Source organism: Carcharodon carcharias, chromosome 5 (genome assembly GCF_017639515.1).
Source record: "Carcharodon carcharias isolate sCarCar2 chromosome 5, sCarCar2.pri, whole genome shotgun sequence".
NCBI classification, from domain to species: Eukaryota; Metazoa; Chordata; class Chondrichthyes; order Lamniformes; family Lamnidae; genus Carcharodon; species Carcharodon carcharias.
Window position 1 is genome coordinate 4,360,100 of NC_054471.1, and position 144,179 is coordinate 4,504,278.

At 47.4% G+C, this 144,179-nt stretch overlaps 1 protein-coding gene across 1 annotated transcript; it reads right to left on the reverse strand.

Moving 5' to 3' along the window:
* Positions 1 to 19,045: 19,045 nt before the first annotated feature.
* On the reverse strand, positions 19,046 to 83,084 carry lbh (LBH regulator of WNT signaling pathway). The gene is made up of 3 exons (XM_041188252.1): positions 82,459 to 83,084; positions 21,380 to 21,479; positions 19,046 to 20,122 (listed from the first exon to the last, which is right to left on the reverse strand). The coding sequence occupies exons 2-3, from the start codon at positions 21,452 to 21,454 to the stop codon at positions 19,928 to 19,930; spliced, it is 270 nt and encodes an 89-aa protein (XP_041044186.1). The 5' UTR covers positions 21,455 to 21,479; positions 82,459 to 83,084; the 3' UTR covers positions 19,046 to 19,927.
* Positions 83,085 to 144,179: the final 61,095 nt, after the last annotated feature.

The following is a 144,179-nucleotide window of genomic DNA, read 5'->3' on the forward strand; positions in this document are numbered from 1 at the left end:
TGTCCTAGATGGAGTTCAGCTTCTTGAGTGTTGTGGGAGCTGCACTCATCCAGGCAAGTGGGGAGTATTCCATCACACTCCTGACTTGTGCCTTGTAGATGGTGGACAGGCTTTGGGGAGTCAGGAGGCGAGTTACTCACTGCAGGATTCCCAGCCTCTGACCTGCTCTTGTAGCCACAGTATTTATATGGCTAGTCCAGTTCAGTTTCTGGTCAATGGTAACCTCCAGGATGTTGATAGTGGGGGATTCAGTGATGGTAATGCCATTGAATGTCAAGGGGTGATGCTTGGTTTCTCTCTTGTTGGAGATGGTCATTGCCTGACACTTGTGTGGCATAAGTGTTACTTGCCACTTGTCAGCCCAAGCCTGGATATTGTCCAGTTCTTGCTGCATTTGGACATGGACTGCTTCAGTATCTGAGGAATTGTGAATGGTGCTGAACATTGTGCAATCATCAGTGAACATCCCCACTTCTGACCTTATGATGGAAGGAAGGTCATTGATGAAGCAGCTGAAGATGGTTGGGTCGAGGACACTACCCTGAGGAACTCCTGCAGTGATGTCCTGGAGCTGAGATGACTGACCTCCAACAACCACAACCATCTTCCTTTGTGCTAGGTATGACTCCAACCAGCGGAGAGTTTTCCCCCTGATTCCCATTGACTCCAGTTTTGCTGGGGCTCCTTGATGCCACACTCGGTCAAATGCTGCCTTGATGTCAAGGGCAGTCACTCTCACCTCACCTCAGGAGTTCAGCTCTTTTGTCCATGTTTGAACCAAGGCTGTCATGTGGTCCTTGACTGTCTCGAAACTAGAGGAAGTAATAGTAAAGGGAATAATTTCAGGGTAAGTCATACCAGGGCAGCTTGGTCACGTAGAATGCTCCTCCTGTGCGATAATCCATGTAAGTCATTGCACTTTTATATTCCCCAGCACCTATGAAAAGTTTGTAAATTTGACTATAAAACTAAACATCTAAACAAGTTCAAAAACACTGCTACTTTCAAAAGCACCTATCCGTATTCATTAGTGCTTTTAAAATATCCATTTCGATTACACAAAATACTGTTAGCCCATGTCACACTTCCAGTGTCCATGGTGACCATGCGGACAAGAAGTGTCTGCAGCTGCAGCTACTTGAAATCTGTGTTTCGGATCTGGAGCAGCGGCTGGAGTCACTGTGGAGCATCTGCAGAGCTAACATCTTCACGGATAGCATGTACAGTGAGGTGGCCACACTGCAGGTAAAGAGTGCACAGGCAGAAAGGGAATGGGTAAATGCCAGATAGTAAAAACACTAGGTAGGTAATGCAGGAGTCCCATGGGTCCATCTCTTTCCCTAACAGATTTTCTGTTTTGGAAATTGCTGGGGGAGATGGTTTCTCAGGGGAATGCAACAAGAGCCAAGTCTGTGGCACCACCAGTGACTCAGCTGCTCGGAGTGATGGGTGGAAAAAAAAGAGTTGGAGAGCAATAGATTTTTTTATTAATTCACAGGATGTGGGCTTCGCTGGCTGGGCCAGCATTTATTGTCCATCCCTAATTGCCCTTGAAAAGGTGGGGGTGAGCTGCCTTCTTGAACTGCTGCAGTCCATGTGGTGTAGGTACACCCACAGTGCTGTTAGGGAGGGAGTTCCAGGATTTTGACCCAGTGACAGTGAAGGAACGGCAATATATTTCCAAGTCAGAATGGTGAGTGACTTGGAGGGGAACTTGCAGGTGGTGGTGTTCCCATCTATCTGCTGCCCTTGTCCTTCTAGATGGTAGTGGTCATGGGTTTGGAAGGTGCTGTCTAAGGAGCCTTGGTGAATTCCTGCAGTGCATCTTGTAGATGGTACACACTGCTGCTACTGTGTGTCGGTGGTGGAGGGAGTGAATGTTTATGGATGTGGTGCCAATCAAGCAGCTGCTTTGTCCTGGACAGTGTCAAGCTTCTTGAGTGTTGTAGGAGCTGCACTCATCCAGGCAAGTGGGGAGTATTCCATCACACTCCTGACTTGTGCCTTGCAGATGGTGGACAGTCTTTGGGGAGTCAGGAGATGAGTTACTCATCACATGATTTCTTGCCTCTGAACTGCTCTTGTAGCCACAGTATTTATGTGGCTAGTCCAGTTCAGTTTATGGTCAATGATAACCCCCAGGATATTGATGGTGGGGGATTCAGTGATGGTAATGCCATTGAATGTCAAGGGGAGATGGTTGGATTCTCTATTGTTGGAGATGGTCATTGCCTGACACTTGTGTGGCACAAACATTACTTGCCACTTGTCAGCCCAAGCCTGGATATTGTCCAGGTCTTGCTGCATTTGGACATGGGCTGCTTCAGTATCTGAGGAGTTGTGAATGGTGCTGAACATTGTGCAATCATCAGCGAACATCCCCACTTCTGACCTTATGATGGAAGGAAGGTCATTGATGCAGCAGCTGAAGATGGTTGGGCCGAGGACACTACCCTGAGGAACTCCTGCAGTGATGTCCTGGAGCTGAGATGACTGACCTCCAACAACCACAACCATCTTCCTTTGTGCTGGGTATGACTCCAATCAGCGGAGAGTTTTCCCCCTGATTCCCATTGACTCCAGTTTTGCTGGGGCTCCTTGATGCCACACTCGGTCAAATGCTGCCTTGATGTCAAGGGCAGTCACTCTCACCTCACCTCAGGAGTTCAGCTCTTTTGTCCATGTTTGAACCAAGGCTGTAATGAGGTCAGGAGCTGAGTGACCCTGGCAGAACCCAAACTGGGCGTCAGTGAGCAAGTTATTGCTAAGCAAGTGGAGCTTGATAACATATTAATGACCCCTTCCATTACTTTACTGATGATGAAGAGTAGACTGATGGGACAGTAATTGGCCAGATTGGATTTGTCCTGCTTTTTGTGTACAAGACATACCTGGGCAATTTTCCACATAGCCGGGCAGATGCCAGTGTTGTAGCTGTACTGGAACAGCTTGGCTAGGGGCGCGGCAAGTTCTGGAGTACAAGTCTTCAGTACTATTACTGGAATATTGTCAGGGCATGTTGGCCTTGAGTCCAAGAGGAGTTGAGCACAGGAACAAGGATGTCTTACTGTAGCTGTACAGGGCCTTGGTGAGACCACACCTGGAGTATTACGCACAGTTTTGGTCTCCTTATCTAAGAAAGGATATACTTGCCAGAAGGAGTGCAGCGAAGGTTCACCAGACTGATTCCTGGGATGGCTGGATTGTTGTATGAGGAGAGATTCGGCCGACTAGGCCTGTATTCACTGGAGTTGAGGAGAAAAAGAGGGGATCTCATTGAAACGTATAAAATTCTGTCAGGGATGGACAGACTGGATGCAGGGATGATGTTTCCTCTGGCTGGGGGTCTAGAACAAGGAGTCAGAATCTCAGGATATGGGGTAGGTCATTTAGACTGAGATGAGGAGAAACTTTTTAACTTAGAGGCTGGTGGAATTGTCTCCCAAAGAAGGCTATGGAGGCCATGTCATTGAATATATTTAAGAAGGAAATAAAGGCATCAAGGGGTATGAGGAGAGATCGGGAGTATAGCGTTGAGATAGAGGATCAGTCATGATCGTATTGAATGACAGAGCAGGCTGGAAGGGCCTGCCACAGATGCATCTGCCCATGACAGTATCGGTAGGAGTGACCACCACATAGTCCTTGTGGAGACAAAGTCCCACCTTCACATTGAGGATACCCTCCATCCTGTTGTGTGGCACTACCACCGTGCTAAATGGGATAGATTTCAAACAGATCTAGCAACTCAAGACTGGGCATCCATGAGGTGCTGTGGGCCATCAGCAGCAGTAGAATTGTACTCGAACATATTCGACAATCTGTAGCCTCATGGCCCAGCATATCCCCCACTCTACAATTGCCATCAAGCCAGGGGATCAACCCTGGTTCAATGAAGAGTCCAGGAAAGCATGCCAGGAGCAGCACCAGGCATATCTAAAAATGAGGTGTCAACCTGGTGAAGCTATAACACAGGACTACTTGCATGTCAAACAGCATAAGCAGCAAGTGATAGACAGAGCTAAGTGATCCCACAACCAACGGATCAGATCTAAGCTCTGCAGTCCTGCCATGTCCAGTCGTGAATGGTGGTGGATAATTAAACAACTCACTGGAGGAGGAACAATCTTCAGCCAGAAGTGCAGAGTGGATGACCCATCTCAGCCTCCTCCAGAGGTTCCCCGGCATCACAGATCCCAGTCTTCAGCTAATTCGATTCACTCCACGTGACATCAAGAAACGGCTGAAGGCATTGCATACTGCAAAGGCTATGAGCCCTGACAATATTCCAGCAATAGTACTGAAGACTTGTGCTCCAGAACTTGCCACACCCCTAGCCAAGCTGTTCCAGTACAGCTACAGTACTGGCATCTACCCGGCTATGTGGAAAATTGCCCAGGTATGTCCTGTACACAAAAAGCAGGACAAATCCAACCCGGCCAATTACCTCCCCATCAGTATACTCTCCATCATCAGTAAAGTGATGGAAGGGGTCACCAACAGTGCTATTAAGCAGCAGTTGCTTAGCAATAACCTGCTCCTTAATACTTAGTTTGGGTTCTGCCAGGGCCACTCAGCTCCCAACCTCATTACAGCCTTCGTTCAAACATTGGCAAAAGAGCTGAACTCCCAAGGTAGGTGAGAGTGACTGCCCTTGACATCAAGGCAGTATTTGACCGAGTGTGGCATCAAGGAGCCTTAGCGAAACTGGAGTCAATGGGAATCAGGGAGAAAGCTCTCTGCTGATTGGTGTCATACCCAGCACAAAGGAAGATGGTTGTGGTTGTTGGATGTCAATGATTTTAGTTCTAGGACATCATTGCAGGAGTTCCTCAGGGTAGTGTCCTCGGCCCAACCATCTTCAGCTGCTTCATCAATGACCTTCCTTCCATCATAAGGTCAGAAGTGGGATGTTCGCTGATGATTGCACAATGTTCAGCAACATTCGTGACCCCTCATGTCCAAATGTAGCAAGACCTGGACAATACCTAGGTTTGGGCTGACAAGTGGCAAGTAACATTCATGCCACATAAGTGTCAGGCACTGATCATCTCCAACAAAAGAGAATCTAACCATTTCCCCTTGACATTCAATGGTATTACCATCACTGAATCCTCCACTATCAACATTTTGGGGGTTACCATTGACCAGAAACTGAACTTGACTAGCCACATAAATACTATGGCTATGGGTAGGTGATAGCATAGTGGTACTGTCGCTGGACTAGTAATCCAGAGATCCAGGGTAATGCTCTGGAGAACCAGGGTTCGAATTCACGGCAGATGGTGGAATTTCAATTCAATAAAAATCTGGAATTAAAAGTCTAATGATGAACACAAAACCATTGTCGATTGTTGTAAAAACCCATCTGGTTCATTAATGTCTTTTATAGAAGGAAATCTGTGGCCCTTAACTGCTCTGGCCTACATACGACTCTCGACCCAGAGGGTGCTGGTGAGAAGTGACTGAAGCATTCTGGGAGAAGTCATCACGGACACCGCGACTCAGGAGGGAATTGAGGAGGACCCACTGTCAAAGAACAGAACAGAGAAGGACTCTTCACTCAACAGGAAGAAGAGCATCCAACAGAGAGTGCTGGTGAGAAGTGACTGAAGCATTCTGGGAGAATTCACCGCAGACACCACGACTCAGGAGAGAATTGAGGAGGACCCACTGTCAAAGAACAGAATAGCGCCAAAACATTATATTGCTGTAGTGTTTCCATCCCTCCCTCCTCTTCAAACCTAAAAACAAAGAGGAAGAAGCAGTGCCTTCAGGAATGCACCAGACCTGCGAGGGACACTCTTCTGAAAGTGGAGTTTAAAGAAAAAGAAGCTGATTGGTGAGTAATTCCTGGCAGCAGACTCGGAGGGAGGAGCACTGGAGTGGTGAGTATAAATCTAGCTTACCTCAGGGATTCATGGCCTTGTCTCCAGGGAGCAGACTCGGAGGGAGCAGCACCGGAGTGGTGAGTATAAATCTAACTTACCTCGGGGATTCGTGGCCTTGTCTGAAGGGAGCAGACTCGGAGGGAGGAGCACTGGAGTGGCGACCTCGGGGCACAGAGTAACTGAAGCCAAAACTGAAAAAGTGACATCACAGGAAAGCTGTGACCTGATTGGTTAGTAGGAAATCTGCACCAAATTTGAAAAAAGAAACACTGCAAAGCTGATTAATAAATTATCTAAGTCGAGATGGCTGGGCAGGTCATGTGCTGTAGCTGTGTGATGTGGGAGCTGGCAGATCCCATTGTGAGCTGCAGTGACCACATCTGCAGCAAGTGTGGGTTGCTGGAGGAACTCTGGCTCAGAATTGATGAGCAGGAGTCCGAGCTCCGGACGCTGTAGCACATCCGGGAGGGGGAGAGTTACCTGGATGCTTTGTATCAGGAGGCGGTCACACCCGGTAGATTAAGTACCTCAAGTTCGGTCAGTGGTCAGGGTCAGCAGGGTGTGACTGCAAGTGAGGCAGGTAGAGGGATCCTGTGTTCAGGAACAGAGGAGCCTCAGCTCTTCACCTTGTCCAACAGGTACGAGGTACTTGCTCCCTGTGTGGGTGAGGAACAGGGCTGTAGGGAAGATGAGCCAGCTGACCACTGCACCGTGACACAGGAGGCCATTCAAGAGGGGGCAGCAAAAAGACAAGTGATAGTTGTAGGGGATTCTATAATTAGGAGAATTGATAGCTTCCTTTGTAAGCAGGATCGAGAGTCCCACATGGTATGTTGCCTGCCTGGTGCCAGGGTGAGGGACATCTCTGACCGGCTTGAAAGGATATTGGAGAGGGAGGGGGAGGATCCAGTTGTTGTGGTCCGCGTCGGGACAAATAACATAGGCAAGACTAGGAAAGAGGACCAGTTTGGGGATTATCAGGAACTAGGAACTAAATTAAAGAACAGGTCCTCAAGGGTTATAATCTCCGGATTACTAACTGAGCCACGTGCAAATTGGCATAGGGACACAAGAATAAGGGAAGTAAACATGTGGCTAAAGGAGTGGTGTGGGAAAGAGGGGTTCCATTTCATGGGGCACTGGCATCAGTATTGGAACAGGAGGGATCTGTACCATTGGGACGGTCTCCACCTGAACCGATCTGGGACCAATATTCTAGCGAAAAGGGTAAATAGGGTGCTCAACAGGACTTTAGACTAGAAGGTGGGGGGGGGGCAAGGGAAGGGTAAAAGTCCAAGAAGTATGACTAATGGGAAACAAAGCAGCAGGTTAGTGTGTGGGGAGGTGGATTCAACTTCATGGAAAATTATGAAAAAATTGAAAAGAAATGAGAGCCCAGGAGAGGCTAATAAAGTTTCCAGAACACAAAATAGGACAGAGTGTTTAGAAAGGGCCAGGAACCTAACTTCAAGCACATCAGATAAAGGGACGACAATGAGAAAGGGGATGGGAAATACAGGACTGAAGGTGTTGTATCTGAATGCACGCAGTATATGAAATAAGGTAACTGAGCTTGTGGCGCAGATTGAAATTGGCAGGTATGATGTGGTGGGCATCAGGGAGACATGGCTGCAAGGGGATCAGGACTGGGAGCTAAATATCCAAGAATATACATCCTATCGAAAAGATAGGCAGGTTGGCAGAGGGGGTGGGGTTGCTTTGTTAGTAAGAAATTAAATTAAATTGATAGCAAGAAACGATGTAGGGTCAGATGATGTAGAATCTGTGTGGGTAGAGTTGAGGAACTGCAAAGGTAAAAAGACCATAATGGGAGTTATGTACAGGCCTCCGAACAGTAGTCAGGATGTGGGGCACAAGATACACCAGGAGATAGAAAAGGTGTGTAAGAAAGGCAAGGTTACAGTGATCATGGGGGATTTCAATATGCAGGTAGACTGGGAAAATCAGGTTGGTAGTGGATCCCAAGAAAAGGAATTTGTGGAATGTCTACGAGATGGCTTTTTGGAGCAGTTTGTGGTGGGGCCCACTAGGGAACAGGCATGTAACATAAAAGAAGATTGCAAGAGTTTTTTTAGATATATAAAGGGTAAGAGAGAAGCAGAAGTGGACATTGGGCCGCTGGAAAATGACGCTAGAGAAGTAGGAGTGGGGAACAAAGAAATGGCGGAGGAACTGAATAGGTATTTTGCGTCAGTCTTCACTGTGGAAGACACGAGTAACATCCCCAAAGTTCAAGAGCGTCAGGGAGCAGAGGTGAGTATGGTGGCCATTACTAAGGAGAAGGTGCTAGGAAAACTGAAAGGGCTGAAGGTGGATAAATCACTTGGACCAGATGGATTACACCCCAGAGTTCTGAAGGAGATAGCTGAAGAGATAGTGGAGGCGTTAGTGGTGATCTTTCAGCAATCACTGGAGTCAGGGAGGGTCCCAGAGGACTGGAAAATCACTAATGTAACCCCCCTGTTTAAGAAGGGAGTGAGGCAAAAGTCGGGAAATTATAGGCCGATTAGCCTGACCTCGGTCGTTGGTAAGATTTTAGAGTCCATTATTAAGGATGAGGTTTCAGAATACATGGAAGTGCATGGTAAAATAGGGCAAAGTCAACATGGTTTCATCAAGGGGAGGTCATGTCTGACAAATCTGTTAGAATTCTTTGTGGAGGTAACGAGTAGGTTAGACAAAGAAGAGCCAATGGATGTTATCTACTTGGACTTCCAGAAGGCCTTTGACAAGGTGCCGCACAGGAGGCTGCTCAGTAAGATAAAAGCCCATGGTGTTAGAGACAAGGTACTAGCATGGATAGAAGATTGGCTGTCTGGCAGGAGGCAGAGAGTGGGGATAAGGGGGTCCTTCTCAGGATGGCGGCCGGTGACTAGTGGAGTTCCAAAGGGGTTAGTGTTGGGACCACAACTTTTCACTTTATACATTAATGATCTAGATGAAGGAACTGAGGGCATCCTGGCTAAGTTTGAAGATGATACAAGGATACGTGGAGGGACAGGTAGTATTGAGGAGTCGGGGAGGCTGCAGAAGGATTTGGTCAGGTTAGGAGAATGGGCAAAGAAGTGGCCAATGGAATACAACGTGGGGAAGTGTGAGGTCATGCACTTTGGTAGGAAGAATAGAGGCATAGACTATTTTCTAAATGGGGAGAGAATTCAGAAATCTGGAGTGCAAAGGGACTTGGGAGTCCTAGTTCAGGATTCTCTTAAGGTTAACTTGCAGATTGAGTCGGTAGTTAGGAAGGCAAATGTAATGTTGGCATTTATTTCGAGAGGACTAGAATATAAAAGCAAGGATGTGCTCTGAGGCTTTATAAGGCTTTGGTCAGACCACATTTTTGGAATATTGTGAGCAATGTTGCGCCCCGCATCTCAGGAAGGATGTGCTGGCCCTGGAGACGGTCCAGAGGAGGATAATGAGAACGATCCCAGGAATGAAAGGCTTAACATATGAGGAACGTTTGAGGACTCTGGGTCTATACTCGATGGAGTTTAGAAGGATGAGGGGGGGGATCTGATTGAAACTTGCAGAATACTGAAAGACCTGGATAGAGTGGACGTGGGGAAGATGTTTCTATTAGTAGGAGAGACTAGGACCTGAGGGCACAGCCTCAGAGTAAAGGGAAGACCTTTTAGAACAGAGATGAGGAGAAACTTCTTTAGCCAGAGAGTGGTGAATCTATGGAATTCATTGCCACAGAAGGCTGTGGAGGAGAGGTCATTGAGTGTATTTAAGACCGAGATAGATAGATTCTTGATTGGTAAGGGGATCAAAGGTTATGGGGAGAAGACAGGAGAATGGGGTTGAGTAACTTATCAGCCATGATTGAATGGCGGAGCAGACTCGATGGGCCGAATGGCCTAATTTCTGCTCCTATGTCTTATGGACCCACAGCAATGTGGTTGAATTTTAAATACCCTCTGAACAAGGGCAATTAGGGATGGTCAATAAGTGCTGGCCTAGCCAGCGACACCTACATCCCATGAATGAATAAAAAGAACAACAGCAGGCCAGACGCTGAGAAAACTGCGAGGAGTAAATCATCTCCTGACTCCCCAAAGCCTGTCCACCATCTACAAGGTACAAGTCAGGAGTGTGATGGAATACTCCCCACTTGCCTGGATGAGTGCAGCTCCCACAACACTCAAGAAGCTTGACACCATCCAGGACAAAGCAGCCGCTTGATTGGCACCCCATCCACAAACATTCACTCCCTCCACCACCGACGCACAGTAGCAGCAGTGTGTGTACCATCTATAAGATGCACTGCAGGAACTCACCAAGGCTCCTTAGACAGCACCTTCCAAACCCACGACCACTACCATCTAGAAGGACAAGGGCAGCAGATAGATGGGAACACCACCACCTGGAAGTTCCCCTCCAAGTCACTCACCATCCTGACTTGGAAATATATCACCGTTCCTTCACTGTCACTGGGTCAGAAACCTGGAATTCCCTCCCTAACAGCACGGTGGGTGTACCCACACCACATGGACTGCAGTGGTTCAAGAAGGCAGCTCACCACCACCTTCTCAAGGGGTAACTAGGGATGGGCAATAAATACTGGCTCAGCCAGCGAAGCCCACATCCCATTAATGAATACAAACAAAACTTTGCATTTATCTTGGATTTGCTGCACAGTAAAGATCCCATTTGTGGCACCTCTCGATGAGTGAGAAACTGCACTGCAACTCTGGAAGGAACACTTGTGTCACTGGGAGGAGGATCATCCTCGTACTGATCTGGCAGACACCATGGATGCTCCTCTGTAGGTTATCGCAACTGGACATGTCTCCTTACTTGAAGAAAATCGTGACGTCAGCATCTCTGAGTTCCACAGCCAGACCTCCCTCTACCCACAGGCGGGAATTGAGATCGTGTAGCTGAGCCCGGAGTGTATCTCGCTGTATTTCAGAATTTCAGCAGGGATTCCAGCTCCACCACAGGGGATTGAGGGCATTCATACAGGTAACACAGAAAGTTAACGTGCAGGTAGGAAGGCAAGTGGCAGTTGGCCTTTATTGCAAGGGGACTCGTGTACAAGGAGAAAGAAGTCTTGCTATTGTTTAGACCGATCAGTTGGTAAAGCTGAGTTATTTAAAACTTCCAGAGGGAAACTTTAAACAACTGTCATAACCTATATTTTTAAGCGGTTTGTTTGAGATGCAACTCTAAATTCAGGAATCAGACCATCAGTCTGGTGAGAGGTTCTATATTAAACAAAAAGAAACATTTTATTAAGTTACAACACATTAAACACATATACATGGCTACAAATTACTACTATCATAACTTTTATGAATTCAAAATGAGGTTCGTTTCACTTTGGTTCCTGTGGAGACAGTTGTAGGCTTACAGCTGCTTTGATCTTACATTGCCTCTGCCCTGCACACACAAAAAGTGCTATAGGTTATATCCAGCACATCTCATTGAATTGAATGTAAATTCTCACTGTATCACCAGCCTCTTTGAACTCCACCTCTTCTAACAATAAAACCCCTTTCACAGTATATCAATTTTATTAGTAATAGGAACATATTGCTGGTCTCTGCTAGCTAGGTGCCAGATTTCACCCCGCTTCTTGAATGCTGTATTCGAAAAATGCAAATGCACTCCACCGCTCTTAAATATCAGAACTAGTACGCCTCAAAGCACCCAGACTAGCTGGCTTTAATCCAATTAAGACACACCCACAGACTTAGCCTCTATTTAAAAAGAAAAATATTTTCCAATAATATTATATGCATTAATAAGTTCATGACATCTTCCTTCCGATCGAAAAATGAACCGTCATAACTCTAAAAGACACCATGTCCTACACTTATTAAACTATTACATTAACAGATGCATGCAATAACATAACTATATATATACACACAAGTCCTTGGTATCAACAGAAACCACTCCAGTTCAGTGTCCGAGTATTTTAAAATGTCCCATTTTCCTTTAAGTTTCAAACTCTTGATAACTCATCTGCGAACAGATTTTCTCTACCAGCAATGTGTATAATCTGTAGATTGGATGGCTGTAATAATAGACTCCATCTGAAAAGCCTTGCACTTTTATCTCGAAATATGTCCAAAAACTTCAAAGGATTATGGTCTGTGTAAACAATTGTTTCTGATGAATTGTTTGCGACATAAATTTCAAAATGCTGCAAAGCTTAACACCAAACCCAAAATCTCTTTCTCAATTGTTGAATATCTTCTTTGTTGTGTATTCAGCTTCCGTGAAAAATACCCTTTTAGTTTTTCAATTCCAGTGTCATCTTCCTGTAACAGTCCAGCCCCAATGCCTATATCACTTCTGTCAATGGCCAACTTGAATTTCTTGGCATAATTGGGTACTGCCAGCACTGGTGTCGTAGTTAATACAGTTTTCAAACTATTGAGTAATGTCTGACACTCCAGTGTCCATTGAAACCTCTTGTTCTATTTTAATAGCTCAGTCAGTGGAGCAACCACTTGGCTAAAGTTTGGTGCAAATTTCCGGTAAAACCCACTCATGCCCAGAAATCTTAAAACTTCTCATTTAGTTGTAGACACTGGGAAATCCACGATAGCTTTGACTGTCATATCTCTCGGAGCCACCTCACCATGTCCAAAGTGTGGCCTAGATACATAACTTGCTGTAGACACTGGGAAACCCACAACAGCTTTGACCTTTGCATCTCTCACAGCCACCTTACCATGTCCAATGGTAAGGCCTGGATACGAAACTTGCGCTTTTGCAAATTCACTTTTAGCCAAGTTCATCACCAAATTAGCTTCTTGTAGTTGAGTAAATAATTCTTCCAGATGCTGTAGATGTTCCTCCGACCTCTGAATGAAAACTATCAGATCATCAATATAAACAGCACAATTGCTTAGACCCACAATTACTATGTTTGTCAGTCTTTGAAATGTCACAGGTTCATTCATCATACCAAATGGCGTGACTTTAAACTGATATAGTCCACTTGGCATTACAAAAGCTGATATGTCCTTTGCTCTCTCCGACAACGCTACCTGCCAATATCCTTTTAGCAAGTCAATCTTTGTGATAAATTTCGATTGTCCCACTTTCTCAGTGCAATCTTCTAACTGTGGTATGGGATATGAATCCGCTTTTATCACAAAATTCATCTTTCGAGAGTCAACAAAGTCTTTGTGTTCCATCTGCCAGTACAACAGGTGAACTCCAGTTACTGCAACCAGACTCAATGATAACATTTTGAAGCATGAAATCAATTCCTTTTTGTACTTGTAATAACTTTGCCAGATTTAATCTATAAGGTTGTTGCCTTATTGAAGATAATATTTCTATATACACATCATGTACAGCTAAATTTGTCCTTCCCAGCTTATTTCCACAATAGGTTTGGTGTGACTGCAATAGCTTTTCCAAGTCACTTTGACACTTGCTTGGAAGGTAACTCAATATTACATTTATATTTTCAAGCACCCCCTCATTATCCAATTTGATTAGAGGAAAATCAATTTCAGAGTCCTACACTTCTACCTCTTTCTTATCATCTACCATCACTAACACCTCTTTCTGTTCCTCTTCCCTGTCAAAGTACTTTTTAAAGTGTATTTATATGACACACCCTCTGCTTCTTTCTTCTATCTGGGGTATTTATTAAATAATTTACTTCACTCAGTTTCTCTTCAATCCTGTAAGGCCCACTAAATATTGCATTTAATGAACCCCCTAGTACTAGTAACAAAACTAACACTTTTTCTCCAGAAACAAAACTGTGAATTTTAGTCGTTTTATCTGCTTTCACTTTCATCACTTGCTGTGGTGTTTTTAAATGTTCCCTAGCCAACTCTCATGCTCTGTTCAACCATTCACTGAAATTTGATATGTAATCCAGAACAGATTCTGAATTGTGACCCATCAATTTCTCCTGAATCAATTTCAGTGGTCCCCCTTACCTCATGACCATTAACCTGTTCAAAAAGGCTGAAACCAGTCGATGTATTAGGAGCGTGTCTAATAGCAAATAACAAAAATGGAATCCCTGTATCCCAATCCTGTGGATAATCCTTACAGAAGGCTCTTATCACAGTTTTTAAAGTTTGCTGCCATCTTTCAAAGCTCCTTGTGACTCCGGATGATAAGCTGTTGACTTTACACTGTTTTATCCCCAAATTGTTCATTACTTCCTTAAACAGCTGTGACATGACATTTGACCCCTGATTTGATTATTCCTTAGGTAACCATATCTTGTAAAAAATGTAATTAACTCTCCACAATCTTCCTAGTTGTAATATTTCTTAAAGGTATCACTTGCTTCAGGAAAGCTGGTAGACACATCCATTATTGTCAATAAATACTGATTTCCACTTTTAGTCTTAGGGAGGGGTCCTACACAATCAATCGTGACCCTGGTAAAAGGTTGTTCAAATGCTGGTATTGGGATTAAATGCGTCGGCTTAATCACTGCTTGTGTTTTTCCTGTTGCTTGACATAGATGACAGGTTCTACAGGATTTAAATACATCCCTATGCAATCCTGGCCAAAAAATTACCTCTGTATCTTTTCCTGTGTTTTCCTAATTCCTAAATGTCCCCCCATTGGAATTTCATGAGCAATCCTCAGAATCTCATTCCTATACCCTAATGGGATAACAATCTGATGCACCTCCCTCCAGATTTCATTTGCTGAGACATGATCCAACCTCCACTTTCTCATTAAAATACCTTCCTGAAGATAATAACAGACTGGAATACATTTTGCTTCTGTTTCTGAATAATCTTTCTGATATAACTGCTTAAATTGAAATCATGTTTCTGCAATTCCACTAACCTCTTTGAGTTAAACACTTCTGCTGAACCAGTTTTACCTGTACACAAACCATTAGTTTCCCCTGTGCCTGAACCCCAGAACTCACAGTACTTTTACTTCCAGTGCATTTCTGTACCCCAATAATTCCTACAGATTTTCTCTATGATCTCTAACACACTGACTTCATGTGCCCCACTTTATTACAATGAAAACATCTCAATTTTTGAATGTCGCTTCCACCTTCAGCACCTTCCTTTTTGTTCTGAGAAAAAAACTTTCTGGGAACTTCCAGCTACTCCTTCCCTTCCCTGACTACCTGCCTTCCTTTCACCTTCCCACTTTTTACCCTTTTCCAATTTGAAAGGGTGATGGAAGAGAAGGTTTAGCTCTATGAACTAACTCATAACCATCAGCTATCTCTGCTGCTTGTCTCACAGAATCAACCCTCTGTTCCTCCACATGAGTTCTCACTACTGAAGGGATTGAATCTTTAAATTCTTCCAAAAGAATGACTTCCCTAAGAGCTGCATAGATCGTCTCTATTTTTAACACCCGTATCCACCGGTCAAAATTTTATTCTTTCAAACTAAGTTTTCCCAGGCTTTTTTTCTCATATTCCTAAATTTCTGCCTGTATGCTTCAGGAACCAACTCATATGCACGCAAAATAACTTTTTTCACCACATCATAATTCACCAACATTTCTTCTGAAAGTGAAGCATATACCTCATGTGCTCTACCTAACAACTTAAACTGTAATAATAATGTCCAGTTCTCCTGTGGCCATTTCATCTGTTTAGCTAGTTTCTCAAATGAAATAAAGAATGCTTCAATATCTCTTTCCTCAAACTTTGGAAGAGCTTGTACAAATTTAAACATCTCCCCACTGGGTTCTACTCTAGAGATAAATCCTTCACCTGTTCTTTTCTAACTGCCAACATTTTCAGTTTGAATTCTCTTTCTCTCTCTCTTTCTCTTTCCTCCTTCTCTATCTTTGCAATTTCTGATTTGTTTTTAAATACCATTTCTCCGTCCTTTGCTCCTAATTCAAGCATCTTCATTTGTAACTGAAGTCTCACCACCTCCAGCTGTGACTCGTGTTAGGTTTCACTTCCAACTGTAGATGCTGTGCGAAACTTTTAATTATATCTGATTTCCTAGCACCCTCTGCTAACCCCAATTTTAACTTATCTGCCAAATCTATTAACTTACTTTTGGTTATTTTTTTCAACCCAATCAGAGTTATCTCTTCTACTCCCAGACAAGTCTTAGCAATTGCCAAAGCCATCTTGCAGTCTCATCACTTCTAAAATAGCTCACCAACTGCTGAATTCAAAGTGCTCGTAACCTTGAGATTCACAAATTCCAAACCAATCAAGGAATTAGAAATATTTTTATCCCAGCCAAACCCCCAGTTGTTATGACACAGCCGTTGGTAAAGCTGAGTTATTTAACGATTCCAGAGGGAAACTTTAAACAACTGTCATAATCTATATTTGTAAGTGGTATGTTTGAAAAGCAACTCTAAATTCAGGAATCACACTGCCAGTGCTCGAGAAATTTCATATTAAACTAAATGAAACATTTTATTAAGTTACAACACATTAAACACTTATAAATGGCTACAAATTACTACTATCATAACTTTTATGAATTCAAAATGAGGTTCTTTTCACTTTGGTTCCTGTGAAGACAGTTATAGCCTTGCAGCTGCTTTGATTCTACATTGCCTCTGCCCTGCACACACGGAAACTGCTGAAATTATATCTGGCACATCTCATTGAATGTAAATTCTCATTGTATCACCAACCTTTTTTAACTCCACCTCTTCTAACAATGAAACCCCTTTAACAGTGCCAACTTTATTAGTAATATAAACATATTGCTTGGTCTCTGCTAGTTAGGTGCCAGATTTCACCCCTCTCTATTCAAAAAATGCAAATGAACTCTTAGCTCTTCAACATCTCAAAATTAGTACACATCAATGCACCCAGACTGGCTGGCTTTAATCCAATTAAGACACACCCACAGACTAAACCTCTATTTTAAAAGAAAAATATTTTCCAATAGTATTACTTACTAGTATTACATAGTCTCATGACACTATAATTTTACAGAGCTTCAGTGAGACTACATCTGGAATACTGGACATAGTTCTGGTCTCCAGATTTTCAGGCAGGGGAGCATAGCTGGAGCTTTACTCTGTGTCTAACTTCATGCTGTACCTCTCCTGGGAGTGTTTGATGGGGACAGTGTAGAGGGAGCTTTACTCTTTACCTAACCCCATGCTGTACCTGTCCTGGGAGTGTTTGATGGAGACGGTGTAGAGGGAGTTTTACTCTGTATCTAACCCCATGCTGTACCTGTCCTGGGAGTGTTTGATGGGGACAGTGTAGAGGGAGATTTACTCTGTATCTAACCCCGTGCTGTACCTGTCCTGGGAGTGTTTGATGGGGACAGTGTAGAGGGAGCTTTACTCTGTATCTAACCCCGTGCTGTACCTGTCCTGGGAGTGTTTGATGGGGACAGTGTGGAGGGAGCTTTACTCTGTATCTAACCCCGTGCTGTACCTGTCTTGGGAGTGTTTGATGGGGACAGTGAAGAGCGAGCTTTACTCTGTATCTAACCCCGTGCTGTACCTGTCCTGGGAGTGTTTGATGGAGACGGTGTAGAGGGAGTTTTACTCTGTATCTAACCCCATGCTGTACCTGTCCTGGGAGTGTTTGATGGGGACAGTGTAGAGGGAGCTTTACTCTGTATCTAACCCCGTGCTGTACCTGTCCTGGGAGTGTTTGATGGGGACAGTGTAGAGGGAGATTTACTCTGTATCTAACCCCATGCTGTACCTGTCCTGGGAGTGTTTGATGGGGACAGTGTAGAGGCAGCTTTACTCTGTATCTAACCCAGTGCTGTACCTGCCCTGGGAGTGTTTGATGGGGAGAGTGGTGCTGCATTCTCTTTAATGTACAGACTGAGGGCTGGATGTTTTTGGCCGTGTTTTCAGATGCAGCTCTCAGTGTCTGACTGTCCGGAGGCTGAGCTGCTCCAGGTGGTAAATGTCAGTTAATAATCCTCATTCTGTGAACCCTTGTTGAGGTCAGAGAGTTGAGAGACTCAGGGATGGTGGAGGTTGTGGTGGTGGTAAATGACTGAGTGCTGCTGCTTTCTCTGCTTTCTGCTATCTCTCTGGTCTCATGTACTTCTGAAAATAGACTGACATTTTCTGCAGGGTTTCCTGTCTCTGCAGTGGCCAAGGCCCCCACCCCAGATTCCCCAAACTGTGGAGCAGCTTGCTATTCTCACCCCATCCTGCACCCCGCCTCCCCCCCCCACCATTGCCCCTGATCCACTCCCCTGCCTCCTTCTCACTCCTCTTTCCTCTTCCACCCTCCTCTCCACCCTCTCTCCCCTGTTCTCCATCTTCTACCCTCCCTCCCGCCACCCCATCCCCTTTACCCTTCTTTCCTTTACCCCTCCCTCTTTCCACCTCCATCCCTCTCCCTGACGTTCCTCCTCCCTCCCTGTCCCTCTTCCCCTCCCTATTCCCCCTCCTCCTTGCCCCTCCTTCTCCATCCCCTTCTCCCCTTTGCCCAACTCCCTTTTCAAGTCCCTCTCCCTTTCCACCTCCCCTACTCACTCTCTCTAAGCACAGGAGACGGGAATGCTGACTCTGATCCTGAGTAAGGGATATATTGGGCAGCACAGAACTCACAAGTCATATCCGATTGAATTGCTGCACCACTGGTGCCCGTGCCTTCAGCTGCGTGGGCCCTGTGCTCTGGAACTACCCCCCTAAACTTCTCTTCTTCTAAGAGGCTCCCTGAAAACCTACCTCTTTGACCAATCTTTTGCTCACCAGTCCCTAATATTTCCTTATGTGGCTCAATGTAACCTTTTGTTTGATAATGGTCCTGTGAAGCACCTCAGCATGATTTACTATGTTAAAGTTAAATTGATATTTTAAAATATTATGCATTTGTTGTGGAAGGACAAGGGCAGCAGATAGATGGGAACACACCACCTGGAAGTTCCCCTCCAAGTCACTCACCATCCTGACTTGGAAATATATCACTGTTCCTTCACTGTCACTGGGTCAAAATCCTGGAACTCCCTCCCTAACAGCACTGTGGGTGTACCTACACCACATGGACTGCAGCAGCTCAAGAAGGCAGCTCACCACCATCTTCTCAAGGGCAACTAGGGATGGGCGATGAATGCTGGGCCCAGCCAGCGATGTCCACATCCCATGAATGAATAAAACACAGAAACCACCCAATCCAACACTGGCATCATCGTCATAGATCAAGTCGGAATAACCCATGTCCCATGAATGAATAAAAAAACTGAGCTCCACAAATGGAAAATGAAATGATCTTTATTGGGTTACTCCACACGGTACAGATATTGCCCACAGTACAAACACTTGGGATTCAGAAAATCAGGCCATTGTTTATCGGTTGTTAACCCAGGATTCGAGCCCCATGAGCTGTGAGAACACACCCACAGGGATCCCAAACCACCCGCATGATGGTGGAAAATGGGAAATGCCTGCAAAAAGTGACCGGAGCTGAGTGGCGAGTGACCACCGAGTGACCAGGAGTGACCGGTCCCTTCCACAGGAGAGTCCACCAACAGCTGGCTCACAGATCCATGGATATGAAATAAAGATACACAATGGCACAGCCAAGGTGAACCAGGCCAACATCTGCCCTCCTTCCGAGCGTCAATGGTACGGTCCAGACCTGTGTGGCACCTGGAGCCAGGACTGGCCCATTTCAATCGCTCGGGGAATTATGGGGGTGGCGGGTGGGGGCCCTGCGACTTTCTAAGCCTTATTGAACTTATTGAACTAAGACTTATTGAACTATTTATAGCTTTCAGTATGGCTCATGGCATTTGTGGCAACTGCCATGGAATATGCAGCAGCAGGCCGAAGCAGAACTACCCTCGATTTTCATGTCGGATCTCGCAGTTCGGTCAACAGAATGTTGAGGAAATAGTGGTAGTTCCAAGGCTTTGTGAAGGATGGAAGAATCTATCTGTCTACAAGGACAACCCAATCTTACAGCAAGCCGATGGGGTCTGAGATCACCGGAAAGCTCCAGAAATACCAGGCCAAGATTACTCATACCAGGCCTCAAGTGTGGTCCTTCTCCCAGTTGTAGTTCTCAGTGGGAAGGTCTCTCTCCTCTCACCTTCTCCACACGCACTCAGTTTATTTCTTGTTAGCGATGGGTTCAGCTATTGCTCCATGCTAACCTGGGTCTCACCCTCTTCGCAGACTTTCTGGCTGGGCTCCTCAGTGACCACCAACTCCTCTGGCGGCCATCGCAGCTCCCCACTCTCAACCTCTCCCTCGCTCGGTTCCACCACGATGGATGGGAGACGGTCCTTCAGTCTGCAGCAATGTTCAAAGTCCGAGGGGTCAGGAAATATCTGGGCAAGAAGAGAGGGGCAATAGTGAGGCTCAGGGCAGGTCTCAGAACCTCTCTGCACTGGACTCTGTACCCATCAGACCCTCATTGTCTCTTCCAATGACATGAGAATAACATCCACCTCCTCACTGCCCTCAGTTTCTCCCATTGACACAACAACCTGAGTCCATCCACAACCCAGTCCCAGGCTTCACTTAGCAACTGAATTCACTGGATAGGGATCTGGAGCAGGAATCACTGGACAAGGATCACGGGCTTGGATCACTGGATAGGGATCTGGAGCAGGAATCACTGGACAAGGATCACGGGCTTGGATCACTGGATAGGGATCTGGAGCAGGAATCACTGGACAAGGATCACGGGCTTGGATCACTGGATAGGGATCTAAAGCAGGAATCACTGGATAGGGATCTGGAGCAGGAATCACTGGACAAGGATCATGGGCTGGGATCACTGGATAGGGATCTGGAGCAGGAATCACTGGACAAGGATCATGGGCTTGGCTCACTGGGTAGGGATCTGGAGCAGGAATCACTGGACAAGGATCACGGGCTTGGATCACTGGATAGGGATCTGGAGCAGGAATCACTGGACAAGGATCACGGGCTTGGATCACTGGATAGGGATCTGGAGCAGGAATCACTGGACAAGGATCATGGGCTTGGATCACTGGATAGGGATCTGGAGCAGGAATCACTGGACAAGGATCACGGGCTTGGATCACTGGATAGGGATCTGGAGCAGGAATCACTGGACAAGGATCATGGGCTTGGATCACTGGATAGGGATCTGGAGCAGGAATCACTGGACAAGGATCACGGGCTTGGATCACTGGATAGGGATCTGGAGCAGGAATCACTGGACAAGAATCATGGGCTGGGATCACTGGGTGGGGATCTGGGGCTGGGATCGCAGGATGAGGATCTGGGGCTGGGATCACTGGGTGGGGATCTGGTGCTGGGATCACTGGGTGGGGATCTGGGGCTGGGATCGCAGGATGGGAATCTGATGTTGAGATCACCTACACTGCCCTCTCGCCCCCTTCTCCCTGAATCTAACCACACAGGCTCTCCCAATCTGCCTCCGAATGTTGTGGGGAGCTCCCTTTACTGGAACCCCTCACCGCCCTCAGTCAGCAGCGTACCTTCGGCTTTCAAAGCCAACTAGACATCGTCTACCCTGATCGTTTGTCACCGGAAAGGTTTAGCTTAGTTTCGCTTCCAATTTAACGGCAGATTCCCTGACTGGAAGGACTGACCTGGAAACAGAGAGTGTCCTTGTGGGAACTGAGTTCCATCTGCTCCATCGAGCCAGCGCTCATCACCCCAGTCATGGCAGGTCAGCAGGACACCGGGGGCCTGGGGAGAAAACACAGGCTGACAGTCACTTCCCCCAACACACAGCAATGCAAACCCGCTGACACTCAGAGGCTGTGGTTAGATCACAGCAAACTCACCCTGTACATTAACCCTTTCCTTACCCGTGAGAGAACAATTTAGCAAATGCCAGTAACATACAGGGCGGAAGAGAGTTGGATTTTACTCAGTGAACATCTATCTGGATTTTACTGACGGGCACAGGGCTGTCACCACCATGGGATGTGGGCATCAATGGTTGTCCAGCATTTATTGCCCAACCCTAATTGCCCTTATTCAGAGGGTCTTTAAAAGTCAGCCACATTGCTGTGGGTCTGGAGTCACCTATAGGCCAGACAATGTAGGCTCAGAAGATTTCCATCCCTAAAGACAGGGTTCAACAATACTCGGCAATGGTTCCATGGACATAATCAGACTTTTAATTCTAGATTTTTACAAAATTCAAATTTCAACATCTGCCGTGGTGGGATTCATTAGCAGGAAGGGGAAGAGCAGAGGAGGGGACGGGTCAGTCACTGTATAACACTGGGGTAAAGTACTGGGGACGGGTCAGTCACTGTATAACACTGGGGTAGAGTACTGGGGACGGGTCTGTCACTGTATAACACTGGGGTACAGTACTGGGGATGGGACTGTCACTGTATAACACTGGGGTACAGTACTGGGGACGGGTCTGTCACTGTATAAAACTGGGGTACAGTACTGGTGGGGACAGGTCTGTCACTGTATAACACTGGGGTACTGGACTGGTGGGGACAGGTCTGTCACTGTATAACACTGGGGTTCAGTACTGGTGGGGACAGTTCTGTCACTGTATAACACTGGGGTACATCACTGGTGTGGACCTGTCTGTCACTGTATAACACTGGGGTACAGTACTGGTGGGGACAGTTCTGTCCCTGTATAACACTGGGGTACATCACTGGTGTGGACCTGTCTGTCACTGTATAACACTGGGGTACAGTACTCGTGGGGACCTGTCTGTCACTGTATAACACTGGGGTACAGTACTGGTGGGGACAGGTCTGTCACTGTATAACACTGGGGTACAGTACTGGTGGGGACGGGTCTGTCACTGTATAACACTGGGGTACAGTACTGGTGGGGACAGGTCTGTCAGTGTATAACACTGGGGTACAGTACTGGTGGGGACGGGTCGGTCACTGTATAACACTGGGGTACAGTACTGGTTGGGACAGGTCTGTCACTGTATAACACTGGGGTACAGTACTGGTGGGGACGGGTCGGTCACTGTATAACACTGGGGTACAGTAGTGGTGGGGACAGGTCTGACACTGTATAACATTGGGGTACAGTACTGGTGGGGACGGGTCTGTCACTGTATAACACTGGGGTACAGTACTGGTGGGGACATGTCAGTCACTGTATAACACTGGGGTACAATACTGGTGGGGACAATTCCGTCACTATATAACACTGGGGTACAGTACTAGTGAGGACAGGTCTGGCACTGAATAATACTGGGGTACAGTACTGGTGGGGACAGGTTTGTCACTGTATAAAACTGGGGTATTGTACTGGTGTGGACAAGTCTGTCACTGTGTAACCCTGGGGTACAGTACTGGTGGGGACAGGTCTGTTACTGTATAACACTGGGGTACAGTACTGGTTGGGATGGGTCTGTCACTGTATAACACTGGGGTACAGTACTGGTGGGGACAGGTCTGTCACTGTATAACACTGTGGTACAGTACTGGTGGGGCAGGTCTGTCACTGTACAACACAGGGGTACAGTACTGGTGGGGACATGTCTGTCACTGTATAACACTGGGGTACAGTACTGGTGGGGACAGGTCTGTCACTCTATAACACTGGGGTACAGTACTGGTGGGGACATGTCTGTCACTGTATAACACTGGGGTACATTACTGGTGGGGACAGGTTTGTCAGTGTATAACTCTGGGGTACAGTACTGGTGTGGATGGGTCTGTCACTATATAACAGTGGAGTACAGTGCTGGTGGGGAAAGTTCTTTCACGGTATAATATTGGGGTACAGTACTGGTGGGGACAGCTCTGTCACTGTATAACACTGGGATACAGTACTGGTGGGACAGGTCTGTCACTGTATAACACTGGGTTACAGTACCGGTGGGGACGGGTCTGTTACTGTATAACGCTGGGGTACAGTACTGGTGGGGACAGGTCTGTCACTGTATAACACTGGGGTACTGGACTGGTGTGGATGGGTCTGTCAAAGTATAACGCTGGGGTACTGTACTGGTGGGGACAGGTCTGTCACAGTATAACACCGGGATATAGTACTGGTGGGGATGGGTCTGTCACTGTATAACACTGAAGTACAGTACTGGTAGGGATGGGTCTGTCACTGTATAACACTTGGGTGCAGTACTGGTGGGGATGGGTCTGTCACTGTATACCACTAGGGTACAGTACTGGTGGGGACAGGTCTTGCACTAACTCTGGGGTACAGTACAGTTGGGGACATGTCTGTCACTGTATAACACTGGAGTACAGTACAGGTGGGGACATGTCTGTCACTGTATAACACTGGGGCACAGTACTGGTGGGGATGGGTCTGTCACTGTATAACACTGGGGTACAGTGCAGGTGGGGACGGGTCTGTCACTGTATAACACTGGGATACAGGACTGGTGGGGACGGGTCTGTCACTGTATAACACTGGGGTATAGTACTGGTGGGGACAGATTTGTCTGTGTATAACTCTGGGGTACAGTACTGGTGGGGATGGGTCTGTCACTGTATAACACTGGGATACAGGACTGGTGGTGACACGTCTGTCACTGTATAACTCTGGGGTACAGTACTGGTGAGGACAGGTCTGTCACAGTATAACACTGGGGTACTGGACTGGTGGGGATGGGTCTGTCAAAGTATAAGACCGGGATATAGTACAGATGGGGTTGGGTCTGTCTGTGTATAACACTGGGGTACAGTACTGGTGGGGACAGGTCTGTCACTGTATAACACTGGGGTACAGTACTATTGGGGACGGGTCTGTCACTGTATAACACTGTAGCACAGTACTGGTGGTGATGGGTCTGTCATTGTATAACTTTGGGGTAAAGTACTGGTGAGGACGGGTCTGTCACTGTATAAATCTAGGGTACAGTACTGGTGGGGACAGGTCTTACACTAACTCTGGGGTACAGTACAGGTGGGGACAGGTCTGTCAATGTATAACACTGGGGTATTGTACAGGTGTGGACAGGTCTGTCACTGTGTAACACTGGGATACAGTACTGGTTGGGACAAGTCTGTCACGGTATAACACTGGGGTACAGTACTGGTGGGGACAGGTCTTACACTAACTCTGGGGTACAGTACAGGTGGGGACAGGTCTGTCAATGTATAACACTGGGGTATTGTACTGGTGTGGACAGGTCTGTCACTGTGTAACACTGGGATACAGTACTGGTTGGGACAGGTCTGTCACGGTATAACACTGGGGCACAGTACTGGTGGGGATAGGTCTGTCACTGAATAACACTAGAGTACAGTACTGGTGGGGATGGGTCTGTCACTGTATAACACTGGGGTACAGTACTGGTGGGGACAGGTCTGTCACTGCATAACACTGCGGTACAGTACTGTTGGGGACAGGTCTGTCACTCTATAACACTGCGGTACAGTACTGGTGGGGACATGTCTGTCACTGTATAACACTGGGGTACATTACTGGTGGGGACAGGTTTGTCAGTGTATAACTCTGGGGTACAGTACTGGTGGGGATGGGTCTGTCACTATATAACAGTGGAGTACAGTGCTGGTGGGGAAAGTTCTTTCACGGTATAATATTGGGGTACAGTACTGGTGGGGACAGCTCTGTCACTGTATAACACTGGGATACAGTACTGGTGGGACAGGTCTGTCAATGTATAACACTGGGTTACAGTACCGGTGGGGACGGGTCTGTTACTGTATAACGCTGGGGTACTGTACTGGTGGGGACAGGTCTGTCACTGTATAACACCGGGATATAGTACTGGTGGGGATGGGTCTGTCACTGTATAACACTGGAGTACATTACTGGTGGGGATGGGTCTGTCACTGTATAACACTGGGGTACAGTACTGGTGGGGACGGGTTTGTCACTGTATACCTCTAGGGTACAGTACTGGTGGGGACGGGTCTGTCAAATTATAACACTTGGGTGCGGCACTGGTCGGGTCAGATCTTTCACTGTATAACACTAGGGTACAGTACTGGTGGGTACAGGGTCTGTCAGTGTATAACACTGGGGTACAGTACTGGTGGGGACAGGTCTGTCACTTTATAACGCTGGGGTACAGTACTGGTGGGGACAGGTCTGTCACTTTATAACGTTGGGGTACAGTACTGGTGGGGACAGCTCTGTCACTGTATAACACTGCGGTACAGTACTGGTGGGGTCAAGTCTTTCACTGTATAACACTGGGGTACAGTACTGGTGGGGATGGGTCAGTCCCTGTATAACACTGGGGCACTGTACTGGTGGGGACATGTCTGTCCTTGTATAACACTGGGGTACATCACTGGTGGGGACTGGTCTGTCACTGTATAACACTGGGGTACAGTACTGGTGGGGACAGGTCTCTCACTGTATAAGACTTGGGGTACATTACTGGTGGGGACAGGTGTGTAAATGTATAAAACTGGTGTACAGTACTGCTGGGGACAGGTCTGTCACTGTATAACACTGGGGTACAGTAGTGGTGGGGAAAGGTCTGGCACTGTATAACAATGGGGTACAGTACTGGTGGGGACGGGTCTGTCATGTTATAACACTGGGGCATTGTACTGGTGGGGACGGGTCTGTCACTGTATAACACTGGGGTACAGTACTGGTGGGGACAGGTCTTACACTACCTCTGGGGTACAGTACAGGTGTGGACATGTCTGTCACTGTATAACTCTGGGGTACAGTACTGGTGTGGGCAAGTTTGTCACTGCATAACACTGGGGTACAGTACTGGTGTGGGCAAGTCTGCCACTATATAACTCTGGGGTACAGTACTGGTTGTGACTGGTCTGTCACTGTATAACACTGGGTTACAGTACTGGTGGGGACAGGTCTGTCACTGTATAACACTGGGGTACAGTACCGGTGGGGACGGGTCTGTCACTGTATAACTCTGGGGTACAGTTACAGGTGTGGACAGGTGTGTCACTGGACAACACTGGGGTACAGTACTTCCGGGGATGGGTTTCTCACTGTATAACACTGGGGTACGGTCCTGGTGGGGACAGGTCTGTGATGTTATAACACAGAACTGGTGTGGAAAGTTCTGTCACACTGTAACATTGGCGTTCAGTGCTGCTGGGATGGGACGGTTAAATTATAACACTGGGGTGTAGCGCTGGTCGGGTCAGATCTTTCACTGTATAACACTGGGATACAGTACTGGTGGGGACAGGTCTGTCACTATATAACACTGGAGTACAGTAATAGTGGGGACAGGTCGTTCAATGTATAACACTGGGGTACAGTACTGGTGGGCGCAGGCCTGTCACTGTATAACTCTGGGGTATCGTACAGGTGAGGACAGGTCTGTCACTGTCTAACACTGGGGGACAATACTGCTGGGGACAGGTTTGTCAGTGTATAACACTGGGGTACAATACTGGTGAGATCAGGTCTGTCACTGTATAACACTGGCGTACAGTACACGTGGCGACGAGTCTCTCACTGTATAACACTGGGGTACAGTACTGGTGGGGACAGGTCTGTCACTGTATAACACTGAGGTACAGTACTGGTGGGGACAGGTCTGTCACTATGTAACACTGGAGTACAGTAATAGTGGGGACAGGTCGGTCAATGTATAACACTGGGGTACAGAACTGGTGGGGACAGGTCTGTCACTGAATAACACTGAGACAGTACTGGTGGCAACGAGTCTCTCACTGTATAAGACAGCGGTACAGTACTGGTGGGGATGCGTCTGTCACAGTATAACACTCGGGTACAGTACTGGTGGGGACAGTTCTGTCAATGTGTAACACTGGGGTACAGTACTGGTGGGGACCAGTCTGTCACTGTGTAACACTGGGGTACAGTACTGGTGCGGAAAGGTCTATCACTGTATAACACTGGGGTACAGTACTGGTGCAGAAAGGTCTATCACTGTATAACACTGGGGTACAGTACTGGTGGGGACGGGTCTGTCACTGTACAAAATTGGGGTAGAGTACTGCTGGGTACAGGTTTGTCACTGTACAACACTGGGGAACAGTACTGGTGGGGAAAGGTCTGTCACTGTATTAGACTGGGGAACAGTAGTGGTGGGGAAAGGTCTGTCTCTGTATTTCACTGGGCTACAGTACTGGTGGGGACAGGTCTGTCTCTGTATAACACTGGGGTACACTACTGGTGGGGACAGGTTTGTCACTGTATAACACTGGGGTACAGTACTGGTGGGAATGAGTCTGTCACTGTATAGGACTGGGGTACAGTACTGGTGGGGACAGGTTTGTCTGTGTATAACTCTGGGGTACAGTACTGGTGGGGACGGGTCTGTGAAGTTTTAATACTGGGGTGCAGCACTGATCGGGTCAGCTCTTTCCCTGTATAACACTGGGGTAAAGTACTGGTGGGGACCAGTCTGTCACTGTATAACAGTGGGGTACAGTACTGGTGGAGACGGGTCTGTCTCTGTATAACACTGGGGTACAGTACTGGTGGGAACCAGTCTGTCACTGTGTAACACTGGGGTACATTACTGGTGCGGAAAGGTCTATCACTGTATATCACTGGGGTACAGTACTGGTGGGGACAGGTCTGTCACTGTATAACACTGGGGTACAGTACTGGTGGGGCAGGTCTGTCACTGTACAACACAGGGGTACAGTACTGGTGGGGACATGTCTGTCACTGTATAACACTGGGGTACAGTACTGGTGGGGACAGGTCTGTCTCTGTATAACACTGGGGTACAATACTGGTTGGGATGGGTCTGTCACTGTATAACACTGGGGTACAGTACTGGTGGGGACAGGTCTGTCACTGTATAACTCTGTGGTACAGTACTGGTGGGGCAGGTCTGTCACTGTACAACACAGGGGTACAGTACTGGTGGGGACATGTCTGTCACTGTATAACACTGGGGTACAGTACTGTTGGGGACAGGTCTATCACTGTATTTCACTGTGGTACCCAGTACTGGTGGGTACGGGTCTGTCACTGTATAACACTGGGGTACAGTACAGGCGGGGACGGGTCTGTCACTGTATAACACTGGGATGCAGGACAGGTGGGGACGGGTCTGTCGCTGTACAACACTGGGGTACAGTACTGGTGGGGACAGGTTTGTCTGTGTATAACTCTGGGGTACAGTACTGGTGGGGATGTGTCTCTCACTGTATAACACTGGGATACCAGACTGGTGGCGCCACGTCTGTCACTGTATAACACTGGGGTACAATACTGATTGGGACAGGTTTGTCACTGTATAACACTGGGTTACAGCTCTGGTTGGGACAGGTCTGTCACTGTATAACACTGGCATACCGTACTGGTGGGGACAGGTCTGGCACTGTATAATACTGGGGTTCAGTACTGGTGGGGGCTGGTCTGTCACTGTATGACACTGGGGTACAGTACTGGTGGGGACGGGTCTGTCACTGTATAACACTGGGATACAGTACTGGTGGGGACGGGTCTGTCACTGTGTAACACTGGGGTGCAGTACTGGTGGGGACGGGTCTGTCACTGTATAATACTGGGGTATAGTACTGGTGGGGACGAGTCTGTCACTGTATAACACTGGAGTACAGTACTGGTGGGGAAAGGTCTGTCCCTGTATTACACTGGGCGACAGTACTTGTGGGGATGGGTCTGTCAAAGTATAACACTGGGGTGCAGTACTGGTGGGGACAGGTCTGTCACTGTGTATATAACACTGGGGAACAATATTGGTGGGGACACGTCGGTCACTGTATAACACTCCGGTACAACAATGGTGTGGACTGGTTTGTCAGTGTATAACACTGGGGTATAGTACTCGTGGGGCAGGTCTGTCACTGTACAACACTGGGCTACAGTACTGGTGGGGACGGGTCTGTCTAATTATAACACTTGGCTGCGGCACTGGTCGGGTCAGATCTTTCACTGTATAACACTGGGGTACAGTACTGGTAGGGACACTTCTGTCAAATTATAACACTGGGGCGCAGTACTGGTTGGGTGAAGCCTTTCACTGTATAACACGGGGGTACAGTACTGGTGGGGACAGGTCTGTCACTGTATAACACTGGGGTACAGTACTGGTGGGTACAGGGTCTGTCAGTGTATAACACTGGGGTACAGTACTGGTGAGGACAGGTCTGTCACTGTATAACACTGGGGTACAGTACTGGTGGGGACAGGTCTGTCAGTGTATAACACTGGGGTACAGTACTGGTGGGGACAGGTCTGTCACTTTATAACGCTGGGGTACAGTACTGGTGGGGACAGGTCTGTCACTTGATAACGCTGGGGTACAGTACTGGTGGGGACAGCTCTGTCACTGTATAACACTGGGGTACAGTACTGGTGGGGATGGGTCAGTCACTGTATAACACTGGGGTACAGTACTGGTGGGGTCAAGTCTTTCACTGTATAACACTGGGGTACATCACTGGTGGGGATGGGTCTGTCATTGTATAACACTGGGGTACAGTACTGGTGGGGACATGTCTGTCCTTGTATAACACTGGGGTACATCACTGCTGGGGACCGGTCTGTCACTGTATAACACTGGGGTACATTACTGGTGGGGACAGGTCTGTAAATGTATAACACTGGGGTACAGTAGTGGTGGGGAGAGGTCTGTCACTGTATAACACTGGGGTACAGTACTAGTGGGGACGGGTCTGTCACTGTATAACTCTGGGGCACAGTTACAGGTGTGGACAGGTGTGTGACTGGATAACACTGGGGTACAGTACTTCCGGGGATCGGTCTCTCACTGTATAACACTGGGGTACAGTACTGGTGGGGACAGGTCTGTCACTATATAACATTGGAGTACAGTAATAGTGGGGACAGGTCGGTCAATGTATAACACTGGGGTACAGAACTGGTGGGGACAGGTCTGTCACTGAATAACACAGACAGTACTGGTGGCGACGAGTCTCTCACTGTATAAGACAGCGGTACATTACTGGTGGGGATGCGTCTGTCACAGTATAACACTCGGGTACAGTACTGGTGGGGACAGTTCTGTCAATGTGTAACACTGGGGTACAGTACTGGTGGGGACCAGTCTGTCACTGTGTAACACTGGGGTACAGTACTGGTTTGGACTGGTCTATCACTGTATAACACTGGGGTACAGTACGGGTGGGGGCAGGTCTGTCACTGTATTACACTCGGGTATCGTACTGCTGGGGACGGGTCTGTCACTGTATTACACTGGTGAACAGCACTGGTGCTGACAGGTCTGTCACTGTATAACACTGGGCTACAATACTGGTGGGGACAGGTAAGTCTCTCTATTACACTGGGGTAGAGTACTGGTGGGGACATGTCTGTCACTGTATAACACTGGGGTACAGTACTGGTGGGGACATGTCTGTCACTGTATAACACTGGGGTACAATACTGATTGGGACAGGTTTGTCACTGTATAACACTGGGTTACAGCTCTGGTGGGGACAGGTCTGTCACTGTATAACACTGGCATACCGTACTGGTGGGGACAGGTCTGTCACTATATAACACTGGTGTACCTAACAGGTGGTGTCAGATCTGTCACTGTATAATACTTCCATACAGTACTTGTGGGGACAGGTCTGTCCCTGTATAACACTGGTGTACCTTTCAGGTCGTGTCAGGTACGTCACTGTATAATCCTGGCATACAGTACTTCTGGGGGCAGATCTGACACTAACTCTGGGGAACAGTACTGGTGGGGACATGGCTGTCACTGTATTACACTGGCGTACAGTACTGGTGGGGACAGGTCTGGCACTGTATAATACTGGGGTTCAGTACTGGTGGGGGCTGGTCTGTCACTGTATGACACTGGGGTACAGTACTGGTGGGGACGGGTCTGTCACTGTATAACACTGGGATACAGTACTGGTGGGGACGGGTCTGTCACTGTGTAACACTGGGGTGCAGTACTGGTGGGGACGGGTCTGTCACTGTATAATACTGGGGTATAGTACTGGTGGGGACGAGTCTGTCACTGTATAACACTGGAGTACAGTACTGGTGGGGAAAGGTCTGTCCCTGTATTACACTGGGCGACAGTACTTGTGGGGATGGGTCTGTCAAAGTATAACACTGGGGTGCAGTACTGGTGGGGACAGGTCTGTCACTGTGTATATAACACTGGGGAACAATATTGGTGGGGACACGTCGGTCACTGTATAACACTCCGGTACAACAATGGTGGGGACTGGTTTGTCAGTGTATAACACTGGGCTACAGTACTGGTGGGGACAGGTCTGTCACTGTATAACACTGGGGTACAGCACTGGTGCGGAAAGGTCTGTCACTTTATAACACTGGGGTAAAGTACCGGTAGGGACAGGTCTGTCACTCTAATACTGGGGTACAGTACTGGTGGGGACGGGTCTGTCACTGTATAACACTGGGATACAGTACTGGTGTGGACAGGTCTGTCACTGTATAACACTGGGGTACAGTACTGGTGGGGACAGGCCTGTCACTGTATAACTCTGGGGTACCATACAGGTGGGGACAGATCTGTCACTGTATAACACTGGGGTCAATACTGCTCGGGACAGGTTTGTCACTGTACAACACTGGGCTACAGTACTGGTGGGGACAGGTTTGTCACTGTACAACACTGGGCTACAGTACTGGTGGGGACGGGTCTGTCACTATATAACACTGGAGTACAGTCCTGGTGGGGACAGGTCTGTCACTGCATAACACGGGTACAGTACTGCTAGGGACAGGTTTGCAACTGTATAATACTGGGGTACAGTACAGGTGGGGACGGGTCTATCACTGTATAACACTGGGGTACAGTACTGGTGCGGAAAGGTGTGTCACTTTATAACACTGGGGTACAGTACCGGTAGGGACAGGTCTGTCACTCTAATACTGGGGTACAGTACTGGTGGGGACAGGCCTGTCACTGTATAACTCTGGGGTACCATACAGGTGGGGACAGATCTGTCACTGTATAAGACAGGGGTCAATACTGCTCGGGACAGTTTTGTCACTGTATTACACTGGGGTACAGTACTGGTGGCAACGCGTCTGTCACTGTATAACACTGGGGTACAGTACTGGTGGGGATGTGTCTGTCACTGTATAACACTGGGCTACAGTACTGCTGGGGACCGGCCTGTCCCTGTAAAACTCTGGGGTACAGTACTGGTGGGGACAGCTCTGTCACTGTATAACCTTGGGGTACAGTACTGGTGGGGACAGGTCTGACACTGTATACCACTGGGGGACAATACCGCTGGGGACAGGATTGTCAGTGAATAATACTGGGGTACAATACTGGTGGGATCAGGTCTGTCACTGTATAACACAGGGGTACAGTACAGGTGGCGACGAGTCTCACACTGTATAACACTGGGGTATAGTACTGGTGGGGATAATTTGCCAAAGTATAACACTGAGGTACAGTACAGGTGGAGACAGGTCTGTCACTGTCTAACACTGGGGCACAGTACTGGTGGGGACAGGTCTGTCACTGTATAACACTGGGGTACAGTACTGGTGGGATCAGGTCTGTCACTGTATAACACTGGGGTTTAGTACACGTGGCGACGAGTCTCTCACTGTATAAGACTGGGGTACAGTACTGCTGGGGATGGGTCTGTCAATGTATAACACTGGGGTACAGTACTGGTGGCAACAGGTCTGTCACTGTGTAACACTGGGGTACAGTACTGGTGGGGACAGGTCTGTCAACGTATAACACTGGGGTACAGTACTGCTGGGGATGGGTCAGTCACATTGTAACACTGGGGCATTGAACTGGTGTAGAAATATTTCTCACTGTATAACACTGGGAATCAGTACTGGTGGGGATGGGTCTGTCAAGTTATAATACTGGGGTGCAGCACTGATCGGGTCAGCTCTTTCCCTGTATAACACTGGGGTACAGTACTGTTGGGACAGCTCTGTCACTGTATAACACTGGGGTACAGTACTTGTGGAGACGGGTCTGTCTCTGTATAACACTGGGGTACAGTACTGGTGGGGACAGGTCTGTCACTGTATAACACTGGCTTACAGTACTGGTGGGGACCAGTCTATCACTGTGTAACACTGGGGTACAGTACTGGTGCGGAAAGGTCTATCATAGTATAACACTGGGGTACAGTACTGGTGGGGACAGGTCTGTCACTGTACAACACTGGGGTATAGTACTGCTGGGGACGGGTTTGTCACTGTACAACACTTGGGTACAATACTGGTGGGGACAGGTTTGTCACTGTATAACACTGGGGTACAGTACTGGTGGGGACAGGTCTGTCACTGTATAACACTGGGGTACAGTACTGGTAGGGACAGGCCTGTCACTGTATAACACTGGGGTACAGTACTGGTAGGGATGGCTCTGTCACTGTATAACTCTGGGGGACAGTACTGGTGGGGACAGGTCTGTCACTGTATAACTCTGGGGGACAGTACTGGTGGGGACAGGTCTGTCATTGTGTAACACTGGGGTACAGTACTGGTGCGGAAAGGTCTATCACTGTATAACACTGGGGTACAGTACTGGTGGGGACAGGTCTGTCACTGTACAACACTGGGGTACAGTACTGGTGGGGACAGGTCTGTCACTGTATAACACTGGGCTACAGTACTGGTGGGTACACGCTTGTCACTGTATAACACGGGGGTACAGTACTGGTAGGGACATGCCTGTCACTGTATAACATTGGGGTACAGTACTGGTGGGGACACGTCTGTCACTGTATAACACTGGGGTGCAGTACTGGTGGGGACAGGTCTGTCACTGTATAACACTGGGGTACAGTACTGGTCGGGATGGGTCTGTCACTCTAACTCTGGGGGACAGTACTGGTGGGGACAGGTCTGTCACTGTATAACACTGGTGTACAGTACTGGTGGGGACGGGTCTGTCACTGTACAACACTGGGGTATAGTACTGCTGGGGACGGGTTTTTCACTGTATAACACTGGGGTACAGTAGTGGTGGGGAAAGGTCTGTCTCTGTATAACACTGGGGTACAGTACAGGTGGGGACTAGTCTGTCACTGTATAACACTGGGGTACAGTACTGGTGGAGACGGGTCTGTCTCTGTGTAACACTGGGGTACAGTACTGGTGGCGACAGGTCTGTCAATGTGTAACACTGGCTTACAGTACTGGTGGGGACCAGTCTGTCACTGTGTAACACTGGGGTACAGTACTGGTGCGGAAAGGTCTATCACTGTATAACACTGGAGTACAGTACTGGTGGGGACGGGTTTGTCACTGTACAACACTGGGGTACATTACTGGTGGGGACAGGCCTGTCACTGTATAACACTGGGGTACAGTACTGGTGGGGAAAGGTCTGTCACTGTATTACACTGGGCTACAGTACAGGTGGGGACAGGTCTGTCACTGTATAGCACTGGGTTACAGTACTGGTGGGGACAGGCCTGTCACAGTATAACACTGGGGTACAGTACTGGTGGGGATGGGTCTGTCACTTTATAACACTGGGTTACGGTACAGGTGGGGACAGGTCTGTCACTGTATAACACTGAGGTACAGTACTGTTGGGGATGGGTCAGTCACATTATAACACTGGGGCACTGAACTGGTGTGGAAATATTTCTCACTGTATAACACTGGGGATCAGTACTGGTGGGCACGGGTCTGTCAAGTCATAATACTGGGGTGCAGCACTGGTCGGGTCAGCTCTTTCCCTCTATAACACTGGGGTACAGTACTGGTGGGGACCAGTCTGTCACTGTATAACGCTGGGATACAGTACTGGTGGAGAAGGGGCTGATTCTGTATAAAACTGGGGTACAGTACTGGTGGGGATGGGTCTGTTACCGTATAACACTTGTGTACAGTACTGGGATGGACAGGTCAGTCACAGTATAACACTGGGGTACAATACTGGTGGGGACAGGTCTGTCACTGTATAACACTGGGGTACATTACTAGTGGGGGCAGGTCTGTCACTGTATTATACTCGGGTACAGTACTGGTGGGGACAGATCTGTCACTGCATAACACTGGGGTACATTACTGGTGGGGACAGGTCTGTCACTATATAACACTGGAGTACAGTAATGGTGGGGACAGGTCGGTCAATGTATAACACTGGGGTACAGAACTGGTGGGGACAGGTCAGTCACTGAATAACACTGAGACAATACTGGTGGGGACGAGTCTCTCACTGTATAAGACAGCGGTACAGTACTGGTGGGGACGTGTCTGTCACAGTATAACACTCGGGTACAGTACTGGTGGGGACAGGTCTGTCAATGTGTAACACTGGGGTACAGTATTGGTGCGGAAAGGTCTATCACTGTATAACACTGGGGTGCAGTACTGGTGGGGACAGGTCTGTCACTGTACAACATTGGGGTATAGTACTGCTGGGGACGGGTTTGTCACTGTACAACACTGGGGAACAGAACTGGTGGGGAAAGGTCTGTCACTGTATTAGACTGGGGTACAGTAGTGGTGGGGAAAGGTCTGTCTCTGTATAACACTGGGGTACAGTATTGGTGGGGACAGGTCTGTGAATGTATAACACTGGGGTACAGTACTGGTGGGGATGGGTCAGTCACATTATAACACTGCGGCACTGAACAGGTGTAGAAATAGTTCTCACTGTATAAGACTGGGATACAGTACTGGTGGGGACGCATCTGTCACAGTATAACACTCGGGTACAGTACTGGTGGGGACAGGTCTGTCAATGTGTAACACTGGGGTACAGTACTGTTGGGGACCAGTCTGTCACTGTGTAACACTGGGGTACAGTACTGGTGCGGAAAGGTCTATCACTGTATAACACTGGGGTACAGTACTGGTGGGGACAGGTCTGTTACTGTATAACACTTGGGATAGAGTACTGCTGGGGACAGGTCTCTCACTGTATAACACTGGGGTACAGTACTGGTGGGGACGGGTCTGTCACTGTATAACACTGGGGTACAGTACTGGTGGGGATGGGTCAGTCACTGTATAACACTGGGATACAGTACTGGTGGGGATGGGTCAGTCACATTATAACACTGGGGCACTGAACAGGTGTGGAAATATTTCTCACTGTATAACACTGGGAATCAGTATTGGTGGGGACGGGTCTGTCAAGTTGTAATACTGGGGTGCAGTACTGGTCGGGTCAGCTCTTTCCCTGTATAACACTGGGGTACAGTACTGGTGGGGACAGGTCTGTCAGTGTATAACACTGGGGTACAGTACTGGTGGGGACATGTCTGTCAAAGTGTAACACTGGGGTACAGTACTGGAGTGGAAAGGTCTATCACTTTATAACACTGGGGTACACTACTGTTGGGACAGGTCTGTCACTGTACCACAATGGGGTACAGTATTGGTGCGGAAAGGTCTATCACTGTATAACACTGGGGTGCAGTACTGGTGGGGACTGGTCTGTCACTGTACAACACTGGGGTATAGTACTGCTGGGGACGGGTTTGTCACTGTACAACACTGGGGAACAGAACTGGTGGGGAAAGGTCTGTCACTGTATTAGACTGGGGTACAGTAGTGGTGGGGAAAGGTCTGTCTCTGTATAACGCTGGGGTGCAGTATTGGTGGGGACAGGTCTGTGAATGTATAACACTGGGGTACATTACTGGTGGGGATGGGTCAGTCACATTATAACACTGCGGCACTGAACAGGTGTAGAAATATTTCTCACTGTATAACACTGGGAATCAGTACTGGTGGGGACGGGTCTGTCAAGTTATAATACTGGGGTGCAGCACTGATCGGGTCAGCTCTTTCCCTGTATAACACTGGGGTACAGTACTGGTGGGGACCAGTCTGTCACTGTATAACAGTGGGGTACAGTACTGGTGGAGACGGGTCTGTCTCTGTATAACACTGGGGTACAGTACTGGTGGCGACAGGTCTGTCAATGTGTAACACTGGCTTACAGTACTGGTGGGGACCAGTCTGTCACTGTGTAACACTGGGGTACAGTACTGGTGCGGAAAGGTCTATCACTGTATAACACTGGGGTACAGTACTGGTGGGGACGGGTTTGTCACTGTACAACACTGGGGTACATTACTGGTGGGGACAGGCCTGTCACTGTATAACACTGGGGTACAGTACTGGTGGGGAAAGGTCTGTCACTGTATTACACTGGGCTACAGTACTGGTGGGGACAGGTCTGACACTGTATAGCACTGGGGTACAGTACTGTTGGGGACAGGCCTGTCTCTGTATAACACTGGGGTACAGTACTGGTGGGGACACGTCTGTCACTGTATAACACTGGGGTACAGTACTGGTGGGGACAAGTCTGTCACTGTATAACACTGGGGTACCGTACTGGTGGGGATGGGTCTGTCACTGTATAACACTGGGGTTGAGTACTGGTGAGGACAAGTCTGTCACTGTGTAACACTGCGGTACAGTACTGGTGGGGACGGGTCTGTCCCTGTATAACACTGGGGCACTGAACTGGTGTGGAAATATTTCACACTGTATAACACTGGGGATCAGTACTGGTGGGCACGGGTCTGTCAAGTAATAATACTGGCGTGCAGCACTGGTCGGGTCAGCTATTTCCCTCTATAACACTGGGGGACAGTACTGCTGGGGACCAGTCTGTCACTGTAAAACTCTGGGGTACAATACTGGTGGGGACAGGTCTGTCACTGTATAACACTGGGGTACAGTACTGGTGGAGACGGGTCTGATTCTGTATAACTCTGGGATACAGTACTGGTGGGGATGGATCTGTCACTGTATAACACTGGTGTACAGTACTGGGATGGACAGGTCAGTCACAGTATAACACTGGGGTACAATACTGGTGGGGACAGGTCTGTCACTGTATAACACTGGGGTACAGTACTGGTGGGGACAGATCTGTCACTGCATAACACTGGGGTACAGTACTGGTGGGGACTGGTCTGTCACTGTATAACAATGCGGTACAGTACTGGTGGTGACAGGTCAGTCACTGTATAACACTGGGGTACCGTACTGGTGGGGATGGGTCTGTCACTGTATAACACTGGGGTTGAGTACTGGTGAGGACAAGTCTGTCACTGTGTAACACCGCGGTACAGTACTGGTGGGGACGGGTCTGTCACTGTATAACACTGGGGCACTGAACTGGTGTGGAAATATTTCACACTGTATAACACTGGGGATCAGTACTGGTGGGCACGGGTCTGTCAAGTAATAATACTGGGGTGCAGCACTGGTCGGGTCAGCTATTTCCCTCTATAACACTGGGGGACAGTACTGCTGGGGACCAGTCTGTCACTGTAAAACTCTGGGGTACAATACTGGTGGGGACAGGTCTTTCACTGTATAACACTGGGGTACAGTACTGGTGGAGACGGGTCTGATTCTGTATAACTCTGGGATACAGTACTGGTGGGGATGGATCTGTCACTGTATAACACTGGTGTACAGTACTGGGATGGACAGGTCAGTCACAGTATAACACTGGGGTACAATACTGGTGGGGACAGGTGTGTCACTGTATAACACTGGGGTACAGTACTGGTGGGGACAGATCTGTCACTGCATAACACTGGGGTACAGTACTGGTGGGGACTGGTCTGTCACTGTATAACAATGCGGTACAGTACTGGTGGTGACAGGTCTGTCACTGTATAACACTGGGGTACAGTACAGGTGGGGACAGGTCTGTCACTGTATAACACTGGGGTACAGTATTGGTTGGGACAGGTCTGTCACTGTATAACACTGGGCTACAATACTGTTGGGGACAGGTAAGTCTCTATTACACTGTGGTACAGTACTGGTGGGGACGGGTCTGTCACTGTATAACACTGGGGTAGAGTACTGGTGGGGACAGGTCTGTCACTGTATATCACGGGGGTACAGTACTGGTGGGGACAGGTCAGTCTCTGTATAACCCTGGGGTACAGTACTGGTGGGGAAAGGTCTGTCCCTGTATTACACTGGGCGACAGTACTGGTGGGGACAGGTCTGTCACTGTATAACATTGGGGTACAGTACTGGTGGGGACAGGTCTTACACTAATTCTGGGGTACTGTACTGGTGGGGACAGGTCTGTCACTGTATTACACTGGGCTACAGTTCTCGTGGGGACAGGTCTGTCACTGTATAACACTGGGGGACAGTACTGGTGGGGACAGGTCTGTCACTGTATAACACTGGGGTTCAGTTTTGGTGGGGACGGGTCTGTCACTGTATAACACTGGGGTACAGTACTGGTGGGGATGGGTCTGTCACATTATAACACTGGGGCACTGAACTGGTGTGGAAATATTTCTCACTGTATAACACTGGGAATCAGTACTGCTGGGGACAGGTCTGTCAAGTTATAATACTGGGGTGCAGCACTGGTCGGGTCAGCTCTTTCCCTGTATAACACTGGGGTACATTACTGGTGGGGACCAGTCTGTCACTGTATAACACTGGGGTACAGTACTGGTGGAGACGGGTCTGCCTCTGTATAACACTGGGGTACAGTACTGGTGGGGACAGGTTTGTCAATGTGTAACACATGGGGTACAGTACTGGTGGGGACAAGTCTGTCACTGTAACACTGTGGTACAGTACTGGTGCGGAAAAGTCTATCACTGTATAACACTGGGTGACAGTACTGGTGGGGACAGGTCTGTCACTGTATAACACTGGGGTACAGAACTGGTGGGGACGGGTCTGTCACTGTATAACACTGGGGTACAGTACTGGTGGGGAAGGGTCAGTCACTGTATAACACTGGGATACAGTACTGGTGGGGACAGGTCAGTCACATTATAACACTGGGGCACTGAACAGGTGTGGAAATATTTCTCACTGTATAACACTGGGAATCAGTATTGGTGGGGACGGGTCTGTCAAGTTGTAATACTGGGGTGCAGCACTGGTCGGGTCAGCTCTTTCCCTGTATAATACTGGGGTACAGTACTGGTGGGGACAGGTCTGTCAGTGTATAACACTGGGGTACAGTACTGGTGGGGACATGTCTGTCAAAGTGTAACACTGGGGTACAGTACTGTTGACCAGTCTGTCACTGTGTAACACTGGGGTACAGTACTGGAGTGGAAAGATCTATCACTGTATAACACTGGGGTACACTACTGTGGGGACAGGTTTGTCACTGTACAACACTGGGGTATTGTACTGCTTGGGACGGGTTTGTCACTGTACAACACTGGGGTACAGTACTGGTTGGGTAAGGTCTGTCACTATATAACACTGGCGTACAGTACTGGTGGGGACAGGTAGGTCAATGTATAACACCGGGGTACAGAACTGGTGGGGGCCGGTCTGTCACTGAATAACACTGAGACAGTACTGGTGGCGATGAGTCTCTCACTGTATAAGACTGGGATACAGTACTGGTGGGGACGCGTCTGTCACAGTATAACACTCGGGTACAGTACTGGTGGGGACAGGTCTGTCAATGTGTAACACTGGGGTACAGTAGTGGTGGGGAAAGGTCTGTCACTGTGTTACACCTGTCTACAGTACTGGTGGGGACAGGTCTATCACTGTATAACACTGGGGCACAGTAGTGGTGGGGACAGCTGTGTCACTTTAAAACACTGGGGTACAGTACTGGTGGGGACACGTCTGTCACTGTATAACACTGGGGGACAGTACTGGTGGGGTCAGGTCTGTCAATGTGTAACACTGGGGTACAGTACTGGGGGGGACACGTCTGTCACTGTACAACACTGGGGAACAGAACTGGTGGGGAAAGTTCTGTCACTTTATTAGACTGGCGTACAGTATTGGTGGGGAAAGGTCTGTCTCTTTATTTCACTGGGCTACAGTACTGGTGGGGACAGGTCTGTCAATGTATAACACTGGGGAACAGTACTGGTGGGGACAGCTCTGTCACTGTATAACACTGGGGTACAGTACTGGTGGAGTTGGGTCTGTCTCTGTATTACACTGGGATACAGTACTGGTGGGGACAGGTCTGTCAATGTGTCACACTGGCTTACAGTACTGGTGGGGACCAGTCTGTCACTGTGTAACACTGTGGTATAGTACTGGTGCGGAAAGGTCTATCACTGTATAACACTGGGGTACAGTACTTGTGGGGACAGGTCTGTCTTTGTACAACACTGGGGTATAGTACTGCTGGGGACGGGTTTGTCACTGTACAACACTGGGGAACAGAACTGGTGGGGAAAGGTCTGTCACTTTATTAGACTAGCGTACAGTAGTGGTGGGGAAAGGTCTGTCTCTTTATTTTACTGGGCTACAGTACTGGTGGGGACAGGTCTGTCAATGTATAACACTGGGGAACAGTACAGGTGGGGACAGCTCTGTCACTGTATAACACTGGGGTACAGTACTGGTGGAGTTGGGTCTGTCTCTGTATTACACTGGGGTACAGTACTGGTGGGGACAGGTCTGTCAATGTGTAACACTGGCTTACAGTACTGGTGGGGACCAGTCTGTCACTGTGTAACACTGGGGTATAGTACTGGTGCGGAAAAGTCTATCACTGTATAACACTGGGGTACAGTACTGGTGGGGACAGGTCTGTCTTTGTACAACACTGGGGTATAGTACTGCTGGGGACGGGTTTGTCACTGTACAACACTGGGGTACAGTACTGGTGGGGCCGGTATGTCACTGTATAACACTGGGGTACAGTACTGGTGGGGACAGGTTTGTCACTGTATAACACTGGGGTACAGTACTGGTGGAGCCAGGTCTGTCACTGTATTACACTGGGCTACAATACTGGTGGGGACTGGCCTGTCACTGTATAACACTGGGGTACAGTACTGGTTGGGACAGGTCTGTCACTGTATAACACTGGGGTACCGTACTGGTGGGGACGGGCCTGTCACTGTATAACACTTGGGTAGAGTACTGGTGGGGACAAGTCTGTCACTGTATAACACTGGGGTACAGTACTGGTGGGGACATGTCCGTCACTGTGTAACACTGGGGTACAGTACTGGTGGGGATGGGTCTGTCACATTATAACACTGGGGCACTGAACTGGTGTGGAAATATTTCTCACTGTTTAACACTGGGGTACAGTACTGGTGGGGACAGGCCTGTCACTGTATAACACTGGGGTACAGTACTGGTGGGGACACGTCTGTCACTGTATAACACTGGGGTACAGTACTGGTAGGGCTGGGTCTGTCACTGTATAACTCTGGGGGACAGTACTGGTGGGGACAGGTCTGTCACTGTATAACACTGGGGTACCGTACTGGTGGGGACGGGCCTGTCACTGTATAACACTTGGGTAGAGTACTGGTGGGGACAAGTCTGTAACTGTATAACACTTGGGTACAGTACTGGTGGGGACGGGTCTGTCACTGTATAACACTGGGGTACAGTACTGGTGGGGACATGTCCGTCACTGTGTAACACTGGGGTACAGTACTGGTGGGGATGGGTCTGTTACATTATAACACTGGGGCACTGAACTGGTGTGGAAATATTTCTCACTGTATAACACTGGGAATCAGTACTGGTGGGCACGGGTCTGTCAAATTATAATACTAGGGTGCAGCACTGGTCGGGTCAGCTCTTTTCCTCTATAACACTGGGGTACAGTACTGGTGGGGACCAGTCTGTCACTGTATAACACTGGGATACAGTACTGGTGGAGACGGGTCTGATTCTGTATAAAACTGGGGTACAGTCCTGGTGGGGATGGGTCTGTCACCGCATAACACTGGTGTACAGTACTGGGATGGACAGGTCAGTCACAGTATAACACTGGGGTACATTACTGGTGGGGACAGGTCTGTCACTGTATAACACTGGGGTACATTACTAGTGGGGGCAGGTCTTTCACATTATTATACTGGGGTACAGTACTGGTGGGGACAGATCTGTCACTGTATAACACTGGGTTACATTACTGGTGGGGACTGGTTTGTCACTATATAACACTGGAGTACAGTAATAGTGGGGACAGGTCGGTCAATGTATAACACTGGGGTACAGAACTGGTGGGGACAGGTCAGTCACTGAATAACACTGAGACAATACTGGTGGGGACGAGTCTCTAACTGTATAAGACAGCGGTACAGTACTGTTGGGTCGCGTCTGTCACAGTATAACACTCGGGTACAGTACTGGTGGGGACAGGTCTGTCAATGTGTAACACTGGGGTACAGTACTGGGGGGGACACGTCTGTCACTGTGTAACACTGGGGTACAGTACTGGTGCGGAAAGGTCTATCACTGTACAACCCTGGGGTATAGTACTGCTGGGGACAGGTTTGTCACTGTATAACACTTGGGAACAGAACTGGTGGGGAAAGGTCTGTCACTGTATAACACTGGGGAACAGAACTGGTGGGGAAAGGTCTGTCACTGTATTAGACTCGGGTACAGTATTGGTTGGGAAAGGTCTGTCTCTGTATTTCACTGGGCTACAGTACTGGTGGGGACAGGTCTGTCTCTGAAAAAAACACTGGGGTACAGTACTGGTGGGGTCAGGTCTGCCACTGTATAACACTGGGGTACAGTACTGGTGGGGACGGGTCTGTGAAGTTATAATACTGGGGTGCAGCACTGATCGGGTCAGCTCTTTCCCTGTATAACACTGGCTTACAGTACTGGTGGGGACCAGTCTGTCACTGTGTAACACTGGGGTACAGTACTGGTGCGGAATGTTCTATCACTGTATAATACTGGGGTACAGTACTGGTGGGGACGGGTTTGTCACTGTACAACATTGGGGTACAGTACTGGTGGGGAAAGGTCTGTCACTGTATTACACTGTGGTACAGTAGGGGTGGGGACAGGCCTGTCACTGTATAACACTGGGGTACAGTACTGGTGGGGACACGTCTGTCACTGTATAACACTGGGGTACAGTACTGGTGGGGATGGGTCTGTCACTGTATAACACTGGGCGACTGTACTGGTGGGGACAGGTCTGTCACTGTATAACACTGGGGTACCGTACTGGTGGGGACGGGTAGGTCACTGTATAACACTGGGGTAGAGTACTCGTGGGGACAAGTTTGTCATTGTGTAACACTGGGGCACTGAACTGGTGTGGAAATATTTCACACTGTATAACATTGGGAACCAGTACTGGTGGGCACGGGTCTGTCAAGTAATAATACTGGGGTGCAGCACTGGTCGGGTCAGCTATTTCCCTCTATAACACTGGGGGACAGTACTGCTGGGGACCTGTCTGTCACTGTATAACACTGGGGTACAATACTGGTGGGGACAGGTCTGTCTTTGTACAACACTGGGGTATAGTACTGCTGGGGACGGGTTTGTCACTGTACAACACTGGGGTACAGTACTGGTGGGGCCGGTATGTCACTGTATAACACTGGGGTACAGTACTGGTGGGGACAGGTTTGTCACTGTATAACACTGGGGTACAGTACTGGTGGGGCCAGGTCTGTCACTGTATTACACTGGGCTACAGTACTGGTGGGGACACGTATGTCACTGTATAACACTGGGGTACAGTACTGGTGGGGACAGGCCTGTCACTGTATAACACTGGGGTACAGTACTGGTGGGGACACGTCTGTCACTGTATAACACTGGGGTACAGTACTGGTAGGGCTGGGTCTGTCACTGTATAACTCTGGGGGACAGTACTGGTGGGGACAGGTCTGTCACTGTATAACACTGGGGTACCGTACTGGTGGGGACGGGCCTGTCACTGTATAACACTTGGGTAGAGTACTGGTGGGGACAAGTCTGTAACTGTATAACACTTGGGTACAGTACTGGTGGGGACGGGTCTGTCACTGTATAACACTGGGGTACAGTACTGGTGGGGACATGTCCGTCACTGTGTAACACTGGGGTACAGTACTGGTGGGGATGGGTCTGTTACATTATAACACTGGGGCACTGAACTGGTGTGGAAATATTTCTCACTGTATAACACTGGGAATCAGTACTGGTGGGCACGGGTCTGTCAAATTATAATACTAGGGTGCAGCACTGGTCGGGTCAGCTCTTTTCCTCTATAACACTGGGGTACAGTACTGGTGGGGACCAGTCTGTCACTGTATAACACTGGGATACAGTACTGGTGGAGACGGGTCTGATTCTGTATAAAACTGCGGTACAGTCCTGGTGGGGATGGGTCTGTCACCGCATAACACTGGTGTACAGTACTGGGATGGACAGGTCAGTCACAGTATAACACTGGGGTACAATACTGGTGGGGACAGGTCTGTCACTGTATAACACTGGGGTACATTACTAGTGGGGGCAGGTCTTTCACATTATTATACTGGGGTACAGTACTGGTGGGGACAGATCTGTCACTGTATAACACTGGGTTACATTACTGGTGGGGACTGGTTTGTCACTATATAACACTGGAGTACAGTAATAGTGGGGACAGGTCGGTCAATGTATAACACTGGGGTACAGAACTGGTGGGGACAGGTCAGTCCACTGAATAACACTGAGACAATACTGGTGGGGACGAGTCTCTAACTGTATAAGACAGCGGTACAGTACTGTTGGGTCGCGTCTGTCACATTATAACACTGGGGCAGTGAACTGGTGTGGAAATATATGTCACTGTATAACACTCGTGTAGGATACTGGTGGGGACAGGTTTGTCAGTGTATAACACTGGGGAACAGTTCTCGTGGGCAGACTATCACTGTACAACACTGGGGTTTAGTATTCGTGGGGACAGGTCTGTCACTGTATCACACTGGGATACAGTACTGGTTGCGACAGCTCTGTCACTGTATAACACAGGGGTACAGTACTGGTGCGGGCTGGTCTGTCACTGTATAACACTGGGGTACAGTACTGGTGGGGGCTGGTCTGTCACTGTATAACACTGGGGTACAGTACAGGTGGGGACGGGTCTGTCACTGTATAGCACTGGGGTACAGTACTGGTGGGGACGGGTCTGTCACTGTATAACATTGGGGTACAGTACTGGTGGGGACAGGTCTGTCACTGTATAACACTGGAATCCAGTACTGGTGGGGACAGGTCTGTCAATGTGTAACACTGGGGTACAGTACTGGGGGGGGACCAGTCTGTCACTGTATAACAATGGGGTACAGTACTGGTGCGGAAAGGTCTATCACTGTATAACACTGGGGTACGGTACTGGTGGGGACAGGTCTGTCACTGTACAACACTGGGGTATAGTACTGCTGGGGACGGCTTTGTCACTGTACAGCACTGGGGAACAGAACTGGTGGGGAAAGGTCTGTCACTGTATTAGACTGTGGTACAGTAGTGGTGGGGAAAGGTCTGTCTCTGTATTTCACTGGGCTACAGTACTGGTGGGGACAGGTCTGTCACTGTACAACACTGGGGTATAGTACTGCTGGGGACGGGTCTGTCACTGTATAACACTGGGGAACAGTTTTGGTGGGGACGGGTATGTCACTGTATAAAACTGGGGTACAGTACTGGTGGGGACAGGTCTGTCACTGTATAACACTGGGAAACAGTACTTGTGGGAATGCGTCTGTCACATTATAACACTGGGGCACTGAACTGGTGTAGAAATATTTCTCACTGTATAACACTGGGGTACAGTGCTGGTGGGGACAGGTCTGTCAATGTGTAACACTGGCTTACAGTACTGGTGGGGACCAGTCTGTCACTGTGTAACACTGGGGTACAGTACTGGTGCGGAAAGGTCTATCACTGTATAACACTGGGGTACAGTACTGGTGGGGACAGGTCTGTCACTGTACAACACTGGGGTATAGTACTGCTGGGGATGGCTTTGTCACTGTACAACACTGGGGAACAGATCTGGTGGGGAAAGGTCTGTCACTGTATTAGACTGTGGTACAGTAGTGGTGGGGAAAGGTCTGTCTCTGTATTTCACTGGGCTACAGTACTGGTGGGGACAGGTCTGTCTCTGTATAACACTGGGGTACAGTACTGGTGGGGACAGGTCTGCCATTGTATAACACTGGGGTACAGTACTGGTGGGGACAGGTCTGTCACTGTATAACACTGGGGTACAGTACTGGTGGGGACGGGTCTGTCACTGTATAACACTGGGGAACAGTACTTGTGGGGATGGGTCTGTCACATTATAACACTGGGGCACTGAACTGGTGTAGAAATATTTCTCACTGAAAAACACTGGGGTACAGTACTGGTGGGGACAGGTCTGTCAATGTGTAACACTGGCTTACAACACTGGTGGGGACCTGTCTGTCAATGTGTAACACTGGGGTACAGTACTGGTGCGGAAAGGTCTATCACTGTATAACACTGGGGTACAGTACTGGTGGGGACAGGTCTGTCACTGTACAACACTGGGGTATAGTACTGCTGGGGATGGCTTTGTCACTGTACAACACTGGGGAACAGATCTGGTGGGGAAAGGTCTGTCACTGTATTAGACTGTGGTACAGTAGTGGTGGGGAAAGGTCTGTCTCTGTATTTCACTGGGCTACAGTACTGGTGGGGACAGGTCTGTCTCTGTATAACACTGGGGTACAGTACTGGTGGGGACAGGTCTGCCATTGTATAACACTGGGGTACAGTACTGGTGGGGACAGGTCTGTCACTGTATAACACTGGGGTACAGTACTGGTGGGGACGGGTCTGTCACTGTATAACACTGGGGAACAGTACTTGTGGGGATGGGTCTGTCACATTATAACACTGGGGCACTGAACTGGTGTAGAAATATTTCTCACTGAAAAACACTGGGGTACAGTACTGGTGGGGACAGGTCTGTCAATGTGTAACACTGGCTTACAACACTGGTGGGGACCTGTCTGTCACTGTGTAACACTGGGGTACGGTACTGGTGGGGACAGGTCTGTCACTGTACAACACTGGGGTATAGTACTGTTGGGGACGGGTCTGTCACTGTATAACACTGGGGAACAGTACTGGTGGGGATGGGTATGTCACTGTATAACACTGGGGAACAGTACTGGTGGGGACGGGTATGTCACTGTATAAAACTGGGGTACAGTACTGGTGGGGACAGGTCTGTCACTGTATAATACTGGGCTACAATACTGTTGGGGACAGGTAAGTCTCTTTTACACTAGGGTACAGTACTGGTGGGGACATGTCTGTCACTGTATAACTCTGGGGTACAGTACTGGTGGGGACATGTCTGTCACTGTATAACACTGGGGTACAATACTGATTGGGACAGGTCTGTCCATGTATAACACTGTGGTACTGCACTGGTGGGGACAGGTCTGTCACTGTATAACACTGGTGTACCGTACAGTTGGGGGCAGGTCTGACACTGTGTAACTCTGTGGTACAGTACAGGTGGTGTCAGGTCTGTCACTGTATAACACTGGGGTACAGTACTGGTGGGGACAGGTCTGTCACTGTATATCACGGGGGTACAGTACTTTTGGGGTCAGGGCTGTCTCTGTATAATCCGGGTACAGTACTGGTGGGGAGAGGTCTGCAACTGTATAATACTGGGGTACCGTACAGTTGGGGACGGGTCTGTCACTGTATGTAACTGGGGTACAGTACTGGTGGGGACAGGTCTGTCACTGTGTAACACTGGGGTACAGTACTGGTGGGGACAGGTCTGTCACTGTATAACACTGGGGTACAGTACTGGTGGGAACAGGTCTGTCACTGTATAACACTGGGGGACAGCACTGGTGGGGACAGGTCTGTCACTGTATATCACGGGGGTACAGTTCTGGTGGGGACAGGTCTGTCTCTGTATAACCCGGGTACAGTACTGGTGGGGACAGGTCTGCAACTGTATAATACTGGGGTACCGTACAGTTGGGGACGGGTCTGTCACTGAATATAACTGGGGTACAGTACTGGTGGGGACAGGTCTGTCACTGTGTAACACTGGGGTACAGTACTGGTGGGGACAGGTCAGTCACTGTATAACACTGGGGTACAGTACTGGTGGGGACGAGTCTGTCACTGTATAACACTGGGGAACAGTACTGGTGTGGACAGGTCTGTCACTGTGTAACACTGGGGTACAGTACTGGTGGGGACAGGTCAGTCACTGTATAACACTGGGGTACAGTACAGGTGGGGACATGTCTGTCACTGTATAACACTGGGGAACAGTACTGGTGTGGACAGGTCTGTCACTGTATAACACTGGTGAACAGTACTGGTGGTGACAGGTCTGTCACTGTATAACACTGGGGTACAGTACTGGTGGGGACAGGTCTGTCACTGTATAACTCTGGGATACAGTACTGGTTGCGACAGCTCTGTCACTGTATACCGCTGGGGTACAGTACTTGTGGGGACAGGTCTGTTACTATAACACTGGGGTACAATACTGTTGGGGGCTGGTCTGTCACTGTATAACACTGGGGTACAGTACTGGTGGGGACAGGGCTGTCTCTGTATAACACGGGTACAGTACTGGTGGGGACAGAGCTGCAAATGTATAACACTGGGTTACCGTACAGGAGGGGACGGGTCTGTCACTCTATAACACTGAGGTACAGTACTTTTGGGGGCAGGACTGTCACTGTATTACACTGGGGTACAGTACTGGTGGGGACAGGTTTGTCACTGTATAACACTGGGGTACAGTACTGGTGGGGACAGTTCTGTCACTGTATAACACTGGGGTATAGTACTGGTGGGGACGGGTCTTTCACTGTATAACACTGGGCTACAATACTGGTGGGGACAGGTAAGTCTCTCTATTACACTGGGGTACAGTACTGGTGGGGACATGTCTGTCACTGAATAACACTGGTGTACATTGCTGGTGGGGACATGTCTGTCTCTTTATAACACTGGGGTACAATACTGATTGGGACAGGTCTGTCCATGTATAACACTGTGTTACAGCACTGGTGGGGACAGGTCTGTCACTGTATAACACTGGTGTACCTTACATTTGGGGGCAGGTCTGACACTGTGTAACTCTGTGGTACAGTACAGGTGGTGTCAGGTCTGTCACTGTATAATACTGGCATACAGTACTTGAGGGGGCAGGTCTGACACTAACTCTGGGGTACAGTACTGGTGGGGACATGGCTGTCACTGTATAACACTGGTGGGGTCAGGTCTGGCACTGTATAATACTCGGGTTCAGTACTGGTGGGTGCTGGTCTGTCACTGTATGACACTGTGGTACAGTACCGGCGGGGACAGGTCTGTCACTGTATATCTCTGGGGTACAGGTACTGGTGGGGACGGGTCTGTCACTGTGTAACACTGGGGTACAGTAGTGGTGGGGACAGGTCTGTCATTGTATAATACTGGGGTACAGTACTAGTGGGAATGGGTCTGTCAAAGTATAACACTGGGGTACTGTACTGGTGGGGACTGCTCTGTCACTGTATAAGACAGGGATATAGTACTGTTGGGGATGGGGCTGTCACATTATAACACTGGGGCACTGAACTGGTGTGGAAATATATGTCACTGTATAACACTCGTATAGAATACTGGTGGGGACAGGTTTGTCAGTGTATAACACTGGGGAACAGTTCTCGTGGGGCAGACTATCACTGTACAACACTGGGGTTTAGTATTCGTGGGGACAGGTCTGTCACTGTATCACACTGGGATACAGTACTGGTTGCGACAGCTCTGTCACTGTATAACACAGGGGTACAGTACTGGTGCGGGCTGGTCTGTCACTGTATAACACTGGGGTACAGTACTGGTGGGGGCTGGTCTGTCACTGTATAACACTGGGGTACATGTCTGTCACTGTATAACACTGGGGTACAGTACTGTTGGGGACACGTCTGTCACTGTATAACACTGGGGTACAGTACTGGTGGGGACAGGTCTGACACTATAACACTGGGGGACATTACTGGTGGGGACTGGTCTGTCAGTGTATAACACTGGGGTACAGTACTGGTGGGGACAGGTCTGTCACTGTATAACACTGGGGTACGGTACAGGTGGGGACAGGTCTGTCACTGTATAACACTGGTGTACGGTATAGGCGGGGACAGGTCTGTCACTGTATAACACTGGTGTACAGTACTGCTGGGGACAGGTCTGTCAGTTTATAACACTGGGGTACAGTACTGGTGGGGACATGTCTGTCACTGTATAACACTGGGGTACATACTGTTGGGGATAATTCTGCCAAAGTATAACACTGAGGTACAGTGCAGGTGGAGACAAGTCTGTCACTGTATAACACTGGGGTACAGTACTGGTGGGGACAGGTCTGTCACTGTATAACTCTGGGGTACTATACTGGTAGGGAGAGCTCTGTCACTGTATAACACGGGGCTACAGGTCTGTCACTGTATAGCACTGGGGTACAGTACAGTTGGGGACATGTCTGTCACTGAATAACACTGGGGTACAGAACTGGTGGGGGCAGGTCTGTCAGTGTATAACACTGGGGTACGGTACAGTTGGGGATATGGCTGTCACTGTATAACTCTGGTGTACAGTGCTGATGGGGATGTGTCTGTCACTGTATAACACTCGGGTACAGTTCCGGTGGGGACAGGTCTGTCACTGTATAACACTGGGGTACAGTACTGGTGGGGACAGGTCTGTTAGCGTATAACAGTGGGGCACAGTACTGGTGGGGACGGGGTCTGGCAATGTATAACACTAGGGAGCAGTACTGGTGTGGACAGGTCTGACACTGTATAACACTGGGGTACAGTACTGGTGTGGACAGGTCTGTCACTGTATAAAACTGGGGTACTGTACTGGTGGGGACAGGTCTCTCTCTGTATAACACTGGTGTACAGTGCTGATGGGGATGGGTCTGTCACTGTATAACACTGGGGGACAATACTGATGGGGACGGGTCTGTCACTGTATAACACTGGGGGACAATACAGATGGGGACGGGTCTGTCACTGTATGACACTGGGCTACAGTACAGATGGGGACAGGTCTGTCACTTATAACACTGTGTACAGTACTGGTGGGGACAGGTCTGTCACTGTATAACACTGGGGTACAGTACTGGTGGGTACAGGTCTGTCACTGTATAACACTGGGTACAGTACTGGTGGGGACAGGTCTGTCACTGTATAACACTGGGGTACAGTACTGGTGGGGATGGGTCTGTCACTGTATAACACTGGGGTACAGTACAGATGGGGACAGGTCTGTCAGTTTATAACACTGGGGTACAGTACTGGTGGGGACATGTCTGTCACTGTATAACACTGGGGTACATACTGTTGGGGATAATTCTGCCAAAGTATAACACTGAGGTACAGTACAGGTGGAGACAGGTCTGTCACTGTATAACACTGGGGTACAGTACTGGTGGGGACAGGTCTGTCACTGTATAACTCTGGGGTACTATACTGGTAGGGAGAGCTCTGTCACTGTATAACACGGGGCTACAGGTCTGTCACTGTATAACACTGGGGTACAGTACAGTTGGGGACATGTCTGTCACTGAATAACAATGGGGTACAGAACCGGTGGGGACAGGTCTGTCAGTGTATAACACTGGGGTACGGTACAGGTGGGGTCATGTCTGTCACTGTATAACACTGGTGTACAGTGCTGATGGGGATGTGTCTGTCACTGTATAACACTCGGGTACAGTACCGGTGGGGACAGGTCTGTCACTGTATAACACTGGGGTACAGTACTGGTGGGTACAGGTCTGTCACTGTATAACACTGGGTACAGTACTGGTGGGGACTGGTCTGTCACTGTATAACACTGGGGTACAGTACTGGTGGGGATGGGTCTGTCACTGTATAACACTGGGGTACAGTACAGATGGGGACAGGTCTGTCAGTTTATAACACTGGGGTACAGTACTGGTGAGGACATGTCTGTCACTGTATAACACTGGGGTACATACTGTTGGGGATAATTCTGCCAAAGTATAACACTGAGGTACAGTACAGGTGGAGACAGGTCTGTCACTGTATAACACTGGGGTACAGTACTGGTGGGGACAGGTCTGTCACTGTATAACTCTGGGGTACTATACTGGTCGGGAGAGCTCTGTCACTGTATAACACGGGGCTACAGGTCTGTCACTGTATAACACTGGGGTACAGTACAGTTGGGGACATGTCTGTCACTGAATAACACTGGGGTACAGAACTGGTGGGGACAGGTCTGTCAGTGTATAACACTGGGGTACGGTACAGGTGGGGTCATGTCTGTCACTGTATAACACTGGTGTACAGTGCTGATGGGGATGTGTCTGTCACTGTATAACACTCGGGTACAGTACCGGTGGGGACAGGTCTGTCACTGTATAACACTGGGGTACAGTACTGGTGTGGACAGGTCTGTTAGCGTATAACAGTGGGGCACAGTACTGGTGGGGACGGGGTCTGGCAATGTATAACACTAGGGTGCAGTACTGGTGTGGACAGGTCTGTCACTGTATAACACTGGGGTACAGTACTGGTGTGGACAGGTCTGTCACTGTATAACACTGGGGTACTGTACTGGTGGGGACAGGTCTCTCTCTGTATAACACTGGTGTACAGTGCTGATGGGGATGGGTCTGTCACTGTATAACACTCGGGTACAGTACCGGTGGGGACAGGTCTGTCACTGTATAACACTGGGGTATAGTACTGGTGGGGACAGGTCTGTCACTGTATAACACTGGGGTATAGTACTGGTGGGGACAGGTTTGTCACTGTATAACACCGGTGTACAGTATTGGTGGGGACGGGTTTGTCACTGTATAACACTGTGGTACAGTACTGGTGGGGACAGGTCTGTCACTGTATAATACTGGTGTACAGTACTGGGGGGGACGGGTCTGTCACTGTATAACACTGGGGTACAGTACTGGTGGGGACGGGTCTGTCAACGTATAACAATGGGGGACAATACAGATGGGGACGGGTCTGTCACTGTATAACACTGGGGGACAATACAGATGGGGACGGGTCTGTCACTGTATGACACTGTGGTACAGTACAGATGGGGACAGGTCTGTCACTTATAACACTGTGTACAGTACGGGTGGGGACAGGTCTGTCACTGTATAACACTGGGGGACAGTACAGATGGGGACAGGTCTGTCAGTTTATAACACTGGGGTACAGTACTGGTGGGGACATGTCTGTCACTGTATAACACTGGGGTACTATACTGGTAGGGAGAGCTCTGTCACTGTATAACACGGGGCTACAGATCTGTAACTGTATAACACTGGGGTACAGTACAGTTGGGGACATGTCTGTCACTGAATAACACTGGGGTACAGAACTGGTGGGGACAGGTCTGTCAGTGTATAACACTGGGGTACGGTACAGGTGGGGACATGTCTGTCACTGTATAACACTGGTGTACAGTGCTGATGGGGATGTGTCTGTCACTGTATAACACTCGGGTACAGTACCGGTGGGGACAGGTCTGTCACTGTATAACACTGGGGTACAGTACTGGTGGGGACAGGTCTGTTAGCGTATAACAGTGGGGCACAGTACTGGTGGGGACGGGGTCTGGCAATGTATAACACTAGGGTGCATTACTGGTGTGGACAGGTCTGTCACTGTATAACACTGGGGTACAGTGCTGGTGGGGACGGTTCTGTCACTGTATAACACTGGGGTACAGTACTGGTGGGGATGGGCCTGTCACTGCATAACACTGGGGTACAGTACAGGTGGGGACTGGTCTGTCAGTGTATAACACTGGGGTACAGTACATGTGGGGACAGGTCTGTCTCTGTATAACACTGGGGTACAGTACTGGTGGGGACAGGTCTGTCACTGTATAACACTGGTGTACAGTACTGGGGGGGACGGGTCTGTCACTGTATAACACTGGGGTACAGTACTGGTGGGGACGGGTCTGTCAACGTATAACAATGGGGGACATTACAGATGGGGACGGGTCTGTCACTGTATAACACTGGGGGACAATACAGATGGGGACGGGTCTGTCACTGTATGACCCTGTGGTACAGTACAGATGGGGACAGGTCTGTCACTTATAACATGTGTACAGTACTGGTGGGGACAGGTCTGTCACTGTATAACACTGGGGGACAGTACAGATGGGGACAGGTCTGTCAGTTTATAACACAGGGGTACAGTACTGGTGGGGACATGTCTGTCACTGTATAACACTGGGGTACGTACTGTTGGGGATAATTCTGCCAAAGTATAACACTGACGTACAGTACTGGTGGGGACAGGTCTGTCACTGTATAACTCTGGGGTACTATACTGGTAGGGAGAGCTCTGTCACTGTATAACACGGGGCTACAGATCTGTCACTGTATAACACTGGGGTACAGTACAGTTGGGGACATGCCTGTCACTGAATAACACTGGGGTACAGAACTGGTGGGGACAGGTCTGTCAGTGTATAACACTGGGGTACGCTACAGGTGGGGACATGTCTGTCACTGTATAACACTGGGGTACAGTACTGGTGGGGACAGGTCTGTCACTGTATAACACTGTGGTACAGTACTGGTGGTGACGGGCCTGTCAGTGTATAGCACTGGGGTACAGTACTGGTGGGGACAGGTCTGTCACTGTATAACACTAGGGTACAGTACTGGTGGGGACAGGTCTGTCACTGTAGAACACTGGTATACAGTACTGGGGGGGACGGGTCTGTCACTGTATAACACTGGGGTACAGTACTGGTGGTGACGGGTCTGTCACTGTATAACACTGGGGTACAGTACTGGTGGAAACAGCTCTGTCACTGTATAACACTGGGGTACAGTTCTGGTGGGGTCTGGTCTGTCACTGTATAACACGGGGGTACAGGTCTGTCAACTGTATAACACTGGCGTACAATACTGTTGGGGACACGTCTGTCACTGTATAACACTGGGGTACAGTACAGTTGGGGACATGTCTGTCACTGAATAACACTGGGGTACAGAACTGGTCGGGGACAGGTCTGTCAGTGTATAACACTGGGGTACGCTACAGGTGGGGACAGGTCTGTCACTGTATAACACTGGGGTACAGTACTGGTGGGGACAGGTCTGTCACTGTATAACACTGGGGTACAGTACTGGTGGGGACGGGTCTGTCAACGTATAACAATGGGGGACAATACAGATGGGGACGGGTCTGTCACTGTATAACACTGGGGGACAATACAGATGGGGACGGGTCTGTCACTGTATGACACTGTGGTACAGTACAGATGGGGACAGGTCTGTCACTTATAACACTGTGTACAGTACGGGTGGGGACAGGTCTGTCACTGTATAACACTGGGGGACAGTACAGATGGGGACAGGTCTGTCAGTTTATAACACTGGGGTACAGTACTGGTGGGGACATGTCTGTCACTGTATAACACTGGGGTACTATACTGGTAGGGAGAGCTCTGTCACTGTATAACACGGGGCTACAGATCTGTAACTGTATAACACTGGGGTACAGTACAGTTGGGGACATGTCTGTCACTGAATAACACTGGGGTACAGAACTGGTGGGGACAGGTCTGTCAGTGTATAACACTGGGGTACGGTACAGGTGGGGACATGTCTGTCACTGTATAACACTGGTGTACAGTGCTGATGGGGATGTGTCTGTCACTGTATAACACTCGGGTACAGTACCGGTGGGGACAGGTCTGTCACTGTATAACACTGGGGTACAGTACTGGTGGGGACAGGTCTGTTAGCGTATAACAGTGGGGCACAGTACTGGTGGGGACGGGGTCTGGCAATGTATAACACTAGGGTGCATTACTGGTGTGGACAGGTCTGTCACTGTATAACACTGGGTACAGTGCTGGTGGGGACGGTTCTGTCACTGTATAACACTGGGGTACAGTACTGGTGGGGATGGGCCTGTCACTGCATAACACTGGGGTACAGTACAGGTGGGGACTGGTCTGTCAGTGTATAACACTGGGGTACAGTACATGTGGGGACAGGTCTGTCTCTGTATAACACTGGGGTACAGTACTGGTGGGGACAGGTCTGTCACTGTATAACACTGGTGTACAGTACTGGGGGGGACGGGTCTGTCACTGTATAACACTGGGGTACAGTACTGGTGGGGACGGGTCTGTCAACGTATAACAATGGGGGACATTACAGATGGGGACGGGTCTGTCACTGTATAACACTGGGGGACAATACAGATGGGGACGGGTCTGTCACTGTATGACCCTGTGGTACAGTACAGATGGGGACAGGTCTGTCACTTATAACACTGTGTACAGTACTGGTGGGGACAGGTCTGTCACTGTATAACACTGGGGGACAGTACAGATGGGGACAGGTCTGTCAGTTTATAACACAGGGGTACAGTACTGGTGGGGACATGTCTGTCACTGTATAACACTGGGGTACGTACTGTTGGGGATAATTCTGCCAAAGTATAACACTGACGTACAGTACTGGTGGGGACAGGTCTGTCACTGTATAACTCTGGGGTACTAGTACTGGTAGGGGAGAGCTCTCTGTCACTGGTATAACACGGGGCTACAGATCTGTCACTGTATAACACTGGGGTACAGTACAGTTGGGGACATGCCTGTCACTGAATAACACTGGGGTACAGAACTGGTGGGGACAGGTCTGTCAGTGTATAACACTGGGGTACGCTACAGGTGGGGACATGTCTGTCACTGTATAACACTGGGGTACAGTACTGGTGGGGACAGGTCTGTCACTGTATAACACTGTGGTACAGTACTGGTGGTGACGGGCCTGTCAGTGTATAGCACTGGGGTACAGTACTGGTGGGGACAGGTCTGTCACTGTATAACACTAGGGTACAGTACTGGTGGGGACAGGTCTGTCACTGTAGAACACTGGTATACAGTACTGGGGGGGACGGGTCTGTCACTGTATAACACTGGGGTACAGTACTGGTGGTGACGGGTCTGTCACTGTATAACACTGGGGTACAGTACTGGTGGAAACAGCTCTGTCACTGTATAACACTGGGGTACAGTTCTGGTGGGGTCTGGTCTGTCACTGTATAACACGGGGGTACAGGTCTGTCACTGTATAACACTGGCGTACAATACTGTTGGGGACACGTCTGTCACTGTATAACACTGGGGTACAGTACAGTTGGGGACATGCCTGTCACTGAATAACACTGGGGTACAGAACTGGTCGGGACAGGTCTGTCAGTGTATAACACTGGGGTACGCTACAGGTGGGGACATGTCTGTCACTGTATAACACTGGGGTACAGTACTGGTGGGGACAGGTCTGTCACTGTATAAAACTGGGGTACAGTACTGGTGGTGACGGGCCTGTCAGTGTATAGCACTGGGGTACAGTACTGGTGGGGACAGGTCTGTCACTGTATAACACTGGGGTACAGTACTGGTGGGTACAGGTCTGTCACTGTATGACACTGGTATACAGTACTGGGGGGGACGGGTCTGTCACTGTATAACACTGGGGTACAGTACTGGTGGTGACGGATCTGTCACTGTATAACACTGGGGTACAGTACTGGTGGAAACAGCTCTGTCACTGTATAACACTGGGGTACAGTTCTGGTGGGGTCTGGTCTGTCACTGTATAACACGGGGGTACAGGTCTGTCACTGTATAACACTGGCGTACAATACTGTTGGGGACGCGTCTGTCACTGTATAACACTGGGGTACAGTACTGGTGGGGACAGGTCTGTCACTGCATAACTCTGGGGTACTGTACTGGTGGGGACAGGGCTGTCACTGTATAACACCGGGGTACAGGTCTGTCACTTTATAACACTGGGGTACAGTACTGTTGGGGACACGTCTGTCACTGTATAACACTGGGGTACAGTACTGGTGGGAACAGGTCTGTCACTATAACACTGGGTACATTACTGGTGGGGACTGGTCTGTCAGTGTATAACACTGGGGTACAGTACTGGTGGGGACAGGTCTGTCACTGTATAACACTGGGGTACGGTACAGGTGGGGACAGGTCTGTCACTGTATAACATTGGTGTACAGTACTGGTGGGGATGGGCCTGTCACTGTATAACATTGGGGTACAGTACAGGTGGGGACTGGTCTGTCAGTGTATAACACTGGGGCACAGTACAGGTGGGGACAGGTCTGGTCTGTATAACACTGGGGTACAGTACTGGGGGGGACGGGTCTGTCACTGTATAACACTGGTGTACAGTACTGGTGGGGCCGGCTCTGTCAACGTATAACAATGGGGGACAATACAGATGGGGACGGGTCTGTCACTGTATAACACTGGGGGACAATACAGATGGGGACGGGTCTGTCACTGTATGACGCTGTGGTACAGTACAGATGGGGAGAGGTCTGTCACTTATAACACTGTGTACAGTACTGGTGGGGACAGGTCTGTCACTGTATAACACTGGGGGACAGTACAGATGGGGACAGGTCTGTCAGTTTATAACACTGGGGTACAGTACTGGTGGGGACATGACTGTCAGTGTATAACTCTGGGGTACGTACTGGTGGGGATAATTCTGCCAAAGTATAACACTGAGGTACAGTACTGGTGGAGACAGGTCTGTCACTGTATAACACTGGGGTACAGTACTGGTGGGGACAGGGCTCTCCCTGTTTAAAACTGGGGGATAGTACTGGTGGGGACAGGTCTGTCAGTGTATAACACTGGGCTATAGTACTGGTGGGGACAGGTCTGTCAGTGTATAAAACTGTGGTACAGTACTGGTGGGGACAGGTCTGTCACTGTATAACACTGGGGTACAGTACTGGTGGGGATGGGTCTGTCACTGTATAACACTGGGGTACAGTACAGATGGGGACAGGTCTGTCAGTTTATAACACTGGGGTACAGTACTGGTGGGGACATGTCTGTCACTGTATAACACTGGGGTACATACTGTTGGGGATAATTCTGCCAAAGTATAACACTGAGGTACAGTACAGGTGGAGACAGGTCTGTCACTGTATAACACTGGGGTACAGTACTGGTGGGGACAGGTCTGTCACTGTATAACTCTGGGGTACTATACTGGTAGGGAGAGCTCTGTCACTGTATAACACGGGGCTACAGGTCTGTCACTGTATAACACTGGGGTACAGTACAGTTGGGGACATGTCTGTCACTGAATAACACTGGGGTACAGAACTGGTGGGGACAGGTCTGTCAGTGTATAACACTGGGGTACGGTACAGGTGGGGACATGTCTGTCACTGTATAACACTGGTGTACAGTGCTGATGGGGATGTGTCTGTCACTGTATAACACTCGGGTACAGTACCGGTGGGGACAGGTCTGTCACTGTATAACACGGGGGTACAGGTCTGTCACTGTATAACACTGGCGTACAATACTGTTGGGGACACGTCTGTCACTGTATAACACTGGGGTACAGTACAGTTGGGGACATGCCTGTCACTGAATAACACTGGGGTACAGAACTGGTCGGGACAGGTCTGTCAGTGTATAACACTGGGGTACGCTACAGGTGGGGACATGTCTGTCACTGTATAACACTGGGGTACAGTACTGGTGGGGACAGGTCTGTCACTGTATAAAACTGGGGTACAGTACTGGTGGTGACGGGCCTGTCAGTGTATAGCACTGGGGTACAGTACTGGTGGGGACAGGTCTGTCACTGTATAACACTGGGGTACAGTACTGGTGGGTACAGGTCTGTCACTGTATGACACTGGTATACAGTACTGGGGGGGACGGGTCTGTCACTGTATAACACTGGGGTACAGTACTGGTGGTGACGGATCTGTCACTGTATAACACTGGGGTACAGTACTGGTGGAAACAGCTCTGTCACTGTATAACACTGGGGTACAGTTCTGGTGGGGTCTGGTCTGTCACTGTATAACACGGGGGTACAGGTCTGTCACTGTATAACACTGGCGTACAATACTGTTGGGGACGCGTCTGTCACTGTATAACACTGGGGTACAGTACTGGTGGGGACAGGTCTGTCACTGCATAACTCTGGGGTACTGTACTGGTGGGGACAGGGCTGTCACTGTATAACACCGGGGTACAGGTCTGTCACTTTATAACACTGGGGTACAGTACTGTTGGGGACACGTCTGTCACTGTATAACACTGGGGTACAGTACTGGTGGGAACAGGTCTGTCACTATAACACTGGGTACATTACTGGTGGGGACTGGTCTGTCAGTGTATAACACTGGGGTACAGTACTGGTGGGGACAGGTCTGTCACTGTATAACACTGGGGTACGGTACAGGTGGGGACAGGTCTGTCACTGTATAACATTGGTGTACAGTACTGGTGGGGATGGGCCTGTCACTGTATAACATTGGGGTACAGTACAGGTGGGGACTGGTCTGTCAGTGTATAACACTGGGGCACAGTACAGGTGGGGACAGGTCTGGTCTGTATAACACTGGGGTACAGTACTGGGGGGGACGGGTCTGTCACTGTATAACACTGGTGTACAGTACTGGTGGGGCCGGCTCTGTCAACGTATAACAATGGGGGACAATACAGATGGGGACGGGTCTGTCACTGTATAACACTGGGGGACAATACAGATGGGGACGGGTCTGTCACTGTATGACGCTGTGGTACAGTACAGATGGGGAGAGGTCTGTCACTTATAACACTGTGTACAGTACTGGTGGGGACAGGTCTGTCACTGTATAACACTGGGGGACAGTACAGATGGGGACAGGTCTGTCAGTTTATAACACTGGGGTACAGTACTGGTGGGGACATGACTGTCAGTGTATAACTCTGGGGTACGTACTGGTGGGGATAATTCTGCCAAAGTATAACACTGAGGTACAGTACTGGTGGAGACAGGTCTGTCACTGTATAACACTGGGGTACAGTACTGGTGGGGACAGGGCTCTCCCTGTTTAGAACTGGGGGATAGTACTGGTGGGGACAGGTCTGTCAGTGTATAACACTGGGCTATAGTACTGGTGGGGACAGGTCTGTCAGTGTATAAAACTGTGGTACAGTACTGGTGGGGACAGGTCTGTCACTGTATAACACTGGGGTACAGTACTGGTGGGGATGGGTCTGTCACTGTATAACACTGGGGTACAGTACAGATGGGGACAGGTCTGTCAGTTTATAACACTGGGGTACAGTACTGGTGGGGACATGTCTGTCACTGTATAACGCTGGGGTACATACTGTTGGGGATAATTCTGCCAAAGTATAACACTGAGGTACAGTACAGGTGGAGACAGGTCTGTCACTGTATAACACTGGGGTACAGTACTGGTGGGGACAGGTCTGTCACTGTATAACTCTGGGGTACTATACTGGTAGGGAGAGCTCTGTCACTGTATAACACGGGGCTACAGGTCTGTCACTGTATAACACTGGGGTACAGTACAGTTGGGGACATGTCTGTCACTGAATAACACTGGGGTACAGAACTGGTGGGGACAGGTCTGTCAGTGTATAACACTGGGGTACGGTACAGGTGGGGACATGTCTGTCACTGTATAACACTGGTGTACAGTGCTGATGGGGATGTGTCTGTCACTGTATAACACTCGGGTACAGTACCGGTGGGGACAGGTCTGTCACTGTATAACACTGGGGTACAGTACTGGTGTGGACAGGTCTGTTAGCGTATAACAGTGGGGCACAGTACTGGTGGGGACGGGGTCTGGCAATGTATAACACTAGGGTGCAGTACTGGTGTGGACAGGTCTGTCACTGTATAACACTGGGGAACAGTACTGGTGTGGACAGGTCTGTCACTGTATAACACTGGGGTACTGTACTGGTGGGGACAGGTCTCTCTCTGTATAACACTGGTGTACAGTGCTGATGGGGATGGGTCTGTCACTGTATAACACTCGGGTACAGTACCGGTGGGGACAGGTCTGTCACTGTCTAACACTGGGGTATAGTACTGGTGGGGACAGATTTGTCACTGTATAACACCATTGTACAGTATTGGTGTGGATGGGTCTGTCACTGTATAACACTGGGGTATAGTACTGGTGGGGACAGGTTTGTCACTGTATAACACCGTTGTACAGTATTGGTGTGGATGGGTCTGTCACTGTATAACACTGGGGTACAGTACTGGTGGGGACAGGTCTGTCACTGTATAACACTGGGGTACAGTACTGCTGTAGACAGGTCTGTCACTGTATAACACTGGTGTACAGTACTGCTCTGGACAGGTCTGTCATTGTATAACACTGGGGTACTGTACTGGTGGGGACAGGTCTCTCTCTGTATAACACTGGTGTACAGTGCTGATGGGGATGGGTCTGTCACTGTATAACACTCGGGTACAGTACCGGTGGGGACAGGTCTGTCACTGTCTAACACTGGGGTATAGTACTGGTGGGGACAGATTTGTCACTGTATAACACCATTGTACAGTATTGGTGTGGATGGGTCTGTCACTGTATAACACTGGGGTATAGTACTGGTGGGGACAGGTTTGTCACTGTATAACACCGTTGTACAGTATTGGTGTGGATGGGTCTGTCACTGTATAACACTGGGGTACAGTACTGGTGGGGACAGGTCTGTCACTGTATAACACTGGGGTACAGTACTGCTGTAGACAGGTCTGTCACTGTATAACACTGGTGTACAGTACTGCTCTGGACAGGTCTGTCATTGTATAACACGGGGGTACAGGTCTGTCACTGTATAACACTGGGGTACAGTACTGCTGGCGCCACGTCACTCACTTTATAACACTGGGGTACTGTACTGGTTTGGATAGGTCTGTCACTGTATAACTCTGGGGGACAGTACAGATGGGGACAGGTCTGTCACTGTATAACCCTGGTGTACAGTACTGGTGGGTACAGGTCTGTCACTGTATAACACTGGGTACAGTAGTGGTGGGACAGCTCTGTCACCGTATAACACTGGGGGACAATACAGATGGGGACAGGTCTGTCACTATATAATACTGTGGGACAATACAGATGGGGACGGGTCTGTCTCTGTATAAAACTGGGGGACCGTACAGGTGGGGACGGGTCTGTCACTGTATGACTCTGGGGTACAGTACAGATGGGGGCAGGTCTGTCACTGTATAACACTGGGGGACAGTACAGATGGGGACAGGTCTGTCACTGTATAACACTGGGGGACAGTACAGATGGGTACAGGTCTGTTAGTGTATAACACTGGGGTACAGTACTGGTGGGGACAGGTCTGTCACTGTATAACACTGGGGTACAGTACAGGTGGGGACATGTCTGTCACTGTATAACATAGGGGTACCGTACTGGTAGGGACGAGTCTGTCACTGTATAACACTGGGGGACAATACAGATGGGGACGGGTCTGTCACTGTATAACACTGGGGGACAATACAGATGGGGACGGGTCTGTCACTGTATGACACTGTGGTACAGTACAGATGGGGAGAGGTCTGTCACTTATAACACTGTGTACAGTACTGGTGGGGACAGGTCTGTCACTGTATAACACTGGGGTACAGTACTGGTGTGGACAGGTCTGTCACTGTATAACACTGGGGTATAGTACTGGTGGGGACAGGTTTGTCACTGTATAACACCGGTGTACAGTATTGGTGGGGACGGGTTTGTCACTGTATAACACTGTGGTACAGTTCTGGGGGACAGGTCTGTCACTGTATATCACTGGGGTTACAGTACTGCTGTGGACAGGTCTTTCACTGTATAACACTGGGGTACAGTACTGCTCTGGACAGGTCTGTCACTGTATAACACGGGGGTACAGGTCTGTCACTGCATAATACTGGGGTACAGTACTGTTGGCGACACGTCTCTCACTTTATAACACTGGGGTACAGTACTGGAGGGGATAGGTCTGTCACTGTATAACTCTGGGGGACAGTACAGATGGGGACAGGTCAGTCACTGTATATCACTGGTGGACAGTACTGGTGGGTAGAGGTTTGTCACTGTATAACACTGGGTTACAGTACAGATGGGGACAGGTCTGTCACTGTATAACCCTGGTGTACAGTACTGGTGGGTACAGGTCTGTCACTGTATAACACTGGGTACCGTACTGTTGGGGACGGGTCTGTCACTGTATAACACTGGGGGACAATACAGATGGGGACGGGTCTGTCACTGTATAATACTGTGGGACAATACTGATGGGGACGGGTCTGTCTCTGTATAAAACTGGGGGACAATACAGATGGGGACGGGTCTGTCACTGTATGACTCTGGGGTACAGTACAGATGGGGACAGGTCTGTCACTTATAACACTGTGTACAGTACTCATAGGGACGAGTCTGCCACTGTATCACACTGGGGTACAGTACTGTTGGGAACAGGTCCGTCACTGTATAACACTGGGGTACAGTACTGGTGGGGATGGGCATGTCACTGTATAACACTGGGGTACAGCACAGGTGGGGACTGGTCTGTCAGTGTATAACACTGGGTTACAGTACAGGTGGGGACAGGTCTGTCTCTGTATAACACTGGGGTACAGTACTGGTGGGGACAGGTCTGTCACTGTATAACACTGGTGTACAGCACTGGTGGGGACGGGTCTGTCAACGTATAACAATGGGGGACAATACACATGGGGACGGGTCTGTCACTGTATAACACTGGGGGACAATACAGATGGGGACGGGTCTGTCACTGTATGACACTGTGGTACAGTACAGATGGGGACAGGTCTGTCACTTATAACACTGTGTACAGTACTGGTGGGGACAGGTCTGTCACTGTATAACACTGGGGGACAGTACAGATGGGGACAGGTCTGTCAGTTTATAACACTGGGGTACAGTACTGGTGGGGACATGTCTGTCACTGTATAACACTGGGGTACGTACTGTTGGGGATAATTCTGCCAAAGTATAACACTGACGTACAGTACAGGTGGAGACAGGTCTGTCACTGTATAACACTGGGGTATAGTACTGGTGGGGACATGTCTGTCACTGTATAACTCTGGGGTACTATACTGGTAGGGAGAGCTCTGTCACTGTATAACACGGGGCTACAGGTCTGTCACTGTATAACACTGGGGTACAGTACAGTTGGGGACATGTCTGTCACTGAATAACACTGGGGTACAGAACTGGTGGGGACAGGTCTGTCACTGTATTGCACTGGGGTACAGTACTGGTGGGGACAGGTCTGTTAGCGTATAACAGTGGGGCACAGTACTGGTGGGGACGGGGTCTGGCAATGTATAACACTGGGGTACAGTACTGGTGGGGACAGGTCTCTCTCTGTATAACACTGGTGTACAGTGCTGATGGGGATGGGTCTGTCACTGTATAACACTCGGGTACAGTACCGGTGTGGACAGATCTGTCACTGTATAACACTGGGGTACCGTACTGGTGAGGACAGGTCTGTTAGTGTATAACAGTGGGGTACAGTACTGGTGGGGAAGGGGTCTGTCAATGTATAACACTGGGGTACAGTACTGGTGGGGACAGGTCTCTCTCTGTATAACACTGGGGGACAGTACTGGTGGGGACAGGTCTGTCACTGTATAACACTGGGGTACAGTACTGGTGGGGACAGGTCTCTCTCTGTATAACACTGGGGTACAGTACTGGTGGGGACAGGTCTGTTACTGTATAACACTGGGGTACAGTACTGGTGGGGACAGGTCTCTCTCTGTATAACACTGGTGTACAGTGCTGATGGGAATGGGTCTGTCACTGTATAACACTCGGGTACAGTACCGGTGGGGACAGATCTGTCACTGTATAACACTGGGGTACAGTACTGGTGGGGACAGGTCTGTTAGTGTATAACAGTGGGGTACAGTACTGGTGGGGAAGGGGTCTGTCAATGTATAACACTGGGGTACAGTACTGGTGGGGACAGGTCTCTCTCTGTATAACACTGGGGGACAGTACTGGTGGGGACAGGTCTGTCACTGTATAACACTGGGGTACAGTACTGGTGGGGACAGGTCTCTCTCTGTATAACACTGGGGTACAGTACTGGTGGGGACAGGTCTGTCACTGTATAACACGGGGGTACAGTACTGGTGGGGACAGGTCTGTTACTGTATAACACTGGGGTACAGTACTGGTGGGGACAGGTCTGTCACTGTATAACACGGGGGTACAGTACTGGTGGGGACAGGTCTGTCACTGTATAACACTGGGGTACAGTACTGGTGGGGACAGGTCTGTTACTGTATAACACTGGGGGACAGTACTGGTGGGGACAGGTCTGTCACTGTATAACACTGGGGTACAGTACTGATGGGGACAGGTTTGTCACTGTATAACACCGTTGTACAGTATTGGTGTGGATGGGTCTGTCACTGTATAACACTGGGGTACAGTACTGGTGGGGACAGGTCTGTCACTGTATAACACTGTGGTACAGTACTCGTGGGGACAGGTCTGTCACTGTATAACACTGGGGTACAGTACTGCTTTAGACAGGTCTGTCACTGTATAACACTGGTATACAGTACTGCTCTGGACAGGTCTGTCATTGTATAACACGGGGGTACAGGTCTGTCACTGTATAACTCTGGGGTACAGTACTGCTGGCGCCACGTCACTCACTTTATAACACTGGGGTACTGTACTGGTTGGGATAGGTCTGTCACTGTATAACTCTGGGGGACAGTACAGATGGGGACAGGTCTGTCACTGTATAACACTGGTGTACAGTACTGGGGGGGACGGGTCTGTCACTGTATAACACTGGGGTACAGTACTGGTGGGGACGGGTCTGTCAACGTATAACAATGGGGGACATTACAGATGGGGACGGGTCTGTCACTGTATAACACTGGGGGACAATACAGATGGGGACGGGTCTGTCACTGTATGACACTGTGGTACAGTACAGATGGGGACAGGTCTGTCACTTATAACATGTGTACAGTACTGGTGGGGACAGGTCTGTCACTGTATAACACTGGGGGACAGTACAGATGGGGACAGGTCTATCAGTTTATAACACAGGGGTACAGTACTGGTGGGGACATGTCTGTCACTGTATAACACTGGGGTACGTACTGTTCGGGATAATTCTGCCAAAGTATAACACTGACGTACAGTACTGGTGGGGACAGGTCTGTCACTGTATAACTCTGGGGTACTATACTGGTAGGGAGAGCTCTGTCACTGTATAACTCTGGGGTACTATACTGGTAGGGAGAGCTCTGTCACTGTATAACACTGGGCTACAGGTCTGTCACTGTATAACACTGGGGTACAGTACAGTTGGGGACATGTCTGTCACTGAATAACACTGGGGTACAGAACTGGTGGGGACAAGTCTGTCACTGTATTGCACTGGGGTACAGTACTGGTGGGGACAGGTCTGTTAGCGTATAACAGTGGGGCACAGTACTGGTGGGGACGGGGTCTGGCAATGTATAACACTGGGGTACAGTACTGGTGGGGACAGGTCTCTCTCTGTATAACACTGGTGTACAGTGCTGATGGGGATGGGTCTGTCACTGTATAACACTCGGGTACAGTACCGGTGGGGACAGATCTGTCACTGTATAACACTGGGGTACAGTACTGGTGGGGACAGGTCTGTTAGTGTATAACAGTGGGGTACAGTACTGGTGGGGAAGGCGTCTGTCAGTGTATAACACTGGGGTACAGTACTGGTGGGGACAGGTCTCTCTCTGTATAACACTGGGGGACAGTACTGGTGGGGACAGGTCTGTTACTGTATAACACTGGGGTACAGTACTGGTGGGGACAGGTCTGTCACTGTATAACACGGGGATACAGTACTGGTGGGGACAGGTCTGTCACTGTATAACACTGGGGTACAGTACTGGTGGGGACAGGTCTGTTACTGTATAACACTGGGGGACAGTACTGGTGGGGACAGGTCTGTCACTGTATAACACTGGGGTACAGTACTGGTGGGGACAGGTTTGTCACTGTATAACACCGTTGTACAGTATTGGTGTGGATGGGTCTGTCACTGTATAACACTGGGGTATAGTACTGGTGGGGACAGGTTTGTCACTGTATAACACCGTTGTACAGTATTGGTGTGGATGGGTCTGTCACTGTATAACACTGGGGTACAGTACTGGTGGGGACAGGTCTGTCACTGTATAACACTGTGGTACAGTACTCGTGGGGACAGGTCTGTCACTGTATAACACTGGGGTACAGTACTGCTGTAGACAGGTCTGTCACTGTATAACACTGGTATACAGTACTGCTCTGGACAGGTCTGTCATTGTATAACACGGGGGTACAGGTCTGTCACTGTATAACTCTGGGGTACAGTACTGCTGGCGCCACGTCACTCACTTTATAACACTGGGGTACTGTACTGGTTGGGATAGGTCTGTCACTGTATAACTCTGGGGGACAGTACAGATGGGGACAGGTCTGTCACTGTATAACACTGGGGTACAGTACTGGTGGGGACGGGTCTGTCAACGTATAACAATGGGGGACATTACAGATGGGGACGGGTCTGTCACTGTATAACACTGGGGGACAATACAGATGGGGACGGGTCTGTCACTGTATGACACTGTGGTACAGTACAGATGGGGACAGGTCTGTCACTTATAACATGTGTACAGTACTGGTGGGGACAGGTCTGTCACTGTATAACACTGGGGGACAGTACAGATGGGGACAGGTCTGTCAGTTTATAACACAGGGGTACAGTACTGGTGGGGACATGTCTGTCACTGTATAACACTGGGGTACGTACTGTTGGGGATAATTCTGCCAAAGTATAACACTGACGTACAGTACTGGTGGGGACAGGTCTGTCACTGTATAACTCTGGGGTACTATACTGGTAGGGAGAGCTCTGTCACTGTATAACACGGGGCTACAGATCTGTCACTGTATAACACTGGGGTACAGTACAGTTGGGGACATGCCTGTCACTGAATAACACTGGGGTACAGAACTGGTGGGGACAGGTCTGTCAGTGTATAACACTGGGGTACGCTACAGGTGGGGACATGTCTGTCACTGTATAACACTGGGGTACAGTACTGGTGGGGACAGGTCTGTCACTGTATAACACTGGGGTACAGTACTGGTGGTGACGGGCCTGTCAGTGTATAGCACTGGGGTACAGTACTGGTGGGGACAGGTCTGTCACTGTATAACACTGGGGTACAGTACTGGTGGGGACAGGTCTGTCTCTGTATAACACTGGTATACAGTACTGGGGGGGACAGGTCTGTCACTGTATAACACTGGGGTACAGTACTGGTGGTGACGGGTCTGTCACTGTATAACACTGGGGTACAGTACTGGTGGAAACAGCTCTGTCACTGTATAACACTGGGGTACAGTTCTGGTGGGGTCTGGTCTGTCACTGTATAACACGGGGGTACAGGTCTGTCACTGTATAACACTGGCGTACAATACTGTTGGGGACACGTCTGTCACTGTATAACACTGGGGTACAGTACAGTTGGGGACATGCCTGTCACTGAATAACACTGGGGTACAGAACTGGTGGGGACAGGTCTGTCAGTGTATAACACTGGGGTACGCTACAGGTGGGGACATGTCTGTCACTGTATAACACTGGGGTACAGTACTGGTGGGGACAGGTCTGTCACTGTATAACACTGGGGTACAGTACTGGTGGTGACGGGCCTGTCAGTGTATAGCACTGGGGTACAGTACTGGTGGGGACAGGTCTGTCACTGTATAACACTGGGGTACAGTACTGGTGGGTACAGGTCTGTCACTGTATGACACTGGTATACAGTACTGGGGGGGACGGGTCTGTCACTGTATAACACTGGGGTACAGTACTGGTGGTGACGGGTCTGTCACTGTATAACACTGGGGTACAGTACTGGTGGAAACAGCTCTGTCACTGTATAACACTGGGGTACAGTTCTGGTGGGGTCTGGTCTGTCACTGTATAACACGGGGGTACAGGTCTGTCACTGTATAACACTGGCGTACAATACTGTTGGGGACACGTCTGTCACTGTATAACACTGGGGTACAGTACTGGTGGGGACAGGTCTGTCACTGCATAACTCTGGGGTACTGTACTGGTGGGGACAGGGCTGTCACTGTATAACACCGGGGTACAGGTCTGTCACTTTATAACACTGGGGTACAGGACTGTTGGGGACACGTCTGTCACTGTATAACACTGGGGTACAGTACTGGTGGGAACAGGTCTGTCACTATAACACTGGGGTACATTACTGGTGGGGACTGGTCTGTCAGTGTATAACACTGGGGTACAGTACTGCTGGGGACAGGTCTGTCACTGTATAACACTGGGGTACGGTACAGGTGGGGACAGGTCTGTCACTGTATAACACTGGTGTACGGTACAGGCGGGGACAGGTCTGTCACTGTATAACACTGGTGTACAGTACTGGTGGGGATGGGCCTGTCACTGTATAACCTTGGGGTACAGTACAGGTGGGGACTGGTCTGTCAGTGTATAACACTGGGGCACAGTACAGGTGGGGACAGGTCTGGTGTGTATAACACTGGGGTACAGTACTGGGTGGGACGGGTCTGTCACTGTATAACACTGGTGTACAGTACTGGTGGGGCCGGGTCTGTCAACGTATAACAATGGGGGACAATACAGATGGGGACGGGTCTGTCACTGTATAACACTGGGGGACAATACAGATGGGGACGGGTCTGTCACTGTATGACACTGTGGTACAGTACAGATGGGGAGAGGTCTGTCACTTATAACACTGTGTACAGTACTGGTGGGGACAGGTCTGTCACTGTATAACACTGGGGGACAGTACAGATGGGGACAGGTCTGTCAGTTTATAACACTGGGGTACAGTACTGGTGGGGACATGACTGTCAGTGTATAACTCTGGGGTACGTACTGGTGGGGATAATTCTGCCAAAGTATAACACTGAGGTACAGTACTGGTGGAGACAGGTCTGTCACTGTATAACACTGGGGTACAGTACTGGTGGGGACAGGGCTCTCCCTGTTTAAAACTGGGGGACAGTACTGGTGGGGACAGGTCTGTCAGTGTATAACACTGGGCTATAGTACTGGTGGGGACAGGTCTGTCAGTGTATAACACTGTGGTACAGTACTGGTGGGGACAGGTCTGTCACTGTATAACACTGGGGTACAGTACAGGTGGGGATGGGTCTGTCACTGTATAACACTGGGGTACAGTACAGATGGGGACAGGTCTGTCAGTTTATAACACTGGGGTACAGTACTGGTGGGGACATGTCTGTCACTGTATAACACTGGGGTACATACTGTTGGGGATAATTCTGCCAAAGTATAACACTGAGGTACAGTACAGGTGGAGACAGGTCTGTCACTCTATAACACTGGGGTACAGTACTGGTGGGGACATGTCTGTCACTGTATAACACTGGGGTACATACTGTTGGGGATAATTCTGCCAAAGTATAACACTGAGGTACAGTACAGGTGGAGACAGGTCTGTCACTGTATAACACTGGGGTACAGGACTGGTGGGGACAGGTCTGTCACTGTATAACTCTGGGGTACTATACTGGTAGGGAGAGCTCTGTCACTGTATAACACGGGGCTACAGGTCTGTCACTGTATAACACTGGGGTACAGTACAGTTGGGGACATGTCTGTCACTGAATAACACTGGGGTACAGAACTGGTGGGGACAGGTCTGTCAGTGTATAACACTGGGGTACGGTACAGGTGGGGACATGTCTGTCACTGTATAACACTGGTGTACAGTGCTGATGGGGATGTGTCTGTCACTGTATAACACTGGGGTACAGTACTGGTGTGGACAGGTCTGTTAGCGTATAACAGTGGGGCACAGTACTGGTGGGGACGGGGTCTGGCAATGTATAACACTAGGGTGCAGTACTGGTGTGGACAGGTCTGTCACTGTATAACACTGGGGTACAGTACTGGTGTGGACAGGTCTGTCACTGTATAACACGGGGGTACTGTACTGGTGGGGACAGGTCTCTCTCTGTATAACACTGGTGTACAGTGCTGATGGGGATGGGTCTGTCACTGTATAACACTCGGGTACAGTACCGGTGGGGACAGGTCTGTCACTGTATAACACTGGGGTATAGTACTGGTGGGGACAGATTTGTCACTGTATAACACCGTTGTACAGTATTGGTGTGGATGGGTCTGTCACTGTATAACACTGGGGTATAGTACTGGTGGGGACAGGTTTGTCACTGTATAACACCGTTGTACAGTATTGGTGTGGATGGTCTGTCACTGTATAACACTGGGGTACAGTACTGGTGGGGACAGGTCTGTCACTGTATAACACTGTGGTACAGTACTCGTGGGGACAGGTCTGTCACTGTATAACACTGGGGTACAGTACTGCTGTAGACAGGTCTGTCACTGTATAACACTGGTGTACAGTACTGCTCTGGACAGGTCTGTTATTGTATAACACGGGGGTACAGGTCTGTCACTGTATAACACTGGGGTACAGTACTGCTGGCGCCACGTCACTCACTTTATAACACTGGGGTACTGTACTGGTTTGGATAGGTCTGTCACTGTATAACTCTGGGGGACAGTACAGATGGGGACACGTCTGTCACTTTATAACCCTGGTGTACAGTACTGGTGGGTACAGGTCTGTCACTGTATAACACTGGGTACAGTACTGGTGGGGACGGCTCTGTCACCGTATAACACTGGGGGACAATACAGATGGGGACAGGTCTGTCACTATATAATACTGTGGGACAATACAGATGGGGACGGGTCTGTCTCTGTATAAAACTGGGGGACCATACAGATGGGGACGGGTCTGTCACTGTATGACTCTGGGGTACAGTACAGATGGGGACAGGTCTGTCACTGTATAACACTGGGGGACAGTACAGATGGGGACAGGTCTGTCACTGTATAACACTGGGGGACAGTACAGATGGGTACAGGTCTGTTAGTGTATAACACTGGGGTACAGTACTGGTGGGGACAGGTCTGTCACTGTATAACACTGGGGTACAGTACAGGTGGGGACATGTCTGTCACTGTATAACATAGGGGTACCGTACTGGTGGGCATTGGCCTGTCACTGTATAACACTGGGGTACAGTACTGTTGGGGACAGGTCTGTCACCGTATAACACTGGGGTACAGTACTGGTGGGGATGGGCCTGTCACTGTATAACATTGGGGTACAGTACAGGTGGGGACTGGTCTGTCAGTGTATAACACTGGGGTACAGTATAGGTGGGGACAGGACTGTCTCTGTATAACACTGGGGTACAGTACTGGTGGGGACAGGTCTGTCACTGTATAACACTGGTGTACAGTACTGGGTGGGACGGGTCTGTCAATGTATAACACTGGGGTACAGTACTGGTGGGGCCGGGTCTGTCAACGTATAACAATGGGGGACAATACAGATGGGGACGGGTCTGTCACTGTATAACACTGGGGGACAATACAGATGGGGACGGGTCTGTCACTGTATGACACTGTGGTACAGTACAGATGGGGAGAGGTCTGTCACTTATAACACTGTGTACAGTACTGGTGGGGACAGGTCTGTCACTGTATAACACTGGGGTACAGTACTGGTGTGGACAGGTCTGTCACTGTATAACACTGGGGTATAGTACTGGTGGGGACAGGTTTGTCACTGTATAACACCGGTGTACAGTATTGGTGGGGACGGGTTTGTCACTGTATAACACTGTGGTACAGTACTGGTGGGTACAGGTCTGTCACTGTATAACACTGGGGTTACAGTACTGCTGTGGACAGGTCTTTCACTGTATAACACTGGGGTACAGTACTGCTCTGGACAGGTCTGTCACTGTATAACACGGGGGTACAGGTCTGTCACTGCATAATACTGGGGTACAGTACTGTTGGCGACACGTCTCTCACTTTATAACACTGGGGTACAGTACTGGAGGGGATAGGTCTGTCACTGTATAACTCTGGGGGACAGTACAGATGGGGACAGGTCAGTCACTGTATAACACTGGTGGACAGTACTGGTGGGTAGAGGTTTGTCACTGTATAACACTGGGTTACAGTACAGATGGGGACAGGTCTGTCACTGTATAACCCTGGTGTACACTACTGGTGGGTACAGGTCTGTCACTGTATAACACTGGGTACCGTACTGGTGGGGACGGGTCTGTCACTGTATAACACTGGGGGACAATACAGATGGGGACGGGTCTGTCACTGTATAATACTGTGGGACAATACTGATGGGGACGGGTCTGTCTCTGTATAAAACTGGGGGACAATACAGATGGGGACGGGTCTGTCACTGTATGACTCTGGGGTACAGTACAGATGGGGACAGGTCTGTCACTTATAACACTGTGTACAGTACTTATAGGGACGAGTCTGTCACTGTATCACACTGGGGTACAGTACTGTTGGGAACAGGTCTGTCACTGTATAACACTGGGGTACAGTACTGGTGGGGATGGGCCTGTCACTGTATAACACTGGGGTACAGTACAGGTGGGGACTGGTCTGTCAGTGTATAACACTGGGTTACAGTACAGGTGGGGACAGGTCTGTCTCTGTATAACACTGGGGTACAGTACTGGTGGGGACAGGTCTGTCACTGTATAACACTGGTGTACAGTACTGGGGGGGACGGGTCTGTCACTGTATAACACTGGGGTACAGTACTGGTGGGGACGGGTCTGTCAACGTATAACAATGGGGGACAATACAGATGGGGACGGGTCTGTCACTGTATAACACTGGGGGACAATACAGATGGGGACGGGTCTGTCACTGTATGACACTGTGGTACAGTACAGATGGGGACAGGTCTGTCACTTATAACACTGTACAGTACTGGTGGGGACAGGTCTGTCACTGTATAACACTGGGGGACAGTACAGATGGGGACAGGTCTGTCAGTTTATAACACTGGGGTACAGTACTGGTGGGGACATGTCTGTCTCTGTATAACACTGGGGTACAGTACTGGTGGGGACAGGTCTGTCACTGTATAACTCTGGGGTACTATACTGGTAGGGAGAGCTCTGTCACTGTATAACACGGGGCTACAGGTCTGTCACTGTATAACACTGGGGTACAGTACAGTTGGGGACATGTCTGTCACTGAATAACACTGGGGTACAGAACTGGTGGGGACAGGTCTGCCACTGTATTGCACTGGGGTACAGTACTGGTGGGGACAGGTCTGTTAGCGTATAACAGTGGGGCACAGTACTGGTGGGGACGGGGTCTGGCAACGTATAACACTAGGGTGCAGTACTGGTGTGGACAGGTCTGTCACTGTATAACACTGGGGTACAGTACTGGTGTGGACAGGTCTGTCACTGTATAACACTGGGGGACAGTACTGGAGGGGATAGGTCTGTCACTGTATAACTCTGGGGGACAGTACAGATGGGGACAGGTCTGTCACTGTATAACACTGGGGTACAGTACTGGTGGGGACAGGTCTGTTACTGTATAACACTGGGGGACAGTACTGGTGGGGACAGGTCTGTCACTGTATAACACTGGGGTATAGTACTGGTGGGGACAGGTCTGTCACTGTATAACACTGGGGTACAGTACTGGTGGGGACAGGTCTGTCACTGTATAACTCTGGGGTACTATACTGGTAGGGAGAGCTCTGTCACTGTATAACATGGGGCTACAGGTCTGTCTGTGTATAACACTGGGGTACAGTACAGTTGGGGACATGTCTGTCACTGAATAACACTGGGGTACAGAACTGGTGGGGACAGGTCTGTCACTGTATTGCACTGGGGTACAGTACTGGTGGGGACAGGTCTGTTAGCGTATAACAGTGGGGCACAGTACTGGTGGGGACGGGGTCTGGCAATGTATAACACTAGGGTGCAGTACTGGTGTGGACAGGTCTGTCACTGTATAACACTGGGGTACAGTACTGGTGGGGACAGGTCTGTCACTGTATAACACTGGGGTACAGTACTGGTGTGGAAAGGTCTGTCACTGTATAACACTGGGGTACTGTACTGGTGGGGACAGGTCTCTCTCTGTATAACACTGGTGTACAGTGCTGATGGGGATGGGTCTGTCACTGTATAACACTCGGGTACAGTACCGGTGGGGACAGGTCTGTCACTGTATAACACTGGGGTACAGTACTGGTGGGGACATGTCTGTTAGTGTATAACAGTGGGGTACAGTCCTGGTGGGGAAGGGGTCTGTCACTGTATAACACTGGGGTACAGTACTGGTGGGGACAGGTCTCTCTCTGTATAACACTGGGGTACAGTACTGGTGGGGACAGGTCTGTTACTGTATAACACTGGGGGACAGTACTGGTGGGGACAGGTCTGTCACTGTATAACACTGGGGTATAGTACTGGTGGGGACAGGTTTGTCACTGTATAACACCGTTGTACAGTATTGGTGTGGATGGGTCTGTCACTGTATAACACTGGGGTACCGTACTGGTGGGGACAGGTCTGTCACTGTATAACACCGTGGTACAGTACTCGTGGGGACAGGTCTGTCACTGTATAACACTGGGGTACAGTACTGCTGTAGACAGGTCTGTCACTGTATAACACTGGTATACAGTACTGCTGTGGACAGGTCTGTCATTGTATAACACGGGGGTACAGGTCTGTCACTGTATAACTCTGGGGTACAGTACTGCTGGCGCCACGTCACTTCATTTATAACACTGGGGTACTGTACTGGTTGGGATAGGTCTGTCACTGTATAACTCTGGGGGACAGTACAGATGGGGACAGGTCTGTCACTGTATAACCCTGGTGTACAGTACTGGTGGGTACAGGTCTGTCACTGTATAACACTGGGTACAGTACTGGTGGGGACGGCTCTGTCACCGTATAACACTGGGGGACAATACAGATGGGGACGGGTCTGCCACTGTATAATACTGTGGGACAATACAGTTGGGGATGGGTCTGTCACTGTATAACACTGGGGGACAATACAGATGGGGACGGGTCTGTCACTGTATGACACTGGGGTACAGTACAGATGGGGACAGGTCGTTCACTTATAACATTGTGTACAGTACTGGTGCGGACAGGTCTGTCACTGTATAACACTGGGGGACAGTACAGATGGGGACAGGCCTGTCAGTGTATAACACTGTGGTTCAGTACTGGTGAGGACAGGTCTGTCACTCTATAACACTGGGGTACAGTACAGGTGGGGACAGGTCTGTCACTGTATAACAGAGGGATACCGTACTGGTGGGGACAGGTCTGTCACTGTATAACACTGGGGTACAGTACTGTTGGGGACAGGCCTGTCACTGTATAACACTGGGGGACAGTACTGGTGGGGACAGGTCTGTCACTGTATAACACTGGGGTACAGCACTGGTGGGGACAGGTCTGTCACTGTATAACACTGGGGTACAGTACTGGTGGGGACAGGTCTGTCACTGTATAACACTGGGGTACAGTACTGTTGGGGACAGTTCTGTCACTGTATAACACTGGGGTACAGTACTGGTGGGGACGGGCTTGTCACTGTATAACACTGGGGTACAGTACAGGTGGGGACTGGTCTGTCAGTGCATAACACTGGGGTACAGTACTGGTGCAGACAGGTCTGTCTCTGTATAACACTGGGGTACAGTACTGCTGTGGACAGGTCTGTCACTGTATAACACTGGTGTACATTACTGGGGGGGACGGGTCTGTCACTGTATAACACTGGGGGACGATACAGATGGGGACGGGTCTGTCACTGTATAACACTGGGGGACAATACAGATGGGGACGGGTCTGTCACTGTATAACACTATGGAACAATATAGATGGGGACGGGTCTGTCACTGTATGACACTGTGGTACAGTACAGATGGGGAGAGGTCTGTCACTTATAACACTGTGTACAGTACTGGTGGGGACAGGTCTGTCACTGTGTAACACTGGGGGACAGTACAGATGGGGACAGGTCTGTCAGTTTATAACACTGGGGTACAGTGCAGGTGGGAACAGGTCTGTCACTGTATAACACAGGGGTTCCGTACTGGTGGGGACGGGTCTGTCACTGCATATCACTGGGGTACAGTACAGGTGGGGACCGGTCTTTCTCTGTATAACACCGGGGTACAGTATTGGTGGGGACACGTCTGTCACTGTATAACACTGGGGTACAGTACTGGTGGGGACAGGTCTGTCACTATGTATATAACACTGGGGTACAGTACAGATGGGGACAGGTCTGTCACTGTGTAACACTGGGGTACAGTACGGATGGGGACAGGTCTGTCACTGTATAACACTGGGGTGCAGTACAGATGGGGACAGATCTGTCACTTTATAACACTGGCATACAGTACAGATGGGGACAGGTCCGTTACTGTATAACACTAGCGTACAGTACAGATGGGGACAGGTCTATCACTGTATCACAATGGCGTACAGTACAGATGTGGACAGGTCTGTCACTGTATAACACTGGCGTACAGTACAGGTGGGTACGGGCCTGTCACTGTATAACACTGGCGTACAATACTGGTGGGGACAGGTCTGTCAGTGTATAACACTGGTGTACAGTACAGGTGGGGACTGGTCTGTCACTGTATAACACTGGGGTACAGTACTGGTGGGGACGGGTCTGTCACTGTATAACACTGGGGTACAGTACTGGTGGGCATGGGTCTGTCACTGTATAACAGTGGGCTAAAGTACTGGTGAGGACAGGTCTGTCACTCTATAACACTGGGGTACAGTACAGGTGGGGACAGGTCTGTCACTGTATAACAGAGGGATACCGTACTGGTGGGGACAGGTCTGTCACTGTATAACACTGGGGTACAGTACTGTTGGGGACAGGCCTGTCACTGTATAACACTGGGGGACAGTACTGGTGGGGACAGGTCTGTCACTGTATAACACTGGGGTACAGCACTGGTGGGGACAGGTCTGTCACTGTATAACACTGGGATACAGTACTGGTGGGGACAGGTCTGTCACTGTATAACACTGGGGTACAGTACTGTTGGGGACAGTTCTGTCACTGTATAACACTGGGGTACAGTACTGGTGGGGACGGGCTTGTCACTGTATAACACTGGGGTACAGTACAGGTGGGGACTGGTCTGTCAGTGCATAACACTGGGGTACAGTACTGGTGCAGACAGGTCTGTCTCTGTATAACACTGGGGTACAGTACTGCTGTGGACAGGTCTGTCACTGTATAACACTGGTGTACATTACTGGGGGGGACGGGTCTGTCACTGTATAACACTGGGGGACAATGCAGATGGGGACGGGTCTGTCACTGTATAACACTGGGGGACAATACAGATGGGGACGGGTCTGTCACTGTATAACACTGTGGGACAATATAGATGGGGACGGGTCTGTCACTGTATGACACTGTGGTACAGTACAGATGGGGAGAGGTCTGTCACTTATAACACTGTGTACAGTACTGGTGGGGACAGGTCTGTCACTGTGTAACACTGGGGGACAGTACAGATGGGGACAGGTCTGTCAGTTTATAACACTGGGGTACAGTGCAGGTGGGAACAGGTCTGTCACTGTATAACACAGGGGTCCCGTACTGGTGGGGACGGGTCTGTCACTGCATATCACTGGGGTACAGTACAGGTGGGGACCGGTCTTTCTCTGTATAACACCGGGGTACAGTATTGGTGGGGACACGTCTGTCACTGTATAACACTGGGGTACAGTACTGGTGGGGACAGGTCTGTCACTATGTATATAACACTGGGGTACAGTACAGATGGGGGCAGGTCTGTCACTGTGTAACACTGGGGTACAGTACGGATGGGGACAGGTCTGTCACTGTATAACACTGGGGTGCAGTACAGATGGGGACAGATCTGTCACTTTATAACACTGGCATACAGTACAGATGGGGACAGGTCCGTTACTGTATAACACTAGCGTACAGTACAGATGGGGACAGGTCTATCACTGTATCACAATGGCGTACAGTACAGATGTGGACAGGTCTGTCACTGTATAACACTGGCGTACAGTACAGGTGGGTACGGGCCTGTCACTGTATAACGCTGGCGTACAATACTGGTGGGGACAGGTCTGTCAGTGTATAACACTGGTGTACAGTACAGGTGGGGACTGGTCTGTCACTGTATAACACTGGGGTACTGTACTGGTGGGGACAGGTCCATCACTGTATAACACTGGGGTACAGTACTGGTGGGGACGGGTCTGTCACTGTATAACACTGGTGTACAGTACTGGTGGGCATGGGTCTGTCACTGTATAACAGTGGGCTAAAGTACTGGTGGGGTCAGGGTCTGTCATTGTATAACACTGGGGTACAGTACTGGTGGGGACGGGTCTGTCACTGTTTGACACTGGGGTACAGTACTGGTGGGGCCAGGTCTGTCACTGTATAACACTGGGGTACTGTACTGGTGGGGATAGGTCCGTCACTGTATAACACTGGGGTACAGTACTGGTGGGGACAGGTCTGTCACTGTATAACACTGGGGTACAGTACTGGTGGGGACAGGTCTGTCACTGTATAACACTGGGGTTCAGTACTGGTGGGGACGGGTCTGTCAGTGTATTACACTAGGGTACAGTACTGGTGGGGACAGGTCTGTCACTGTATAACACCGAGTTACAGGGCTGGTGGGGATGAGTCTGTCACTGTATAACTCTGGGGTACAGTACTGGTGGGGACAGGTCTGTCACTGTATAACACCGAGGTACAGGGCTGGTGGGGATGGGTCTGTCACTGTATAACACTGGGGTACAGTACTGGTGGGGACGGGTCTGTCAGTGTATTACACTAGGGTACAGTACTGGTGGGGACAGGTCTGTCAGTGCATAACACTGGGGTGCAGTACTGGTGGGGACAGGTCTGTCACTGTATAACACTGGGGTGCAGTACTGGTGGGGACAGGTCTGTCACTGTATAACATTGGGTTACAGTACTGGTGGGGACAGGTCTGTGACTGTATAACACTGGGGTGCAGTACTGGTGGGGACAGGTCTGTCACTGTATAACACTGGGGTGCAGTACTGGTGGGGACAGGTCTGTCAGTGTATAACACTGGGGTACAGTACTGGTGGGGACAGGTCTGTCACTGTATAACACTGGGGTGCAGTACTGGTGGGGACTGGTCTGTCATAGGTAAATCCCAGCCACCCTGGCTGACCCGGTTTGTTCTCATCGCTAATCATGTCCAGCTCACCCTTTTCCCTCAGCGGCGCCGTCCACTCCTGGAATCTGTTCACAACTTTTGGTCCTGAACCCAGTTCCTTTCTTCCTCGTTCTGTTTTTATCTCTTTGTGTTTTAACCTCTGTCTCTTTTTCTTTTGCTCCCTATTTCTCTCTCCCTTTCTCTCTCCCTTTCACTCGCTCTTTCACTCGCTCTTTCACTCGCTCTTTCACTCGCTCTTTCACTCGCTCTTTCACTCGCTCTTTCACTCTCCTGCTGTTGCACACTTTTTCATTCTCTCCCCATTTTCCTTTCTGTTCGCCCACTCTCCCTCGTTCTATTTCTCTCTCTCCTTCTCACACGCACTGCCTCTCTCACACTCCCGCTCCCTCCCTGTCTTTCTCCCTCAGCTTCTCAGCCTCTCTTTCGCTCACACTCACTCTCTCTGTCTCTCAGTTTCTCACTCACCTCTCAATCTGTCTCTCACCAATTTCTCTTTCGAAACCTCTCCAACTCGTTCAATCTTTCCCTCTCTATCTTACTCCCACTTTCTCTCTCTCAGTCTCCCTTCCACTCACTCACTGCCTCTCAGTCATTCACTCTCAACCTCTCTCTCTTTCTCCCTCCCTCTATCTCTCTTTCTCTTTCAGTCCAAATCCTTTCATCTCTCAGTCGCTCTCACTCCCACTCTCTTGCTCTCAGTCACTCTCCCCTTTCACAAACTCAGCTTCAACAACAGAAATCGACCAGCAGAAAATATCTTCATCCTGAGGCGGAGCCTGAAACCAGACTGATACTCATTAACCCACCAAGAACCACAACACTACCTAAGGCAGCCCCAACCCAGTTAAATATCCCTAACAAACACAGCACCGACTGAGATAAATACCCCCAACAAACGTAGCCCCAAACACAGATACTTAACACAAACACAGCACCGACACAGATAAATACCCCAAACAAACACAGCCCTGACCCAGATAAATAACCCGAACAAACACAGTCCCGACCTAGATAAATACCCCTAACAAACTCAACAACGACCCAGATAAAGACCCCAAACACAACCACGACCCAGATAAATACCCCAAACAAACGCAGACCCAAACGCTGATACTAACCACAAACAAACGCAGCTCCAACCCAGATACATACCCCAAACAAACACAACAACGACCCAGATAAAAAACCAAAACAAACACAGCCCCAACCAATGTATGTACCCCAATAAAGCACAGCCCAAGCCCCGATGCTTACCCCAAATAATCACAACACAAGCGCAGATTAATACCCCTCATAAAAAGAGCCCCAACCCAGATAAATACCTGAAGGAAACACAGCCCCAACCCAGAAAAATACCCGAAAGAAACACAGCCCAACCCAGATAATTAGCCCAAACACAGCCACAACCCAGATAATTAACCCAAGCACAGCACCAAACTAGGTAAATACCCCAAACGAACACAGCCCCAACCCAGATAAATACCCCAAACAGCCCCAACCTAGATAAATACACCAAACAAACACAGCCCCAATCCAGACAAATACTCCAAACACAGTCCCAACCCAGATAAATATCCCAAAGACAGCCCCAACCCAGATAATTATACAAAACATAGACCTGACCCAGATAAATACCCCAAACAAACCCCCAACCCATATAAATAACCCAAACACAGCTCCAACCGAGATAAATAACCAAAACAAACACAGCCCCAACCCAGATTAATAACCCAAACAAACACAGCCCCAAGCCAGGAAAATAACCCAAACAAAGTCCCAACCAAGAAAAATACCCCAAACAAACACAGCCCCAACCCAGATAAATACCCCAAAGAAACACAGCCCCAACCCAGATAATTACCCCAAACAAACACAACACCAACCCAGATAATTACCCCATACAAACCCTGCCCCAACCCAGATAAATACCCCAAACAAACACAGCCCCAACCCAGATAAATACCCCGAACAAACACTGCCCCAACCCAGATAAATACCCCAAACAAAAACAGCCCCAACCCAGATAAATAACCCAAAGACAGCCCCAACCCAGATAATTACCCCAAACAAACACAGCCTCAACCCAGATTATTGCCCCAAACACAGCCCCAACCCTGATAATCACTCCAAACAACAGCCCCAACCCAGATAAATACCCCAAAGAAACACAGCCCCAACCCAGATAATTACCCCAAACAAACACAACACCAACCCAGATAATTACCCCATACAAACCCAGCCCCAACCCAGATAAATACCCCAAACAAACACAGCCCCAACCCAGATAAATACCCCGAACAAACACTGCCCCAACCCAGATAAATACCCCAAACAAAAACAGCCCCAACCCAGATAAATAACCCAAAGACAGCCCCAACCCAGATAATTACCCCAAACAAACACAGCCTCAACCCAGATTATTACCCCAAACACAGCCCCAGCCCTGATAATCACTCCAAACAACAGCCCCAACCCAGATAATTACCCAAAACAAACACAGCCCAAACTCAGATAAATACCCCAAACAAACACAACCCCAACCCACATAAATACCCCAAACAAACACAGCCCCAACCCAGGAAAACAACCCAAACAAACACAAACCCAACCCAGATAATTACCCCAGACAAACAAGCCCCAGCCCAGATAAATAACCCAAACAAACACATCCCCAACCCAGGTAAATACACCAAACAAACACAGCCCCAACCAAGGTAATTACCCCATACAAACACAGACCCAACTAGATAAATACCCCAACAAACACAGCCCAACCCAGATAAATATCCCAAACACAGCACCAACCCAGATAAATGCCCCAAAGAAATGCAGCCCCAAGACAGATAAATGCCCCAAGCAAACACAGCCCCAACCCAGATAAATGTCCCAAACAGAACACAGCCCCAACCCAGATAAATACCCCAAACAAACAAGCCCCAAATCAGATAAATACCCCAAACAAATACAGCCACAACCCAGATAAATACCTCAAACAAACACAGCCGCAACCCAGATAAATATCCCAAACAGAGCCCCAAGCCAGATAAATACCCCAAACAAACGCAGCCCCTACAGAGGTAAACACCCCAAATAACACAGCCTCAACCCAGATATTTACCCCAAATAAACACAGCCTCAACCCAGATAAATACCCCAAAGAAACAGCCCCAACCCAGCTAAATGCCCCAAACAAAGCCCCAACCCAGATAAATACCCCAAACAAACACAGCCGCAAACCAGATAAATACCCCAAACAAACGCAGGACCAAGCCAGATAAATAACCCAAAGAAACACAGCCCCAACCCAGATAAATACCCCAAACAAACACAGCCTCAACCCAGATAAATACCCCAAAGAAACAGCCCCAACCATGATAAATACCCCAAACAAACACAGCCCCAACCCAGATAAGTACCCCAAACACAATCCCCACCTAGATAATTACCCCAAATGAACAAAGCCCCACTGCAGATAATTACCCCAAACACAGCCCCAACCCAGGTAAATACCCCAAACACAGGGCCAACCAATGTACATTACCCAAACAAACACAGCCCCAACCCAGGTAAATAACCCAAACAAACACAGCCCCAACCCAGGTAAATAACCCAAACAAAGCCCCAACCCAGATAAATACCCCAAACAAACGCAGCCCCAAATAAGATAAATACCCCAAACAAACGCAGCCACAACCCAGGTAAAGACAGCAAACAAACACAGCCCCAAGCCAGATAAATACGGCAAAGAAACACAGCCCCAACCCAGAGAAATACGGCAAACAAACACAGCCCCAACCCAGATAAATACCTCAAACAAACATAATTCCGACCCAGATAATTAACCCAATAACAGCCCTAAACTAGATAAATAGCCCAAACAAACACAGCCCCCAGATAAATACGGCAAACAAACACAGCTCCAACCCAGATAAATACCCCAAACAAACGCAGCCACAACCCAGATAAATAACCCAAAAACAGCCCCAACCCAGATAAATATCCCAAACACAGCTCAACCCAGATAAATGCCCCAAACAATCACTGCCCCAAGACAGATAAATAACCCAAAAACAGCCCCAACCCAGATAAATATCCCAAACACAGCTTCACCCCAGATAAATACCCCAAACAAACACAGCCACAACCCAGATAAAAACCCCAAACAAACACAGCCCCAACCCAGCTAAATACCCCAAACAAACACAGCCCCAACCCAGATAAATACCCCAAACAAACACAGCCCCAAACCAGATAAATACCCCAAACAAACACAGCCCCAACCCGGATAAATATCCCAAACACAGCCCCAACCAAGATAAATATCCCAAACAAACACAGCCCCAACTCAGATAAATACCGCAAACAAACACAGCCGCAACCCAGATAAATACCCCAAACAAACACAGCCCCAACCCAGGTAAATACCCCGAAGAAAGAGCCCCAACCTAGACTAATACCGCAAACACAGCCCCAACTCAGATAAATATCCCAAACACAGCCCCAACCCAGATAATTATCCAAAACATAGACCTGACCCAGATAAATACCCTAAACAAACACAGCCCCAACCCAGCTAAATACCCCAAACACAGCCCCAACCCAGATAAATACCCCAAACACAGCACCAACCCAGATAAATGCCGCAAACACAGCACCAACACAGATAAATACCCCAAACAAACACAACCCCAACTCAGATAAATACCGCGAACAAAGACAACCCCAACCCAGCTGAATACCCCAAACAAACACAGCCCCAACCCAGATAAATACCCCAAACAAACACAACCCAGCCCAGAGAAATAGCCCAAACAAACACAGGACCAACCCAGAGAAATAATCCAAACAAACACAGGACCAACCCAGGGAAATAGCCCAAAGAAACACACCCCCAACCCAGATAAATACCCCAAACAAACACAACCCCAACCCAGAGAAATAGCCCAAACAAACACAGGACCTACCCAGGGAAATAGCCCAAAGAAACACAGCCCCAACCCTGATAAATACCCCAAACAAACACAGGCGCAACCCAGATAAATACCCCAAACAAACAGCCCCAACCTAGATAAATACCCCAAACAATCACAGTCCCAACCCAGACTAATACCGCAAACACAGCCCCAACTCAGACAAATATCCCAAACACAGCCCCAACACAGATAATTATCCAAAACATAGACCTGACCCAGATAAATACCCCAAACAAACAAAAACCCGACCTAGATAAATAACCCAAACAGCCCCAACCGAGAGAAATAACCCAAACAAACGTAGCCCCAACCCAGGTAAGTAACCCAAACAAAGGCCCAACCCAGATAAATACCCCAAACAAACACAGCCCCAACCCAGATAAATATTCTAAACAAGCAAGCCCCAAATCAGATAAATACCCCAAACAAACGCAGCCACAACCCAGATAAATACCCCAAACAAACACAGCCCCAACCCAGCTAAATACCTCAAACAAACACAGCACCAACCCAGATAAATACTCCAAACAAACACAAGCCCAACCCAGATTATTACCCCAAACAAACACAGCCCCAACCCAGATTATTACCCCAGACAAACACAGCCCCAACACAAATAAATAACCCTAACAAACACAGCCCCAACCCACATAAATAATCCAAATACAGCCCCAACCCTGATAAATAACCAAAACACTGACCCAACCCAGATAAAAAACACAAAGCAAGCCCCAACCCGGATAAATACCCCAAACAAACACAGCCCAACCGAGATAATTATCCAAAACATAAATCTGACCCAGATAAATAATCAAACAAACACATCCCCAACCCAGATAATTATCCAAAACATAGACCTGACCCAGATAAATACCCTAAACAAACACAGCCCCAACCCAGCTAACTACCCCAAACACAGCCCCAACCCAGATAAATACCCCAAACACAGCCCCAACCCAGATAAATATCCCAAACACAGCCACAACCCTGATAATTACCCCAAACATAGACCTGACCCAGATAAATACTCCAAACAAACAAATCCCCAACCTAGATGAATAACCCAAACACAGCCCCAACGAAGGAAAATAACCCAAACAAACACAACTCAAACCCAGGTAAATAACCCAAACAAAGCCCCAACCCAGATAAATAGCCCAAACAAACGCAGCCCCAAATAAGATAAATACCCCAAACAAACGCAGCCACAACCCAGGTAAAGACAGCAAACAAACACAGTCGTAACCCAGATAAATACGGCAAACAAACACAGCCCCAACCCAGAGAAATACGGCAAACAAACACAGCCCGAACCCAGATAAATACCTCAAACAAACACAATTCCGACCCAGATAATTAACCCAAGCACAGCCCTAAACTAGATAAAGAACCCAAACAAACACAGCCCCCAGATAAATATGGCAAACAAACACGGCTCCAACCCAGATAAATACCCCAAACAAACGCAGCCACAACCCAGATAAATAACCCAAAAACAGCCCCAACCCAGATAAATATCCCAAACACAGCTCAACCCAGATAAATGCCCCAAACAATCACTGCCCCAAGACAGATAAATAACCCAGAAACAGCCCCAACCCAGATAAATATCCCAAACACAGCTTGAACCCAGATAAATACCCCAAACAAAAACAGCCACAACCCAGATAAATACCCCAAACAAACACAGCCCAAACCCAGCTAAGTGCCCCCAAAAAACACAGCCCCAACCCAGATAAATACCCCAAACAAACACAGCCCCAACCCAGATAAATAACCCCAAAACAGCCCCAACCCAGATAAATATCCCAAACAAAGACAGCCCCAACCCAGATAAATGCTCCAAACAATCACTGCCCCAAGACAAATAAATAACCCAGAAACAGCCCCAGCCCAGATAAATATCCCAAACACAGCTTCAACCCAGATAAATACCCCAAACAAAAACAGCCACAACCCAGACAAATACCCCAAACAAACACAGCCCCAAACCAGCTAAATACCCCAAACAAACACAGCCCCAACCCAGATAAATACCCCAAACAAACACAGCCCCAACCCAGATAAATACCCCAAACAAACACAGCCCCAACCCAGATAAATATCCCAAACACAGCCCCAACCCAGATAAATACCCCAAACAAACACAGCCCCAACCCAGATAAATATCCCAAACACAGCCCCAACCCAGATAAATACCCCAAACAAACACAGCCCTAACCCAGATAAATATCCCAAACACAGCCCCAACCCAGATAAATACCCCAAACAAACACAACCCCAACTCAGATAAATATCCCAAACACAGCCCCAACCCAGATAAATATCCCAAACACAGCACCAACCCAGATAAATACCCCAAACAAACACAACCCCAACTCAGATAAATATCCCAAACAAACACATCCCCAACTCAGATAAATACCGCAAACAAACACAGCCGCAACCCAGATAAATACCCCAAACAAACACAGCCCCAACCCAGGTAAATACCCCAAACAAACAGCCCCAACCCAGACTAATACCGCAAACACAGCCCCAACTCAGATAAATATCCCAAACACAGCCCCAACCCAGATAATTATCCAAAACATAGACCTGACCCAGATAAATACCCCAAAACAAACACAGCCCCAACCCAGCTAAATACCCCAAACAAACACAGCCCCAACCCATATAAATACCCCAAGCAAAGACAGCCCCAACCCAGATAAATACCCCAAACACAGCCCCAACCCATATAAATACCCCAAGCAAAGACAGCCCCAACCCAGATAAATACCCCAAACACAGCCCCAACCCAGATAAATACCCCAAACAAACACAACCCCAACCCAGATAAATACCGTAAACCAAGACAACCCCAACCCAGCTGAATACCCGAAACAAACACAGCCCCAACCCAGATAAATAGCCCAGACAAACACAACCCAACCCAGAGAAATAGCCCAAACAATCACAGGAGCAACCCAGGGAAATAGCCCAAAGAAACAAAGCCCCAACCAACATAAATACCCTGAACAAACACAAGCCCAACCCAGATAAATACCCCAAACAAACACAACCCAACCCAGATAAATAGCCCAAACAAACACAGACCCAACCCAGGTAAATAACCCAAACAAACAGCCCCAACCTAGATAAATAGCCCAAACAAACACAACCCAACCCAGAGAAATAGCCCAAACAAACACAGCCCCAACCCAGATAAATACCCCAAACAAACAGCCCCAACCAAGATAAATACCCCAAACAAACACAGCCTCAACCCAGACTAATACCGCAAACACAGCCCCCAACTCAGATAAATATCCCAAACACAGCCCCAAACCAGATAACTATCCAAAACATAGACCTGACCCAGATAAATACCCCAAACAAACAAATACCCGACCTAGATAAATAACCCAAACAGCCCCAACCGAGAGAAATAACCGAAACAAACATAGCCCCAACCCAGGTAAGTAACCCAAACAAAGCCCCAACCCAGATAAATACCCCAAACAAACACAGCCCCAAACCAGATAAATACCCCAAACACAGCCCCAACCCAGATAAATACCCCAAACAAACACAACCCCAACCCAGATAAATACCGTAAACAAAGACAACCCCAACCCAGCTGAATACCCGAAACAAACACAGCCCCAACCCAGATAAATAGCCCAGACAAACACAACCCAACCCAGAGGAATAGCCCAAACAATCACAGGACCAACCCAGGGAAATAGCCCAAAGAAACAAAGCCCCAACCAAGATAAATACCCCGAACAAACACAAGCCCAACCCAGATAAATACCCCAAACAAACACAACCCAACCCAGATAAATAGCCCAAACAAACACAGCCCCAACCCAGATAAATACCCCAAACAAACAGCCCCAACCTAGAAAAATAGCCCAAACAAACACAACCCAACCCAGAGAAATAGCCCAAACAAACACAGCCCCAACCCAGATAAATACCCCAAACAAACAGCCCCAACCAAGATAAATACCCCAAACAAACACAGCCCCAACCCAGACTAATACCGCAAACACAGACCCCAACTCAGATAAATATCCCAAACACAGCCCCAACCCAGATAACTATCCAAAACATAGACCTGACCCAGATAAATACCCCAAACAAACAAATACCCGACCTAGATAAATAACCCAAACAGCCCCAACCGAGAGAAATAACCCAAACAAACATAGCCCCAACCCAGGTAAGTAACCCAAACAAAGCCCCAACCCAGATAAATACCCCAAACAAACACAGCCCCAAACCAGATAAATACCCCAAACGAGCAAGCCCCAAATCAGATAAATACACCAAACAAACACAGACCCAACCCAGCTAAATACCCCAAACAAACACAGCACCAACCCTGATAAATACTCCAAACAAACACAACCCCAACCCAGATTATTACCCCAAACAAACACAGCCCCAACCCAGATTATTACCCGAGACAAACACAGCCCCAACAAAAATAAATAACCCTAACAAACACAGTCCCAACCCACATAAATAATCCAAATACAGCCCCAACCCTGATAAATAACCAAAACACTGACCCAACCCAGATAAATAACACAAAGAAAGCCCCAACCCGGATAAATACCTCAAACAAACACAGCCCAACCGAGATAATTATCCAAAACATAAATCTGACCCAGATAAATAATCAAAAAATCACATCCCCAACCCAAATAAATAACCCAAACACCGTCCCAACCCAGATAAATACCCCAATCACAGCCCCAAACCAGATAATTACCCCAAACAAACACAGCCCCAACCCAGATAAACACCTGAAAAAAATCACAGCCACAACCCAGTTTAATACCCCAAATATATCCCCAACCAGATAAATACCCCAAACAAACACAATCCAGACCAAGATAATTAACCCAAGAACAGCCGCAACCCAGATAAATACCCCCAAAAAAACACAGCCCAAACCCAGATATATACCCAAACAAACACATCCCCAACCCAGATAAATACCCCAAAGAAACACATCCCCAACCCAGGTAAATACGCCAAATGCACCCACAAATAATGTACATAAACCAAACAAACACATCCCCAGCCCAGATAAATAACCCAAACACAGACCCAACCCAGATAAATAACCCAAACACAGACCCAACCCAGATAAATAACCCAAACACAGACCCAACCCAGATAAATAACCCAAACACAGCCCCAACCCAGATAAATAACCCAAACTCAGCCCCAACCCAGATAAATAACCCAAACACAGACCCAAGACAGATAAATAACCCAAACACAGACCCAACCCAGATAAATACCCAAAAACAGCCCCAACCCAGATAAATTACCCAAACACAGCACCAACCCAGATAAATACCCAAACACAGCCCCAACCCAGCTAACACACCAAACAAACACAGCCCCAACCCAGATAAATTACCCAAAGACAGCACCAACCCAGATAAATACCCAAACACAGCCCCAACCCAGCTAACACCCCAAACAAACACAGCCCCAACCCAGATAATTACCCCAAACAAACACAATCCCAACACAGATAAATATCCGAAGAATGCCCCAAACGAGGTAAGTACGTCAAACAAACAGCCCCAACCCCGATAAATACGGGAAATAAACACAGCCCCAACCCAGATAAATACCCCAAACAAACCCAGCCCCAACCCAGATAAATACCCCAAACAAACACAATCCTGACACAGGTAAATAACCCAAGCACAGCCCTAAACTAGGTAAATAGCCCAAACAAACACACCCAACCCAGATAAATACAGCAAACAAATGCAACCCAACCCAGGTAAATACCCCAAACACAGGGCCAACCAATGTACATTACCCAAATAAACACATCCCCAACCCAGATAAATAACCCAAACAAACACAGGCGCAACCCAGTTAAATGCCCAAAACAATCACAGCCCCTGGCCAGATGCTTGCCCCAAACAATCACAACACCAGCACAGATTAATACTCCCCCAAAAAAGAGCCCCAGACCAGATACGTACCTGAAAGAAACACAGCCCAACCCAGATAATTAGCCCAAACACAGCCACAACCCAGATAATTAACCCAAGCACAGCCCCAAACTAGGTAAATACCCGAAACAAACATAGCCCCAACCCAGATAAATAAACCAAACAAACACAGCCCCAACCCAGATAAATACCCCAAACAAACAGCCCCAACCTAGATAAATACACCAAACAAACAGCCCCAACCCAGACAAGTACCCCAAACACAGCCCCAACTCATAAATATCCCAAACACGGCCCCAACCCTGATAATTATCCAAAACATAGACCTGACTCAGATAAATACACCAAACACACCCCAAATCAGATAAATACGCCAAACAAACACAGCCACAACCCAGATAAATACCCCAAACAAACACAGCCCCAACCCAGATAAATACCCCAAACAAAGACAGCACCAACCGAGATAAATACCCAAAACAAACACAGTCCAAAACCAAATAAATACGCCAAACAAACACAGCCGCAACCCAGATAAATACACCAAACAAACAGCCCCAACCCAGATAAATACCCCAAACAAACAGCCCCAACCCAGATAAATACCCCAAACAAACACAGCCCCAACCCAGAAAAATACCCCAAACAAACACAGCCCCAACCCAGATAATTACCCCAAACAAACACAGCCCCTACCCAGAATAATATTGCAAACACAGCCCCAACTCAGATAATTATCCAAAACATAGACCTGACCCAGATAAATACCCCAAACAAACAAATACCCGACCTAGATAAATACCCCAAACAACCACAGCCCCAACTCAGATAAATACCCCAAACAAACAAGCCCCAAATCAGATAAATACCCCAAACAAACGCAGCCACCACCCAGATAAATACCCCAAACAAACGCAGCCCCAACCCAGCTAAATACCCCAAACAAACACAGCACCAACCCATATAAATGCTCGAAACAAACACAACCCCAACCCAGATAATTACCCCAAACAAACACAGCCCCATCACAAATAAATAACCCTAACAAACACAGCTCCAACCCTGATAAATAACCAAAGCACTGACCCAACCCAGATAAATAACACAAAGAAAGCCCGAACCCGGATAAATACCCCAAACAAACACAGCCCAACTGAGATAATTATCCAAAACATAAACCTGACCTAGATAAATAATCAAGCAAACACATCCCCAACCCAGATAAATAACCCAAACACAGCCCCAACGCAGATAAATATCCCAAACGCAGCACCAACCCTGATAATTACCCCAAACAAACAGTCCCACCCCAGATAAATACCCCAAACAAACACAGCCCCAACCCAGATAAATACCCCAAACAAACAGCCCCAACCTAGAAAAATACCCCAAACAACGACAGCCCCAACCCAGATAAATATCCCAAACACAGCTCAACCCAGATAAATGCCCCAAACAATCACTGCCCCAAGACAGATAAATAACCCAGAAACAGCCCCAACCCAGATAAATATCCCAAACACAGCTTCAACCCAGATTAATACCCCAAACAAACACGGCCACAACCCAGATAAATACCCCAAACAAACACAGCCCCATCCCAGCTAAATACCCCAAACAAACACAGCCCCAACCCAGATAAATACCCCAAACAAACACAGCCCCAACCCAGATAAATACCCCAAACAAACACAGCCCCAACCCAGATAAATATCCCAAACACAGCCCCAACCCAGATAAATACCCCAAACAAACACAACCCCAACTCAGATAAATATCCCAAAAAAAAACAGCCCCAACTCAGATAAATACCGCAAACAAACACAGCCGCAACCCAGATAAATACCCCAAACAAACAAAGCAACAAACCAGGTAAATACCCCAAACAAACAGCCCCAACCCAGACTAATACCGCAAACACAGCCCCAACTCTGATAAATATCCCAAACACAGCCCCAACCCAGATAATTATCCAAAACATAGACCTGACTCAGATAAATACGCCAAAACAAACACAGCCCCAACCCAGCTAAATACCCCAAACAAACACAGCCCCAACCCATATAAATACCCCAAACAAACACAGCCCCAACCCAGATAAATACCCAAACACAGCCCCAACCCAGATAAATACCCCAAACAAAGACAACCCCAACCCAGCTGAATACCCCAAACAAACACAGCCCCAACCCAGATAAATAGCCCAGACAAACACAACCCAACCCAGAGAAATAGCCCAAACAAACACAGGACCAACCCAGGGAAATAGCCCAAAGAAACAAAGCCCCAACCCAGATAAATACCCCGAACAAACACAAGCCCAACCCAGATAAATAGCCCAAACAAACACAACCCAACCCAGAGAAATAGCCCAAACAAACACAGGACCAATGCAGGGAAATAGCCCAAATAAACACAGCCCCAACCCTGATAAATACCCCAAAGAAACACAGCCCCAACCCTGATATATACCCCAAACAAACACAGCCGCAACCCAGATAAATACCCCAAACAAACACAGCCCCAACCCAGATAAATACCCCAAACAAACAGCCCCAACCTAGATAAATACCCCAAACAAACACAGCCCCAACCCAGACTAATACCGCAAACACAGACCCCAACTCAGATAAATATCCCAAACACAGCCCCAACCCAGATAACTATCCAAAACATAGACCTGACCCAGATAAATACCCCAAACAAACAAATACCCGACCTAGATAAATAACCCAAACAGCCCCAACCGAGAGAAATAACCCAAACAAACATAGCCCCAACCCAGGTAAGTAACCCAAACAAAGCCCCAACCCAGATAAATACCCCAAACAAACACAACCCCAACCCAGATAAATACCCCAAACAAGCAAGCCCCAAATCAGATAAATACACCAAACAAACACAGACCCAACCCAGCTAAATACCCCAAACAAAAACATCACCAACCCAGATAAATACCCCAAACAAACACAACCCAACCCAGAGAAATAGCCCAAACAAACACAGGACCAACCCAGGGAAATAGCCAAAAGATACAAAGCCCCAACCAAGATAAATACCCCGAACAAACACAACGCCAACCCAGATAAATACCGCAAACAAACACAGCCCCAACCCAGAGAAATAGCCCAAACAAACACAGGACTAATGCAGGGAAATAGCCCAAAGAAACACAGCCCCAACCCTGAAAAATACCCCAAAGAAACAGAGCCCCAACCCTGATAAATACCCCAAACAAACACAGCCGCAACCCAGATAAATACCCCAAACAAACACAGCCCCAACCCAGATAAATACCCCAAACAAGCAAGCCCCAAATCAGAAAATTCCCCAAACAAACACAGACCCAACCCAGCTAAATACCCCAAACAAAAGCAGCACCAACCCAGATAAATACCCCAAACAAACACAGCCCCAACCCAGATAAATATTCCAAACAAACAGCCCCAATCCAGATAAATACCTGAAACAAACACAATCCCGACCCAGATAATTAACCCAAGCGCAGCCCCAACTAGGTAAATAGCCCAAACAAACACAGCCCAAACACAGATAAATACGGCAACCAAACGCATCCCCAACCCAGGTAAATACCCCCAAAACAGGACCAACCAATGTACATTATCCAAACAAACACAGCCCCAACCCAGATAAATAACCCAAACAAACACAATCCCAACACGGATAAATAACCCAAGCATGCCCCAAACTAGGTAAGTACGTCAAACAAACAGCCCCAACTCCGATAAATACGGGAAATAAACTCAGCCCCAACCCAGAAAAATACCCCAAACAAACCCAGCCCCAACCCAGATAAATACCCCAAACAAACACAATCCCGACACAGGTAAATAACCCAAGCACAGTCCTAAACTAAGTAAATAGCCCAAACAAACACACCCAACCCAGATAAATACAGCAAACAAACGCAACCCCAACCCAGGTAAATACCCCAAACACAGGGCCAAAAACATCACAGCCACAACCCAGTTTAATACCCCAAACATATCCCCAACCAGATAAATACCCCAAACAAACACAATCCAGACCAAGATAATTAACCCAAGAACAGCCGCAACCCAGATAAATACCCCCAAAAAAACACAGCCCCAACCCAGATAAATACCCAAACAAACACATCCCCAACCCAGATAAATACCCCAAAGAAACACATCCCCAACCCAGGTAAATACGCCAAATGCACCCTCAAAAAATGTACATAACCCAAACAAACACATCCCCAGCCCACATAAATAACTCAAACACAGACCCAACCCAGATAAATAACCCAAACACAGACCCAACCCAGATAAATAACCCAAACACAGACCCAACCCAGATAAATAACCCAAACACAGCCCCAACCCAGATAAATAACCCAAACACATCCCCAACCCAGATAAATAACCCAAACACAGCCCCAACCCAGATAAATAACCCAAACACAGACCCAACACTGATAAATAACCCAAACACAGACCCAACCCAGATAAATACCCAAACACAGCCCCAACCCAGATAAATTACCCAAACACAGCAGCAACCCAGATAAATACCCAAACACAGCCCCAACCCAGCTAACAAACCAAACAAACAAAGCCCCAACCCAGATAAATTACCCAAACACAGCACCAACCCAGATAAATACCCAAACACAGCCCCAAACCAGCTAACACCCCAAACAAACACAGCCCCAACCCAGATAATTACCCCAAACAAACACAATCCCAACACAGACAAATATCCCAAGCATGCCCCAAACTAGGTAAGTACGTCAAACAAACAGCCCCAACCCCGATAAATACGGGAAATAAACACAGCCCCAACCCAGATAAATACCCTAAACAAACCCAGCCCCAACCCAGATAAATACCCCAAACAAACACAATCCCGACACAGGTAAATAACCCAAGCACAGCCCTAAACTAGGTAAATAGCCCAAACAAACACACCCAACCCAGATAAATACAGCAAACAAATGCAACCCCAACCCAGGTAAATACCCCAAACACAGGGCCAACCAATGTACATTACCCAAATAAACACATCCCCAACCCAGATAAATAACCCAAACAAACACAGGCGCAACCCAGTTAAATGCCCAAAACAATCACAGCCCCAGGCCAGATACTTGCCCCAAACAATCACAACACCAGCACAGATTAATACCCCCCCAAAAAAGAGCCCCAAACCAGATACGTACCTGAAAGAAACACAGCCCAACCCAGCTAATTAGCCCAAACACAGCCACAACCCAGATAATTAACCCAAGCACAGCCCCAAGCTAGGTAAATACCCGAAACAAACATAGCCCCAACCCAGATAAATACACCAAACAAACACAGCCCCAACCCAGATAAATACCCCAAACAAACAGCCCCAACCTAGATAAATACACCAAACAAACAGCCCCAACCCAGACAAATACCCCAAACACAGCCCCAACTCATAAATATCCCAAACACGGCCCCAACCCTGATAATTATCCAAAACATAGACCTGACTCAGATAATTACACCAAAAAAACAAGCCCCAAATCAGATAAATACCCCAAACAAACACAGCCCCAACCCAGATAAATAACCCAAACAAACCCAGCCCCATCAGATAAATACCCCAAACAAACAAAGCCCCAACCCAGATAAATACCCCAAACAAACACAGCCCCAACCCAGATAAATATTCCAAACAAACAGCCCCAATCCAGATAAATACCTCAAACAAACACAATCCCGACCCAGATAATTAACCCAAGCACAGCCCCAACTAGGTAAATAGCCCAAACAAACACAGCCCGAACACAGATAAATACGGCAACCAAACGCATCCCCAACCCAGGTAAATACCCCCAAAACAGGGCCAACCAATGTACATTATCCAAACAAACACAGCCCCAACCCAGATAAATAACCCAAACAAACACAATCCCAACACGGATAAATAACCCAAGCATGCCCCAAACTAGGTAAGTACGTCAAACAAACAGCCCCAACTCCGATAAATACGGGAAATAAACTCAGCCCCAACCCAGAAAAATACCCCAAACAAACCCAGCCCCAACCCAGATAAATACCCCAAACAAACACAATCCCGACACAGGTAAATAACAGAAGCACAGTCCTAAACGAGGTAAATAGCCCAAACAAACACACCCAACCCAGATAAATACAGCAAACAAACGCAACCCCAACCCAGGTAAATACCCCAAACACAGGGCCAAAAAAATCACAGCCACAACCCAGTTTAATACCCCAAACATATCCCCAACAAGATAAATACCCCAAACAAACACAATCCAGACCAAGATAATTAACCCAAGAACAGCCACAACCCAGATAAATACCCCCAAAAAAACACAGCCCCAACCCAGATAAATACCCAAACAAACACATCCCCAACCCAGATAAATACCCCAAAGAAACACATCCCCAACCCAGGTAAATACGCCAAATGCACCCCCAAAATATGTACATTACCCAAGCAAACACATCCCCAACCCAGATAAATAACCCAAACAAACACAGGCGCAACCCAGTTAAATGCCCAAAACAATCACAGCCCCAGCCCAGATGCTTGCCCCAAACAATCACAACACCAGCACAGATTAATACCCCCCCAAAAAAGAGCCCCAACCCAGATCAGAACCCGAGAAAAACACAGCCCAACCCAGATAATTAGCCCAAACACAGCCACAACCCAGATAATTAAACCAAACACAGCCCAAAACTAGGTAAATACCCGAAACAAACACAGCCACAACCCAGATAAATCCCCCAAACAAAAACAGCCCCAACCCAGCTAAATACCCCAAACAAACACAGCACCAACCCAGATAAATAACCCAAACAATCACAGCACCAATCCAGATAAATACCCCAAACAAACGCAGCCACAACCCAGATAAATAACCCAAAAACAGCCCCAACCCAGATAAATATCCCAAACACAGCTCAACCCAGATAAATGCCCCAAACAATCACTACCCCAAGACAGATAAATAACCCAGAAACAGCCCCAACCCGGATAAATATCCCAAACACAGCTTCAACCCAGATAAATACCCCAAACAAACACAGCCACAACCCAGATAAATACCCCAAACAAACACAGCCCCAACCCAGCTAAATACCCCAAACAAACACAGCCCCAACCCAGATAAATACCCCAAACAAACACAGCCCCAACCCAGATAAATACCCCAAAAAAACACAGCCCCAAACCAGATAAATATCCCAAACACAGCCCCAACCCAGATAAATACCCCAAACAAACACAACCCCAACTCAAATGAATATCCCAAACAAACACAGCCCCAACTCAGATAAATACCCCAAACAAACACAGCCCCAACCCAGATAAATACCCCAAACAAACACAGCACCAACCCAGATAAATACCCCAAACAAACACAGCCCCAACCCAGTTAAATACCCCAAACAAATGCAGCTACAACCCAGATAAATAACCCAAAAACAGCCCCAACCCAGATAAATATCCCAAACACAGCTCAACCCAGATAGATGCCCCAAACAATCACTTCCCCAAGACAGATAAATAACCCAGAAACAGCCCCAACCCAGATAAATATCCCAAACACAGCTTCAACCCAGATAAATACCCCAAACAAACACAGCCACAACCCAGATAAATACCCCAAACAAACCCAGCCCAATCCCAGATAAATACCCCAAACAAACACAATCCCGACACAGGTAAATAACCCAAGCACAGCCCTAAACTAGGTAAATAGCCCAAACAAACACACCCAACCCAGATAAATACAGCAAACAAATGCAACCCCAACCCAGGTAAATACCCCAAACACAGGGCCAACCAATGTACATTACCCAAACAAACACATCCCCAACCCAGATAAATAACCCAAACAAACACAGGCGCAACCCAGTTAAATGCCCAAAACAATCACAGCCCCAGCCCAGATGCTTGCCCCAAACAATCACAACACCAGCACAGATTAATACCCCCCCAAAAAAGCGCCCCAAACCAGATAAGTACCTGAAAGAAACACAGCCCAACCCAGATAATTAGCCCAAACACAGCCACAACCCAGATAATTAACCCAAGCACAGCCCCAAACTAGGTAAATACCCGAAACAAACATAGCCCCAACCCAGATAAATACACCAAACAAACACAGCCCCATCTCAGATAAATACCCCAAACAGCCCCAACCTAGATAAATACACCAAACAAACAGCCCCAACCTAGACAAATACCCCAAACACAGCCCCAACTCATAAATATCCCAAACACGGCCCCAACCCTGATAATTATCCAAAACGTTGACCTGACCCAGATAAATACCCCAAACAAAGACAGCACCAACCGAGATAAATACCCAAAACAAATACAGTCACAACCCAGATAAATACCCCAAACAAACACAGCCCCAACCCAGACAAATACCCCAAACAAACAGCCCCAACCCAGATAAATAGCCCAAACAAACAGCCCCAACCCAGATAAATACCCCAAACAAAGACACCCCCAACCCAGATCATTACCCCAAACACAGCCCCAATCCAGACAATTACCACAAACAAACACAGCCGCAACCCAGATAAATCCCCCAAACAAAGACAGCCCCAACCCAGATTATTACCCCAAACACAGCCCCAATCCAGACAATTACCCCAAACAAACACAGCCCCAACCCACATAATTACCCCAAACAAACACAGCCCCAACACAAATAAATACCCCAAACAAACACAGCCCCAACCCAGACTAATACCGCAGACACAGCCCCAACTCAAATAATTATCCAAAACATAGAGCTGACCCAGAAAAATACCCCAAACAAACAAATACCCGACCTAGATAAATAACCCAAACACAGCCCCAACCGAGAGAAATAAACCAAACATTGCCAGAACCCAGGTAAGTAACCCAAACAAAGCCCCAACCCAGATAAATACCCCAAACACAGCCCCAACTCAGATAAATACCCCAAACAAACAAGCCCCAAATCAGATAAATACCCCAAACAAACACAGCCCCAACCCAGCTAAATACCCCAAACAAACACAGCACCAACCAAGATAAATACTCCAAATAAACACAACCCCAACCCAGATAATTACCCCAAACAAACAGCCCCAACCCAGATAATTACCCCAAACAAACACAGCTCCAACGCAGATAAATACCCCAATCACAGCCCCAACACAAATAAATAACCCTAACAAACACAGCCCCAACCCTGATAAATAACCAAAACACTGACCCAACCCAGATAAATAACACAAAGAAAGCCCGAACCCGGATAAATACCCCAAACAAACACAGCCCAACTGAGATAATTATCCAAAACATAAACCTCACCCAGATAAATAATCAAGCAAACACATCCCCAACCAGATAAATATCCCAAACACAGCACCAACCCTGATAATTACCCCAAACAAACACAGCCCCATCCCTGATAAATACCCCAAACAATAACAGCCCCAACCCAGATCAATATCCCAAACAACACAGCCCCAACCCAGCTAAATACCCCAAGCAAACAAATCTCCAAGCCAGATAAATACCCCAAAGAAACACAGCCCCATCCCAGATAAATACCCCAAACAAACACAGCCCCAACCCAGATAAATACCCGAAACAAACACAGCCCCAACCCAGATAAATACCCCAAGCAAACTGCACCAACCCAGATAAATACCCCAAACAAACACATTCCCAACCCAGCGAAATACCCCAAACAAACACAACGCCAAAACAGATAAATACCCCAAGCAAACAAAACCCAACACAGATAAATAGCCCAAACAAACAGCCCCAACCCAGATAAATAACCCAAACAAACCCAGCCCCATCAGATAAATACCCCAAACAAACAAAGTCCCAACCCAGATAAATACCCCAAACAAACACAGCCCCAACTCAGATAAATACCCCACCAAACAAGCCCCGAATCAGATAAATACCCCAAACAAACGCAGCCACCACCCAGATAAATACCCCAAACAAACGCAGCCCCAACCCAGCTAAATACCCCAAACAAACACAGCACCAACCCAGATAAATACTCCAAACAAACACAACCCCAACCCAAATAATTACCCCAAACAAACTAAGCCCCAACACAAATAAATAACCCTAACAAACACAGCCCCAAACCTGATAAATAACCAAAACACTGACCCAACCCAGAAAAATAACACAAAGAAAGCCCAAACCCGGATAAATACCCCAAACAAACACAGCCCAACTGAGATAATTATCCAAAACATAAACCTGACCCAGATAAATAATCAAGCAAACACATCCCCAAGCCAGATAAATAACCCAAACACAGCCCCAACCCAGATAAATATCCCAAACACAGCACCAACCCTGATAATTACCCCAAACAAACACAGCCCCATCCCTGATAAATACCCCAAACAAAAACAGCCCCAACCCAGATCAATATCCCAAACAACACAGCCCCAACCCAGCTAAATACCCCAAACAAACAAATCTCCAAGCCAGATAAATACCCCAAAGAAACACAGCCCCATCCCAGATAAATACCCCAAACAAACACAGCCCCAACCCAGATAAATACCCGAAACAAACACAGCCCCAACCCAGATAAATAACCGAAGCAAACTGCCCCAACCCAGATAAATACCCCAAACAAACACATTCCCAACCCAGCGAAATACCCCAAACAAACACAACGCCAAAACAGATAAATACCCCAAGCAAACAAAACCCAACACAGATAAATAGCCCAAACAAACAGCCCCAACCCAGATAAATAACCCAAACAAACCCAGCCCCATCAGATAAATACCCCAAACAAACAAAGTCCCAACCCAGATAAATACCCCAAACAAACACAGCCCCAACTCAGATAAATACCCCACCAAACAAGCCCCGAATCAGATAAATACCCCAAACAAACGCAGCCACCACCCAGATAAATACCCCAAACAAACGCAGCCCCAACCCAGCTAAATACCCCAAACAAACACAGCACCAACCCAGATAAATACTCCAAACAAACACAACCCCAACCCAAATAATTACCCCAAACAAACACAGACCCAACACAAATAAATAACCCTAACAAACACAGCCCCAACCCTGATAAATAACCAAAACACGGACCCAACCCAGATAAATAACACAAAGAAAGCCCGAACCCGGATAAATACCCCAAACAAACACAGCCCAACTGAGATAATTATCCAAAACATAAACCTCACCTAGATAAATAATCAAGCAAACACATCCCCAAGCCAGATAAATAACCCAAACACAGCCCCAACCCAGATAAATATCCCAAACACAGCACCAACCCTGATAATTACCCCAAACACAGCCCCATCCCTGATAAATACCCCAAACAAAAACAGCCCCAACCCAGATCAATATCCCAAACAACACAGCCCCAACCCAGCTAAATACCCCAAACAAACAAATCTCCAAGCCAGATAAATACCCCAAAGAAACACAGCCCCATCCCAGATAAATACCCCAAACAAACACAGCCCCAACCCAGATAAATACCCGAAACAAACACAGCCCCAACCCAGATAAATACCCCAAGCAAACTGCCCCAACCCAGATAAAAACCCCAAACAAACACATTCCCAACCCAGCGAAATACCCCAAACAAACACAACGCCAAAACAGATAAATACCCCAAGCAAACAAAACCCAACACAGATAAATAGCCCAAACAAACAGCCCCAACCCAGATAAATAACCCAAATAAACCCAGCCCCATCAGATAAATACCCCAAACAAACAAAGTCCCAACCCAGATAAATACCCCAAACAAACAGCCCCAACCTAGATAAATACACCAAACAAACAGCCCCAACCCAGACAAATACCCCAAACACAGCCCCAACTCATAAATATCCCAAACAAGGCCCCAACCCTGATAATTATCCAAAACATAGACCTGACCCAGATAAATACACCAAACAAACAAGACCCAAATAAGATAAATACGCCAAACAAACACAGCCACAAGCCAGATAAATACCCCAAACACAGCCCCAACCCAGATAAATATCCCAAACAAAGACAGCACCAACCGAGATAAATACCCAAAACAAACACAGTCCCAACCCAGATAAATACCCCAAACAAACAGCCCCAACCCAGATAAATACCCCAAACAAACAGCCCCAACCCATATAAATACCCCAAACAAAGACAGCCTCAACCCAGATAAATAACCCAAACACAGGCCCAAATCAGACAATTACCCCAAACAAACACAGCCCCAACCCAGATAAATACCCCAAACAAACATAGCCCCAACCCAGATAATTACCCCAAACAAACACAGCCCCAACACAAATAAATACCCCAAACAAACACAGCCCCAACCCAGACTAATACCGCAAACACAGCCCCAACTCAGATAATTATCCAAAACATAGACCTGACCCAGATAAATACCCCAAACAAACAAATACCCGACCTAGATAAATAACCCAAACATAGCCCCAACGGAGAGAAATAAACCAAACAAACATAGCCTTAACCCAGGTAAGTAACCCAAACAAAGCCCCAACCCAGATAAATATCCCAAACAAAGACAGCACCAACCGAGATAAATACCCAAAACAAACACAGTCCCAACCCAGATAAATACCCCAAACAAACAGCCCCAACCCAGATAAATACCCCAAACAAACAGCCCCAACCCATATAAATACCCCAAACAAAGACAGCCCCAACCCAGATAAATAACCCAAACACAGGCCCAATCCAGACAATTACCCCAAACAAACACAGCCCCAACCCAGATAAATACCCCAAACAAACATAGCCCCAACCCAGATAATTACCCCAAACAAACACAGCCCCAACACAAATAAATACCCCAAACAAACACAGCCCCAACCCAGACTAATACCGCAAACACAGCCCCAACTCAGATAATTATCCAAAACATAGACCTGACCCAGATAAATACCCCAAACAAACAAATACCCGACCTAGATAAATAACCCAAACATAGCCCCAACGGAGAGAAATAAACCAAACAAACATAGCCTTAACCCAGGTAAGTAACCCAAACAAAGCCCCAACCCAGATAAATACCCCAAACAAACACAGCCCCAACTCAGATAAATACCCCAAACAAACAAGCCCCGAATCAGATAAATACCCCAAACAAACGCAGCCACCACCCAGATAAATACCCCAAACAAACGCAGCCCCAAACCAGCTAAATACCCCAAACAAACACAGCACCAACCCAGATAAATACTCCAAACAAACACAACCCCAACCCAAATAATTACCCCAAACAAACACAGCCCCAGCACAAATAAATAACCCTAACAAACACAGCCCCAACCCTGATAAATAACCAAAACACTGACCCAACCCAGATAAATAACACAAAGAAAGCCCGAACCCGGATAAATACCCCAAACAAACACAGCCCAACTGAGATAATTATCCAAAACATAAACCTGACCCAGATAAATAATCAAGCAAACACATCCCCAAGCCAGATAAATAACCCAAACACAGCCCCAACCCAGATAAATATCCCAAACACAGCACCAACCCTGATAATTACCCCAAACAAACACAGCCGCATCCCTGATAAATACCCCAAACAAAAACAGCCCCAAACTAGATCAATATCCCAAACAACACAGCCCCAACCCAGCTAAATACCCCAAACAAACAAATCTCCAAGCCAGATAAATACCCCAAAGAAACACAGCCCCATCCCAGATAAATACCCCAAACAAACACAGCCCCAACCCAGATAAATACCCGAAACAAACACAGCTCCAACCCAGATAAATACCCCAAGCAAACTGCCCCAACCCAGATAAATACCCCAAACAAACACATCCCCAACCCAGCGAAATACCCCAAACAAACACAACGCCAAAACAGATAAATACCCCAAGCAAACAAAACCCAACACAGATAAATAGCCCAAACAAACAGCCCCAACCCAGATAAATAACCCAAACAAACCCAGCCCCATCAGATAAATTCCCCAAACAAACAAAGCCCCAACCCAGATAAATACCCCAAACAAACAGCCCCAACCTAGATAAATACACCAAACAAACAGCCCCAACCCAGACAAATACCCCAAACAAACAGCCCCAATCCAGATAACTACCCCAAACAAACACAGCCCCAACCCAGATAAATACCCCAAACAAACAGCCCCAACCCAGATAAATACCCCAAACAAACAGCCCCAACCCATATAAATTCCCCAAACAAAGACAGCCCCAACCCAGATTATTAACCCAAACACAGCCCCAATCCAGACAATTACACCAAACAAACACAGCCCCAACCCAGATAAATACCCCAAACAAACATAGCCCCAACCCAGATAATTACCCCAAACAAACACAGCCCCAACACAAATAAATACCCCAAACAAACACAGCCCCAACCCAGACTAATACTGCAAACACAGACCCAACTCAGATAATTATCCAAAACATAGACCTGACCCAGATAAATACCCCAAACAAACAAATACCCGACCTAGATAAATAACCCAAACATAGCCCCAACGGAGAGAAATAAACCAAACAAACATTGCCTTAACCCAGGTAAGTAACCCAAACAAAGCCCCAACCCAGATAAATACCCCAAACAAACACAGCCCCAACTCAGATAAATACCCCAAACAAACAAGCCCCGAATCAGATAAATACCCCAAACAAACGCAGCCACCACCCAGATAAATACCCCAAACAAACACAGCCCCAACCCAGCTAAATACCCCAAACAAACACAGCACCAACCCAGATAAATACTCCAAACAAACTCAACCCCAACCCAAATAATTACCCCAAACAAACACAGCCCCAACACAAATAAATAACCCTAACAAACACAGCCCCAACCCGGATAAATAACCAAAACACTGACCCAACCCAGATAAATAACACAAAGAAAGCCCGAACCCGCATAAATACCCCAAACACAGCCCAACTGAGATAATTATCCAAAACATAAACCTCACCCAGATAAATAATCAAGCAAACACATCCCCAAGCCAGATAAATAACCCAAACACATCCCCAACCCAGATAAATATCCCAAACACAGCACCAACCCTGATAATTTCCCCAAACAAACACAGACCCATCCCTGATAAATACCCCAAACAAAAACAGCCCCAAACCAGATCAATATCCCAAACAACACAGCCCCAACCCAGCTAAATACCCCAAACAAACAAATCTCCAAGCCAGATAAATACCCCAAAGAAACACAGCCCCATCCCAGATAAATACCCCAAACAAACACAGCCCCAACCCAGATAAATACCCGAAACAAACACAGCCCCAACCCAGATAAATACCCCAAGCAAACTGCCCCAACCCAGATAAATACCCCAAACAAACACATCCCCAACCCAACGAAATACCCCAAACAAACACAACGCCAAAACAGATAAATACCCCAAGCAAACAAAACCCAACACAGATAAATAGCCCAAACAAACAGCCCCAACCCAGATAAATAACCCAAACAAACCCAGCCCCATCAGATAAATACCCCAAACAAACAAAGCCTCAACCCAGATAAATACCCCAAACAGCCCCAACCTAGATAAATACACCAAACAAACAGCCCCAACCCAGACAAATACCCCAAACACAGCCCCAACTCATAAATATCCCAAACACGGCCCCAACCTTGATAATTATCCAAAACATAGACCTGACCCAGATAAATACACCAAACAAACAAGACCCAAATAAGATAAATACGCCAAACAAACACAGCCACAACCCAGATAAATACCCCAAACAAACACAGCCCCAACTCAGATAAATATCCCAAACAAAGACAGCACCAACCCAGATAAATACCCAAAACAAACACAGTCCCAACCCAGATAAATACCCCAAACAAACACAGCCCCAACCCAGATAAATACCCCAAACAAACATAGCCCCAACCCAGATAATTACCCCAAACAAACACAGCCCCAACACAAATAAATACCACAAACAAACACAGCCCCAACCCAGACTAATACCGCAAACACAGCCCCAACTCAGATAATTATCCAAAACATAGACCTGACCCAGATAAATACCCCAAACAAACAAACACCCGACCTAGATAAATAAACCAAACACAGCCCCAACCGAGAGAAATAACGCAATCAAACATAGCCCGAACCCAGGTAAGTAACCCAAACAAAGCCCCAACCCAGATAAATACCCCAAACAAACACAGCCCCAACCCAGATAAATACCGCAAACAAACAGCCCCAACCCAGAAAAATACCCCAAACAAAGATAGCCCCAACCTAGAATATTACCCCAAACAAACACAGCCCCAACCCAGATAAATACCCCAAACAATCACAGTCCCAACACAGATAAAAATCCCAAACACAGTCCCAACCCAGCTAAATACCCCAAACAAACACAGCCCCAACCCAGATAAATACCCCAAACAAACACAGCACCAACCCAGATAAATACCCCAAACAAACACAGCCCCAACCCAGATAAATACCCCAAACTAACGCAGCGACAACCCAGATAAATAACCCAAAATCAGCCCCTACCCAGATAAATATCCCAAACACAGCTCAACCCAGATAAATGCCCCAAACAATCACTACCCCAAGACAGATAAATAACCCAGAAACAGCCCCAACCCAGATAAATATCCCAAACACAGCTTCAACCCAGATAAATACCCCAAATAAACAGCCACAACCCAGATAAATACCCCAAACAAACACAGCCCCAACCCAGATAAATACCCCAAACAAACACAGCCCCAACCCAGATAAATATCCCAAACACAGCCCCAACCCAGATAAATACCCCAAACAAACACAACACCAACTCAGATAAATATCCCAAACAAACACAGCCCCAACTCAGATAAATACCGCAAACAAACACAGCCGCAACCCAGATAAATACCCCAAACAAACACAGCCCCAACCCAGGTAAATACCCCAAACAAACAGCCCCAACCCAGACTAATACCGCAAACACAGCCCCAACTCAGATAAATATCCCAAACACAGCCCCAACCCAGATAATTATCCAAAACATAGACCTGACCCAAATAAATACCCTAAACAAACACAGCCCCAACCCAGCTAAGTACCCCAAACAAACACAGCCCCAACCCATATAAATACCCCAAACAACCACAGCCCCAACCCAGATAAAGACCACAAACAAAGCCCCAAACCAGATAAATTACACAAACACAGCACCAACCCAGATAAATACCCAAACACAGCCCCAACCCAGCCAACACCCCAAACAAACACAGCCCCAACCCAGATAAATACCCAAACACAGCCCCAACCCAGCTAATAAACCAAACAAACACAGCCCCAACCCAGATAATGACCCCAAACAAACACAATGCCAACACAGATAAATAACCCAAGCATGCCCCAAACTAGGTAAATACGTCAAACAAACAGCCCCAACCCCGATAAATACGGGAAATAAACACAGCCCCAACCCAGATAAATACCCCAAACAAACCCAGCCCCAACCCAGATAAATACCCCAAACAAACACAATCCCGACACAGGTAAATAACCCAAGCACAGCCCTAAACTAGGTAAATAGCCCAAACAAACACACCCAACCCAGATAAATACAGCAAACAAATGCAACCCCAACCCAGGTAAATACCCCAAACACAGGGCCAACCAATGTACATTACCCAAACAAACAAATCCCCAACCCAGATAAATAACCCAAACAAACACAGGCGCAACCCAGTTAAATGAACAAAACAATCACAGCCCCAGCCCAGATGCTTGCCCCAAACAATCACAACACCAGCACAGATTAATACCCCCCCAAAAAAGAGCCCCAAACCAGATAATTACCTGAAAGAAACACAGCCCAACCCAGATAATTAGCCCAAACACAGCCACAACCCAGATAATTAACCCAAGCAAAGCCCCAAACTAGGTAAATACCCGAAACAAACATAGCCCCAACCCAGATAAATACACCAAACAAACACAGCCCCATCCCAGATAAATACCCCAAACAAACACAGCCCCAACGCAGATAAATACCCCAATCACAGCCCCAACCCATATAATTAACCCAAAGAAACAAAATCCCGACCCTGATAATTACCCCAAACGAACACAGCCCCACCCCAGATAATTACCCCAAACAAACACAGCCCCAACCCAGATAAATACCCGAAAAATATCACAGCCACAACCCAGTTTAATACCCCAAAAATATCCCCAACCAGATAAATACCCCAAACAAACGCAATACAGACCAAGATAATTAACCCAAGAACAGTCGCAACCCAGATAAATACACCCACAGAAACACAGCCGCAACCAAGAAAATTATCCAAAACATAGACCTGACCCAGATAAATACCCAAACAATCACATCCCAAGCCCAGATAAATAACCCAAACAAACACATCCCCAACCCAACGAAATACCCCAAACAAACACAACGCCAAACCAGATAATTACCTGAAAGAAACACAGCCCAACCCAAATAATTAGCCCAAACACAGCCACAACCCAGATAATTAACGCAAGCAAAGCCCCAAACTAGGTAAATACCCGAAACAAACATAGCCCCAACCCAGATAAATACCCCAAACAAACACAGCCCCATCCCAGATAAATACCCCAAACAAACAGCCCCAACCTAGATAAATACACCAAACAAACAGCCCCAACCCAGACAAATACCCCAAACACAGCCCCAACTCATAAATATCCCAAACACGGCCCCAACCCTGATAATTATCCAAAACATAGACCTGACCCAGATAAATACCCCAAACAAAGACAGCACCAACCGAGATAAATACCCAAAACAAACACAGTCCCAACCCAGATAAATATCCCAAACAAACAGCCCCAACCCAGATAAATACCCCAAACAAAGACAGCCCCAACCCAGATTATTACCCCAAACACAGCCCCAATCCAGACAATTACCCCAAACAAACACAGCCCCAGCCCAGATAAATACCCCAAACAAAGACAGCCCCAACCCAGATTATTACCCCAAACACAGCCCCAATCCAGACAATTACCCCAAAAAAACACAGCCCCAACCCACATAATTATCCCAAACAAACACAGCCCCAACACAAATAAATACCCCAAACAAACACAGCCCCAACCCAGACTAATACCGCAGACACAGCCCCAACTCAGATAATTATCCAAAACATAGACCTGACCCAGAAAAATACCCCAAACAAACAAATACCCGACCTAGATAAATAACCCAAACACAGCCCCAACCGAGAGAAATAAACGAAACAAACATTGCCTGAACCCAGGTAAGTAACCCAAACAAAGCCCCAACCCAGATAAATACCCCAAACAAACACAGCCCCAACTCAGATAAATACCCCTAACAAACAAGCCCCAAATCAGATAAATGCCCCAAACAAACGCAGCCAGCACCCAGATAAATACCCCAAACAAACACAGCCCCATCCCAGATAAATACCCCAAACAAACAGCCCCAACCTAGATAAATACACCAAACAAACAGCCCCAACCCAGACAAATACCCCAAACACAGCCCCAACTCATAAATATCCCAAACACGGCCCCAACCCTGATAATTATCCAAAACATAGACCTGACCCAGATAAATACCCCAAACAAAGACAGCACCAACCGAGATAAATACCCAAAACAAACACAGTCCCAACCCAGATAAATACCCCAAACAAACACAGCCCCAACCCAGATAAATACCCCAAACAAACAGCCCCAACCCAGATAAATACCCCAAACAAAGACAGCCCCAACCCAGATTATTACCCCAAACACAGCCCCAATCCAGACAATTACCCCAAACAAACACAGCCGCAACCCAGATAAATACCCCAAACAAACAGCCCCAACCCAGACTAATACCGCAAACACAGCCCCAACTCAGATAAATATCCCAAACACAGCCCCAACCCAGATAATTATCCAAAACATAGACCTGACCCAAATAAATACCCTAAACAAACACAGCCCCAACCCATATAAATACCCCAAACAAACACAGCCCCAACCCAGATAAAGACCACAAACACAGCCCCAACCCAGATAAATTACCCAAACACAGCATCAACCCAGATAAATACCCAAACACAGCCCCAACCCAGCCAACACCCCAAACAAACACAGCCCCAACCCAGATAAATTACCCAAACACAGCATCAACCCAGATAAATATCCAAACACAGCCCCAACCCAGCTAATAAACCAAACAAACACAGCCCCAACCCAGATAATGACCCCAAACAAACAAAATGCCAACACAGATAAATAACCCAAGCATGCCCCAAACTAGGTAAATACGTCAAACAAACAGCCCCAACCCCGATAAATACGGGAAATAAGCACAGCCCCAACCCAGATAAATACCCCAAACAAACCCAGCCCCAACCCAGATAAATACCCCAAACAAACACAATCCCAACATAGGTAAATAACCCAAGCACAGCCCTAAACTAGGTAAATAGCCCAAACAAACACACCCAACCCAGATAAATACAGCAAACAAATGCAACCCCAACCCAGGTAAATACCCCAAACACAGGGCCAACCAATGTACATTACCCAAACAAACACATCCCCAACCCAGATAAATAAACCAAACAAACACAGGCGCAACCCAGTTAAATGAACAAAACAATCACAGCCCCAGCCCAGATGCTTGCCCCAAACAATCACAACACCAGCACAGATTAATACCCCCCCAAAGAAGAGCCCCAAACCAGATAAGTACCTGAAAGAAACACAGCCCAACCCAGATAATTAGCCCAAACACAGCCACAACCCAGATAATTAACCCAAGCAAAGCCCCAAACTAGGTAAATACCCGAAACAAACATAGCCCCAACCCAGATAAGTACCCCAAACAAACACAGCCCCATCCCAGATAAATACCCCAAACAAACAGCCCCAACCTAGATAAATACACCAAACAAACAGCCCCAACCCAGACAAATACCCCAAACACAGCCCCAACTCATAAATATCCCAAACACGGCCCCAACACTGATAATTATCCAAAACATAGACCTGACCCAGATAAATAACCCAAACAAAGACAGCACCAACTGAGATAAATACCCAAAACAAACACAGTCCCAACCCAGATAAATACCCCAAACAAACACAGCCCCAATCCAGATAAATACCCCAAACAAACAGCCCCAACCCAGATAAATACCCCAAACAAAGACAGCCCCAACCCAGATAAATACCCCAAACAAACACAGCCCCAATCCAGACAATTACCCCAAACAAACACAGCCACAACCCAGATAAATACCCCAAACAAACAGCCCCAACCCAGACTAATACCGCAAACACAGCCCCAACTCAGATAAATATCCCAAACACAGCCCCAACCCAGATGATTATCCAAAACATAGACCTGACCCAAATAAATACCCTAAACAAACACAGCCCCAACCCATATAAATACCCCAAACAAACACAGCCCCAACCCAGATAAAGACCACAAACACAGCCCCAACCCAGATAAATTACCCAAACACAGCACCAACCCAGATAAATACCCAAACACAGCCCCAACCCAGCCAACACCCCAAACAAACACAGCCCCAACCCAGATAAATTACCCAAACACAGCACCAACCCAGATAAATATCCAAACACAGCCCCAACCCAGCTAATAAACCAAACAAACACAGCCCCAACCCAGATAATGACCCCAAACAAACACAATGCCAACACAGATAAATAACCCAAGCATGCCCCAAACTAGGTAAATACGTCAAACAAACAGCCCCAATCCCGAAAAATACGGGAAATAAACACAGCCACAACCCAGATAAATACCCCAAACAAACACAGCACCAACCCAGATAAATACCCCAAACAAACAGCCCCAACCCAGATAAATACCCCAAACAAAGACAGCCCCAACCCAGATTATTACCCCAAACACAGCCCCAATCCAGACAATTACCCCAAACAAATACAGCCCCAACCCAGATAAATACCCCAAACAAAGACAGACCCAACCCAGATTATTACCCCAAACACAGCCCCAATCCAGACAATTACCCCAAAAAAACACAGCCCCAACCCACATAATTATCCCAAACAAACACAGCCCCAACACAAATAAATACCCCAAACAAACACAGCCCCAACCCAGACTAATACCGCAGACACAGCCCCAACTCAGATAATTATCCAAAACATAGACCTGACCCAGAAAAATACCCCAAACAAACAAATACCCGACCTAGATAAATAACCCAAACACAGCCCCAACCGAGAGAAATAAACGAAACAAACATTGCCTGAACCCAGGTAAGTAACCCAAACAAAGCCCCAACCCAGATAAATACCCAAACAAACACAGCCCCAACTCAGATAAATACCCCAAACAAACAAGCCCCAGATCAGATAAATGCCCCAAACAAACGCAGCCACCACCCAGATAAATACCCCAAACAAACACAGCCCCAACCCAGCTAAATACCCCAAACAAACACAGCACCAACCCAGATAAATACCCCGAACAAACACAGCCCCAACCCACATAAATATCCCAAACACAGCCCCAATCCAGCTAAATACCCCAAACAAACACAGCACCAACCCAGATAAATACCCCAAACAAACACAGCACCAACCCAGATAAATACCCCAGACAAAGACAGCCACAACCCAGATAAATACCCCAAACAAACGCAGCGACAACCCAGATAAATAACCCAAAATCAGCCCCTACCCAGATAAATATCCCAAACACAGCTCAACCCAGATAAATGCCCCAAACAATCACTACCTCAAGACAGATAAATAACCCAGAAACAGCCCCAACCCAGATAAATATCCCAAACACAGCTTCAACCCAGATAAATACCCCAAACAAACACAGCCACAACCCAGATAAATACCCCAAACAAACACAGCCCCATCCCAGATAATTACCCCAAACAAACACAGCCCCAACCCAGATAAATATCCCAAACACAGCCCCAACCCAGATAAATAGCCCAAACAAACACAACCCCAACCCAGATAAATATCCCAAACAAACACAGCCCCAACCCAGACAAATACCCCAAACAAACACAGCCGCAACCCAGATAAATACCCCAAACAAACACAGCCCCAACCCAGGTAAATACCCCAAACAAACAGCCCCAACCCAGACTAATACCGCAAACACAGCCCCAACTCAGATAAATATCCCAAACACAGCCCCAACCCAGATAATTATCCAAAACATAGAACTGACCCAAATAAATACCCTAAACAAACACAGCCCCAACCCATATAAATACCACAAACAAACACAGCCCCAACCCAGATAAAGACCACAAACACAGCCCCAACCCAGATAAATTACCCAAACACAGCACCAACCCAGATAAATACCCAAACACAGCACCAACCCAGCCAACACCCCAAACAAACACAGCCCCAACCCAGATAAATTACCCAAACACAGCACCAACCCAGATAAATATCCAAACACAGCCCCAACCCAGCTAATAAACCAAACAAACACAGCCCCAACCCAGATAATGACCCCAAACAAACACAATGCCAACACAGATAAATAACCCAAGCATGCCCCAAACTAGGTAAATACGTCAAACAAACAGCCCCAACCCCGATAAATACGGGAAATAAACACAGCCCCAATCCAGATAAATACCCCAAACAAACCCAGCCCCAACCCAGATAAATACCCCAAACAAACACAATCCCGACACAGGTAAATAACCCAAGCACAGCCCTAAACTAGGTAAATAGCCCAATCAAACACACCCAACCCAGATAAATACAGCAAACAAATGCAACCCCAACCCAGGTAAATACCCCAAACACAGGGCCAACCAATGTACATTACCCAAACAAACACATCCCCAACCCAGATAAATAACCCAAACAAACACAGGCGCAACCCAGTTAAATGAACAAAACAATCACAGCCCCAGCCCAGATGCTTGCCCCAAACAATCACAACACCAGCACAGATTAATACCCCCCCAAAGAAGAGCCCCAAACCAGATAAGTACCTGAAAGAAACACAGCCCAACTCAGATAATTAGCCCAAACACAGCCACAACCCAGATAATTAACCCAACAAAGCCCCAAACTAGGTAAATACCCGAAACAAACATAGCCACAACCCAGATAAATACACCAAACAAACACAGCCCCATCCCAGATAAATACCCCAAACAAACATCCCCCAACCTAGATAAATACACCAAACAAACAGCCCCAACCCAGACAAATACCCCAAACACAGCCCCAACTCATAAATATCCCAAACACGGCCCCAACCCTGATAATTATCCAAAACATGGACCTGACCCAGATAAATACCCCAAACAAAGACAGCACCAAACGAGATAAATACCCAAAACAAACACAGTCCCAACCCAGATAAATACCCCAAACAAAGACAGCCCCAACCCAGATTATTACCCCAAACACAGCCCCAATCCAGACAATTACCCCAAACAAACACAGCCCCAACCCAGATAAATACCCCAAACAAAGACAGCCCCAACCCAGATTATTACCCCAAACACAGCCCCAATCCAGACAATTACCCCAAACAAACACAGCCCCAACCCACATAATTATCCCAAACAAACACAGCGCCAACACAAATAAATACCCCAAACAAACACAGCCCCAACCCAGACTAATACCGCAGACGCAGCCCCAACTCAGATAATTATCCAAAACATAGACCTGACCCAGAAAAATACCCCAAACAAACAAATACCCGACCTAGATAAATAACCCAAACACAAGCCCAACCGAGAGAAATAAACGAAACAAACATTGCCTGAACCCAGGTAAGTAACCCAAACAAAGCCCCAACCCAGATAAATACCCCAAACAAACACAGCCCCAACTCAGATAAATACCCCAAACAAACAAGCCCCAGATCAGATAAATACCCCAAACAAATGCAGCCACCACCCAGATAAATACCCCAAACAAACACAGCCCCAACCCAGCTAAATACCCCAAACAAACACAGCACCAACCCAGATAAATACCCCGAACAAACACAGCCCCAACCCAGATAAATATCCCAAACACAGCCCCAATCCAGCTAAATACCCCAAACAAACACAGCCCCAACCCAGATAAATACCCCAAACAAACACAGCACCAACCCAGATGAATACCCCAAACAAACACAGCCCCAACCAAGATAAATACCCCAAACAAACGCAGCGACAACCCAGATAAATAACCGAAAATCAGCCCCTACCCAGATAAATATCCCAAACACAGCTCAACCCAGATAAATGCCCCAAACAATCACTACCTCAAGACAGATAAATAACCCAGAAAAAGTCCCAACCCAGATAAATACCCCAAATAAACACAGCCCCAACCCAGATAAATACCCCAAACAAACAGCCCCAACCCAGATAAATACCCCAAACAAAGACAGCCCCAACCCAGATTATTACCCCAAACACAGCCCCAATCCAGACAATTACCCCAAACAAACACAGCCCCAACCCAGATAAATACCCCAAACAAAGACAGCCCCAACCCAGATTATTACCCCAAACACAGCCCCAATCCAGACAATTACCCCAAACAAACACAGCCCCAACCCACATAATTATCCCAAACAAACACAGCCCCAACACAAATAAATACCCCAAACAAACACAGCCCCAACCCAGACTAATACCGCAGACACAGCCCCAACTCAGATAATTATCCAAAACATAGACCTGACCCAGAAAAATACCCCAAACAAACAAATACCCGACCTAGATAAATAACCCAAACACAGCCCCAACCGAGAGAAATAAACGAAACAAACATTGCCTGAACCCAGGAAAGGAACCCAAACAAAGCCCCAACCCAGATAAATACCCCAAACAAACACAGCCCCAACTCAGATAAATACCCCAAACAAACAAGCCCCAGATCAGATAAATACCCCAAACAAACGCAGCCACCACCCAGATAAATACACCAAACAAACACAGCCCCAACCCAGCTAAATACCCCAAACAAACACAGCACCAACCCAGATAAATACCCCGAACAAACACAGCCCCAACCCAGGTAAATATCCCAAACACAGCCCCAATCCAGCTAAATACCCCAAACAAACACAGCCCCAACCCAGCTAAATACCCCAAACAAACACAGCCCCAACCCAGATAAATACCCCAAACAAACGCAGCGACAAACCAGATAAATAACCCAAAATCAGCCCCTACCCAGATAAATATCGCAAACACAGCTCAACCCAGATAAATGCCCCAAACAATCACTACCTCAAGACAGATAAATAACCCAGAAACAGCCCCAACCCAGATAAATATCCCAAACACAACTTCAACCCAGATAAATACCCCAAACAAACACAGCCCCAACCCAGATAAATATCCCAAACACAGCCCCAACCCAGATAAATAGCGCAAACAAACACAACCCCAACCCAGATAAATATCCCAAACAAACACAGCCCCAACCCAGATAAATACCCCAAACAAACACAGCCGCAACCCAGATAAATACCCCAAACAAACACAGCCCCAACCCAGGTAAATACCCCAAACAAACAGCCCCAACCCAGACTAATACCGCAAACACAGCCCCAACTCAGATAAATATCCCAAACACAGCCCCAACCCAGATAATTATCCAAAACATAGACCTGACCCAAATAAATACCCTAAACAAGCACAGCCCCAACCCATATAAATACCCCAAACAAACACAGCCCCAACCCAGATAAAGACCACAAACACAGCCCCAACCCAGATAAATTACCCAAACACAGCACCAACCCAGATAAATACCCAAACACAGCCCAAACCCAGCCAACACCCCAAACAAACACAGCCCCAACCCAGATAAATTACCCAAACACAGCACCAACCCAGATAAATATCCAAACACAGCCCCAACCCAGCTAATAAACCAAACAAACACAGCCCCAACCCAGATAATGACCCCAAACAAACACAATGCCAACACAGATAAATAACCCAAGCATGCCCCAAACTAGGTAAATACGTCAAACAAACAGCCCCAACCCTGATAAATACGGGAAATAAACACAGCCCCAACCCAGATAAATACCCCAAACAAACCCAGCCCCAACCCAGATAAATACCCCAAACAAACACAGCCCCAACCCAGCTAAATACCCCAAACAAACACAGCACCAACCCAGATAAATACTCCAAACAAACACAACCCCAACCCAGATAAATACCCCAAACAAACACAGCCCCAACACAAATAAAAAACCCTAACAAACACAGCCCCAACCCAGATAAATAACCAAAACATTGACCCAACCCAGATAAATAACGCAAAGAAAGCCCAAACCCGGATAAATACCCCAAACAAACACAGCCCAACTGAGATAATTATCCAAAACATAAACCTGACCCAGATAAATAATCAAGCAAAAACATCCCCAACCCAGATAAATACCCCAAACACAGCCCCAACCCAGATAAATATCCCAAACACAGCACCAACCCTGATAATTACCCCAAACAAACACAGTCCCAACCCAGATAATACCCCAAACACAGCCCCAACCCAGATAAATACCCCAAACAAACAGCCCCAACCTTGAAAAATACCCCAAACAAAGACAGCCCCAACCCAGAATATTACCCCAAACAAACACAGCTCCAACCCAGGTAAATACCCCAAACACAGCCCCAATCCAGACAATTACCCCAAACAAACACAACCCCAACCCAGATAATTACCCCAAACAAACACAGCCCCAACCCAGATAAATACCCCAAACAAACACAGCCCAACCCAGATAATTACCCCAAACAAACACAGCCCCAACGCAGATAAATACCCCAATCACAGCCCCAACCCAGATAATTAACCCAAAGAAACAAAATCCCGACCCTGATAATTACCCCAAACGAACACAGCCCCACCCCAGATAATTACCCCAAACAAACACAGCCCCAACCCAGATAAATACCCGAAAAAAATCACAGCCACAACCCAGTTTAATACCCCAAAAATATCCCCAACCAGATAAATACCCCAAACAAACGCAATACAGACCAAGATAATTAACCCAAGAACAGTCGCAACCCAGATAAATACACCCACAAAAACACAGCCGCAACCAAGAAAATTATCCAAAACATAGACCTGACCCAGATAAATACCCAAATAATCACACCCCAAGCCCAGATAAATAACCCAAACACAGCCCCAACCCAGATAAATAACCCAAACACAGACCCAACCCAGATAAATAACCCAAACACAGCCCCAACCCAGATGATTATCCAAAACATAGACCTGACCCAAATAAATACCCTAAACAAACACAGCCCCAACCCATATAAATACCCCAAACAAACACAGCCCCAACCCAGATAAAGACCACAAACACAGCCCCAACCCAGATAAATTACCCAAACACAGCACCAACCCAGATAAATACCCAAACACAGCCCCAACCCAGCCAACACCCCAAACAAACACAGCCCCAACCCAGATAAATTACCCAAACACAGCACCAACCCAGATAAATATCCAAACACAGCCCCAACCCAGCTAATAAACCAAACAAACACAGCCCCAACCCAGATAATGACCCCAAACAAACACAATGACAACACAGATAAATAACCCAAGCATGCCCCAAACTAGGTAAATACGTCAAACAAACAGCCCCAACCCCGATAAATACGGGAAATAAACACAGCCACAACCCAGATAAATACCCCAAACAAACACAGCACCAACCCAGATAAATACCCCAAACAAACAGCCCCAACCCAGATAAATACCCCAAACAAAGACAGCCCCAACCCAGATTATTACCCCAAACACAGCCCCAATCCAGACAATTACCCCAAACAAATACAGCCCCAACCCAGATAAATACCCCAAACAAAGACAGCCCCAACCCAGATTATTACCCCAAACACAGCCCCAATCCAGACAATTACCCCAAACAAACACAGCCCCAACCCACATAATTATCCCAAACAAACACAGCCCCAACACAAATAAATACCCCAAACAAACACAGCCCCAACCCAGACTAATACCGCAGACACAGCCCCAACTCAGATAATTATCCAAAACATAGACCTGACCCAGAAAAATACCCCAAACAAACAAATACCCGACCTAGATAAATAACCCAAACACAGCCCCAACCGAGAGAAATAAACGAAACAAACATTGCCTGAACCCAGGTAAGTAACCCAAACAAAGCCCCAACCCCGATAAATACCCCAAACAAACACAGCCCCAACTCAGATAAATACCCCAAACAAACAAGCCCCAGATCAGATAAATGCCCCAAACAAACGCAGCCACCACCCAGATAAATACCCCAAACAAACACAGCCCCAACCCAGCTAAATACCCCAAACAAACACAGCACCAACCCAGATAAATACCCCGAACAAACACAGCCCCAACCCACATAAATATCCCAAACACAGCCCCAATCCAGCTAAATACCCCAAACAAACACAACACCAACCCAGATAAATACCCCAAACAAACACAGCACCAACCCAGATAAATACCCCAAACAAAGACAGCCCCAACCCAGATAAATACCCCAAACAAACGCAGCGACAACCCAGATAAATAACCCAAAATCAGCCCCTAACCAGATAAATATCCCAAACACAGCTCAACCCAGATAAATGCCCCAAACAATCACTACCTCAAGACAGATAAATAACCCAGAAACAGCCCCAACCCAGATAAATATCCCAAACACAGCTTCAACCCAGATAAATACCCCAAACAAACACAGCCACAACCCAGATAAATACCCCAAACAAACACAGCCCCATCCCAGATAATTACCCCAAACAAACACAGCCCCAACCCAGATAAATATCCCAAACACAGCCCCAACCCAGATAAATAGCCCAAACAAACACAACCCCAACCCAGATAAATATCCCAAACAAACACAGCCCCAACCCAGACAAATACCCCAAACAAACACAGCCGCAACCCAGATAAATACCCCAAACAAACACAGCCCCAACCCAGGTAAATACCCCAAACAAACAGCCCCAACCCAGACTAATACCGCAAACACAGCCCCAACTCAGATAAATATCCCAAACACAGCCCCAACCCAGATAATTATCCAAAACATAGACCTGACCCAAATAAATACCCTAAACAAACACAGCCCCAACCCATATAAATACCACAAACAAACACAGCCCCAACCCAGATAAAGACCACAAACACAGCCCCAACCCAGATAAATTACCCAAACACAGCACCAACCCAGATAAATACCCAAACACAGCACCAACCCAGCCAACACCCCAAACAAACACAGCCCCAACCCAGATAAATATCCAAACACAGCCCCAACCCAGCTAATAAACCAAACAAACACAGCCCCAACCCAGATAATGACCCCAAACAAACACAATGCCAACACAGATAAATAACCCAAGCATGCCCCAAACTAGGTAAATACGTCAAACAAACAGCCTCAACCCCGATAAATACGGGAAATAAACACAGCCCCAATCCAGATAAATACCCCAAACAAACCCAGCCCCAACCCAGATAAATACCCCAAACAAACACAATCCCGACACAGGTAAATAACCCAAGCACAGCCCTAAACTAGGTAAATAGCCCAATCAAACACACCCAACCCAGATAAATACAGCAAACAAATGCAACCCCAACCCAGGTAAATACCCCAAACACAGGGCCAACCAATGTACATTACCCAAACAAACACATCCCCAACCCAGATAAATAACCCAAACAAACACAGGCGCAACCCAGTTAAATGAACAAAACAATCACAGCCCCAGCCCAGATGCTTGCCCCAAACAATCACAACACCAGCACAGGTTAATACCCCCCCAAAGAAGAGCCCCAAACCAGATAAGTACCTGAAAGAAACACAGCCCAACTCAGATAATTAGCCCAAACACAGCCACAACCCAGATAATTAACCCAACAAAGCACCAAACTAGGTAAATACCCGAAACAAACATAGCCACAACCCAGATAAATACACCAAACAAACACAGCCCCATCCCAGATAAATACCCCAAACAAACAGCCCCAACCTAGATAAATACACCAAACAAACAGCCCCAACCCAGACAAATACCCCAAACACAGCCCCAACTCATAAATATCCCAAACACGGCCCCAACCCTGATAATTATCCAAAACATAGACCTGACCCAGATAAATACCCCAAACAAAGACAGCACCAAACGAGATAAATACCCAAAACAAACACAGTCCCAACCCAGATAAATACCCCAAACAAAGACAGCCCCAACCCAGATTATTACCGCAAACACAGCCCCAATCCAGACAATTACCCCAAACAAACACAGCCCCAACCCAGATAAATACCCCAAACAAAGACAGCCCCAACCCAGATTATTACCCCAAACACAGCCCCAATCCAGACAATTACCCCAAACAAACACAGCCCCAACCCACATAATTATCCCAAACAAACACAGCGCCAACACAAATAAATACCCCAAACAAACACAGCCCCAACCCAGACTAATACCGCAGACGCAGCCCCAACTCAGATAATTATCCAAAACATAGACCTGACCCAGAAAAATACCCCAAACAAACAAATACCCGACCTAGATAAATAACCCAAACACAAGCCCAACCGAGAGAAATAAACGAAACAAACATTGCCTGAACCCAGGTAAGTAACCCAAACAAAGCCCCAACCCAGATAAATACCCCAAACAAACACAGCCCCAACTCAGATAAATACCCCAAACAAACAAGCCCCAGATCAGATAAATACCCCAAACAAACGCAGCCACCACCCAGATAAATACCCCAAACAAACACAGCCCCAACCCAGCTAAATACCCCAAACAAACACAGCACCAACCCAGATAAATACCCCGAACAAACACAGCCCCAACCCAGATAAATATCCCAAACACAGCCCCAATCCAGCTAAATACCCCAAGCAAACACAGCCCCAACCCAGATAAATACCCCAAACAAACACAGCACCAACCCAGATGAATACCCCAAACAAACACAGCCCCAACCAAGATAAATACCCCAAACAAACGCAGCGACAACCCAGATAAATAACCGAAAATCAGCCCCTACCCAGATAAATATCCCAAACACAGCTCAACCCAGATAAATGCCCCAAACAATCACTACCTCAAGACAGATAAATAACCCAGAAAAAGTCCCAACCCAGATAAATACCCCAAATAAACACAGCCCCAACCCAGATAAATACCCCACACAAACAGCCCCAACCCAGATAAATACCCCAAACAAAGACAGCCCCAACCCAGATTATTACCCCAAACACAGCCCCAATCCAGACAATTACCCCAAACAAACACAGCCCCAACCCAGATAAATACCCAAAACAAAGACAGCCCCAACCCAGATTATTACCCCAAACACAGCCCCAATCTAGACAATTACCCCAAACAAACACAGCCCCAACCCACATAATTATCCCAAACAAACACAGCCCCAACACAAATAAATACCCCAAACAAACACAGCCCCAACCCAGACTAATACCGCAGACACAGCCCCAACTCAGATAATTATCCAAAACATAGACCTGACCCAGAAAAATACCCCAAACAAACAAATACCCGACCTAGATAAATAACCCAAACACAGCCCCAACCGAGAGAAATAAACGAAACAAACATTGCCTGAACCCAGGAAAGGAACCCAAACAAAGCCCCAACCCAGATAAATACCCCAAACAAACACAGCCCCAACTCAGATAAATACCCCAAACAAACAAGCCCCAGATCAGGTAAATACCCCAAACAAACGCAGCCACCACCCAGATAAATACACCAAACAAACACAGCCCCAACCCAGCTAAATACCCCAAACAAACACAGCACCAACCCAGATAAATACCCCGAACAAACACAGCCCCAACCCAGATAAATATCCCAAACACAGCCCCAATCCAGCTAAATACCCCAAACAAACACAGCACCAACCCAGCTAAATACCCCAAACAAACACAGCCCCAACCCAGAAAAATACCCCAAACAAACGCAGCGACAAACCAGATAAATAACCCAAAATCAGCCCCTACCCAGATAAATATCGCAAACACAGCTCAACCCAGATAAATGCCCCAAACAATCACTACCTCAAGACAGATAAATAACCCAGAAACAGCCCCAACCCAGATAAATATCCCAAACACAACTTCAACCCAGATAAATACCCCAAACAAACACAGCCCCAACCCAGATAAATATCCCAAACACAGCCCCAACCCAGATAAATAGCGCAAACAAACACAACCCCAACCCAGATAAATATCCCAAACAAACACAAGCCCCAACCCAGATAAATACCCCAAACAAACACAGCCGCAACCCAGATAAATACCCCAAACAAACACAGCCCCAACCCAGGTAAATACCCCAAACAAACAGCCCCAACCCAGACTAATACCGCAAACACAGCCCCAACTCAGATAACTATCCCAAACACAGCCCCAACCCAGATAATTATCCAAAACATAGACCTGACCCAAATAAATACCCTAAACAAACACAGCCCCAACCCATATAAATACCCCAAACAAACACAGCCCCAACCCAGATAAAGACCACAAACACAGCCCCAACCCAGATAAATTACCCAAACACAGCACCAACCCAGATAAATACCCAAACACAGCACCAACCCAGCCAACACCCCAAACAAACACAGCCCCAACCCAGATAAATTACCCAAACACAGCACCAACCCAGATAAATATCCAAACACAGCCCCAACCCAGCTAATAAACCAAACAAACACAGCCCCAACCCAGATAATGACCCCAAACAAAACACAATGACAACACAGATAAATAACCCAAGCATGCCCCAAACTAGGTAAATACGTCAAACAAACAGCCCCAACCCCGATAAATACGGAAATAAACACATCCCCAACCCAGATAAATACCCCAAACAAACCCAGCCCCAACCCAGATAAATACCCCAAACAAACACAGCCCCAACCCAGCTAAATACCCCAAACAAACACAGCACCAACCCAGATAAATACTCCAAACAAACACAACCCCAACCCAGATAAATACCCCAAACAAACACAGCCCCAACACAAATAAAAAACCCTAACAAACACAGCCCCAACCCAGATAAATAACCAAAACATTGACCCAACCCAGATAAATAACGCAAAGAAAGCCCAAACCCGGATAAATACCCCAAACAAACACAGCCCAACTGAGATAATTATCCAAAACATAAACCTGACCCAGATAAATAATCAAGCAAAAACATCCCCAACCCAGATAAATACCCCAAACACAGCCCCAACACAGATAAAAATCCCAAACACAGCACCAACCCTGATAATTACCCCAAACAAACACAGTCCTAACCCAGATAAATACCCCAAACACAGCCCCAACCCAGATAAATACCCCAAACAAACAGCCCCAACCTTGAAAAATACCCCAAACAAAGACAGCCCCAACCCAGAATATTACCCCAAACAAACACAGCTCCAACCCAGATAAATACCCCCAAACACAGCCCCAATCCAGACAATTACCCCAAACAAACACAACCCCAACCCAGATAATTACCACAAACAAACACAGCCCCAACCCAGATAAATACCCCAAACAAACACAGCCCCAACCCAGATAATTACCCCAAACAAACACAGCCCCAACGCAGATAAATACCCCAATCACAGCCCCAACCCAGGTAAATACCCCAAACAAACAGCCCCAACCCAGACTAATACCGCAAACACAGCCCCAACTCAGATAAATATCCCAAACACAGCCCCAACCCAGATAATTATCCAAAACATAGACCTGACCCAAATAAATACCCTAAACAAACACAGCCCCAACCCATATAAATACCCCAAACAAACACAGCCCCAACCCAGATAAAGACCACAAACACAGCCCCAACCCAGATAAATTACCCAAACACAGCACCAACCCAGATAAATACCCAAACACAGCCCAAACCCAGCCAACACCCCAAACAAACACAGCCCCAACCCAGATAAATTACCCAAACACAGCACCAACCCAGATAAATATCCAAACACAGCCCCAACCCAGCTAATAAACCAAACAAACACAGCCCCAACCCAGATAATGACCCCAAACAAACACAATGCCAACACAGATAAATAACCCAAGCATGCCCCAAACTAGGTAAATACGTCAAACAAACAGCCCCAACCCCGATAAATACGGGAAATAAACACAGCCCCAACCCAGATAAATACCCCAAACAAACCCAGCCCCAACCCAGATAAATACCCCAAACAAACACAGCCCCAACCCAGATAAATACCCCAAACAAACACAGCACCAACCCAGATAAATACTCCAAACAAACACAGCCCCAACACAAATAGAAAACCCTAACAAACACAGCCCCAACCCAGATAAATAACCAAAACATTGACCCAACCCAGATAAATAACGCAAAGAAAGCCCAAACCCGGATAAATACCCCAAACAAACACAGCCCAACTGAGATAATTATCCAAAACATAAACCTGACCCAGATAAATAATCAAGCAAAAACATCCCCAACCCAGATAAATACCCCAAACACAGCCCCAACCCAGATAAATATCCCAAACACAGCACCAACCCTGATAATTACCGCAAACAAACACAGTCCCAACCCAGATAAATACCCCAAACACAGCCCCAACCCAGATAAATACCCCAAACAAACAGCCCCAACCTTGAAAAATACCCCAAACAAAGACAGCCCCAACCCAGAATATTACCCCAAACAAACACAGCTCCAACCCAGATAAATACCCCCAAACACAGCCCCAATCCAGACAATTACCCCAAACAAACACAACCCCAACCCAGATAATTACCACAAACAAACACAGCCCCAACCCAGATAAATACCCCAAACAAACACAGCCCCAACCCAGATAATTACCCCAAACAAACACAGCCCCAACGCAGATAAATACCCCAATCACAGCCCCAACCCAGATAATTAACCCAAAGAAACAAAATCCCGACCCTGATAATTACCCCAAACAAACACAGCCCCAACCCAGATAAATACCCGAAAAAAATCACAGCCACAACCCAGTTTAATACCCCAAAAATATCCCCAACCAGATAAATACCCCAAACAAACGCAATACAGACCAAGATAATTAACCCAAGAACAGTCGCAACCCAGATAAATACACCCACAAAAACACAGCCGCAACCAAGAAAATTATCCAAAACATAGACCTGACCCAGATAAATACCCAAATAATCACACCCCAAGCCCAGATAAATAACCCAAACACAGCCCCAACCCAGATAAATAACCCAAACACAGACCCAACCCAGATAAATAACCCAAACACAGACCCAACCCAGACAATTACCCCAAACAAACTCAGCCCCAACCCTGATAAATACCCCAAACAAAGACAGCACCAACCCAGATAAATACACAAAACAAACAGTCCCACCCCAGATAAATACCCCAAACAAACACAGCCCCAACCCAGATAAATACCGCAAACAAACAGCCCCAACCCAGATAAATACCCCAAACAAAGACAGCCCCAACCCAGATTATTTCCCCAAACATAGCCCCAATCCAGACAATGACCCCAAACAAACACAGCCCCAACCCAGATAAATACCCGAAACAAACACAGCCCCAACCCAGATAATTAGCCCAAACAAACACAGCCCCAACACAAATAAATACCCCAAACAAACACAGCCCCAACCCAGACTAATACCGCAAACACAGCCCCAACTCAGATAATTATCCAAAACATAGACCTGACCCAGATAAATACCCCAAACTAACAAATACCCGACCTAGATAAATAACCCAAACACAGCCCCAACCGAGAGAAATAAACCAAAGAAACATAGCCCGAACCCAGGTAAGTAACCCAAACAAAGCCACAACCCAGATAAATACCCCAAACAAACACAGCCCCAACTCAGATAAATACCCCAAACAAACAAGCCCCAAATCAGATAAATACCCCAAACGCAGCCACCACCCAGATAAATACCCCAAACGAACACAGCCCCATCCCAGATAATTACCCGAAACAAACACAGCCCCAACCCAGATAAATACCCGAACAAAATCACAGCCACAACCCAGTTTAATACCCCAAAAATATCCCCAACCAGATAAATACCCCAAACAAACGCAATACAGACCAAGATAATTAACCCAAGAACAGTCGCAACCCAGATAAATACACCAACAAAAACACAGCCGCAACCAAGAAAATTATCCAAAACAAAGACCTGACCCAGATAAATACCCAAATAATCACACCCCAAGCCCAGATAAATAACCCAAACACAGCCCCAACCCAGATAAATAACCCAAACACAGACCCAACCCAGATAAATAACCCAAACACAGACCCAACCCAGACAATTACCCCAAACAAACTCAGCCCCAACCCTGATAAATACCCCAAACAAAGACAGCACCAACCCAGATAAATACACAAAACAAACAGTCCCAACCCAGATAAATACCCCAGACAAACACAGCACCAACCCAGATAAATACCCCAAACAAACACAGCACCAACCCAGATAAATACCCCAAACAAAGACATCCCCAACCCAGATAAATACCCCAAACAAACGCAGCGACAACCCAGATAAATAACCCAAAATCAGCCCCTACCCAGATAAATATCCCAAACACAGCTCAACCCAGATAAATGCCCCAAACAATCACTACCTCAAGACAGATAAATAACCCAGAAACAGCCCCAACCCAGATAAATATCCCAAACACAGCTTCAACCCAGATAAATACCCCAAACAAACACAGCCACAACCCAGATAAATACCCCAAACAAACACAGCCCCATCCCAGATAATTACCCCAAACAAACACATCCCCAACCCAGATAAATATCCCAAACACAGCCCCAACCCAGATAAATAGCCCAAACAAACACAACCCCAACCCAGATAAATATCCCAAACAAACACAGCCCCAACCCAGATAAATACCCCAAACAAACACAGCCGCAACCAAGATAAATACCCCAAACAAACACAGCCCCAACCCAGGTAAATACCCCAAACAAACAGCCCCAACCCAGACTAATACCGCAAACACAGCCCCAACTCAGATAAATATCCCAAACACAGCCCCAACCCAGATAATTATCCAAAACATAGACCTGACCCAAACAAATACCCTAAACAAACACAGCCCCAACCCAGACTAATACCGCAGACACAGCCCCAATTCAGATAATTATCCAAAACATAGACCTGACCCAGAAAAATACCCCAAACAAACAAATAACCGACCTAGATATATAACCCAAACACAGCCCCAACCGAGAGAAATAAACGAAACAAACATTGCCTGAACACAGCTAAGTAACCCAAACAAAGCCCCAACCCAGATAAATACCCCAAACAAACACAGCCCCAACTCAGATAAATACCCCAAACAAACGAAGCCACCACCCAGATAAATACCCCAAACAAACACAGCCCAAACGCAGCTAAATACCCCAAACAAACACAGCACCAACCCAGATAAATACTCCAAACAAACACAACCCCAACCCAGATAAATACCCCAAACAAACACAGCCCCAACACAAATAAATAACCCTAACAAACACAGCCCCAACCCAGATAAATAACCAAAACATTGACCCAACCCAGATAAATAACGCAAAGAAAGCCCAAACCCGGATAAATACCCCAAACAAACACAGCCTAACTGAGATAATTATCCAAAACATAAACCTGACCCAGATAAATAATCAAGCAAAAACATCCCCAACCCAGATAAATACCCCAAACACAGCCCCAACCCAGATAAATATCCCAAACACAGCACCAACCCTGATAATTACCGCAAACAAACACAGTCCCAACCCAGATAAATACCCCAAACACAGCCCCAACCCAGATAAATACCCCAAACAAACAGCCCCAACCTTGAAAAATACCCCAAACAAAGACAGCCCCAACCCAGACAATTACCCCAAACAAACACAACCCCAACCCAGATAATTACCCCAAACAAACACAGCCCCAACCCAGATAAATACCCCAAACAAACACAGCCCCAACCCAGATAATTACCCCAAACAAACACAGCCCCAACGCAGATAAATACCCCAATCACAGCCCCAACCCAGATAATTAACCCAAAGAAACAAAATCCCGACCCTGATAATTACCCCAAACGAACACAGCCCCACCCCAGATAATTACCCCAAACAAACACAGCCCAAAACCCAGATAAATACCCGAAAAAAATCACAGCCACAACCCAGTTTAATACCCCAAAAATATCCCCAACCAGATAAATACCCCAAACAAACGCAATACAGACCAAGATAATTAACCCAAGAACAGTCGCAACCCAGATAAATACACCCACAAAAACACAGCCGCAACCAAGAAAATTATCCAAAACATAGACCTGACCCAGATAAATACCCAAATAATCACACCCCAAGCCCAGATAAATAACCCAAACACAGCCCCAACCCAGATAAATAACCCAAACACAGACCCAACCCAGATAAATAACCCATACACAGACCCAACCCAGACAATTACCCCAAACAAACTCAGCCCCAACCCTGATAAATACCCCAAACAAAGACAGCACCAACCCAGATAAATACCCCAAACACAGGGCCAACCAATGTACATTACCCAAACAAACACATCCCAAACCCAGATAAATAACCCAAACAAACACAGGCGCAACCCAGTTAAATGAACAAAACAATCACAGCCCCAGCCCAGATGCTTGCCCCAAACAATCACAACACCAGCACAGATTAATACCCCCCCAAAGAAGAGCCCCAAACCAGATAATTACCTGAAAGAAACACAGCCCAACCCAGATAATTAGCCCAAACACAGCCACAACCCAGATAATTAACCCAAGCAAAGCCCTAAACTAGGTAAATATCCGAAACAAACATAGCCCCAACCCAGATAACTACACCAAACAAACACAGCCCCATCCCAGATAAATACCCCAAACAAACAGCCCCAACCAAGATAAATACACCAAACAAACAGCCCCAACCCAGACAAATACCCCAAACACAGCCCCAACTCATAAATATCCCAAACACGGCCCCAACCCTGATAATTATCCAAAACATAGACCTGACCCAGATAAATACCCCAAACAAAGACAGCACCAACCGAGATAAATACCCAAAACAAACACAGTCCCAACCCAGATAAATACCCCAAACAAACACAGCCCCAACCCAGATAAATACCCCAAACAAACAGCCCAAACCCAGATAAATACCCCAAACAAAGACAGCCCCAACCCAGATTATTACCCCAAACACAGCCCCAATCCAGACAATTACCCCAAACAAACACAGCCCCAACCCAGATAAATACCCCAAACAAAGACAGCCCCAAACACAGCCCCAATCCAGACAATTACCCCAAACAAACACAGCCTAACCCACATAATTATCCCAAACAAACACAGCCCCAACACAGATAACTACCCCAAACAAACACAGCCCCAACCCAGACTAATACCGCAGACACAGCCCCAATTCAGATAATTATCCAAAACATAGACCTGACCCAGAAAAATACCCCAAACAAACAAATACCCGACCTAGATAAATAACCCAAACACAGCCCCAACCGAGAGAAATAAACGAAACAAACATTGCCTGAACACAGCTAAGTAACCCAAAAAAAGCCCCAACCCAGATAAATACCCCAAACAAACACAGCCCCAACTCAGATAAATACCCCAAACAAATGAAGCCACCACCCAGATAAATACCCCAAACAAACACAGCCCCAACCCAGCTAAATACCCCAAACAAACACAGCACCAACCCAGATAAATACTCCAAACAAACACAACCCCAACCCAGATAAATACCCCAAACAAACGCATCCCCAACACAAATAAAAAACCCTAACAAACACAGCCCCAACCCAGATAAATAACCAAAACATTGACCCAACCCAGATAAATAACGCAAAGAAAGCCCAAACCCGGATAAATACCCCAAACAAACACAGCCCAACTGAGATAATTATCCAAAACATAAACCTGACCCAGATAAATAATCAAGCAAAAACATCCCCAACCCAGATAAATACCCCAAACACAGCCCCAACCCAGATAAATATCCCAAACACAGCACCAACCCTGATAATTACCCCAAACAAACACAGTCCCAACCCAGATAAATACCGCAAACACAGCCCCAACCCAGATAAATACCCCAAACAAACAGCCCCAACCTTGAAAAATACCCCAAACAAAGACAGCCCCAAACCAGAATATTACCCCAAACAAACACAGCCCCAACCCAGATAAATACCCCAAACACAGCCCCAATCCAGACAATTACCCCAAACAAACACAACCCCAACCCAGATAATTACCCCAAACAAACACAGCCCCAACCCAGATAAATACCCCAAACAAACACAGCCCCAACCCAGATAATTACCCCAAACAAACACAGCCCCAACGCAGATAAATACCCCAATCACAGCCCCAACCCAGATAATTAACCCAAAGAAACAAAATCCCGACCCTGATAATTACCCCAAACGAACACAGCCCCACCCCAGATAATTACCCCAAACAAACACAGCCCCAACCCAGATAAATACCCGAAAAAAATCACAGCCACAACCCAGTTTAATACCCCAAAAATATCCCCAACCAGATAAATACCCCAAACAAACGCAATACAGACCAAGATAATTAACCCAAGAACAGTCGCAACCCAGATAAATACACCAACAAAAACACAGCCGCAACCAAGAAAATTATCCAAAACATAGACCTGACCCAGATAAATACCCAAATAATCACACCCCAAGCCCAGATAAATAACCCAAACACAGCCCCAACCCAGATAAATAACCCAAACACAGACCCAACCCAGATAAATAACCCAAACACAGACCCAACCCAGACAATTACCCCAAACAAACTCAGCCCCAACCCTGATAAATACCCCAAACAAAGACAGCACCAACCCAGATAAATGCACAAAACAAACAGTCCCAACCCAGATAAATACCCCAAACAAACACAGCCCCAACCCAGATAAATACCGCAAACAAACAGCCCCAACCCAGATAAATACCCCAAACAAACACAGCCCCAACCCAGATAATTAGCCCAAACAAACACAGCCCCAACACAAATAAATACCCCAAACAAACACAGCCCCAACCCAGACTAATACCGCAAACACAGCCCCAACTCAGATAATTATCCAAAACATAGACCTGACCCAGATAAATACCCCAAACTAACAAATACCCGACCTAGATAAATAACCCAAACACAGCCCCAACCGAGAGAAATAAACCAAACAAACATAGCCCGAACCCAGGTAAGTAACCCAAACAAAGCCCCAACCCAGATAAATACCCCAAACAAACACAGCCCCAACTCAGATAAATACCCCAAACAAACAAGCCCCAAATCAGATAAATACCCCAAACAAACGCAGCCACCACCCAGATAAATACCCCAAACAAACACAGTCCCAACCCAGCTAAATACCCCAAACAAACACAGCACCAACCCAGATAAATACTCCAAACAAACACAACCCCAACCCAGATAATTAACCCAAACAAACACAGCCCCAACACAAATAAATAACCCTTACAAACACAGCCCCAACCCTGATAAATAACCAAAACACTGACCCAACCCAGATAAATAACACAAAGAAAGTCCGAACCCGGATAAATGCCCCAAACAAACACAGCCCAACTGAGATAATTATCCAAAAAGTAAACCAGACCCGGATAAATAATCAAGCAAACACATCCCCAACCCAGATAAATAACCCAAACAAACAGCCCCAACCTACAAAAATACCCCAAACAATGACAGCCCCAACCCAGAATATTACCCCAAACAAACAAAGCCCCAACCCAGATAAATACCCCAAACACAGCCCCAATCCAGACAATTACCCCAGACAAACACAGCCCCAACCCAGATAATTACCCCAAACAAACACAGCCCCAACCCAGATAAATACCCAAACAAACACAGCCCCAACCCAGATAAATACCCCAAACAAACACAGCCCCAACCCAGATAAATACCGCAAACAAACAGCCCCAACGCAGAAAAATACCCCAAACAAAGACAGCCCCATCCCAGAATATTACCCCAAACGAACACAGCCCCAACCCAGATAAATACCACAAACACAGCCCCAATCCAGACAATTACCCCAAACAAACACAGCCCCAACCCAAACAATTACCCCAAACAAACACAGCCCCAACCCAGATAAATACCCCAAACAAACAGAGCCCCAGCCCAGATAAATACACCAAAAAAACACAGCCCCAACCCAGATAAATACCGCAAACAAACAGCCCCAACCCAGAAAAATACCCCAAACAAAGACAGCCCCATCCCAGAATATTACCCCAAACGAACACAGCCCCAACCCAGATAAACACCCCAAACATAGCCCCAATCCAGACAATTACCCCAAACAAACACAGCCCCAACCCAGATAATTACCCCAAGCAAACACAGCCCCAACCCTGCTAATTACCCCAAACAAAAACAGCCCCAACCCAGATCATTATCCCAAACAAACACAGCCCCAACCCAGCTAAATACCCCAAACAAACAAATCTCCAAGCCAGATAAATACCCCAAAGAAACACAGCCCCATCCCAGATAAATACCCCAAACAAACACAGCTCCAACCCAGATAAATACCCGAAACAAACATAGCCCCAACCCAGAAAAATACCCCAAACAAACACATCCCCAACCCAGCGAAATACCCCAAACAAACACAACGCCAAAACAGATAAATACCCCAAGCAAACAAAACCCAACACAGATAAATAGCCCAAACAAACAGCCCCAACCCAGATAAATAACCAAACAAACCCAGCCCCATCAGATAAATACCCCAAACAAACAAAGCCCCAACCCAGATAAATACCCCAAACAAACAGCCCCAACCTAGATAAATACACCAAACAAACAGCCCCAACCCAGCCAAATACCCCAAACACAGCCCCAACTCATAAATATCCCAAACACGGCCCCAACCCTGATAATTATCCAAAACATAGACCTGACCCAGATAAATACACCAAACAAACAAGACCCAAATAAGATAAATACGCCAAACAAACACAGCCCCAACCCAGATAAATACCCCAAACAAACACAGCCCAACCGAGATAATTATCCAAACCATAAATCTGACCCAGGTAAATAATCAAACAAACACATCCCCAACCCAGATAAATAACCCAAACAGCGTCCCAACCCAGATAAATACCCCAATCACAGCCCCAAACCAGATAATTACCCCAACAAAACACAGCCCCAACCCAGATAAACACCAGAAAAAAAATCACAGCCACAACCCAGTTTAATACCCCAAACACAGCCCCAATCCAGACAATTACCCCAAACAAACACAGCCCCAACCCAGATAAATACCCCAAACAAACACAGCCCCAACCCAGATAATTACCGCAAACAAACACAGCCCCAACGCAGATAAATACCCCAATCACAGCCCCAACCCAGATAATTAACCCAAAGAAACAAAATCCCGACCCTGATAATTACCCCAAACGAACACAGCCCCACCCCAGATAATTGCCCCAAACAAACACAGCCCCAACCCAGATAAATACCCGAACAAAATCACAGCCACAACCCAGTTTAATACCCCAAACATATCCCCAACCAGATAAATGCCCCAAACAAACGCAATACAGACCAAGATAATTAACCCAAGAACAGTCGCAACCGAGATAAATACACCCACAAAAACACAGCCGCAACCAAGAAAATTATCCAAAACATAGACCTGACCCAGATAAATACCCAAACAAACGCATCCCAAGCCCTGATAAATAACCCAAACACAGCCCCAACCCAGATAAATATCCCAAACACAGCTCAACCCAAATAAATGCCCCAAACAATCACGACATCAAGACAGATAAATAACCCAGAAACAGCCCCAAGCCAGATAAATATCCCAAACACAGCTTCAACCCAGATAAATACCCCAAAAAAACACAGCCACAACCCAGATAAATACCCCAAACAAGCAAGCCCCAAATCAGATAAATACCCCAAACAAACGCAGCCACAACCCAGATAAATACCACAAACAAACACAGCCCCAACCCAGCTAAATACCCCAAACAAAAACAGCACCAACCCAGATAAATACTCCAAACAAACACAAGCCCAACCCAGATTATTACCCCAAACAAACACAGCCCAACCCAGATTATTACCCCAGACAAACACAGCCCCAACACAAATAAATAACACTAACAAACACAGCCCCAACACACATAAATAATCCAAACACAGACCCAACCCTGATAAATAACCAAAACACTGACCCAACCCAGATAAATAACACAAAGAAAGCCCCAACCCGGATAAATACCCCAATCACAGCCCCTAACCAGATAATTACCCCAAACAAACACAGCCCCAACCCAGATAAACACCTGAAAATTCACAGCCACAACCCAGCTTAATACCCCAAACATATCCCCAACCAGATAAATACCCCAAACAAACACAATCCAGACCAAGATAATTAACCCAAGAACAGCCGCAACCCAGATAAATACCCTCAAAAAAACACATCCCCAACCCAGATAAATACCCAAAGAAACACATCCCCAACCCAGATAAATACCCCAAAGAAACACCTCCCTAACCCAGGTAAATACGCCAAATGCACCCCCAAAAAATGTACATACCCAAACAAACACAGCCCCAGCCCAGATAAATAAACCAAACACAGAACCAACCCAGATAAATAACCCAAACACAGACCCAACCCAGATAAATAACCCAAACACAGACCCAACCCAGATAAATAACCCAAACACAGACCCAACACAGATAAATAACCCAAACACAGACCCAACCCACATAAATAACCCAAACACAGACCCAACCCACATGATTAACCCAAACACAGACCCAACCCAGATTAATACCCAAACACAGCCCCAACCCAGATAAATTACCCAATCACAGCCCCAACCCAGCTAACACCCCAAACAAACACAGCCCCAACCCAATAATTACCCCAAACAAACACAGCCCCAACACAAATAATTACCCCAAACAAACACAGCCCCAACCCAGACTAATACCGCAAACACAGCCCCAACTCAGATAATTATCCAAAACATAGACCTGACCCAGATAAATACCCCAAACAAACAAATACCCGACCTAGATAAATAACCCAAACACAGTCCCAACCGAGAGAAATAAACCAAACAAACATAGCCCGAACCCAGGTAAGTAACCCAAACAAAGCCCCAACCCAGATAAATACCCCAAACAAACACAGCCCCAACTCAGATAAATACCCCAAACAAACAAGCCCCAAATCAGATAAATACCCCAAACAAACGCAGCCAGCACCCAGATAAATACCCCAAACAAACACAGCCCCAACCAAGCTAAAAACCCCAAACAAACACAGCACCAACCCAGATAAATACTCCAAACAAACACAACCCCAACCCAGATAATTACCCCAAACAAACACAGCCCCAACACAAATAAATAACCCTAACAAACACAGCCCCAACCCTGATAAATAACCAAAACACTGACCCAACCCAGGTGAATAACACAAAGAATGCCCGAACCCGGATAAATACCCCAAACAAACACAGCCCAACAGAGATAATTATCCAAACATAAACCTGACCCAGATAAATAATCAAGCAAACAGATCCCCAACCCAGATAAATAACCCAAAACACAGCCCCAACCCAGATAAATATCCCAAACACAGCACCAACCCTGATAATTACCCCAAACAAACACAGTCCCAACCCAGATAAATACCCCAAACAAACACAGCCCCAACCCAGATAAATACCGCAAACAAACAGCCCCAACCCAGATAAATACCCCAAACACAGCCCCAATCCAGACAATTACCCAAAACAAACACAGCCCCAACCCAGATAATTACTCCAAACAGACACAGCCCCAACCCTGATAAATACCCCAAACAAACACAGCCCCAACCCAGATAATTACCCCAAACAAACATAGCCCCAACGCAGATAAATACCCCAATCATAGCCCCAACCCAGATAATTAACCCAAAGAAACGAATTCCCGACCCTGATAATTACCCCAAACGAACACAGCCCCACCCCAGATAATTACCCCAGACAAATACAGCCCCAACCCAGATAAATACCCGGAAAAACCACAGCCACAACCCAGTTTAATACCCCAAGCATATCCCCAACCAGATAAATACCCCAAACAAACGCAGTACAGACCAAGATAATTAACCCAAGAACAGTCGCAACCCAGATAAATACCCACAAAAACACAGCCGCAACCAAGAAAATGATCCAAATCATAGACCTGACCCAGATAAATACCCAAAACAAACACATCCCAAGCCCAGATAAATAACCCAAACACAGCCCCAACCCAGATAAATATCCCAAACACAGCTCAACCCAAATAAATGCCCCAAACAATCACGACCTCAAGACAGATAAATAACCCAGAAACAGCCCCAACACAGATAAATATCCCAAACACAGCTTCAACCCAGATAAATACCCCAAACAAACACAGCCACAACCCAGATAAATACCCCAAATAAACACAGCCCCAACCCAGCTGAATACCCCAAACACAGCCCCAACCCAGATAAATATCCCAAACACAGCCCCAACCCAGATAAATATCCCAAACAAACACAGCCCCAACTCAGATAAATACCGCAAACAAACACAGCCGCAAACCAGATAAATACCCCAAACAAACACAGCCCCAACCCAGGTAAATACCCCAAACAAACAGCCCCAACCCAGACTAATACCGCAAACACATCCCCAACTCAGATAAATATCCCAAACACAGCCCCAACCCAGATAATTATCCAAAACATAGACCTGACCCAGATAAATACCCTAAACAAACACAGCCCCAACCCAGCTAAATACCCCAAACAAACACAGCCCCAACCCATATAAATACCCCAAACAAACACAGCCCCAACCCATATAAATACCCCAAACAAACACAGCTCCAACCCAGATAAATACCCCAAACACAGCCCCAACCCAGATAAATACCGCAAACAAACACAACACAACTCAGATAAATACCGCAAACAAAGACAACCCCAACCCAGCTGAATACCCCAAACAAACACAGCCCCAACCCAGATAAATACCGCAAACAAACACAACCCAACCCAGAGAACTAGCCCAAACAAACACAGGACCAACCCAGGGAAATAACCCAAAGAAAGGCAGCCCCAACCCTGATAAATACCCCGAACAAACACAACCCCAACCCAGATAAATTGCCCAAACAAACACAGCCGCAACCCAGATAAATACCCGAAACAAACACAGCCCCAACCCAGATAAATACCCCAAACAAACAGCCCCAACCTAGATAAATACCCAAAACAAACACAGCCCCAACCCAGACTAATACCGCTAACACAGCCCCCAACTCAGATAAATATCCCAAACACAGCCCCAAACCAGATAACTATCCAAACATAGACCTGACCCAGATAAATACCCCAAACAAACAAATACCCGACCTAGATAAATAACCCAAACAGCCCCAACCGAGAGAAATAACCCAAACAAGCATAGCCCCAACCCAGGTAAGTAACCCAAACAAAGCCCCAACCCAGATAAATACCCCAAACAAACACAGCCCCAACCCAGATAAATACCCCAATCAAGCAAACCCCAAATCAGATAAATACCCCAAACAAACACAGCCACAACCCAGATAAATACCCCAAACAAATACAGCCCCAACCCAGCTAAATACCCCAAAACAAACACAGCACCAACCCAGATAAATACTCCAAACAAAAACAGCACCAACCCAGATAAATACTCCAAACAAAAACAGCACCAACCCAGATAAATACTCCAAACAAACACAAGCCCAACCCAGATTATTACCCCAAACAAACACAGCCCCAACCCAGATTATTACCCCAGACAAACACAGCCCCAACACAAATAAATAATCCAAACACAGACCCAACCCTGATAAATAACCAAAACACTGACCCAACCCAGATAAATAACACAAAGAAAGCCCCAACCCGGATAAATACCCCAATCACAGCCCCTAACCAGATAATTACCCCAAACAAACACAGCCCCAACCCAGATAAACACCTGAAAATTCACAGCCACAACCCAGTTTAATACCCCAAACATATCCCCAACCAGATAAATACCCCAAACAAACACAATCCAGACCATGATAATTAACCCAAGAACAGCCGCAACCCAGATAAATACCCTCAAAAAAACACATCCCCAACCCAGATAAATACCCAAACAAACACATCCCCAACCCAGATAAATACCCCAAAGAAACACCTCCCTAACCCAGGTAAATACGCCAAATGCACCCCCAAAAAATGTACATACCCAAACAAACACAGCCCCAGCCCAGATAAATAAACCAAACACAGACCCAACCCAGATAAATAACCCAAACACAGACCCAACCCAGATAAATAACCCAAACACAGACCCAACCCAGATAAATAACCCAAACACAGACCCAACCCACATAAATAACCCAAACACAGACCCAACCCACATAAATAACCCAAACACAGACCCAACCCAGATAAATACCCAAACACAGCCCCAACCCAGATAAATTACCCAATCACAGCCCCAACCCAGCTAACATCCCAAACAAACACAGCCCCAACCCAATAATTACCCCAAACAAACACAGCCCCAACACAAATAAATAACCCAAACAAACACAGCCCCAACCCAGACTAATACCGCAAACACAGCCCCAACTCAGATAATTATCCAAAACATAGACCTGACCCAGATAAATACCCCAAACAAACAAATACCCGACCTAGATAAATAACCCAAACAGCCCCAACCGAGAGAAATAACCCAAACAAGCATAGCCCCAACCCTGGTAAGTAACCCAAACAAAGCCCCAACCCAGATAAATACCCCAAACAAACACAGCCCCAACCCAGATAAATACCCCAAACAAGCAAACCCCAAATCAGATAAATACCCCAAACAAACACAGCCACAACCCAGATAAATACCCCAAACAAACACAGCCCCAACCCAGCTAAATACCCCAAACAAACACAGCACCAACCCAGATAAATACTCCAAACAAAAACAGCACCAACCATATAAATACTCCAAACAAAAACAGCACCAACCCAGATAAATACTCCAAACAAACACAAGCCCAACCCAGATTATTACCCCAAACAAACACAGCCCCAACCCAGATTATTACCCCAGACAAACACAGCCCCAACACAAATAAATAATCCAAACACAGACCCAACCCTGATAAATAACCAAAACACTGACCCAACCCAGATAAATAACACAAAGAAAGCCCCAACCCGGATAAATACCCCAATCACAGCCCCTAACCAGATAATTACCCCAAACAAACACAGCCCCAACCCAGATAAACACCTGAAAATTCACAGCCACAACCCAGTTTAATACCCCAAACATATCCCCAACCAGATAAATACCCCAAACAAACACAATCCAGACCAAGATAATTAACCCAAGAACAGCCGCAACCCAGATAAATACCCTCAAAAAAACACATCCCCAACCCAGATAAATACCCAAACAAACACATCCCCAACCCAGATAAATACCCCAAAGAA

What these genes read in the sequence shown, in the direction of transcription:
- lbh (XM_041188252.1), bottom strand. Translation starts at nt 21,454, where the DNA reads ATGACTGGGGTGATGAGCGCTGGCTCGATGGAGCAGATGGAACTCAGT. An exon ending in AGGACACTCTCTGTTTCCAG is followed by an intron (nt 20,123 to 21,379) that starts GTCAGTCCTTCC and finishes CTTCTTGCCCAG; the next exon opens with ATATTTCCTGACCCCTCGGA.